Source organism: Schistocerca piceifrons, chromosome 5 (genome assembly GCF_021461385.2).
Source record: "Schistocerca piceifrons isolate TAMUIC-IGC-003096 chromosome 5, iqSchPice1.1, whole genome shotgun sequence".
Classification (NCBI taxonomy): domain Eukaryota; kingdom Metazoa; phylum Arthropoda; class Insecta; order Orthoptera; family Acrididae; genus Schistocerca; species Schistocerca piceifrons.
Window position 1 is genome coordinate 277,508,251 of NC_060142.1, and position 144,179 is coordinate 277,652,429.

At 40.6% G+C, this 144,179-nt stretch overlaps 2 protein-coding genes across 2 annotated transcripts in view; one reads left to right on the forward strand and one right to left on the reverse strand.

The window, feature by feature from the left end:
* LOC124797870 (protein peanut) overlaps positions 1 to 10,779 on the forward strand; it is a 161,031-nt gene extending 150,252 nt beyond the window's left edge. The window contains exon 8 of the mRNA XM_047260958.1: positions 8,075 to 10,779. Within this exon, the coding sequence (XP_047116914.1) occupies positions 8,075 to 8,123 (49 nt within the window). The 3' untranslated portion in view covers positions 8,124 to 10,779. The remainder of the gene's footprint in view (positions 1 to 8,074) is intronic.
* Positions 10,780 to 38,391: 27,612 nt separating this feature from the next.
* Positions 38,392 to 111,385, reverse strand: LOC124798676 (cellular tumor antigen p53-like). Its single transcript, XM_047262176.1, has 9 exons — positions 111,366 to 111,385; positions 110,587 to 110,645; positions 107,683 to 107,716; positions 102,334 to 102,582; positions 66,534 to 66,732; positions 66,223 to 66,442; positions 65,889 to 66,123; positions 64,215 to 64,447; positions 38,392 to 38,814 (listed from the first exon to the last, which is right to left on the reverse strand). Exons 2-8 carry the CDS (start codon positions 110,634 to 110,636, stop codon positions 64,229 to 64,231), a joined length of 1,206 nt encoding a protein of 401 aa, XP_047118132.1. The 5' UTR covers positions 110,637 to 110,645; positions 111,366 to 111,385; the 3' UTR covers positions 38,392 to 38,814; positions 64,215 to 64,228.
* Positions 111,386 to 144,179: the final 32,794 nt, after the last annotated feature.

A 144,179-nucleotide genomic window follows, 5' to 3' on the forward strand; every position in this document is an offset into this window, starting at 1 on the left:
AGCTCCAGTCACAGCAACACGTGGAAACACTGTAGCGTCAGATGACGTTGCAGAGTGCAGTATTGCCATGTCAAACGTCACAAATTATGTGGTGCAATTTCAGCGGAATTACTACATGTTTGTGGGGCCTTTTTCGAGTGGGACATCCTGTATAAGATACTGTATTGTTGCTGAAGTTGAAAAGTCATCGATGTTGTTGTTCATTGTACACTATCTTCTTTTTCTTCTTGAGTTTGACTCTGCAACAATGAGAGCTTATTTTTGCTGGGTTTATGTAATAATTACGAAACACCATTTTCTGATTGTTTTACTCCAAACATAATTTAATTCACAAACTGAAATAAAGAAATCTGCATTTGGCTGGACAGTGCAAACCATCCTCCTCTTACAACGAGCTGACTGGGAATGACCTCAAACTACTGTAACTAGGCATCTTGACAATTGTGATGTGAAAAGACTCCGATTGAACTGGTTACACAACTTCTTTATTCAAAGTTAAAAGTTTTTATTATTTTACAATATTTTACTTTTTACAAAAGATTTTTTTTTATCTATGAATATGAAGTTGGGTGTAAAACTCACTCATTTACATGTTTTGCGTAACGTTGATTTGATTGCTTCTCACAGCTTGGATGCATAGTTTCATTAAATTTATGATTTTTGTAACTTGATATAAATAAATCACAATTTACAGATTTATTCCACAAATTTTAGTAGCAGCTTTTCCCTTCTAGGTACATTCCCATAGTGATGATCATTACTACACTAATAAACCTCTATTAGTTCTTTAAATTCAAAAAGCTGATTTGAACAGTTACTCTTTAAGAAATGCACAGAACTCCAGATCTCTATCACTAACACCAGTGCATTGTAAAATTAAGAATTGAGAAACATGAGCTGTGCAGTCATAAAATAAATTTTTCAATGACCAAACAATGTCTCTGAATGAGTCAAGATAGATTCTGCAAGAATTAGTTGTGTTGAACTCTGCTTCTTGTTCTTGTTCACAAGACCACGAAGGCCCTAAATAACTGGAGCCCAAACTGGTAGCATTTTTCTTGATTTCAAAGAAACAGTACTACTTTAAACTGCTGCCTACTTATGGGCTATCAAAGTAGTTATTAAATTAGTTTGAAGACTTCTTGAGAAACTGAACTTCTTACTTATGTGAGGAGAGACATAAAAATGGTTCTCTGTTGCTGTATTTCAGAGATTCTCCACAATTTCTATAGGAATGTTACAGGGAATTTGTTTTGTAAGTAGAGCCTTATGCTTCAAGTTATGTTGGCTGTTGACCATTTAATTTTTTAATTGCCCAACACAGACACTGTTAACAACTGTTCAGTAGCTCAGTTCTGACTTCATGGGCTGCAGGGTCACAGTGGGGATAGGATTTTCTGTTTCACGTTCTGTAATTTACTACAAAGTTTTTAAATGAATGTGGATTGGTTCCATTTTAATGTTACCATACATTTTACTGCAGGAGCATTGCTTCAACTGTATCGCTGTCATACAAAACAGTAAAATTATTGGTATGTATGTTACCTACAGAAGAGACAGAACATTCTACCGTTCTAGCTGCCATTGTGCAGGTTAAAATATACTCATTATTTTGTTTTTATTACTGCACATTTTTGCATGGAAGTCATTTCCAAATGTTTATATAATATAACCCACCAGAATGAATGGGCTATAGTCAACTCTCGTAGTGGTAAAAAAAAAAATGTTGGCTAGACCTAACAATTAAATACATGACAAAAGTGTGTCCAGAATGGCATTGATTTAACATACCACTTGGGAGTGATTATTGCATAGTGCTAACTATATCGAAAAGAAAGTAATAAAATTATGAGACAGAACCCCAGGAGGCAAAATTCTTAATACTGGCAAAAATATGTACATAAAAATACACGGGGAAGGGGGATAGATTGGACAAGGGGCAGGTGAGAAGGACCCTACTGTAGTTCGGACAAGAGTGACTTTGAATCCCACCGTCCTGCCGTAGGTAGGTCACTTTCACAGTGGGGCCTCGTGTGTCTGCTCCTCCTTGTTTTAACTTTTCTGAAGAAAGAACCAATAGTTCTGAAAACTAGAATAGTATCTTTCACTTTTGTGAGGATCTAATGGCAGTACTGTGTTAGGAATTTTACTTCCTGAAAGTGTATCTCATAATTTTATTGGACATAGTATCAGATCTCATTGTGGCAGCACTAAATTAATAAAACCGAGAGATGGCAGCACTAAGTTACTAAAACCAAGAGAATGTGTAAATGACAGATTTTCTGTTGTTAATTTCCACATTGTCTGTTTGTATAAAATTGAATAAAACACATTTTCTCATTCCATCCGTGTCTTGCCTTTATTTTTCTGAAAGGCATCATCAGTGATTAAATACATTGAAAAGCCAAGGAAACTAGTATACCTGCCTAACATCATGTAGGGCCCCCGTGAGCTCGCAGAAGTGCCACAACACGATGTGGCATGGACTCAACTGAAGTAGTGCTGGAGGGAATTGACACCATGAATCCTGCAGGGCTGTCCATAAATCTGTAAGGGTATGAGGGGGTGGAGATCTCTTCTGAACAGCACATTCCAAGGCATCCCAGATATTCTCAATAATGTTCATGTCTGGGGAGTTTAGTGGCCAGCGGAAGTGTTTAAACTCAAAAGAGTGTACCTGTAGCCACTTCGTAGCAATTCTGGATGTGTGGGGTGTTGCATTGTCCTGCTGGCATTGCCCAAGTCTGTTGGAATGCACAATGGATATGAATGGATGCAGGTGATCAGACAGAAAGCTAACATACCTGTCATCCGTAAAGCTTTGTGTCGTGCAGTCATCGAAGGTACACTAGTGGGACTTCAGCTCCAAAAGCCCATATCGGTGATGTTTTCACACCCTGACACTTGTTTATGGCCCCCCATTGAAATCTGAATCAATTTGTGGGAGGGTTGAACTTCTGTCACGTTGAACAATTCTCTTCAGTCGTTGTTGTTCCCATTCTTGCAGGATCTTTTTCTGGCTGCAGCAATGTTGGAGATTTGTTGTTTTACCGGATTCCAGTTATTCACGGTACACAAATAGTCATATGTGAATATCCACACTTCATCGCTACCTTGGAGATGCTGTGTCCCAATGCTCGTGCGCCGACTACAACACCATGTTCAGACTCGCTTAAATCTTGATAACCTGGCATTGTAGCAGCAATAATTGATCTAACAACTACGCCAGACGCTTCTTGTCTTATATAGGCATTGCTGAACACAGCACCATATTCTGCCTGTTTACATATCTCTGTATTTGAATACACGTGCCTATGCCAGTTTCTTTGGCAATTCAGTGTATATACCGGGTGATCAAAAAGTCAGTATAAATTTGAAGACTTAATAAACCACTGAATAATGTAGATAGAGAGGTAAAAATTGACACACATGCTTGGAATGACATGGGGTTTTATTAGAACAAAAACAAAGTTCGCAAAATGTCCGACAGATAGTGCTGGACAGCAAAACGTCAGTGACTGCATATGACAATCGTGTATAAAAGGAGCTGTAATGAGAGAGAGAATCAGATGCGCCAGCAGTCACAGCATGATGACGATACCAGAAAAGGCGCTTTTAGTGAAGCTGTATTATCTGAATGGGGAATACGCTAGTTCAGCATTAAGATACTATCGCCATAGGAAGGGGATTCGAACGGGTAAAGGTCCGTTGACAATTGCAGCTGTGGCGAGAATGATTTTGAAGTTCAAAGCCATGGGTTGTTTAGACGATAGACCCTGTAGTGGCCGACCGAGCACAAGGCGTAATGTTGCTGAGACAGTTCAGGAAGAAATGGAGATTAGCAGGTTCGTCTATGCACGGGGAAGTCAGCACTCGTGCAGTCGCATGTCGCACTGGCATTCCATACACTACTGTTTGGTTGGCACTGAGGCGTACCCTCCAATGCTATCCGTACAAAATCCATCAGCATCATGAACTGTTACCTGGCAATTTAGTGAAGCAGAGAGCATTTGCCATGTGGACGTCTCAAAAGATGGCGGAAGATGACAATTGGTTGAGTAACGTGTTGTGGACCGACGAAGCTCATTTCACTCTCCGAGGGTCTGTCAGCGTCCACAACTGCAGAATTTGGGCTACCGAAAATCCTAGAACTGTCGTGGAAACTCCATAGCACGACGAGAAAGTCACGGTATGTGTTAGATTTACCACATCTACCGTTATCGAGCATTTTTTCTTCGAGGAAATGAGTGATTCTGGTTTTATAACTGCTACCGTGACGGGTGAGAGGTACACCGATGTGTTACAGAATCGCATCATCCCCAGCCTGGCTGATAAACACCTGCCGGAACGTATGATGTTTATGCGGGATGGTGCTCCACTCCATATTGCTAGACGCGTGAAAGATATCTTGCGCGCGTCGTTTGGTGATGATCAATTGCTCAGCCGCCGCTTTCGTCATGCTTGGCCTCCCAGGTCCTCAGACCTCAGTCTGTGCGATTATTGGCTTTGGGGTTACCTGAAGTCGCAAGTGTATCGTGATTGACCGATATCTCTAAGGATGCTGAAAGACAACATCCGACGCCAGTGCCTCATCATAACTCCGGACATGCTTTACAGTGCTGTTCACAACATTATTCCTCAACTATAGCTATTGTTGAGGAATGATGGTGGACATATTGAGCATTTCCTGTAAAGAACATCATCTTTCCTTTGTCTTACTTTGTTATGCTAATTATTGCTATTCTGATCAGATGAAGCGCCATCTGTCGGACATTTTTTGAACTTTTGTATATTTTTGGTTCTAATAAAACCCCATGTCATTCCAAGCATGTGTGTCAATTTGTACCCCTCTATCTACATTATTCCGTGATTTATTCAGTTTTCAAATTTATACTGACTTTTTGATCACCCGGTACTATCTATATGTATACTTTTTTTTCATGTTGGACTGGTAACTGACGTTGCCTTTTAGAATATGAATGTGAAACACACATGGAATAGGAAAGTTAGTTGTATACAGTTGTATGTAGGAAGAAATAACAAGAAAATCAGCAACATATTACATGCGACTGAGGATTACAGAACAGCAAAGGTTGAAGAGGACTTAAACAATGGAAGCTCCAGGTTGGAATACGAAAAGGGTAAATCGCTACTTGCCATAAAGATGACCTGTCGAGTTACAGACACTATGTTAAGACTGTTGTTACACATTACAGTTTTCGGCCAAAGCTTTCTTCAGCAAAGAAAAACCACAACAAACTCTCACAAGCAAGCAGGTCATGCACACATGACTGCTACCACCAGCAGCTCCTTTAGCTGAAGAAGGCATTGGCCGAAAGCTATAATATGTAACAGTCTTTTCATTCTACCTGTCTGCAACTAACCAGGTCATCTTTATAGTGAGCAGTTATCTATCCTTTCTCTAATATTGTTAAAGTTGACTTATTCATAAACATGGAAATGCATAGACCAAGAATAATGAATTGTCTTGGATTCACTGTAAGTCTCAGTGTTGTTGTTGTTGTTGTTGTTGTTGTTGTGTGTACAGTGTTATACAGTAGTTAAGTTTTGTTAGTGAGCGAGTGAGTGTTAGCGACTAATAAAACCACAGTGGAACAAGTCTATTCCGCATTATTTAATTTGCAGTTAAAATTTGAGCACAATTTTTTTGCTTGTACTTCTTTGTAATTTCTTCCTCTTCTGCAGCTCATCAAGTTCTCTGAGCTCGGATATTTGATATATGGATGAACTTACTCATTCATATGAGACCTCAACATCAGTTTCTTCTGAGACACTGATGCAAGATCTTTTTTAGAAAAAGTACATAATGTGATACTATATACAAGAACCAAGTCCAAACGTGAAAGACGTATGTTTTTGGAGTAGGGGTTGTCATGGTATATAACACAGCACACGATGAATGTATAAACATCCTAAACTAGGCATATAAAACTGCCAGTTCAGAATTTTGTTTCTTTTGATATAAAAGTGACACCCTTTTGTGGAAACGCTTATCAGTTACTCATTTGTAATCAGGTGATTTGGAAGTTTAAATATAAGTGTGTGCTGCTGAGACTATCCTTGTTATTTATAAATGTGGAGGATTTCATAAAACTGCAGCTGGTTCTATCTTTCTGTATTAAATACAGCCATGTGTTGTTTGCACAATTCAAATATATGTGGGAGACTTCTCTACTATAACACTGACACATTAGCAGCAAATCATGACATAGAAGCCATTGTTGAAATAATGAACACTTGATTTCTGTTAATAATTTCCATTAAGCAAAAATGTAAATTTATTAGGCAGATAATTGACTAAAACATATTGCTAATTAGAGTTTTGTATGAGCTAGATCCATTTAAGATAGAAAAAGCTTTAAGATAGTAACATATTCAAAAGCAATTTTATTTTCTAGCTACTTCTTCACAAATGTATTGAAGTTTCTTAAAATCTCAGATGCTTTGTATTAAAAAAGTTGTAAATTTTTTCGTAAAGTGTTGTGTTGCTTTTAATATGTATGTTGTGTTCTGTTCTGTACATCAAGTGATGGTGTGCTTTAATTGTGTGTACACATGTGCAGTTCATTAAACTATGATTTGTAGGCACATATTTGTATAGTTACACATCAAATGACGGCACACACACTAAAATGACTACACAACTTATCACAGGCACATTACACAGTTTTTTTCTTATGGAAATATTATTAGATGGTTTAATGCTGCAATATGAAATATGTAAAGAGCAGTGTGAAGCACCATACTAGCTCATATGTTGGCAATATCTCATGTTCTTTTTACATTGCAATTTCATTGATATTGCTTTAATGACATGGGTTCACCTAGAGAAATATTATTGTGTAACATATTTATCACAGATCACTTCGGAGTAAGTTAATTTCTGTAAATTTATGTAGCTGAGATAAAAGATAGTCATTTTGCGGCAACCTCAAGAATTCAATAAAAACTGCTGTTAAACTTCGCAGATAAATTAAAACAAGCCTGAAGTTAAATAATTGATTAAAATGCAAACATTGTAAGTTATTTCTGTAGCTCTTTGTTTTTGATATTGGTAGTATTCAAGCAAAATGTTGTGGCCGTGCAAATGGCTGCTGGCAATTGTAGGTTTGTGCTCTATTGTACATTCTGATACTCTGAAAAAATTAAGTCATCAGTTTCCTAACAAGCAGGGATGCTAAAGATACATAAATAAAGGTTTTTAGATCAAATAAACACATATATTTAACCAAAATGCAATGTATGTACACTTACAATGTGTCTCGTGTCCATCCTCATCCAAGATCAAGACCAGAGTAGTTAATTATATAAAATCATTCGACTGTTTCACAGTTATTAATATTTTTCACATAGAACAAAGAATAATACACACCTTAGAGCGATGTTGTTGTAAATACAGTTATGTTGAATGATAAATGTTTTTTCTGTACATTTTTATGTATGTCTTTCAAGAATCACTAAAGTCTTAATTCATTGCACTGCGTAATTCCAAATGAATAAATATTGTTCTCCCCAGGGCAACCAGTACAGTGTTCATAATAGAAATTTAATTATTTGATGTCATTTATAAATAAAGATTAAATAAAAGCAAGCAATGTAGTTGTGTTCATCATGAAGAATAGACAGCCCCCATCTCCCTGTCTGCCTTCCATTGCCCACCTCTTTTTCACACTGTTGATGGTCACTTGCTACCATCTATCCTGTGAATATCCAGCCTAAATTCAGCAAGACATTAGCACTTTTATTTAAAATTCTTATAGTGTCTAACATTATTTTTATGATAAATAACACAAAAACTATTACAGTAATTTAGGAATGTTATAGGCCCCGAGAATTCCTTGGAAAGTCAACTTTACAAATTCCCCAGGGATTTGTGACTCCTCACCTTCTGACAAAAGAAAATGTCACATTCCGCAGTGGAACTCAAATGTCAAACTGACATTTCGAGCTTCACTGTGGCATTTCATTATATTCATAATGGAAAGAACTTTATTTTTCTTTCACAGTATGTTTTGGTATACAAGCAGATATTGATACTTTGTATTTGTTACAGGACAATGGATGGAAAAGACAAAAATAAAAAGAAGAAAGGATTGTTCTAGTATTACAAGAACTAGCTACAGTCAGTGCTGGTTTCGTTCATCACTTGTTTAAGGTTGTTGTAAAGCAGAAAAAAGATTCACTGTTTATTTATTTATACGTTGTCAGTGTGCATATTTTACCATTTACGTTCTTTGGTAATTTGTAAGAAATTCCTTAAGCTGCCTTTCCTTTGTACAGTGTTTAATGCATGGCCACAACCTATCAGATAAAACTTTTATTTCTTCTATGATCTCATTTTACCTTCTTGCTTACTGTACAAACTACTTTATTTTCATAAAGAACAGTGCCAGTTAAAGCATTTTTTTATCTCATTATCTTACAGAACAGGTGTACATATATCTGTTGCGATAAGACCATGAATGCCTGCATTAATAAAATAGCTATAGATTCAAATTCAGTAAACTTCAGACATTCACTGGCATTTAGGTTATCAAAAATAATAATATTATGCATAATAAAGTGCAAAATTTCTAAAAGTGAAACAAGTGAGACTGAACAGTAATGCTACAGTTACATATTTGTAGTTCCTTTGTATATGAGGAATATATCCTTTCCTAGATGAAGGCATTAGTAATTTTCAAGTACCTCTTCAGTAAATACACAATTTTATAAATTGGTCTAGTACTGGTATATAAATACCCTTTGGAGCAGTGAGACTGTAAGTATATCTGAATTTCCTACAACAGATAAGCTTCATAAGCAGTGCTCCATGTTGGAAATACAGATTAAACTTTCTAGGAGATGAATGGGTGGGTTATGATCGATACTTCCTTATACTCTCACAAACATTTTAAATGTTTCGAACAGCCAACAAACTTAAGTGTCCCACTACATTATTTAAAAAAAACACGCTTCAGATTTCAGGTAATTGACGGGGAAACAGAGCCTTCAGGCCCTTTTGAGGCATTCAGAAAATGTTTAGTATCTTTGTGGCTGTTCGACATATACATTAAAATCGTACATTGTGGTTCCATTGTGACCACATCAAGATAGATCAAAGTAGTTCTTAACGGACTGCAGAATCTATTCTCAGCCTTCCACCCAAAGAACGAGAAAATCCCTTCAGCTCTGTATGTTGCACATACTGAAACATTAGACCTTGGCTGGTATGATTCCTAATAATTGTAGCTGAATTCAAGAAAATTGCAGATGTAGGCCTTCTATAGTATCATTTTTTCTGAGTTCATTAATGAATATGTTTCTTGAGAACATTTCCAGTTGCATATTTTACAAAAATATCCATACCAGATTTGGCTGTTGTCACAGTTCTGTAGCAAGCATAATCACATAAACAGTCAGTTGACTGCATAATTGGTTGAGTACCACTGTGGACACTGTATAGATAAGTGCCTCACCTGAATCAGTGATACTGTTTCACATCTTCATTGTGGTTTCTTCCAAGGAAACAGTGTTTCCTTATTCAGTACACACCTTTTTTGGCCACTGACTGTAACTATTTTGTTTTCACTGTTGCATGGAATTTGTCTCCTCAAGAAGAAAATAGTGCTATATATAAATCTCTTACCTCCGGTGTCATATTATGGTAGATACATACTGACATTTTGTACTTCACCCTTCTAAAGGCTAACCATCGCTTATACTCTCCTTATTTATGAAACTATAAGAAACGCTACCTTTAGAGCATTCAATAAGTATGGAATATTGTATTAGTATTTCACTGATTCTTGCCCATCTCCTCCCCCGTCTTTTTCCCTTTTTTTGAGAAATATTTAATATTTTACAATGTTATAAAGTCTTTGCAATTCTAATGTCAAATGAGAAAAGGGCCTATAGTGTTCTATAGTTGTGTGCTTCTTCATAAATATTTTCTGGAATAAATAGAAATACTTCTCTTTTCTTATTAGTTATTGCTCTAAATGAGAACTTTAAACAAATTTACCTGTTCATATTAGTCATTGCTTTGATTTGCACTGTTCTGTAATTTTCTTGTGCCAGTGTATATTAAAATATGTACAAATTTGCTGTTGTCCATGTTGGCTCATAAGAATTCAAACTACTGTCCAATCGACAATTTTGTAATTAGAAGTCAGTTCTGTGTCAGGCAGGAAATAATTTACAACTACTCTTGTATTTGCTTTCATTTTGTACATCCTGAGTACAAATTTTCAAGCCAATTGTAATATTACCTTTTATGGAAATAAAACCATGGTTCTAATTTTAAATGTTGTGTGGTTTGCAGGTTGCAGATATTCTGTGCCAAATGTTTCTCTGTGTCCAGTAATTAGAACATTTTCCCACATGTCTAATGAGAACTGCTTTGTATGTCTCAGTGTGTGTCAAAGTGATAAATGTGGTTCAAAGCTTTTGGGACTTATTTACACCGTTGTGTGTTCCATTTGTGACAATGTGTGGACCCATGAATAAGCTACGAATTTCGATTTAGTTTAGGTGGCAATAGCTGAGACAAAATATTTTCGCCCATTCCCTTTTTAATGGAATATTGTTATTCCGCATGAAGTTTTATATAGTAAGAAATAGGATTTTTATGAGACTATGTATAAATTACAAGATTGCATATATTACTTTCACATCACCATTAATATGCTTTGTATTGTAATTTAACTGTAGAATCACAAAATTATATTATAATATATAAAAACGAAATGTATCAATAAATGATATTATTTTTCATCATTTGCAACAATAATTTGATTGTGCCCTTGTTTCATTATTTAATGTTCGTGTGATAACTCCTTCCCCCCCACTTAAAAATAACAACATGGCATTGTCATCTATTTTACAGCCTCTTTATACCTAATTTATGTATGGTTTTTAATTTGGCACTTGTATTTTATTTTGACACCTTTCATTTGAATAGATAAAGTTGGCTTTGGTGTTCAATAACGTCCTTGTGTAAATGAAATACCGTACCACAAAGACCCTGAACTGAATGAAGCACATAATGATACACAGAAAGTTAAATACAAAATTACAGATGGAAATAATGCTACCCTGATCCATAACCACTCAAAACTCGTAGGCTGATTAAAACTTGCCCCAAGACATGAATATGTCTTGCTCACTGCCATACCAATTGTGCTGATTATAATTGAGGTCAGGTGATCTGAAAGTCACAAACAATGATTTGTGATGTTGTTTATTAAAGTTAATTAGCATTATTATCTAGGAGACAATATATATCTGAGCAAATGTTTATTTTGATGATATAAATGAATGCAAAAGAGTGACTAAGGCCACTACCAAAATCTGTGGTTACTTACAGTACGATAAAAAATTCAGGGTAGAGGACAGTTCAAAATTTTCTACTTGGTGTAAATAAATCCTACTGTTTTACATCAACACGTTCATTGCAGACTTAGGTATGAGCCATAAAGTTGTAAGTGTGCATGAACTAAGAGTCAGAATCATACTCAAACGAAATCATATATAAATGCTACTTTAACACATTGTGTCAGTTGCACCTATGGTTTAATGCCAATGCAAAGAAATGCAATTCAAACAATACACAAATGTTCATCTTTGGGAAAGAAGAAAAAATCTCTGGAAATATTAACAGTATCCTTTGTTTAACAAAATGCTCACTAATGATGTAGTGACTGGACTCGCATTTGGGAGGATGATGGTTCAAACCTAGGGCTGGCCATCCTGATTTAGGTTTCCCTAAATTGCTTCGGGCAAATGCTGAGATGGTTCCTTCCTCATCCTTCCCTAATCTGAGCTTGTGCTCTGTGTCTGATGACCTCATGTTGATGGGACATTACACACTAATCTCCTATTCCTACTAATAATATGTGAGCCATACAACAGTTCAAACAGAATCCAGGATTGTTCAAACAGTATATCCACTCCTAAAATGCGGCCATGAAAGAAAGATGAATGATATTTAGTTTGTGTGTGTGTGTGTGTGTGTGTGTGTGTGTGTGTACATTAGACTGCTACTAATTGAGGAAAAGTAATTACTGATAACTTAAATAATCAATATTAGAGTCTTACAAAAACGTGATAACAGTAATGATGATGTTTTGAAAATAATTTAGTTCTGTGACTTGAAACAGAATCAAATTATTTAGATTTTTACCCGCTCAGAAAATTTCATTTTATCCCCCAGGTTGGGAACTATTAGGCTAGTTTGTGGTCTTCCATTCACATAAATAGTAAAGCAGCTTTTGGGCCTACCTATAACTCCCAGACTCATTAGTGTGTATTTGACAATTAGTAGCTGTTTTGATAGTATTTAATAGTATTTGATTTATTGCTATCAAACTCACAACAAATTGTCTTAATTTTGGCATAGTTGGTGCAGTAACACTCATCAGCTTCAGGCCAAGAACCCCATCGTGGAAGAACAGGATGATGGGTGGAGAGGCAATGAATTTCTGCACCCACAGTGGAGTTTTCGCATAGATTTTCTTGCCACAGGAAATTAATTTGCTCTCATCACACCTCTTCTGCAACTGTGTGTAATGCACGTGCAAGACAAATGCTATACACCATACTGGGGCAGAGAATCAGAAGACCCTTGTCTGCCTTAGCCATGTATGAATCACCATCTGTTCCTAGCATTAAAACATTGTCTCTGTTCACACCATCCACAGCAGCTTCATACGGTTGTCAAACAAAATCATAGTTGTCAAGTTGTTTAAACTCTCAAGAGCTCCAGACATTAGAAGGAACATTTCTACATGCTTGTCAACTTTTAGAACACCAACAATAAAATTTGCAACATAATGTATGTCTGCATTGGTGGTTTCATCTGTGGATACACACACCTACAGTCAGCAACATTAGTTTGTATTTTGTTTAGCACCTCCTTGTAGCACACACATAAATAGTTCTTTCTCAACGTAGATTCATCTGGAACTGGATGTGTTGTGTTCTTCTCTAAGAACAGTCTGAAGTGTGAATTTATCAGAGTCTACAGTGGGATGTTGCAAGACACCATCATCTCAGACAAGTCCTTGAAGAATGACTGCACAATCGGAGATGGACTTGTCTGCTCAAATGTGTGTTTGTCCCCTGTCATTTTCAACACCTTTCTCCGTGTAGCAGCTGTGTTCTGCAGTATTACAGCATTACTGTACTTTTCGGCACTAATTTTAACTTCATGCAGTTTCCAAAAAGTATTTGCCCATCGGTGGTGGAGCACTTTACTTTCGGCATGATGAACCAGACTGAGATTGCATTCAAACAGAATAGTGTGACCATATGTGTGATGTTTGTTACATCAGAAGCCCCCTTTATTGGCTCAGAGAGTGTTTTGTTAATCCCACACAACAATGTGTGATGTCAACAAACTAACCAGTGTGTTACACTGTTTGTCTAATGTAGTCCTGGATTAAAGGAAATCACTCACCAAAAAGCAGGAGCATCAAGTCATTGATAGGTACACACAAAAGAACGAAGAGGAGTTTCTTAAGTAATCCTTTTATGAGCTTCAGTAAAACTAGAAGTGACTAATCAGGATACATACAGAGAACTAAACGTAATCTTGTGCAACAAAAAATTATGACAGTGTCGACACCCCAAGTATTTGGGTGTGAATCTCAACAGATCCCCGACATTTAGGAAACACCTAGAACTAACAGGACAGAAGCTAAAATCGAGAAATAACATGTTAAGGAAACTGGCTGGTGCTAGCTGGTGATCTAATGCAAGCATCTTAAGAACTACAGCACAAGTGCTTGTGTATTCTGTCACCGAATACTGTTCTCCTGTTTGGAGTATAAGTAATGTCAATAAACAGATATCCATCTAAATGATGCAACGAGCATCGTCACAGGGACTCTTAAATCCACATCAACACCATGGCTGTCAGTACATGCCCCTCCAAATCTCCAGTGATGACAAACAGCAACGAAATCTTATGCAATACTGGCAGAAGTAAAGCTGTGGGTACCGGGCATGGGTCGTGCTTCGGTAGCTCAGATGGTAGAGCACTTGCCTGCGAAAGGCAGAGGTCCCGAGTTCGAGTCTCGGTCGGGCACACAGTTTTAATCTGCCAGGAAGTTTCACATCAGCGCACACTCTGCTGCAGGGTGAAAATCTCATTCTGGAAACAAACAGCAACACCTGAATGGATGAAATTCCAAAACAGCTTGACACTTATACTGGCCAACTCATCACAGAAAGCCATAATCTAAGAGGTGAATGGAGAAATCAATGGATGTACTTCCATGGTCATAAGAAGCTAGGCAACGTAGACCTGATAATTCAACTCGTGTGTATGAACCAACCAAGAAAAATATAGAGCTCCGTCAACTGTATCACAACTGGGCACACCGTGACCAAAGGAATGCCACAAAAGTGGGGAATTACTAATGTCCAATGTGAGGGCATGCATGTGCCTTTACTCCCCCATTCATATCTTGTCCAAGACTTTCCATTATCAAACTGTTAGGATTACATTTTTAGTTTGTGCAGTGGTTTTAAAGTAACCTGACCACCATTTCTGCAGTATCAAACATTATAGAATGCCGAATAACCCTCCAAATAAAATTACTCTTTCCCAAAAACGTACTACTTCATAATTGCAACATTATTTTTAATTTATCTTCAGTGAATACTGGAACATCTGGGCATTAAACTACATCTGATAAACAGGTCACTAAAAAAATCCATAATATTTCATTGAACAATCCTCTTCAACAGAATGATTTAAAGAAAGCTTTCATTGTCAAGAAGCGTATGGGGAAGGTGCCACAGAATCATCAGGAATGAAAATCAGTGAAAGAAATGTCAGCACAGTTTTCATAAAACTGACTGACATAATCACTACACAATACTGAAAAAGAGCAGCTACTCTTGAAACTATAAGCTGACTTTGCAGTTAAGCAGCACTAATGTTAGGGCTTGATCAAATACCGGATTGTAAACAAGACTTCCAAATCATTGACAGAAAAATGGAGGGAAAAGAAAAATCCAGGGAATACTGCAAGTATGTTAGTTACAATACTTTGGAAACTGGACAGTAACATGAATACAAATCAAAGGCAGCCCTACAATAAAAGACATAATGTGTGAGGCAAGGCTGGAAAAGAAAGATGGTCCCCACTGACAGGCAGTAGTCATTGGAGGGGATTGTCACAACAGGTACAGAATTCTTCAGGTGGCAATTACCAGGTAAACATACTCTGATAAAAACTGTTTATCTGGCATTTTTCATGGGTAATTATATTTCCATGCCTGCTGCCAGCTGTGTCCTGGTTAAGAGTGCTAACAAGGCGAAGGCTGCCTACTGTTTAAATGGGTTACCAGAAGTGGCTGACAGATTAGTTGTACACTTTATTAATTGAACAATAAGTGAAGTTGTGCATTGTTGTGGCACACTGGCGTGGCAACAAAGTGCAAGTGATGTTGCACTTTGGGACTGGACAAACAAAATGCCAACGTCTAAGGCGTCATTTTTATCCAGCTGCAGTATTAAGCCACGTCCAAGCAATGTCATCTGTATTTAGGCTCTTTGGGGAAAGATAATGTAAAAGATTATAATATAATAATAGGGGATTTAAGCAATGGACAATAACCGTCCATTATACAAATGAGAATGGCATCAGGCATATCACTGAAAATACATGTCACGCATTGGTGAATAATGGGTTCCTCTTTGAGTGATATGACAAGCTTTAGAATGTACTATCATGGAGCTTGGAGTCACTTGGAAGACAGGGTCATTTAAATGAGAGAATGTTTCTTGAATAGCTCTCATTCAGACACATCACTCGCTGTACAGTCTGCACCTGGAAATTTGTAGTACGAAACTGTTGCACCATTTGTCAGCAGCATACAATCTGACAAGAACTGTATCCATCCTGCCACAGAGATTTCCATTGTTTTGATAGTATCTTTTTGGGGGTACACCCTACAACAACAAGGTGAAAAAGATCATGGGACAGTGATATGCACACACACACACACACACACAGATGGTTATAGTACTGCGTACACAATGTATAAAAGAGCAGTGCATTGGCAGAGCTGTAATTTGTACTCAGATGATTCGTGTGAAGAAGTTTCTGACGTGATTGTGGCCGCAAAACGGGAATCGACAGACTTTGGACGTGGAATGCTAGTTGGAGCTAGGCACACGGGGCATTCCATTTCAGAAATCTTAGTCAGTGTCAAGTGTGTGTCGAAAATACCAAATTTCAGGCATTGGCTCTCACCATAAACAATGCAGTGGCCAACGGCCTTCACTTAACAATCGAGAGCTGCAGCGCTTGCGCAGAGTTGTCAGCGCTAACAGACCAACAACACTGCATGCAATAACCACAGAAGCCAATGTGGATTGTATGACAAACATATCCCGTTAGGACAGTGTGGCAAAATTTGGTGTCCATTGCCTATGGCAGCAGACGACTGGTGCGAGTGCCTTTGCTAACACACATCATCACCCACAGTGCCTGTCACGGGCTGACAGGCTCGCGATCATATCCGTTGGAACCTAGACAACTGCAAAACTGTGGCCTGGTCAGGTGAGTCCTGATTCAGATGGTAAGAGGTGACGGTAGGGTTCGTGTGTAGTGCAGACCACACGGACCCAACTTTGCGAAAAGGCACTGTGCAAGCTGGTGGTGGCTCTATAATGGTATGGTCTGTGTTTACGTGGAATGGACTGGGTCCTCTGGTCCAACTGAACCAATCATTAACTGGAAATGGCTGTGTGGAGACGATCTGCAACTAACTATTCATGGACTTCATGTTCACAAAGATGTCACCAGGCCTCAATTGCTCACAGTTGGTTTGAAGAACATTCTGGGCAATTCGAGCAAATGATTTGGACATCCACATTGCCAGACATGAACACATCGAACATTTATGGAACATAATCAAGAGGACAGTTTTGTGCACAAAATCTTGCACTGGCAACACTTTCGCAATTATGGATGGCTATAAAGATATCGTGGCTCAATATTTCTGCCGAGGACTTCCAATGACTTGTTGAGTCCACGCCGCATCGAATTGCTGCATTACACCATGCAAAAGGGGGTCTGGCACAATATTAGGACATCTCCCATGACTTTTGTCACCTCAGTGTAAAGGACAGAGCTGCCAAGTAAAAAAGGTATTTCTACTATTACAGGAAAATACTGCAGTTTGGACGAATCCACGGATATGTTGGAACCCTCATTTAGTATCTTGTATCAAAGCACAACAAGCCTTGTAAAAGGTAAGCTAACATCAATATAGAAAAGTGAAATGCCAAGTGGAATATTAGCAGCTGTGTTGCACTTGTCAAGACATCACTCAAATTCACACACACACACACACACACACACACACACACTAACCTAACCTAACCTAACACACACACACACGCAAGTGCGCACGCAGGCATGCGGATACAACCCAGTGATATTGAACTCAAATTCAGGAATATGGCAGTTCAAACCCCCGTCTGACCATCCAGATTTAAATTTTACATAGTTTCCCTTATGCAAAGGCCAGGATAGTTCCTTTGGAAAGGACAAGGCCAATTTTCTTCCCCAATCTGAGCTTACATCTATCTATGAGAACCTAGTCATCAACACAATATTACAGCCTAATCCTTGACCTCCTAGATGGATGAAAGCCTGTACTGTAAAATTATAGTTTAAGTAAAATAATTTTGTAGCGATAGTTCACACCTTGGAATTTCATTCCTCCAATCACAGCTCAATGTGAGATGCTGACTGTCCACTGTTGGCAATATAATACAACACTGTGTCACTTCATTTGCATTATTCAATTAGGGCAGTGCACACATTTAATTTTTATCTGGCACTGCCAGCAATCCACTCACTGTCACTGGTGACAACAGGTAATAATAGCTGATTCTGTTTGTTCCCTGTTGTTCATATCTTAACAGAGGCGCAATTGACATACTGTGCGGAACACCACATGACAATGTCGAATAACAGGCAAGTTAAAAAAAAAAAAAGAGTTTGATATGATGCCCCACTGCAACCGTTAAATGAAGGTCCAAGCATACAGATTATATTGACAGACATGGGTGGCTCAAAGACTTCTAAATAACAGAATCCAGTATGTTGTCCAGGTCGGTGGGTGTTGGAATACATCGTTAGTAGGGAGCTACTTGACACAGTGATGTTCATTAAATATCTAGGCATAACAGTGCAAAGTGATATGAAATGGAACTAGCACTTTAGGATGGTAGTATAGAAGGCAAAGGGTTGACTTCAGTTTATTACGAGAATTTTAGGAAAGTTTAGCTCATCCGTAAAGCAGACCACATATGGAAAACTAGTGTGACCCTTTCTTGAGTACTGCTCAAGGATTTGCGATTCCCTCAGGTTGAATTAAGGGAATAAATCGAAGCAATTCAGAGGCAGACTAGATTTGTTACCTGTAGTTTTGATCAAAACACAAGTTTTATGGAGATGAACTCAAATGGGAATCTCTGGAGGGAAGACAATGTTCTTTCATGAAACACTACTGGGAAAATTTAGAAAGCAAGCATTTGAATATGATTGCAGAATGAATCTACTGCTACCAACAAACATTTTACTTAAGGATCACAAAGCTACAATAAGAGAAATTAGGGTTTGTATGGAGGCATATAGGCAGCAGTTTTTCCTCACTCCATTTGTGAGTGGAACAGGAATGGAAATAACTAGTAGTGGCACATGGAACCCTCCACAATTCACCATATGGTGGCTTACAAAGTATGTATGTAGATATAGATACATAAAATTCAGAGTAAAGTGACAGGTCTGGCAGGTTGGTGAATACTACGTTTTGTGTTTACACGTACGTGACAGAAAATGATTTCTGATACTAGGATGCTGAAATATTGCTAATAAAATCTGCTGAGTAGATAAATTCAGTTGATAATAGAAAAACAGTGTGTAATGGACACACAACGAATAACTTGGTCAAATGTTTAGTGAGAACTTTTGGCCAGAACATTCAGACGAGAATTAATTCTTTCTTAAACATATTTCTGTGACAGTCCTTTATTCCCACGTGAAAAATGTAAAATTAAACAGCTGCCACAGATAATGTGGTATTATGAGAAAAACCCATACCTAATTGAGAGAAAAGCTATAAACAAGAGTTAAAACTCCATTATCGCTAGTAGAGTAAAACCCTGCAGTCTGCTGTTAAAAAAGCAAAAAACACAAGAATGAAGTGGCATTGTTACAGAAGTAACAACACAGAGGCAAAATTAAGTTCCCAATAATAGCCTCTCAAGAATGGCTACATCAGCACCTCTGTCCACATCAAACCTACGAACCACCATCAATACCTCCTCCAATTTAACAGCTGCCACACATTTTACACCAAAAAATCCTTCCATATTACCTAGCTACCTATACTGACAGCCACTCCCTCTCCAAATATGCCAAGGGGCGCATTGAGGCCTTCACAGACTGAAACTACGCTCCCCATCTTGTGCAGAAACACATCTCCAATGCCATGCCTTGTCTCCCCATCATCCACATACACACTGAATGCAAAGGAACACCCCTCTCATGACTAGAATAATTGAACAATGTTCTCTGCCAAGGGGTTATGCCCTGAAATGAGAAGTACCCTCCCAAAACGTTATTCTGCCATCCAAACAACCTATTCAACACCCTTGTCCCTCCCTATACCACCCGTTGTCCCATGGTTCATATCCATGCAATAGACCTAGATGCAATCCCTGTCCCATATATCATGCCACTTCCACCTAAACCAGTGCTGTCACATGTGCCTACTACCCCACATCAACGGCAGTCATGTGATGTACCTTCTTAGATGCAACCACTGTACCACATTCTACAAGAGTGCAACAACTGACAAGCTGTCTGCAGGAATGGCCACCACCAAACTGTGGCCAAGAGAGAGCTGGACCAAATAGTTACTGACCATGCCACCCATCATGACATGTATTACTTTAATGACTGCTTCACAGACTGTGCCTTCTTTATACTTCCCAAAGTTACCAACTTTTCTCAACTGCACATCGGAACTCTTCCTTTGTTCCCGTAACTCCCCCTGACCATGAACATTGCTAGTCCCTGTCCTCCACCTGCCTATTCTCTTCCTGCCCCTGGCCCACTCCATCCCTAGATACACCTCCACAGCCCCCCCCCCTTCCCCACAGCACAGACTCCCGATGCTGCACCTATCAGCCCACTATCCTGTCCTCACCATGTCCCTGCAGACCGCCACATGCAGCACTAGCACCTTTCCCCACTCTTACCTTCCTACCCTCGCCACCTATCCACCTGCTCCTCTGTACCCCATTACCAACCTCAGCAAAGATCACTGTTCACCTCTGATGCAGTCGGGCCTCAGTGCCTCGAGGCAATAGTGTCCATGTGAGTGTGTGAGTTGCGCTTGTGTCAATGTGCACGAGTTTTGTCGTCTACGTCCGAGGGAGGATTTAGTCCAACAGCTGAATAATATTTAACAGTCTTTTTCATCATGTCTGCCTGTCTGCCACACACCACCTCCTCTCAATGGCGAGTAGGAATGTATCTTTTTCATATTGTTGTTATTCCAGTAATAGCAGTGGGAGAAATGACAGTATAGTATGATCAATGAGCACCACTTTCAGTTATTACTTCCTCACAGTGGCAACAATTCACCTTTTAATAAACAAATACAAATGCATTAGATCAACTCAGAAGATACCATTTATGTCACCTAAAGACATTCTTTTCAAAAATACAGCTGCTAAGACTACAAAAAATATTTCTAAGAAGTGGCAATTCTTCTGGCTACTATGGTATTTCTAGTAAAATATGGAAGTCTCGTGTTGACTTGATATGACTATCCTTGACCTACCTTCGACATTTGTCAGTGATGTAAACCATATTGCCTGACAGACTTAACCTGTGCAGCAGTGGCATTCAGCTACAAAAATAAGATAAACAAATCACCTCTTGTAATTACTGGACAGTTGCACTGCTACCAGTCTTAACCATTATATATAGACATACTCTCTGCATTCTGTGCCGAGACTGATTTTGTTACAACTATACTGCTTGCCAAATGCTGCTGCCTGTGCTGAGAGATGGCATTCTGGCCAATATGAAATAATCACCATTCGATTTTTTGAAATTTCTAATACCTGAAAAAAAAAAAAAACAGTTTTTTGCACATGTTACAGTCTGGTATCTTCACTCGATAAAGAATTGAATTTCTTTTTGTTATCCATCACACTTTCTGCACTGCATCAAATTAAGCAAAACATAGCACAAAATTTTAGAGTTTGCGGAGGCAAAAACAAAATGCTTAAACTTTGTGAATGAGTGATTTTAATTTGTACATTGCAGACAATGAAATGTAGATAAGATGCTGAACTTTCATTTAAAAATGAAAGCTGAACGATACATCATTTCGTTCTGGAGTTATTGGGTTTTGTATCCGAAGGACGGTCATATACAAAGCCCCCATTCATGTCCTTATTCACTGCGAATCATGCGATCATAACAATCGTCACACCTCATAAACAATTCAAGACACTAAAAAGAGGTTTTTTGCAAATGATACCACACAATAAGGCACATATATTCTATGATAAATACTCGAAACTTTTTTATTCACCAAGATATGAAAGTAACTTGTCCGCAGCAGTCAGATATCAGCTGTCTAGGATGCATACAGACGTCCATACCACTGTCGGAAAATCCAAGCAATGCTAGTATACATGTCCACAGCACCTGGGAAATAACATAGCAGGAAGCATATATAAGCCCACGGCAGCGAAAGGGTTAACAAAATACACTGATAATTGTATTTTTCACGGTACAACTTGCCAACTGCCTCTTGATTTGACTTTTGTAAAGGATTCTTCTAAAGCCATCTACAGTTGCACAAAAGAAGTCCTGCTTGATTTAAATGACAAAAAACATCAGTTTACTGTCTTCTATGATTTGCCGAGGTTATAGATTTTGCATAGCTTAAAATTTTACTTGGTAAACTAAAATCTAAGGCAAAAATGATACCCTTCATAGCAGATAATGATGATGATTTTGGTTTGTGGTGTGCTCATTGGCATTGCTATCAGAGCCCTTACAAATTCCCAATCTTTTCACTTTCCAGTCTCACCATTTCATGAAATGAGAAGGACAACAAAAAAACCTAGTCCCTAGGTGGAGAAAATCCTTGACCCGGCTGAGAATCGAACCCAGGACCATGACATCCAAAGGCGGCATGCAAACCACTAGATCACGAACTCCTCACTTCGTAACAGAAAGCAGAGGGTTACTTACACTGGTAAACTACACCACAGGAATAAAACAGATCTCAAAATGGGAGAATCTAAAGACTGGAATCGAACACTGTTTAATATTTGGTCCATTCATGTATCTAGTCTGTATAACTGAGATCCAATGACTTCGAAGTAACATTCACAAACTGAATGTTTACTGCTGACACAAACGAACTAGTCAAAGGACCAAATACAGACAATATACAGGTTCAAATGAAATATACAACTGTTTCACAGCAAACAGTTTAAATCTTTAACCTAAAACGGCTCATAACGTTGTGAACACTAAATAAAATATTGTGACTAAAATTCCTTGAGGCTACAGTTAAATAACAAGATACAAATGAGACACAGGGAAACATGTGGATAGACAGCAGTTAAAAACCAATACAGCAGTTTGTGTGTGTTCTGTACTACTTGGCTCTGAAGAAAGATTTGCAACATTTTCAGTCTTGTTTATGTATCTAATTATCTATTGATGGTTCAACTACAAGGTGACTTGCTACCCTTACTCCATCTACTATATACAAATTCAAAAGGAACAACTATAGCTTTGCTGCCTTCTGGTGTCAGTTTGTTGAAAAACATCTGCAGGTAAGGAATATACTAGACTGTGGAAATGTTTTTAGTGCAGCACAACAAACTCCTTGGAAGACACTTTCCAGAAAGTGAGAAAAAGGAGCATCAAAGTAGTGTTGAAAAAATTGTTCAGAAAAAAAAAGAAATATTCTGGTTGCAGCACATGTACGAAGAAAACAAGCTTTCTACTGAAATTAATATACCTCTCTGCACATCAGAATAATTCACATTGTTTCACCACAAAGCCTATTGCTTGTAGAGCTGCACAAGAATTGAAAATTATTTTCTTAAAAGGGAAATTGTCCTCCCTCTTTCATTATTGTCAAAATGAGTATCAATCAGGAATTAATGTAATCCAAATATGCTTGACACCTATTCTTTTAACAGCATGTATTGCTAGTAACATGAAGAAAGATAACCAGTTTTTGAGATAACTGCAATAGTTTCTATGCCACAGGTACTAATTAGTCTTTATTTCCTTAAAAGAAGTTAAGATTATTTCAAAATCTTGTTTCTGATTCGATTTCTCACAAATATTGCAATTCACCTTTTGAACTAATGTATCAATTTTCTTTATTATGTCTAAGAAGTGATTATTAAACATTTTAGTATTATTACTCAGAGTTATTAATATATGCGGCACACTGTTTTACTATGACAGAAATTTCATACCTCACAATTGTGCTTGTCCTCACCACTATGTATAGTTTCCTTTTCCTGCACCACAATATTGTCGTTTTCCCTTTATTATGAGATTCAATCAATGTTGCATCGGTAACTCACTTTACAGTTTGAATTGGGGGAAAAACCATTAACAGTGAACATAAATATCATATACACTATTTTTCAAGTCAACATACCTTTTCTCAACACATACTAATCATACAGCGGTGAGGTGGTCCTGTTAGAAAGGTTTTTTTAAATGGCTTCTGACGTTGCATACCAATTTCGTGCTCTAAGCTTGTACTAGTGGACACTTTTTACATAAAGAGAGACTGATGAACATAGGTGAAAAAGGGAATCATATTTTATGAAACTGATTTATTAACATCTTTGCTGCAGTGGGTGTGTATCAGGTGTCGTCCTACACTGTTCCAGGGAGCTGTGGACGTGCACCACTTGAGTTTTTCTACACTGCTATGAACATCTGACACACCTTGAACTCCGACCTCTCACTGCTGCGGATGAGTTACAGATATGATTGTTATGACCACGGTTCGCGATGCACAAGGACATTAATGAGTGTCTCACACAGAACTGTCTTTCAGACATAAAACCCAATAACTTTCTTACTTACTTATACTGCAGCCAGTCCTCGGCCTCACTTAGTCCAGCCTCGCATACCTTCCTGTCACCTGCATCTTCATCTGCCAGACCCAGCATCTGCATGTCTCTGATGGTATTATCTGTCTTAGTGGTCTCCTTCCATTGACTTCTCCACCAATTACTGCCTTTCTTACTGTGTTCTCCCCTCTCCTCCTCACATATCCGTATCACCTGAGTCTTTTAGTTTCCACACTTGTTACGATATCAGGTATTGTGTATAACTGACAGAGTTTTTCCTTATTCTCCACTGTAAAGTTTCTTTCATTGGTCTATATATTTTTCTCAGTACTTAATTTTCAAAAGTGATGAGCTTTTTTTTCTTTGTCAAGGTCCATGTCTCGCTTGCATAGCACACTATTGGTTTGATGGAGATCTGATACATTCTTATTTTGTCTGCCTGCATAACAACTTAGATCTTATTATGTTATGAATAGCTCCTAGACATCTTCCTCCAGGTTGATTTCTCGTTACGATCTCTTGTTCTGTAAAGTCTCATTGGCTGATGTTGAATTGTCTTCTTTATTGTTAGGCTCCTAATAATTAGACAGTTTGGTACTCACTGAGATCTTCTTCCTATTACCATGAACTTTGTTTTACTTTCATTTATAGTTAACCTACTTTCTTATGTCCTTTCATCAGTACAGCTCCCGTTTTCTCCAGGTCTTCCCAACAACTCTAGAACAAAATGAGATATTGTTCTGCTCTCAATTTTAAATAAAATCACTCAATTTGATGGAGCCCGTATGTGTGATGGATAACGAAAGAAATTCAGAGTTTTGAGTGAATATATCAGACTGCAAAATGAGCAAAAATCAAATTTTTTCCAATAAAATTTTTTGATAAATCGGAAATGTATTTCCTATTGGCCAGAAATCCATCTCTCAGCACAGGCATCAGTATTTGGTGATTAGTAAAGCAATAACAAAAGCTGCCTCAGCATGGAATGCAGAGATTACGTCTGTAGCAGGGAAAAACTTAATCACAAATACCCGACTCCTTTTTCGTATTACCTTATTACAAATATCATTTTTTTAAAGTACTTATTAGCTGGATAATTTGTATACAGTGTAGTCACAGATAATAACCATGACCACTGTGGTAGTCTATTATCTCTGTTCGTTGTACAAGCTAACTTTTCTAAACAAATATACTTTCTGAAACAAACATATTTGACATTAACACCTTCAGTTGTGATTTACATATTGCTACTACTGTCTAAAATGCTTATCATAAGTGAATTTTGTTCAAAATTATTTGCATCGAAATGTATATACAAGGATGTTTCATAAATTCATGATTATAATTTCACATTGTTCAGTTCGTTTTTGAAGATTTTCTCTTTGTTTCCACAACTACACTTCTTCCAAATAATGTCATAATTTACAGCTATAAAAATGTGAAAGTTTACAATTAATGCTCATCTGATTGACAACGAGTAAACTGTTGTAACACCATAAATGAACTTCTCATCATCTGATCCAAGCTTGCCTTTTCAACTGACAAGAAGACAGTTGTCTGTTAAAATTGCATTTGCAATCACTAAAAACAAGTGACAGGGGCAAACACTTCAAACAGCAGGATTGTATTTACTAAATCCAGTCTTTATTCACAGAGAACAGTATGTAGGCTTTTACAGGGTAACTAAACCAACTAACATATCTGTATACTTTTAGAAAATTAAAAACAAAAAGTGCATGAAGATTACATTCTTACTTCAAATTTCGTTTTCCCTGAGGTAATGTAATGATCTGCAAAGAATTTTGTCCAAAATTATGTGCATGGGAATACATATACAAGTACATATTGAAAATTCATGATTATTATTTCATGTTGTTGAATTCATTTTTAAACATAGTTTCTCTTCATTCCCGCTCTACACTTATCCTGATGACAACACTTATTTGAAATACTGTCCTCATTTAAAACTATAAAAGTGTGAAAGTTGCACACTGATCCTCTGGAATCTCATAATTATAAATTATGTGCTATGCAATAGATTCATCACTCACACTGATGTTCCACAAACTCTTTGTAACATTATGTCATCTGAAATTATTAAATATTCTGCTTCCCTGGTCACAAATGACTGATTTGTCATGTTGTCTACTGCCTGTAACTAACATTATGATCTGATAGCCCACTTACGACAGTTAACAGTGATGGTAGTTATGAATCACATGATACTATTTTTATAGCAGCACATCTGTAAAAGTGAATCTGAAAAACACAACCCTGGAGCTATTATTACTACATTTTTTTAATAAACTGTTCTGTATGTATTTTCTATCACATTACAGAGAAACAGTATTTTGTATATTATTTTCCTAGTACTTCCCACTCTAGCTAACAAGACCCATAATCAACAGAAGTCCCTTCTCCCCTCACAAAAAACACACACTAATGAAATTTATAAAGAACTTGGCAGTATGAGCTCATTTATTAGTATGATGTTGCACAGCATCTGACCTGCGCATATGAACCCATTGGTTCGGAAGGATGTCAAAAACCTTTTGTATCGTCCCCTGAGGTCAGTTGGCCCACAACTGTTGTAACTGCTCCTTGATATATTTGATACTGGTACTGTCTGAGCTGGTCCCACATGTTCTATTGGAGACAGATCTGGGGATCTTGCTCGCAATGGGAGTACCTCAACATCAGGCAGACAGGTCATGAAGACACGTGCCACGTGTGGGATGAGCACTGTCCAGTTGAAAAAATAGCACTTTGATACTGCCGCATGAGAGTAACACAAGGACACAGGATGTCCATGATGTACTGTTATGCTGTCAGTGACCCTTCAATCACTATCAGCCACGACCTTTAATATACCAATGGCTCCCCCTCCCCACCATGAAGCCAGGAGTAATACCACAGTGCCTCTTCAAAAAAATCTGAAGGATGGGACCTTACCCCAGGTCACAACCATATTCGCTGATGATGGTCATCTGGGTAGTGCAGAACTGTGATTCACTACTAAATACAATGTAACACTATTCATCAGTAGTCCACACTTCTGCTCACAGTACGACAGCAAATGAAGTTGTCAGTGTTGTGGTGTTAATGGTAGCCTATGCGTAGGACAGCAATATCCTAGTAATGCTGCTGTTAAGTCTCCACCGAATGATGCAGGATGACACAGTATGTTGCAGGGAATCCGTTATTTGTTCTCAGGCAGCAGGTGCAGATGTGAAGAGGTTACAATGTGTTTGGATGTGTGTGGTCCTCTGTTGTGATGGTCAGACACGATCGACTGGAAATTTGACGATGTTTATGCCTGCCTAAGTTCCCATGCTGTCCAACATCGGGGCACTGTCACATCCAAATCGTCCACAAATCTGGACATTGCGCAGTTCCACTAGTTGGCCAATTGAACACCCATTTGAGACACCTTTCAAACTCTCTGACAGGTGGTGATAATACTTTCTCTCATGAGTATGCAGCATCTCCGTTGAAAGGTGGCTACACTGTGCCACTGCGCCAGAGAGTGCGCCAAAGAGTACTATTAAGCCGCCTCCACAGTGCCTGTTTAGAGTTCGTAGCAGACAGTGCTTGTTATGAGATCGGACTGGACAGTGCTAGTAGAGAGCTCGTGGAGGACAGTGCTTGTTAAGAGATCGTAGTAGTCAGTGCTTGTTATGAGATTGTAGAGGTCAGTGGTTGTTAAGAGATCGGAGAGGACAGTGTGTGTGTGCGTGGGCAGAGCTCGTGGTTGTCGTGAAGTTGGAGCGAGATGTTGTAGTAAAGAGCGTTGTTTCATGTCTTATGCAGTTATTTGATGGGAGAGATAGCAGATGATATTGTAATGAGTGCATTCGTCAATATATATGAAGGTAAAATTTACTATGTTCGTTTATTTATTTGTGTATCTGAAATAATGCGTCACTACAGGTTCAGTCAACAAAGCATCTGGCTTGTGTTCTTGAATTAGAGTGAATTCTGGTTTTCTTGCGTAATTATAGTTTTTCTAAATTTCTTTTGTCACGTCAGTATAATTAATATCAAAATTCTTGTCTTGTTGAAAAATAACCGTGCCAGATGCGTACGTTGAGTCACACTCCCACATACAGAACAGTTACATTTGTGCTTGGATTTTGTAGGTTTTATAGTTGCTGGGGTCTTAATTAATTAACTGTGTTTACGAAAATTTTCTTACATTGTTCTTTGCAGTCAGATTGCGTAATAATACTAGTCAGGGCCAGCCGATTACGAGACTTACGTAATCGGACATACAGTTACTAAAATTAAGAGTATTTTCAATACCAAATTTATTTAATTAAGCCCCCATGCACGTGGCGACCGCTGCTTCGGATCGTCCCTTGGAATTGTTCTGATTGTGAAATTGTAGACTGTAGTATTGTTGTAGCAATTTGTAGTTTAGTAATTGTAGGTTATATTGAGTGTGTAGATTTGGTAATTGGCATTCTTCTAATGGTATTTTTCAAAATTTAATTTTTATTGCCTTGCATACGCATTTGACAATTTTGTGCAATTATTTCAATTGTTCGATTGATCGTGTTTGAGGGAGACATTGCGTGTGAATAGTATTGTTGGAGATAAGGGGTCATTGTGTGTGATTTTCGTACAGTGACGAATCTTTCGTATATTTTGTAAATGATTACGCGATCAATGAAAAAGGCAAAAATGATGAATAGTGAGAATAACGAAATTGTTAACATGTCGAACTCGCCAACAGAGGAAAACAGTATGATGGATAATGAAGTGGAAAACAATGTAATAAGTCGGGAAAATAGTCCGGAACCATTTCAAAATTTTTCTCAATCAGAAAATTCACAGAATCCGAGATTAACGATAGAAGATTCTGAAACTGTATCGAACACAGATAGCTTTACAGCTATGACGGAGGAAACTGGTTTTGCGGGAAATGTTAGGCGCGAAAAGAATTGCGAACCGGCTACCTTGGAGCAGTTGATGGGTGCAATATTAAATCTGGGATCACAAATGGGAACAATGGTAACACAGATGGGAACAATGAAGACAGAGATAGGAACAATTAAAACAGAGATGGGAACTTTACGATCTGAATTAAAAACTGATATGGGAACAATGGAAACACGGTTAGGATCTGAATTTAAAACAGAGATGGGAACTATGACAACACGGTTATGCTCACGAATAGGGACATGTTTCAAAAATACGAAAGACGAATCAAATAAAGAAATTAGAGAAGAAGTACAACCGATTTTGAAGGCTCACAATAATAGTTTAATTTCAACAGAAATCAGACAAGAGGAACAGGACAGGGAACAGGAAGAAAAAGATCGCGTGATAGTACAGAAATATTCAGAGTTAAGTTTACAACGCGCACACGATAAGGAAGAAATAGTTGAGAGAATCGAGGAATCCGTACCGAATGACAGATTAAATAACTTAACGCAACAGTGTGAACACTTAACTACTAAAAGTGACAATACCGAAACCCGAGTCGCGACACTTACAGAAGACGTAAATAAACAGAAAGGACAATTAAGTGACTCATCGGAAAGAGTTGAGGAGATCTCAGGTAAATTGACAAGTGTTAGTTTAGCAGAAAGGTTTGAAGAAAATAATTTGTTTCATTTACGGGATGCAACAAGAGAGCGCCAGGCGCGCGAACTTTACAATAATCGACATTCGGACCGGGACAGACGCGGTAGGTCTTTGTCGCCACGAGGTGCAAACATTGACTATAAACACTTCTTAACTGTTCGGAAGATTAAGATACTTCGCAATTCGAAGAACGACATACATCCATGTTCATGGTTAGATCAATTTATGTACGCACTTCTGCCAAAGTTGCCATTAAGTCACAAACTAGAAATTATGTGCAGCTATTAAAGTCCTCAGGGGATTCACTACTCTAAGTGAATATGTGCCGTAGCGAGCATAGGGCCCCGAGCTGTAGTGGTGCTATTTCTCTTTTAGTTTTCTGTACCGCTGCCTACTCTTTTACTATTCTTTGCATCTGTCAAACCAACTCTTCGACTATCAATCTATCTAGACAGTAGATAAACAATAACCGGATTTGACTATTTACCTAAATGAGATGTCGAGAATTACTGTTTGGACTTACTATATTTTCTGCAGCAGTCATTTGTAGTTTAAATGAATTTTTGCTGTTTCTCTTCGTGACAATATTATTTCATATGTTGACGACATTCTTATTGCTAAACATTCGTGTAGTGAGCACAACAAAATTTTGGATTCATTATTATGTATTTTTGCACGAGTTGGCATTACAGTGAACTTAGAAAAATCTGAATTTGGTCGTTCTCAGGTGAAATTTCTCGGTCACATTATTTCTACAGAAGGCATTCTTCCTGATCCAGAGAAACTAGATGCTATTCAGTTCGCAATGACATTCTTTTTAAACGAAAATCGGTCGACAACTCCGTTTGGTTAGTTTGTATTCCTGATGAGTGGGTCAATAAATTGATTTGGTATACGCATCTCAGTTATGCACACTTTGGTCCCCGAAAATGCTTTCACAAATTACGAGAAAATTGCTACTTCAGTAATATGGAAAAACGTATTCAATCTGTTCTTGCCAAATGCAAATTATGTCAAATGGCTAAGCCTCCAACGATTTCTCACAGAGCACCGTTGTTTCCCGTCATTCCAGCGAAATTAAAGGAGATGGCTGCAGTCGATTTGTTTGGTCCAGTGGTTCGATCTACTAATGGTTTTGCGTACATTTTCGGAGCAGTGGAACTGACGTCAAAATATGTGTGTTTTACACCTTTACGCAAAGCAACAGCTCGTTCAGTATCCAACGCTTTTATCAAACATTTTCTTAAAGAAGTTGGTCATGTTGATAAGGTTATATCAGATAATGGATCACAGTTTCGTTCTAAAATTTGGCTTCGTACTCTACAGCGTCGTAAAATTAAACCAATTTTCATTTCACTTTTTCACCCTCAATCTAACACTTCAGAAAGATGGATGAAGGAAATCAATAAATTGTGTCGTCTTTATTGTCATCAGAATCACAAAACTTGGGATCAGTATCTTCATATTTTTCAAAACATTCTGAATGATCTCCCTAATGATTCAACTTCTTTACCGCCTCTATTGATACTAAAAAACAAAGCACCAACAAATCGCATTTCTGAAATCGTTCCTTTTCCGCCTTCACGGAAACTGCGGCATTCTGAAGTTGTTAACCTGGCTCTACAAAATATTGCATCTGCAGCTGCTAGAAGAGAGAAATCAGCTAGACGTCCTGGTCGTTCAAAAATCTTGTCAGTTGGTCAGAAGGTGTTAATTAAGTCCCACCGTTTGTCTCACAAAGGAAAAGGCTTATGTCGCAAATTTTTTCTGCTTTATAACGGTCCATATAGAATTCGTAAAATTATACATGATAACACTGTCGAAGTAGAAACTCTTAAATCTCGACGCTCTAAAGGAATACATCATATATCAAACGTTAAAATTTTTGTGGAATAACATACTTTAGAGAAACTAACAGCTACATGTAAACATGCGGAGAGTACAAGGATACCGCGCTGTGTTTTGGCGGCGGCACATACTCAAAGCAACAGTCAAGTCTGCGCGCCGCACAAGGCAGTCGTTGACCGCAAACAATTGCTTCCTACGTCACGCGCCTACAGCTGATCGAGCGCTCAGTGCGAATGCACTGACAGCCGTAAACAAATACACAGTCTAATTTCTCCGACTAAATTCTGTATAAAGCTATAGTGACTTGATGAATTTTGTTATTAACATTCAGTATTTTTCAGGATACGGTTCTATAAAATATTTAAGACCTTCAGGTATATTCTGTGCGTGTCCGACGTTATGACGACTTGCTATCGAGAAATTTTCAGGAAGAATGTAATTTCGAAGAAGAAACTAATAAACTAAAAAAGGTAACTATTAATTGAGTTTATTTTTCAGGTAACATATTTCCACTTAGGTACGTACTTTAGAAGTAATTTGCTGCTCGCGGTTACGTGACTCATACTTTGTGCTAATTTCATGTTCTATGGATTTACTTGTGAAGCGACATGCTTGTATACATTTACTGATTTTGACAATTATTGATTAATGAACTGGGTTGTGACTTGTTTATATTATGCATCGCTTAGCTGCACTGCTTTTTCACTGATGTCATATTTTTTTTAATTATGTGCCTGCTGTGCTTATTTACTTAAATTATAATTGTAACCTGATTTATTGTGCTGATGAGTTTAGTTATGTAAGTTATACTTTGTGATTTATCTGCTTGTGCCTTCATGTTTACTTATTAAGATGACATATGAACATTTATTTGCTTATGCTTATATGATGCTAATGACATGTTTACTGCTATGCGTATGGATTGCATATTTACACATTTCTGTTTTGCTGTCATAACTACTCTTTAATTTGGTGTATAGCAATGCTGATGTACAGTGTATAAACATAGAATTTAGGTCACACCACTGTATTAATTATAGATTGTTCGCTTGGCAGAGCCTCGTTGTAGGATTTGAGCTGCATCCACTTGTTGACATTGTCTTCTCTACTTGTATATTTACTCGCTATTGCTTGTTTTGCGTACGCTAAGTGCCTTATATTTTTAAGATAAGGAAATGAACTGCTATAATTCGACGAACGACATTAGTACAAGAAAGTCATAGAAGTCACATGAGCTGAGGTTTTATGGAAGCTGTATAAATTTATGCTAACAGGAAGGAAGCTAACGACATGACAGACCATTACTAGGTTTAGACCATTGACAGTTATTACACTGCATTTTTCGTAAGCAATTGAAATAGGAAATGACACTTGACACAAGAAATACTCCACATGTTTGCTTCTGCTATAATTCTTGAAGTGGTGTACATACTGTGAAATATTATGATCATTCACACTCCGTAATCGTACTTAATTACTGAGAGTTATTCGAACTAAGTCTGTTAGAGGTCAGGTATGCATTTCTTTTATTTAATGATGGACAAGGAACCAAAATGTATCTTATAATTTATAATGAGTAGAAAATTGGGCTCAGATGGATTACACAGAGGTTGTGTGTGGACACTGTGTCTTCGGATTGTATGGGATGCTGAATTGAAGTTGCATTAGGATTTTATCTGTACTTGTTCAAGGAGACTGACTAGAGGAAAGAGTTGTGTTGGAAGTGAGATGATATTGGCAATGAGGTTTATATTTATCGACGTATTATTATAGGTATTGAGAGTGTATGAAGTTGTTTGTGGACAAGAGGTAAGGTGATATTGGTGCTGAGGTTTACATTTATCGACGTATTATTGAGGTATTATTGAGATTATGTGATGCTGATGATTATTGGAGTTTTGGTGGATAAGAGGTAAAGTAAGTGAGGAGCATATTTTTTTTGTTGGTCTTATGGAACAAGGAGGATGAAGATAGCAGACTAGAACACTAAAGTAGAAGGAAGATAGTCTACACACACACTTTGTTAAATAACTAAGCAGTATATACTTTTTTTTTGGAGAGAGGAAGTAATTGCATATCTTGGCTCACTGACAGTTGTTCAACAACAGTACATTTTGATCAGGCTTGGCAAACATTGGTCTTGACATGATGACTATGACGTTGACTTAACTATTAGTGACTGTTATACATTGCTGCCAGTACTACTTGATACACATGATGAACATCAGATTTTGACAGAATTACATTTACACAGTTAACACTATTCAATTACACAGTAGTACTTAATGTGGATGAGAGATGAGTGAGTGTGTTCTGTGTGTTTTCCTTTACTAATCCTACCCACCTATCTCCTAAATATTATTTTATTTGTTTGTAGTGGCTTGCACTGACACCCATAAATATTATAGGTTTACTGGTATTTGTGTATTGTAATAGTTAATAGGATAATTATCTGATATCATTTGTGTGTTTGTTATGATTTGTATGTTACTGTAAAAGCATTTGTATGTGCATTCAAACTATTGTTCATGCCTGAACTGTCTGATTAGTGAAGATAAATATTCTGAACTGTTACCTGCACTTTTCAACATGATGTGTGACATTTGGTTGATGGACTGCTTCTACTGAAATGGTGTCACTTGTTGGTGTCTGCACCTGCTCTCAACATTGCTGGGTGCAACTGATGAACTGTTTTTACTGAAAAGATGTCCCCTGTTGCTGTGTGCTCCTGATCAACATTGCTGATGCCACAGATGGAACTGCTTCTACTGAAATAATGTCACTTGTTGCTGTCTGCACCTGCACTCAACATTGCTGGGTGCGACTGATGAACTGTTTTTACTGAAATGAAGTCACTTGTTGCTGTCTGCACCTACTCAACATTGCTGGGTGCCTCTGATGGACTGGTTCTACTGAACTAATGTGACTTGTTGCTGTGTGTACCTCTTGAACTTTACTGGGTGCCACAGATGGAACTGTTTCTACTGAAATAATGTCACTTGTTGCTGTCTGCACCTGCTCAACATTGCTGGGTGCAACTGATGGACTACTCCTACTGAAATGGTGTCACTTGTTGGTGTCTGCACCTGCACTCAACATTGCTGGGTGCAACTGATGAACTGTTTCTACTGAAATGATGTCACTTGTTGGTGTCTGCACCTACTCAACATTGCTGGGCGCAACTGATGAACTGTTTCTACTGAAATGATGTCACTTGTTGGTGTCTGCCCCTGCTTAACATTGCTGGGTGCATCTGATGGACTGCTCCTACTGAAAAGATGTTACCTGTTGGTGTTCTTTTTTGTATAAACTAATCATTGAAAGCATTTTATGTGAACATTTGTATAAACTGATTTTTTGTATATTGTGTAAACTATTATGTAAAGTCACATGTATGAAAAGAAGTTGTATTGCCTACTATATTTTATATATTAGGTTAGTGAAAGGTCAGTGCAAAGCCAAAATTTTAACTAATTATGTGATATTTAGGTATTAATATTATCTTTTATTTTTGTCTGTATTTTTCTGGACGAATTTGGTGGTATTTTCACCACCAATGCTGGCAAAAATACCATCAAATTCTGGCCTGTGGAGGAGGGGCATATGAAAGGTGGCTACACTGTGCCACTGCGCCAGAGAGTGCGCCAAAGAGTACTATTAAGCCGCCTCCACAGTGCCTGTTTAGAGTTCGTAGCAGACAGTGCTTGTTATGAGATCGGACTGGACAGTGCTAGTAGAGAGCTCGTGGAGGACAGTGCTTGTTAAGAGATCGTAGAGGACAGTGCGTGTTAAGAGTTCATAGTAGTCAGTGCTTGTTATGAGATTGTAGAGGTCAGTGGTTGTTAAGAGATCGGAGAGGACAGTGTGTGTGTGCGTGGGCAGAGCTCGTGGTTGTCGTGAAGTTGGAGCGAGATGTTGTAGTAAAGAGCGTTGTTTCATGTCTTATGCAGTTATTTGATGGGAGAGATAGCAGATGATATTGTAATGAGTGCATTCGTCAATATATATGAAGGTAAAATTTACTATGTTCGTTTATTTATTTGTGTATCTGAAATAATGCGTCACTACAGGTTCAGTCAACAAAGCATCTGGCTTGTGTTCTTGAATTAGAGTGAATTCTGGTTTTCTTGCGTAATTATAGTTTTTCTAAATTTCTTTTGTCACGTCAGTATAATTAATATCAAAATTCTTGTCTTGTTGAAAAATAACCGTGCCAGATGCGTACGTTGAGTCACACTCCCACATACAGAACAGTTACATTTGTGCTTGGATTTTGTAGGTTTTATAGTTGCTGGGGTCTTAATTAATGAACTGTGTTTACGAAAATTTTCTTACATTGTTCTTTGCAGTCAGATTGCGTAATAATACTAGTCAGGGCCAGCCGATTACGAGACTTACGTAATCGGACATACAGTTACTAAAATTAAGAGTATTTTCAATACCAAATTTACACTCCCGGAAATGGAAAAAAGAACACATTGACACCGGTGTGTCAGACCCACCATACTTGCTCCGGACACTGCGAGAGGGCTGTACAAGCAATGATCACACGCACGGCACAGCAGACACACCAGGAACCGCGGTGTTGGCCGTCGAATGGCGCTAGCTGCGCAGCATTTGTGCACCGCCGCCGTCAGTGTCAGCCAGTTTGCCGTGGCATACGGAGCTCCATCGCAGTCTTTAACACTGGTAGCATGCCGCGACAGCGTGGACGTGAACCGTATGTGCAGTTGACGGACTTTGAGCGAGGGCGTATAGTGGGCATGCGGGAGGCCGGGTGGACGTACCGCCGAATTGCTCAACATGTGGGGCGTGAGGTCTCCACAGTACAGCGATGTTGTCGCCAGTGGTCGGCGGAAGGTGCACGTGCCCGTCGACCTGGGACCGGACCGCAGCGACGCACGGATGCACGCCAAGACCGTAGGATCCTACGCAGTGCCGTAGGGGACCGCACCGCCACTTCCCAGCAAATTAGGGACACTGTTGCTCCTGGGGTATCGGCGAGGACCATTCGCAACCGTCTCCATGAAGCTGGGCTACGGTCCCGCACACCGTTAGGCCGTCTTCCACTCACGCCCCAACATCGTGCAGCCCGCCTCCAGTGGTGTCGCGACAGGCGTGAATGGAGGGACGAATGGAGACGTGTCGTCTTCAGCGATGAGAGTCGCTTCTGCCTTGGTGCCAATGATGGTCGTATGCGTGTTTGGCGCCGTGCAGGTGAGCGCCACAATCAGGACTGCATACGACCGAGGCACACAGGGCCAACACCCGGCATCATGGTGTGGGGAGCGATCTCCTACACTGGCTGTACACCACTGGTGATCGTCGAGGGGACACTGAATAGTGCACGGTACATCCAAACCGTAATCGAACCCATCGTTCTACCATTCCTAGACCGGCAAGGGAACATGCTGTTCCAACAGGACAATGCACGTTCGCATGTATCCCATGCCACCCAACGTGCTCTAGAAGGTGTAAGTCAACTACCCTGGTCAGCAAGATCTCCGGATCTGTCCCCCATTGAGCATGTTTGGGACTGGATGAAGCGTCGTCTCACGCGGTCTGCACGTCCAGCACGAACGCTGGTCCAACTGAGGCGCCAGGTGGAAATGGCATGGCAAGCCATTCCACAGGACTACATCCAGCATCTCTACGATCGTCTCCATGGGAGAATAGCAGCCTGCATTGCTGCGAAAGGTGGATATACACTGTACTAGTGCCGACATTGTGCATGCTCTGTTGCCTGTGTCTATGTGCCTGTGGTTCTGTCACTGTGATCATGTGATGTATCTGACCACAGGAATGTGTCAATAAAGTTTCCCCTTCCTGGGACAATGAATTCACGGTGTTCTTATTTCAATTTCCAGGAGTGTATTTAATTAAGCCCCCATGCACCGTGTCCTTCAAAGTGATCACTAAACATATGTTGCTGTACATGTTCCTCATATATGGTGTCCCAGGAGGAAAGATCATCTGAAGCAAAAAGCTTAGTACTGACATATTGCCCTATTCTGAATGGCTTCTGAGATAGAACACATTTAATATACACTGTTATTTATTTTTTGGTATTATTCAGTACATTGACATTGTTTACAGGTTACCCCAGTAGTGTAGAGGATGTCAAGACAAGCAATTTGATGCAGGACAACTGTGGTCTATCAAGTCAGGAAAATGCAAACTGGCATACAAAAACTACCTACACTACAGTGCCAGCACGTTGTGCAAGATTTTCAATTTTTTTTTTGCTCTGTCCATGCAAGCTACTAGTCCTAGAGAAAAAATGAATAGGATATTTTTTGTAGGAAAATTAATGTAGTTTCAAGAAAAACTTACAAATGTGGCATTACGGGTTTTGCATCTTGGAAATCATTCGGAATATAGCATTATGTCCATATGAAGTAGTTTGCTTCAAATGAGTGTTCCTATCATATCACTGAATGTACACCATTCCTCTAGTGACTCCCTGTACATCCTACCAGACCTGGTAACAAGATGAATACTAATGCTCTCTGGTGGCTGTTCTGCTTGCTAAAGAAAACTGCAACTCTAATGATTTACTTACATACCAATAGTGTGAACTTAAACTTGTACAGAGTTCATGACATCTAACCACATCTTCTGGGTGCTTAACTTCTCTCTGTCAGGTAATGGACACTAGTATGAGAGAGCCAGAGAAAAAAATACAAAGAAAATTTGTGTTTCTTTTTTTTTTATTAGAAATACATCATATAGAAAAAAATATGAACATACAAAAACTATATACAATTGACAAACAATCACTTTAAACATTATGTGATTGCAACACGCAATTATGTTTACACAACAGAATGATAGATTACTCGAAAAAACAGTCTTGCTCAAAGATTTGTAAAAATACTATGCAAGTATCTTGCAACATAACACTTCCAACAATGCAAAACATGAAAATATGTAAAAACACACAGGCTATCAAATTATAGCCACACAATCCGTTCCTCATTGAGGAACCAAATATCACAACAATCAAGGGCACAATAAAATCCCTCAATACGCTTAAAACAACCGAATTATAATGGCTGTATGAATACATACACACATCACATTCAATGAATCCTGAGCACCACTGGTAATGGTAACTGGCAGACTGATTGTACAAACATTCCAACTTGAAACGGCCTTACAGCAGTTGTCTCTTTAATTGGACAAAATAATGGCACATCATAGTTCTGGAAAAAAAGACACATTTTCCATTAAGGCAAGGATTTTGTAGTTTATATGTAACATTCTTTTACTAATAGGAGTTGTATTACCAGAGATAAAACAGAAGGTGTTGCAAGAGAAAGGAACAAACAGTAATGTCAATCTAAGCAATTTTTTCTATCACAATTTTTCAAGTGTGACTTAAAATTGTTCTTCACTACAATACTCTGAATCACATACCACACAACAGTTGGGTAAGGCATATTTGATGACAACAATGTGCAAAACCTTCTCTTGAACCAACATAACATTAAGAACCAGTCAGTCCCATTAATTCCAGTCCCATTAATTCCAGTCAGATCCAGCAACTCCTTCCACCCCATTTGGAGAAAATTCAACTGAACAGAGACTGCAGGCTTTTTCGCATACCAGTTCTTTTACTACTTTCCTCCCCCATTCCTCTGAAATTATTACTTTTCACACATTACTAGTTAATATCATTTCAAAATCCATGATACCATTTCAGTCTATGTGCTCCATTCTTACATGGGTATCTCTGGTCTCTTTATTAACATTGATTATGAGTATGGTTGTAGAGGCCTCCATTAATCTTTCTCCTCTGTGTCCCACTCACAGTTCTTCTGTATTTCTTTTTCATAATTAGTTTTCAACGGTGCATGCTGGTCCCCCTGTATTCAGTATAAAACACACACCCACACACAAAACCATTAAATCCAGCTTGTCTGTCCACTGCCTCTATATGACTTATTTCTTAGTGAAGCCTGACATGGCCAGGGGGGAGATGACAGTCTTAACATACTTTCTTAAATAAACAATATTTTTAAAGTAAACACTTTTAATGCCTAGCTCGCAATTTTCCTATAGTTTCGGTTGCTTATCTGCAACCGTCTTCAGGTCTGTAACACATGTAGGAAACATAGCCTAAGAAAATTATGTTCAATCAAGTAGAATAGAAAAACACTAACACCCGAGCAAAAATAATGAGGAACCAATTCTACAAGTAATAGTGTAAAAGTGAACATTTGACAAAGCCATTTAACTGTGTAGTACAAACTATGTTAATACTTATCATGTAACATACCATTCAAAATATGAAAAGGCAGTCAATAAACATTGGAAAGCATCATTAGCTGTAGTCATGCAACATGCACTCGTAAGTACCAAAATAATAACAATATGTAGCTGAAAACATCACCGCAAGCAAGCCAAGTTGTAGACCTGTCGAAAGAACTGGAGACCGGAAATCTCAAAAAGCTTTCTCCATATCCAAATGGATTTTAAATATAAAGATAATAATAACAAAGTTAAAATTACACAGCAGAGATCTGTATTATGCCCTGAACTGGCAACAAGCCATTTGTAGGAAGAAGTCATATGTAATTGGCATTAATTTGTGAATGAAATCCCAGAAGCTTGTGCTGAAGCCAAACTAATTTTAAAACCATAAAAATAACACTGTAATGAAGGTACAAACTACAAGAGAGGGAAGCTGCCTTATATAGCTAACGGGCAATATGCCTTATGTTAAAGATAGATCATAGGTGAGAGTCAATTGATGAATTCGCAGGTTGACAGTCATATACGAAATTGTCCAGTTGCATGAGTAGAAGCTGGATCAAAAGATCATTATTTGCAGTAGTATAACAGTTATTGTCAGAACAGTATATGCAACAGTTCCAACAACTGTTAGGTGATCCATAGCTGTAAAGATATAAACCATACAGTTCTTAGTAATTTTGTAATAAAGTTATGTAATCAACATTCTTAAAATGAAAGGGAAATACCAATCCTTGAAACATAGCCATTTTTTATGAAATATGTATGAATTGAAGGATAATATGAAAATGCTGAACGCCCACCATTCTGACAAGAAATGTCAAAAAGAACTGGATTATGCAAGGGCTCCTAATGGACAACCAGGGTAGCTAACACGGGTGACAGGAAGGCGTGGGAGTGCTTGTATTTACAAAGATTGACACAACTGTACTGTATGTGTACTGCAAAGGAAGATAGTAAAGACGACTAAAAATTATGTCTACCATATGCCTAATGTAGTAGTGCATGGTAATAAAAATGATGCAAGATTGAATCATCATCATCATCATCATCATCATCATCATCATCATCATCAATCAAATGAAAATATACGTATAAAATGTAGGTCATATCGTCATTAATCAAGTGAAAAAACATAAATAAAATGCAGAGTACCCAAATGGTCTAGAGGCTATAAACAGCAGGGACTGCAGTGTTGTTCCTCATAGAATTTAACAATTGGTCGAGATGATGCAACAGCTGATGGTGATGGGCATCGCCTCATATGAAACAGGAGTCCTGCTAGCAGCGCTGGAGGCATGCACAGCTATATGGCAGATGGCAGCCCAGGCTGGAAGACGTGCTGTCACAGATTAGCGATGACCCCTTCCTCTATAACATGGCATCGAAGAAACTGAAGAAATAATTCTGGCTGAATTCTTTCTCTTCATTCAAAACCTTACCTGGGGCCTTCTTAATGCTGAAATAAATCTCTAATTCTTCGAGAAAAATAAGTTTTCTTCCCTTTGGCGGATAATGTAATATTTCTAACCCTTGACAACCTTCACACACTCTCGCGGGTGGTGAGGTGACCACCTCCTCACAATTTCTCGCCACACTAACTCCACAAAGGTAAAAAGGGGACAGCCATGTATTCTCTAGCTGTGATTGATCCTGATCGACGTTAACTGAAATCACTCCTCTCTGCCTCTCAGTAGTACAAGTCTCAAAAGGTCGGCCGGTCATTTGACCACCTTACGAGCACATACAACACAGGAAGTACAGTCAGTTCACCGCTTTGCGAGCGTTTACGTGATTTTTTTCCTACTCGGCTAGTTCAGAATGTAAGTATTTATTTTTGTCATTCCTCTACAATTTCTCACTTTCATGGACTCTTTCCATACCCTAATGTCTGTGCATTGCTTTACATAAATTTTTCATTTCACAAGTACTATTTTTCTTCCTGATTTAGCACAGAACTTTCTGCTGTGAAAAGTAACAATTATTATTATTTTTTAAAGGGAATGAGGATGCCTTACGTCTGATGACATACATCATATTTTGGATGAACTGGATACGGAGGAAGCAAAGCAATACAGAGTGTGTGTATAGAATCAACACATTACCAGGCCCTAGAGAACAAGCTAGACAATGTAAAACTAGGTTGAAATATTTTCAGTGTATAATAACTCCCGAAATGGTAGAATGGATTGTAAGATACACAAATATTTATATTGAAAGGACAAAACTGGCACGTCAAACCCTGGCCGAAGGAAGCAATAACTTGGAGGTACGCAATAGGGATTATAGGACAACAACAATGGCTGAAATTGAGCATTATTTGGTGCTTTGTTTGTGACTGCAGTGAAAGGGGGAAAACGTGCCAATTTTGCTGAATAATTAGTACTAATGGCACAGGTCTGACGATTTTGCGAGGCAATTTCAGCTTAAATCGATTTATATTTTTGCTATGGGCTCTGAGATTTGATGACCTCAGCAAGAGGTTGTTTCGTCAAGCAATGGACAAACTTGCTCGTACCTGAGAAGTGTTATCTTCTTTTGTTGCAAACAGTCAAAGATCATTCAGTTTAGGGGAATTTGTTACTGTTGATGAGATGTTGGTCACACGTAGAGGACGCTGTTCATTTATCCAGTATAGTCTAAAAACCAGCCAAATTTGGGTTAAAAATATATGCATTGTGTGATACACGAATTTTTTATACACGTAATTGAGAAGTGTACTGCGGAAAACAAATTCCAGGCCCTAACATACTGTCCATCAAACCGCATGACTTGGTGGCTACATTGGTTGAATGTATAGAAGGGACAAATAGAAACATAACAACCGATAATTATTTTTCAAGTTACCCTTTGGCTGAATACCTTGTTAGGAAAGGGTTAATTTTTTTTTTACATACAATGAGAAAAAAATAAAAAAGAAATTCCCCCCAAATTTATGACAGTAAACAGAAATGCAGTGCTAGGAGACTACATGTTCAGATGTAAAGATGATAAAACTCTAATTTCTATGATTACAAAAAAAGGAAAGCTCTAGTAGTCCTCTCAACCACGCATGATACGCACGCCATTGATGACGTTATCATACAGCCTGTACAAATCACAAACTATAATTCAACCAAGGGTGGGGTTGATACTGTCAACCTTAAATGCTCTCGAATTTCCACATCAAGAAAGATGCAAAGGTGGCCTGCATTTATATTTTTCCGCTTACTGCGCTTAGCAGGAATAAATTCATTATGGATTTTTCAATTCAACACAGTTACTGAAGAAGACATAATGAGCAGGCTATTCTTACACGAGTTAGCTTTGGAGTTGATGAGCGAAAACCTGATGGAAAGAGCTAAATTGAAACATCTACCGAAAAAGATTTGTTTGTGTTTTTAGGAAAGTACATAGAGAAGGATATAATTAATAGAGTGGTACCAGTTCCAACTAAGAGAGGTGTATGTTATTTGTGTGGCTCAAAAAAACATAAAAACCAAGCGAGAATGTGATGATTGTGGAAAAAATGTATGCCTACAACATTCAACTATCACAGTCCAATCCAATAGCTGTCGCCAGCCCCACAATGAAGATGAAATGGATATTGGATGATTAGAGATATTGATCTCACAGAAATGTTTGTGATATTTAGTTTGTAATTTTCAACTAAAAATACCTTTTGTACACCAAAATTAAATTATTTTGTGACATGCTAAGATAGCCGACAATTCTACTCCTAAGTTTTATAGTATACATTTTAAAAACATCAAATTACAAAAACGTCCTTTTCGTATACCTTTGTATAGTTTATTGATGAATAAAAGTTTTTGATCAAAAATGTGTTTGAAATATTCTGTGAGAATTCCTATGTCAATATTTTTTGGAAATTTGGACTTTAAAAAAAGAAAATCCTAAGAGAGTGTTGGAAAACATTAGGCGGTCAAACGACCGCCCGTGGGGGTGTGTACATGACTCAGTCTAGCACGAACGCATGAAGGTTAATTTCCTGCACAATATGTCTTTCAATAGGAATATGAGAGCCACATGCTGTTTTATTTTGAGAGTAGTAATGCTTCCTGAAACATACATGAAGAGATCGGCCTGTCTCACCAACATAGTAACGGTCACAGTCGTTGCAATTGATCCTGTGCACACCTGGTTTACAGAACTTATTAGACTTTGGCCCTATCTGGTGCCGTGTGCATGTTTTAAGTGAGTTAATAGTCTGCATACAAGTACTGTATCTGCTTCATAACCCTGATCATGCACCCGGTCAATAAAGGCAAAGTTTTGCGGCACTCAATTTGAGAACTCTGCAGTCCTCAAGAAAAGTGAGGAGACTCTTAAGAACCTGACAAAGAATGGTCTCCACCATGTGTTCAGCACTGGCAGACACGCTATAAAAAGTGAATTCAAGTAGAGTAATAAACATCCGTGAAAAAAAAAAATCATTCTTTGTCTTTTTTGATCAGCTCTCATATAATAATACTTCCATTCACTCACACACATACCCACAAAAATTACTTCCTCTTCCTTTTATCACTTGATAACAAAACATTAGTCTTCCATGTTATTATTCACACATATCCTTTTCTTTTATTCCAGATACATTTTTACTGTAGTACAATTAGCACCTCTTCCCCAGGAACTTACTCTTTATGGTGAAGACACATACAATATCTTCACCAGCTGTTTTACTGCTCTTCAGGACTGCAGTTTTTTAAACTTTTTTCCCTGGATATCCTGCTACAAAAATACATGCACACCTTGATGTTCAGTTGCTCCTGCCCCCTCCCCCCTTTCCATACCACACCACTTTTATAAAAACTCCTACACACACACACACACACACACACACACTCGTATGGCTACAATGTACCAGCTTATCATACTGTACCAGCAGGGCAGTTCAATTGTGGCCTCCAGTTAGACTACAATGCTAGTACAATATAATCCATACAACTACGCACCCTGGTGTGTGTGTGTGTGTGTGTGTGTGTGTGTCCTGTATTTGCAATCTCTGAAGGAGGACATCATCTGAAAGCTAAACTCTAACAATACGTAAAACAGTGTATCAGCAATCAAGTGATTAAGACTGCTGAGTATCAACTTATACCCAGACCAAGCAGCACTCTCTTGTATGTGGCCTGAAAGTTCAGTATTAAGCCAGTACATGAAGGGCGGCTAAACAAAGGGCTAATGTGAAAGTAAGTGCCTGTATGTGCCCACAGAGGGATTGACATTAGAAGGTGGAATATCAGTACCAGGTAATTGAAATGGGAATAAAGATCGGTCCTCAGGAAGTGGGTGTGTTAGCCTGTGACACTTCAGCTATTATGTTCACGAATGGCAACAGTGGACAGGCAAGTGAAATATGCAGAGGCAAGTATCATTTGATTACAGCTACATGGTTGTTAACAGAGCATACAGTTTCACCCAAATTGTTGGCTTGACATCAGAGAACATCTACATCTATGCTCTGCAAGCCACCTTATGACGTGCAGTGGAGAGTGCTTTTTGTATCACTATGATTTCCCCTATCTTGTTCCATTTGTGAAAGGTGTGTGAGAATAACAACTACAGGTAAAACTCTGTAAGACCTCTAATTTCTTGTTTTTCCTGTAGAGGTCATTTCACGAGATATATGACAGAGGAAGCAATGTGTTGCATCACTCTTCTGAATTTTAAATGTAAACTTTTCTTTGATGCCTAATGCCTACCTTGTGTCTACCAATGCAGTTTGATAAGCATTCCAATAATCCTCTCAACACGATGAAATGTGCTGCTCCTTTTTGGATCTTCTTTCCCTCTTCTATTAATCCTACCTGCTAAGAATCCATTACTAATAAGTAATACTCAACAATCACTCGAATATGTGTTTTGGATGCCACTTCTGAAGGATGAATTACATTTCCTTCTTCCCATCAATCTCAGGCTGGTATCTGCTTTTCATAAAACTAGTGATAAGGAGCCATTCCAGTCTAGTTTGTGTCGACAGTTACTCTTAGGTATCTTACAATTGTTTACACTGATTTATTGCCAACACAGTAATCAAACACTAATGGACCTTTCTGTCTATTTATTTGTGAAATGTTGCATTTACTTTGTTGAGGATCAAATAGCAGTCCCTGCATGTAGTGTCAATGCTCTGCAGGTCTATAGATGCATTTTGCTAATGGATTACTGGTATTTCAAACTTCCTATAGGCAACAGCATCAGAAAACCTCAAACTTCACACAGCATTGCTGTTAACAACAATGAATAAAAATTGATCACCACCTAAATATGGCTATGTTGCAGTCTGTAGAGCAGCAGTTACATCTACAATCCACACTTTGAAAACAACTGTGAAGTGCATAGGAGAAGGTACTACATAATGCACTACACATTAGGGTTTCAACCTATTCCATTCATATACAGGATGTGAGGGAAATAACTGCTTAAATGCCTCAGTGCACTCTGTAATAACTTAAACTTGTCTTTAGATGTCCCTATAGAGTTATATGCACAGGGTCATAGTGTGTTCCCAGATTGCTTCCTCAACAATTGTTCTTGGGACTATGTGTGTAGGCTTTCAGAGGTTAGTTACTGGCAGCTTTCACCATTTTTGAACATTTCCGAGACACACATCTGCAAGTCAAACTTTGGATCATTTATGTTGCCCTTCCTCGTATACGTTCAGTATGCCCTGTTAGTCCTATTTGGTATGAATCCCACACAACTGAGCATTATTCCAGGACAAGTGTTTCATTAATCCGTTTGACTGCTACAGATGTGCTCTCTGCATTCTGTGCTGAGTGTGGCTTTGTCATCACTATTTCGCTTGTCTAATACTGCTACCTATGCTGAGGGATGACATTCTGGCCACTATGAAATATTTATCATCTGATTTAAAAAAAGAACTATTTGGTGATAAAAAATTATTTTTGCACATCTCCAGCCTGATATATTCACTCAAGGACTAAATTGCTTTTCATTATTCAACATAGTTACTGTGGCACATCAAATTAAGTAAAACATTGCACAGAACATAAGTAAAACATTGCACAGAACATTAAAGAGTTTGTACAGATAAAAACACATTGCGTAGATCTTGCGTACAGTTGATTTTAGCTACGCATTGCTGTATATGAAATGTAGATAAGGTACTGAAATTTTATTTCGAAAATATTGATCTTTATATCCAGTGGATGGTCACACAGGACATGCCAAGTTCCGCACCTGCGTATCGGGAATCATGTGGTCATAACAATCATCATACTTCATAAATGGTTCAAGATACTGAAATGAGGTTTGTTTGCAAATGACAGCATGCAAAGAGGCACATATGTTGCATGATAAATACCTGAAAGTTATTCACAGAGATATGGAAGTAATATGTCCACAGCAGTGAGAGGGTTGGCAAAACCAGATGTGTAAACACATTAACAGCACTTAAGGAAAACCCAGGGGCCGGATTTAAAAATCCTCAGCACCTGGGAAGTGGCAGATCACGAGTTAACTTGGCCATAGCAGTCAAAGGCTTACGCAATCTCATTTGTCAACTGACTACATTTCCCAACATCCTTCATATGAAAACATCTGCCAGCTGTTTTACCTACAACTAAACTTTGGTGATCATTCCATTTCATATCCCCACAAATTGTTACACCCTGGTATTTGCACGAATTAACCAATTCCAATAGTGACTCAAAAGTGCATAATTTTACGTTACTGAACATTTAAAGCATGCTGCCAATCTTTACACCACTTTGTATACTTATCTAGATCTGATTGAATATTTGAGCAGCTTTTTTTCAGATAGAGCTTCAGTTATATATCACCACTGCAAAAAATCTGAGGTTACTATTAATATAGTCTGCCAAATCAGTAAACTAAATGCAGCACTCTTTCCTGGGGCATACCTGAGATTATTTCTGCATCTGTCTATAACAATCAAAGATATCACGCGATGTCCTCCCTACCAAAAAATCCTCAATCCAGTCACGAATTTCAACTGATACCCATATGATTATACTTTTGTTAATAAGTGATAATGTAATTCCAAGTTAAATGCATACTCCATTCACTTGACTTCCTTGATCCACGGCTTTCAGAACATCATGGGAGAAAATTGTAAGTTGGATTTCACAAGATCAATGTTTTAGGAATTCATGATTGTTGGCATAGAGGAGGTCATTCTGTTCAAGGTTACATTTGAGTTCAGAATATGTTCTAAGGTTCTACAACTTAGGGATGTTAATGATATTGGATAGCAGTTTTGCAGGTCATTTCTACTACCATCCTTGACAACTGGTGTAACCTTCACTTTCATCCAACCACGAAGCTCGCCCCCCCCCCCCCCTTTTTTTTTTTTTTTTTTTTTTTTATTAAGGGATCTAAAGTACATTACGGTTAAGACAGTATATTATGGTTAAGAGAGGACCAACTCAACTGCAATTTTTTTCTAAAATCTGACGTAATCTTTAGCAGGCCATGGTACCTTGTTTAGTTTTAGCAATTTCAGCTGCTTTTAACAGCAACTGACATAATATCAATATTACTCTGCTTTGGAATGGTTCAACAATTAAACTGGGGCAGTATTCTTGGATTTCCCTTGGTAAAGAAATATTTGACAACAGAGTTCAGCATTTCTGATTTTACTTTGCTACTCTCAATTTTGGTTCGGTGTCACCCGTTAGGGTCTGGACACTAACTTTGGTGGCACTAACAGGTTTAACATTTGTCCAGAATTATCTTTTGCTTTTATTATAGGTCTTTCAAAGATTCTGCTACATTAGCCATTAAAAGCTACACCCACTGCCCTTTTGAAAGCCAAACACTTTTCATTTAGCATATCTCTCTCTCTCTCTCTCTCTCTCTCTCTCTCTCTCTCTCTCTCTCTAGTCCTATGCTTCGTTTTACACCTGCTAAGCTGTACTAGTTGTTTCTTTAGAGACTTTATACAATGAGAGAACCCATCAAGAACTGTTTTGCTACATACGAGGGCGGTTCAGAAAGTAACCTCCGATTGGTCACAGTGCGGGTTGTGGGGGGAGTAGCGACGCCATCTGTGCGTTCACGCACTCAACAGGTCAGTCGGCATCAAGCCGTGGTCGAGTGAACGTCGTACCTGCGCTAGTTTAGTTTTTGTGGCAGTTTGAAATGTGTGCTGCAATAGAAAACCCCGCCAAATGTGAAGTGCGTGCTGTCATAAGGTTTTTTACAGCCAAAGGATATTCTACAGCAGCTATTCATCGTGAGCTTTGTGCCGTGTACGGACCAAGAGTTATGAGTGAAGGAGTTGTCCGTGAATGGGTACGTTTATTTAAAAGTGGACGAGAAAACGTTCATGATGAAGAGAGGAGTGGTAGACCATCATTGGTGACTGACGAACTCGTTCAGACAGTTGATGCAAAAGTTCGTGAAAATCGACGTTTCTCAATGTCGGAGTTGTCTACTGGTTTTCCACAGATTTCTAAGACTCTCTTGTACGAGATAGTGACAGCAAGATTGGGTTACCGTAAGTTCTGTGCACGATGGGTGCCCAAAATTCTTACCGACCACCACAAAACTCAAAGAATGGCCTCTGCATTAGACTGTCTGTCACATTATGAGGACGAAGGAGAACCATTGTTAAACAGAATCGTGACCGGTGACGAAACCTGGATTAAGTACGTGAACCCTGAGACAAAAGAACAATCAAAGATGTGGGCACATTCAAATTCGCCTACCAAACCAAGAAAAGCCTCGCAAGATTTTTCTGCCAGAAAACTGATGGCAACGGTGTTTTGGGATGCCAAAGGGGTGTTGTTGGTTGAATTCATGGAACGTGGTACGACCATTAATCAAGACGTGTACTGTGAAACAATAAAAAAGTTACGACGGGCTATACAGAACAAACGCCATGGTATGCTGACTTCCGGTATCGTTTTTTTGCACGATAACGCCCGTCCTCACTCTGCTCGCAGAACAACGGCCCTTCTTCAGTCCTTCAAGTGGGACGTTATCAACCATCCACCTTACAGCCCAGACCTGGCGCCAAGTGATTATCACCTCTTCATGCATTTGAAGAAATGGCTCGGGTCACAGCGGTTTGATGACGACGAAGAGCTCAAAGATGCGGTCACAGGCTGGCTCCAGGCACAAGCGGGTGATTTTTATGCAGAAGGAATTTCAAAGATTGTGAAGAGATACGATAAGTGCCTCAATCGCTATGGAGACTATGTAGAAAAATAGTGCAAAGATGTAGTTGTAAGATGTATATATTAAAATATTTTTATTTAACTTGGTGTATTTTTTTAAATCAACCGGAGGTTACTTTCTGAACGGCCCTCGTATATGCCTAGCCAGTGCTTGGACACCTATTCTTTTTAACCTGAGTCACAGTTCCTTTAAGTTCTCCCCAGAGTAAATGTTTTGGATTCTTCCTTAGGGTATGGAACTGCTACTACCTGTTTACAGTCAAACACTGCTTTCACGTTACCGCATTTTACATTCATTTTTGTCGGTCCCAACAGAACGCTTTTCTGTCATTAATGATTCCATGTTACAATATTTCCCACATTTTACATTTTCCTTGGTGTTATCACAACCTTTAACATTGATTTTCAAATGATTTCTGCAAGAAGTGCATCATGCTCCTGCTCAAAGTCAGCCTGGGAACAAAGCAGGAAACCGAGCGAGGTGGTGCAGTGGTTAGCACACTGGACTCTCATTCGGGAGGACAACGGTTCAATCCCGCGTCCGGCCATCCTGATTTAGGTTTACCGTGATTTCCCTAAATCACTCCGCCGGGATGGTTTCTTTGAAAAGGCACAGCCGACTTCCTTCCTCGTCCTTCCCTAATTCGATGAGACCGATAACCTCGCAGTTTGGTCTCTTCCCCCAAACAACCCAACCCAAAGCAGGAAACACAGACTATATGCATAAGTTATTGATCATCTAAAGTAGCATTAGCGTGGTAACCAAGATTTTCATTGTTAGCATGTTGGGGTCACGGCCGTCTATATTATAGGTTCACGGTGATCAGAAGGGGGGAGAAAGTACGCTGGGTCACTGCCTTAATGATGATCACAATACAATGATAATGATCCTAGTAGCAACCTTCCTTCTGCTCATTGTGTTGTACTACAACAGCTTTAATTTATTTTCACAGCCATTTATGCAAATAAACACCATTTTTTGAATACAGCTATTTCCATAATGGGCTTTCATGAACTGTTGTTCCTTCCATGTGAAATGTGCTAATCCGTACTAGGCGTGCAGTCTTAGATTGGTACCACTTTATGTCAGATATACACATTCCTCCTCTAGATGTTCCATAACATGACGAGAATTTCCACAATCTTTCTCACTTAGAACGTCCCTGAACAAAGTGACTTTCTCGGCATTAAGCTGTAGATTTCGCACCTATTGTTCTCTTTTTACGAAGACTGCCAACTTCAGTGTTGAAGCCAATATAGTATTGCATTAAATGTTCCATTTGTTGTAATTTTATAATGATTATCAATAATAAGTGTCACATTAGAACACAACTATCTTTTTAATATGATTTTACAAAAGACTTTTGTTTCCTTGTTTTATTTACACGATTGGACACGATCGAAATAAAGAAGGAAACTTGCGTTTGGTTTGTTAGCACTCAGCCACTGCCGTCATGATAAACACGAAGGCAAGTGGCCGAGACCAAACACATGTATGGGTTTCCTTTTTCGTTCCGATAATGTTCAACGATGTAAAGGAAGCAAAAGTCTTTCCTGAAACCACGTTAAAAAGATAGTCATGTTCTAATGTGAGACTTATTATTGATAATCATTATAAAATTCTGCTAAATAAAACCTGTAACATAATACTGCATTGGTTAAAACACTAAAGTTGGCAGTCTTCATAAACAGAGAACCACGAAATCTAAGGATTGTTGCCAACAAGGATGTCCTCTGTGAGAAAGAGGGAAGAAATTGTCATGTTACCGAGCATCTTGAGGAGGAATGTTTACATCTGACATCAGATCATACCAACCTAAAACTGCACATTTACAACAGATCAGCGTGTTTCAAGTGGAACCACTTCATGAAAGCCCATTAGAGAGACAGTCAAATCCGAAAGCAGTGTTTACTTGTATAAATGACTGTGAAATTAAAATAAAGTTGTTTTAACACAATGCAATGAACAGAATGAAGAATGCTACTAGAGTCATTCGGTCACATCATTTTAGATGCCACAAGTGAAAACAGAAGACAGTCAACAGATGTTCCAAATCACGACAATGTCACAAAAAGAACTGGGCAAAAAGTCTTCCACTCCTTAAAAACTAAAAATGATTACTGCATATTTAATTATGAATTCTGAAACAAAATGCGCCATTGGACTGCTTCTTTGAACGCAACAAGAGAGATTTAATTCTAACAATTATCCTGAAAAAAGTAGTACAGTACTGGTAATAATAAGCAAACAAACACTAGTGTAAAAATCACTTTCTGAAATAGCTTAATCAGTACCTACGAGTGAAATGACCGAAAAGACAGCAAATGTCCTCTGTGGAAGAAAAAATGATGATTCTAGAACATGTAGATTCGCATGTTGGATCATGCGTTCAATTAGTGAAGAACCTACGACTTTCCACTTCCACCTCGAACACGACTGTGAGAAATCGGTCTAAGATCGAAGCCAATGATACACAGTCTGGTTCCATGGCAAAAAAGTGTAAATACATTCAGCCATCAGCATATGATCATTTCGGTAAACTCGTTGTACATTGGCTCGTTAGCATGAGAGCACTGGAAATTCCACTTGATAGCAATATAATGAGAGAAAAGGCACTACAGTTTGCTTCAAGAATGCGGATCACCAACTTCACAGCGTTGAATGGCTGGATCAATCGATTTAAAACTCGTCATAATGTTATTTACAACCAACTGTGTGGTGAAAGTCTTAACTGCTGATAGTGGAACTGTGAGCCAATGGAAAAAAGAACTGCAAAATGTCTTTAAGGATTATGACCCAAAAAATATTTTTATTGTTGATGAAACTGGCCTTCTTTTTATAACATATTATCAAATAAGACCTTATGTTTTAAAGGTGAGAAATGCCACAGTAGTTAAGTGAGTAAGAATAGGATAACCATTTTACTTATGGTCACCACTGATAGGTCGAAAACATTACCTTCTTCGTAAATTTAAAAATCTGAGGCATTTAAAAAATTTGAGAATTCCGTCCACTAATGATGAATCCAATAGCAATGAATCGATTGCCAGTTCCATCTTGACATCCATCATGCATGGGGGTAAAAAACAGGACAATAATGATGCTACTAGACCAATGCCCAGCATACACTGACAATCCTCAGCTCAGACATATAAACTTTGTGTTCCTTCCTCCTAATTGTACGAGTGAGCTTCAACAATTAGATCTGGGAATCATCCATTCATTTACATGTAAATACAGAAAAATGATTGTCCAGAAGGCTGTATTTATGCAAAATAATGACATGGACCCAAACCTATGACCGTATCACTTTTGAATGCTATGCATTACGTAGCCAAAGCATGAATGGATGTGAATCCTTTAAATATTTCAAACTGTTTCATGAAAGCAGCATTTAATATCACAAAAACACACACACACACACACACACACACACAGAGAGAGAGAGAGAGAGAGAAAGAGAGAGAGAAATCACTGAAAGAAGATTTGTCTGAGCCAACAGATTTTTCTGTGACAGGCATATTGTCTATGTTTCAAGAGTACATCAGTGTTGATGCTTCAATCACCATTTCTGAGGTGCCAACATTAGATAGTACCATTACCAAACATTTTGAAGAAGTGGTGAGAGAAGTGGTTGGTGAGGGAGAGGATGATTATGATGACCAAGAACCAGTTATGCCAAGCAGTACAGAAGCTAAGTAACCTATTAACATTTTGAGGCAGTACACTGGTGGTGCATCAGGTGATATTAACGCATTTGATGCTTTGTGTGCTGTGGAGAGACAAGTAGAGCTAACTGCTGTTAGAAAGAAACAAAAACAATTTTCAGATTTTTTACATAAGCAAATTTTAATTGTTTTAATTTCATTTTTTGAACAGTATAAAGAGAATGGTATTAAGATTAGTTTATTCATTTTCGCTTGATGTGTTTCCTATGCTTTCCTGCATTTTATACTTTTTTGGGCCAGTTCGCCGAGAAACGTAATGCAACTGTCTCATGGTCACTGATATCAGTTTCAATGTGGGCTTCTTCAGAGAGACCAGGCCTCCTTTTAGTTTCAATGTGGGCTTCTTCAGAAAGACCAGACCTCCTTTTTGTTGAACCAACTGCTTTAAGTTCACAGAGAAAGCACTTAGTACTGCTTCGTTGCATGTTTTCTCACGCTCACCTCTTCTTCTCCTTCTTCTGCATAGGCGTTCAACCACCAGGTTTGTCAACAGCAATTTGCCATTCATTTCTGTCTTCAGCCTTCCTCTTGAGGGCAGTATAGGTGGTTGTGCTGGTATCCTCCTTGATCTGGTTGATGTATTCTTGTCTTATTTTTTCCTTCCGCTGTCCCTTCAATGATACTTTTAGTGATACTATAATGTCTTAGCAGATGGTTGACCCACCTTCCATATGAAATTAGCTTCAAGAGACAAGGCTTCTCTTCCTTGACTCTGTGGAACACCTCTTTGTTTGATGTCTTGTCTACCCAGGAAATCTCGAGTATTCTGCTGCAGCACCACATCTCAAACACTGTTGTTTTATGTTTTTCTGCTCCTCAGACTGTCCATGTTTCACTTCTGTACAGCAGCACACCACAAAGAAACATCTTCATGAGGTTTTTCCTGAGATGTTTGTCTATGCTGATGGACATGAAAAGCCTTCTCTTGTTAAAAGCAGCTTTTGCCTAGTGGATCTGGCTTACGATATCCTTCCTTGACCTCCCATCTGATGTAATTTTACTCCCTTGGTACACACAAGATTGGAAGGTCACAGTTGCTCATTGTTAGGTAAGCATGGGGTAACAGTGTTTTGTCTGCTCACCACTAAGATTTTTGTTTTACCTTTATTAATTTTCATATTATGGGAAGAGCTGAGGGTGGTTTCCATCTGCACCAGCATCGCTTCTAACTATTCTGTATCTTCACCTAACACAGTAGTATCATCAGCAAATCTCGGCCTGTCAATTTTCCTTCCAAGAACTTTAATTCCTCGTATGTCTCCTAGTCTTCACCTATTGCTCTCTGGATGTATCTACTGAACAAGACAGGAGAGAGCGAGCAGCCCTGTCGTACACCCTGTCTGATAGTGGCAGCTTGATGTTCTTACATCTTATCACAGTCACATCTTCTCTATATAGTCTCTGCATTACTCTTCTGTCATGCTTTGCCAGTCTCTCTCAACACCTTAAAAAGCTCTCACCAGTCTACCCCATTGAATGCTTTTATAAGTTGATGAAGGCAATATGTGTGTCTAGACCCATCTTTGGTCTCTAAGCCGAGCATTGCTTCTCATGTGCCTATACCTCTTCTAAAGCCAAACTGGTCATCGGTGATCATTGCATCTATCCTGCCTTCTATCCACCTTAGAATAATACAGGTCAAAAATCTTTCAAACATGTGTTACCAAACTGAGGGTCCCACACTATTCACATCAGTTTGCAGATGCTTTCTTTGGTATAGACATACATTTTTTAAAGTCTGTCGGGAGCTCCCCTGTTTCATATATAACTTGTATGAGATGGAACGCTTCCTGACTGCAAGGTTGAACTCAATGCACAACACACACATTGATCTCCTCAGCATTATCTACATCTACATCCATACTCCGCAAGCCACCTGACAGTGTGTGGCAGAGGGTACCTTGAGTACCTCTATTGGTTCTCCCTTCTATTCCAGTCTCGTATTGTTCGTGGAAAGAAAGATTGTTGGTATGCCTCTGTGTGGGCTCTAATCTCTCTGATTTTATCAGAAGAATGCTGAAGATTAGATGGGTAGATCACATAACTAATGAGGAAGTATTGAATAGGATTGGGGAGAAGAGAAGTTTGTGGCACAACTTGACCAGAAGACGGGATCGGTTGGTAGGACATGTTCTGAGGCATCAAGGGATCACCAATTTAGTACTGGAGGGCAGCGTGGAGGGTAAAAATCGTAGAGGGAGACCAAGAGATGAATACACTAATCAGATTCAGAAGGATGTAGGTTGCAGTAGGTACTGGGAGATGAAGAAGCTTGCACAGGGTAGAGTAGCATGGAGAGCTGCATCAAACCAGTCTCAGGACCGAAGACCACAACAACATTGTTCATGGAAAGAAAGATTGTCGGTATGCCTCTGTGTGGGCTCTAATCTCTCTGATTTTATCCTCATGGTCTCTTCGCGAGATATACGTAGGAGGGAGCAATCTACTGCTTGACTCCTCGGTGAAGGTATGTTCTCGAAACTTCAACAAAAGCCCGTACCGAGCTACTGAGTGTGTCTCCTGCAGAGTCTTCCACTGGAGTTTATCTATCATCTCCGTAACGCTTTCGCGATTACTAAATGATCCTGTAATGAAGCGCGCTGCAATCCATTGGATCTTCTCGATCTCATCTATCAACCCTATCTGGTACAGATCCCACACTGGTGAGCAATATTCAAGCAGAGGGCGAACAAGTGTACTGTAACCTACTTCCTTTGTTTTCGGATTGCATTTCCTTAGGATTCTTCCAACGAATCTCACTCTGGCATCTGCTTTCCCGACTACCCGACTACCAACTTTAAATGATCAGTCCATTTTAAATCACTCTTAATGCCTACTCCCAGATAATTTATGGAATTAACTGCTTCCAGTTGCTGACCTGCTATATTGTAGCTAAATGATAAGGGATCTTTCTTTCTATGTATTCACAGCACATTACACTTGTCTACAGTGAGATTCAATTGCCATTCCCTGCACCATGGGTCAATTCGCTGCAGATCCTCCTGCATTTCAGTACAATTTTCCATTGTTACAACCTCTCGATATGCCACAGCATCATCCCCAAAAAGCCTCAGTGAACTTCCGATGTTCCAAGTCTTCATTATTTCCTGCATACAGTTTTTCAACGTATAGTTTCCACCCTTCTAGTATGTCTTTCTGCTCATATAATATTATTCCATCTTCATTCTGTATTCCGCTGCATTTTATTTGTCTGTTTCCAAAAAACTGTTTAATTGATTTCTAAGCAGATTCCAGCTTTTCTACCTTGATCATTTCATTCACCTCTTTGCATTGGTCCTCCAAGAATTGTTGTTTAGTCTTTTTTGACTCAGTTTATTTCATTCCTCAATGCTCTATATTGTCTTTGACCTTACTCAGCAACATCTTAAATTTATTTTTGTTATTATGCTTTCTGTAAGCCATTCTTTTTTATGCTTTGTCTTCTGTCTCCCAACTACTTCGTTTGCTGCTCATAGGATGTTGCATTTCAAGGACTCTCTTCTTTCTTCAACACCCCCACCCCCCTCATTCTTCCACATTTCTGGTGTTGTTCATTAACTGTTGCCATGTTTTTTTATTCCACGCATCTCGATCTAACGATACCATCCTTAACTCTATTCAGATCTCATTTCTCCCAAGTTCTTATGTTGAGGCTTTTGAATTTCAGATTACATTGTTGGATGATTAGATTCCCCTCCAATGACAGCATATTACGAAATACATTGTGTATTAATAAATTGAGATTTTCTCATTTTTCCAATGTATTCAGGGGCGAGTCTGGTGTTTGATGGAAGAATCCTATTAAACTGACTTGTCAAAAACAGTCTCACATGAAGCTTCAATTTTTGTCCCTGTTGATTTGAGTTTCTTATCTACTATAACAAATACATCCTCTGCACTTTCCATTAGCCTATTAGCCTCTTGTTTTGATTATCACTGTCCAGTATTACTAATGGCTAATTGTTTGGAAGAAGACTAATTTCATTGGCTGCTGACAGATAGTAGAGGGTATGGCTGTCTGTCACCTATGGTGATACAGTCTGAATGAAACATATCTGACGAATTGGTGTGAATTGTTCAGCAAGCGACGAATTAATCTGCCTGACGAAACTTGATTTGAACGTCAGCTACCTGACTTACATGGTTTGAAGAATCAAGTAAGAAACTAAATTGTACAAGGCACCTTTACACAGAGTTTAGAGTGATCCTGGATGGAAAATATTTTGGAAGTGATGGCGTGGTAAAGAATGCAATGAACAACTGGAATAAGGAGCTGGCACATGGGGAATTCTAAAGTTCGAGAAAAAATATAACCAATGCTTGTGTAATGCAGGCGATTATGTTGGTGAAGTAGCTTCAATATCGTTAAGAGGTATTTTTTTGTTGTCACATAGATTTCTTGAATTTGCTGAAGTCTAATTGTCATTACCTCCTGAATTGCCCCGTATGTCATCAAGAGTCCTCTACTAATACTTGCTGACACTTTGCATAACTTCATAAAATCACATGAAGAGAGGATCACAACCAACATTTACAAATTAGCCATCTCAAGCCAGAATGTTTATAGCACCCTCCTGGCACACCAGTTGCACTAATGTACATTTATATATATAATATAAAGGATAAAGTAGATCAGTATGCGTGGAGCTGCGATAGTGTGAAAGACTCTTGCTTCTTGTTCGTCTACAGTAACAATTCAAAACTATTGTTGCCACAGAAAATTCCACTAAACGTGAAATCAGTTCCGTAACACACTGTTTAGTGAAAAAAATCTCAGTGCTGTCAATACTTATCATGAAATTTGTTCTGTGTACAGACTAAATGTGACTAGTGAAGGTGCGCATCAATGGTGCCGTATGAGAGTGAAAGGATGAATGTTCATAAAGACAAAATGCACTTCTACTTGTAGTCAGGAATAAGTTTTGACAGGAAACTGATTAAAAAAATATATGAGTACAGGTTATTTTACTTCTCTGGAGTTTCTTTTTCATTAAGACAGGAGGAGAAGGCTCACTGCCGTAATCGCGCAGCAGACCGTATTATTCGTTTCGGACCTCTTGATAAGTATGGAAGTGTGATTACGCATGTCAATCACATCGCGATTACGGGCAGCATGGGGTTCACGCCTGAGCCTCAGGATTTGCACTAGCAGCTCATGTTGGGTGTTTGAAGCGTCAACTTCGCATCTTAATATCTCGGGATGTAATGGGAATATTGCGATGCAATCGACGCCATTGTGTGTGTGCTTTGTCATGCTATGGAATGCTGAAGAAAAAATATAGGAGGTCCATTTAAAAAAAACTTAAGTTGGGGGTTAAAAAACACATATGCTTTTGTTTTAGAATGTTTCCAAATATGTACATTCATGGGCCCCAGCCCTACATTGACACCGGTGAAAGTCGTTTTCCAATAGCTGTTATTGTTCCAGAGATATTTTGGGTGGACAAGATAGCTGGGACACCCTGTATATTTGCGTGTATTATACTTTAAGATACATCACACAAATGTGCCAATAAATTTAAAATTCTGACATAAATGTCTCGGCTCGAAATTCTTGTAAGTGGCTGGTCCTCAAACTGTTCAGTTTCGAACGCTCTGTGATAAATCCATCCCACTTTCTCACACATAACATAATTCATCTTGCGTAAAAATAAATTTACTTTGAAAGTAACGCTTTTCTAACCACCGTTCGCAATACTATCCGGAGACTGTTAGAAATAGGTTCGATTTACCAGTTACCAGAGAGCGCCAGAAAAAACAGGCATTATTGTGCGTGTGCAACTGTATTGGTGTAGGAAGCCCACATGTTCATGCGTATAAAGCACTAACAGAGCTTACATTACACCATAAAAGAAACAGGGCATCAGAGGGTACTCCAAAGAGCATCGGAATTTCGTAAACTATACTAAAATGCATAATTCGGCTTCAGTGCAAATTGGCTTTTTCCAGATTCACAATGAAGTAGGTCCCATCTGATATTAAGCTTTTCAGTGTGGATTTTGGGGTGTAAATTTTCTTGGAGTACCAGTACTCTGCGATCTCATTTTTGGTTCTTTATTATGGCATAATGCCATGTATGACAGAAGATGATAACGTGCACTTGAAATTCAGTGAACAGTTGGAACTAGGCGATACTGTAGAATGAAACACTTCGTTTCAAATAAAATGACTGCCTCAGCGGAAAGATTAATAAAGCCAAATTTCTTTAGCAAACTTGCAAAATTAACTTCACTGTTCTCCAAGGCGATTAATGCTTCACTGCTACAAACTTGGAAATAAAATAAAATCAGAAAACTGAAATTAATAATATATTTTTGCCCTCTGTAATTATGTGAATGTATTTTAATTCACTTGATAGCTTCCGGCCACAGAAATCCGTTTTGTTTTCATTTGACGTGGGTGTTGTACACGAAGAGAAGCAGCGAAATCACTTAACGTAAACACGGGTCACGTGGAGGTTCTCCCCACTACAACTCAGACAACTCTGTGCAAGTGTGAATCTGGCAGCTAAGGCGCGGGAGAAAAATTTTTCTCGTTTGCATCTGGCTGCTTGCTGCTACTACCGATACAGCTAACAGCCATACTTCAAGTAGCGGGAGAACGTACTGCTTATACGCGAGTCAAATGCGCAGGCGCAAAGTCAAATGCGCAGGCACAACAGACCGCTGGCAATTGGTCAAACGAACTTAACGTGAACAGTTGTGACGTCATGCTCATAGCAAACAGTTTATTGTTACGAAGCATTACAATCTGTGCCCTACGGCCTTTGACATATTTTTGCTATTTTCACACGCTTGTGCGTGCATGGTGTTTTGTTGTTGTAAATTGCACATTTCCTTTGCCACTAAAGTTTTATATTTTCCCTCTCGTTTATATTTTCTTGCTGCAGTATTATTCTCCAGTAGCAGGATACAATAACATTCTTTGCTGGAGAATCAATTCTGCAGTCAAAATTACAAAAATTTTACTGAAGGCTAAAACAATGAAAAATTCCCGGAATTCCGAAAAATTCCCGGGTTTTTCCCGGTATTCTCCCGGATGAAAAATTCCCGGGTTTTTCCTGGATTTCCCGGTTGTCCCGGGTCGTAGACACCCTGCTATTATGCTTTACAAGTGAAACAGAAGTCTTGGAGTCAGTCTCCTTTCTGCCATTGTACTGTAACAACTCAATCTACAGGATGTGTATGCAAAACGAAAATGAAAGACGAAAACAGAGATTGCTGGAAGAAGTTGAAGCAGAAGAAATGTATGATGAAGCAGATTCAGAGTCATATGAGGAGTGTGAAGAACTAGAACACTGAAGTGATACAGAGACAGATGCTAATGATAGGCAAATGAGTTTTGTAAATAACAATTTCTACTTGGGAAAAGACAAATCAACAAAATGGACAAAGAACCGTCCACGAAGAAATGTAAGGAAAAGACCTAACAATACTATTATTCATGCACCAGGTGTGAAACCTGCAGCCAGAACTGTGAAATCGAACTTAAAGACTCCTCCCTTTTGTTTTTTGATGGAGGTATGGTCAACGATTTTAGTTTAGTAGGCTTTACCACGAGCGTTACTGATTATCAAATAAAACAATAAGTTTACTGTTAGCAGTCATTGTTTATTTACATACGCAATGAGTTTCAAAGGTTTAAATCTCCATCATCACGGGTGTTCTGTGTTACAATTTGGGGCAAAGAACATACAGCACCTACTAGTTTAGTACCTAGTAGTTTCCAGACACCATCTTTGTCTACAAAGTGTAACTGTTTATATGTGATGTATTACAACAGAGAATGGAGCCTGTGACCTTTGAAGACAGTGCCACAGGTTACCCCACAGTCTTAACATAACACACACTTCGTCTTAAGACATATAAATGCACCTGATAATGAAGGTTTAAACCCCTGAAACACACTGCGCACATAAACAGGGTGTATACGGGGACAAGGAAAAAAAATTCCCGGATTTGTCCCGGATATTCCGTTTAAAAAAATATGCTTTTTCCCAGGCAAAAATACACTTTTTCTGTGCTAAGTGACAGTAGGTTTTCCTTAGATTTTCCCTTGGAACTGTAAAACTTATCAATCCTTTGAATGGTTAACGTTTTATATAATCGCATAGCCTGGGGGGAAAAAAAAAGACGGAGCAGAGAAGTTTTGGAGAGACTTTTAATAAAAAAAATGAAAGAAGTTTTGGAAAGACCTTTGAACCTTTGATTTGCAGCAACATATACGCTGCATAATTTTGTATTACGAAAGTATAAATTTGAATTGCACCAAACACAGCGCGTTAGTTTCCGGAGCGTTGCAACCGAGGTTGCGATGTCCTTTTGTAAGCGAGTCATATCTCAAGCCACGAGATCTCGCCAGCTGATGACAGCAGCTATCCAGAGCATAGGACACATGTTATAGTCAGCCAACAGCAAGATTACTGGTTACATAACGCGAACACACAAGAGGAAATGTTAACGGTTTACATTAATGTACACAGTACCGTATATCTACAAGAAAAGCTAAGCTTTCAAATATAATATTGGTCTCTAAGGTTAACACGCTACAATAGAAGCTAAGCTTTCACATGTAATATTGATCTTTTTTTGCGTGTAATATACTTTAAGATACATCACACACATGTGCCAGTAAATTTAAAATTATGACATAAACGCCTCGGCTCGAAATTCTTGTAAGTGGCTGGTCCTCAAATGTTCAGTTTCGAGCGCTCTGTGATTTAGATATCCATCCCACTTTCTCACACGTAATAGAATTCATCTTGTGTAAAAAGAAATTTACTTTGAAAGTAACACTTTTCTAACCACCGTTCGCAATACTGTTAGAAATAGGTTTGATTTACCAGTTGCCAGAGAGCGCCAGAAAACACATTATTGTGCGTGTGCGACTGCAGTGGTGTACGAAGGTCGCATATTCATGTGTATAAAGCACTACGAGAGCTTACATTACACCATAAAAGAAACAGGGCATCAGAGGATACTCCAAAGAGCATCGAAATTTCATAAACCATACTAAAATGCATAATTTGGCTTGAAGTGCAAATTGGCTTTTTCCAGATTCACAATGAAGTAGGTTCCATCTGATATTAAGCTTTTCAGTGTGGTTTTTGGGATGTAAATCTTCTTGGAGTACCAGTACTCTACGATCTCTGCCATGTATGGCATAATGCCATACATGGCAGAAGATGATAACGTGCACTTGAAATTCATCGAACAGTTGGAACTAGCCAACACTGTAGAATGAAACACTTTGTTTCAAATAAAATGATTGCCTCAGCGCAATTGCTTTAGCAAACTTGCAAAAATAACTTCATTCTTCTGCAAGGCGATTAATGCTTGGCTGCTACTAACTTGGAAAGAAAATGAAATCAGAAACTGAAATTAATAATATATTTTTGCCCTCCATAATTATGTGAATGTATTTTAATTCACTTGATAGCTCCCGGTCACAGAAATCCGTTTTGTTTTCATTTGACACGGGAGCTGTACACGAAGAGAAGCAACAAAATCACTTAACGTAAACACGGGTCACGTGGAGACTAACCCCCTCCCCACTACAACTCAGACAACCCTGTGCAAGTGTGAATCTGGCAGCTAGGGCGAGCGAGAAAAATTTTTCTCATTTGCATCTGTCTGCTTGCTGCTACTAACGGCACAGCTAACAGCCAAACTTCAAGTAGCAGGAAGGGGGAGAAGGTACTGCTTATACGTGAGTCAAATGCGCATGCGCAACAGACCGCTGGCAATTGGTCAAACGAACGCAATGTGAACAGTTGTAACGTCATGCTCATAGCAAGCAGTTCATTGTTACGAAGAATTACAGTCTGGGCCCTACGGCCTTCGACATACTTTTGCTATCTGCAGAAACTTGTGCGTGCACAGTGTTTTGTTGTCATAAATTGCAGATTTCCTTTGCCACTAAAGTTTTATTTTTTCCCTCTCGTTTATATTTTATTGCTGCAGTATCATTCTCTAATAGCAGGATACAATAACATTCTTTGCTAGAGAATTAATTCTGCAGTCAAAATTACAAAAATTTAACTGAAAGCTAAAACAATGAAAAATTCCTGGAATTCCGAAAAATTCCCGGGTTTTATCCCAGTTTTCTCCCGGATGAAAAAATTCCCGGGTTTTTCCCGGATTGTATACACCCTGATAAATAAACATTGACTAGTAATAGTAAACTTGTTTCATTCATGGGTATGATCGAAAAAATATGTGGATATACTGCAGTGCACATAAAAAGCACTTTGGGGAATTCTGCACGGAAACAAAACACCAAAGAGACAGATGTGGTTGAAATTGTTGGGTTACCTACTTTGCTAAACCATATCAACCGCTTTTAGTAATAGAAAGTGGGACTGCAAGAATAATTGAAAGTCTGGACCGACAATTTTTACATCTGTGAAATACATCAACTGAAAGAGTTTTCTACTTATGCAGCTACATTCTTACCTAAAGGAAGACTGTCAGTAATCCTCTTTGTACACCTGTCGCAAGATAGAGTCACACTCTGAGAAGGGCACCTGATTTTCACCAGCATCTCTCCACAGCATTGCTATGGCTTGTCGCTTGATTTCTCTCTGATGGGATAGATATACTGGAAGGTAAATGCAAGGTTGCTCAGCTTGCTGCCTTTGCGTGCCAATAATATGGCTACTGGCTCTTAAGGCAGTATTATCACACTCCTGCAATTGAAGATGCCAATTAATTTATTTGTAAGTCATGATGTGCTAACATCTCTAGTAAATAATAAAACAGAAAACACACACACACACACATACACACACACACACACACACACACACACACAGTCTCATGGCAAGGGCAATGTAGAAAGTTGGAAAATGTGCTGCCTCTTCTTCTAACCTTTAAGTATAATAAACCTAACATATCCTCTAAAATAGGTCAAAATCAACGATCTTTGCTTGTTCAATGTCCTAAAGCCCTGTGTGTATGCTGCTGGCTTTGGATCAAACTCTGCAGGAGTGGCTTTCCTACTGCAACTCCCCAGCAGGCAGTGTGTCACAGTATACTTCCAGGAGGCAATGCCTGCAGCTGTATGCAGCAGCAGGTAGAATGTTCGCCTGTACCTGTCTTTGGATTTTGCGGCACATCAGCAAGCCCCCTATGAGGAAATAGTTTCAAATGTCCCCAAAGATTGCACCACCATGTGGAGGTCATTTCATACCTGCTTTCTCACCTTTCAAATGGCAATTTCTTTCCATGCCAATAGATTATGCCTGACCATTCACATACATTACCAATAGTGGTATTTCATGAGCAAGCGTAAAAAATTTTGATTTGTACATAAATTTTTATGAGGATAGAGCTCGAGAAGAAATTACGTCTCTTGAGTATTACTTCATTTTATATTTCTATCAACTGTAAACTGATCACAGTGCTAACACTGTCACATGTGGTTAACTGGCTAGATTATAGTGACATAGTCTTGCTGGTGTTAGAGTGGGCATTACATTACATGTCAGGCTTTGTGGTGTTTTGAGGTGACTGAGTATTTCTGTTCCTGATAGCTCTCACATCCAACTTATTGGATTAAACTGAAGTCGTCGTATTCCATACATTTTGCTGTCTTGCATTTTGGTGTGTGATTTAAGTGTGTCTATAAATTTGCAGATGCTTCAGAAAGGCATATTCCGAAGTATAATTTTTGGAGTTGGCTTGTCAGGAAGCAAGGTGTGCATTGAAAAATCATGCTCTTCCACACTTCTCACACAAATTGCAGTAATGAAAACTTTGGTGCAATATCCAGTTGCTGAACTCGTTAACACAAACTATAGCGACCTCTAGTAGCCCCATTATTTGTATTTACATGTTATTATAAAGCAGCATATGAAATTAGCTTCACATGAAACAACAGTCTAGGTCTTTCTTCCATGATAAGGATACCTTGAAACACAACAACGAGGAAGTAAGATTAGCACCACGCAGCACTGAAGCATGTTATGTAGCCCAAACTAATGAAAATGCTCGCTATATGCAAGATGCTAGGTAATTTAATAGGTAACAACAGGAACTGTAATTTGCAAGTTTATGGTATATAAAATGTCCTATTGTAAATAACAGACAGTGCAGGACATTTTTAAATGTCACACAACATATCTGTACCTGTGGTGAATCTCTCTGCTGCTCAGCAGCAACTTGGGTCTGGGGTACTTCTTGCAGTGCTTGAATTCTCGATACGTGCATCAGCTGTTGGATGGCAGTTTTAGTCTCTGACTGAACTTCTTCAGACTGGTCTCTTGCACGATTACGCAGGTACTGTTTCTCCTGCTTTTCCTTGTCTCTGCGAGGGCAGCTGCATACCCTCACTTCCAACACACGACGCCCTAGGATCTCTCCACTGGTAACAAGCAATTTTTTTCTCAGAGTGACGTGTACATAAACAATCTGTTCTACTTATGTTAATATTATCTGCAATATATGATCTAACAGTACAAACCTGACGTCCTCTAGAGTAAACACCAGTGCAAGAGCCCTTCGGCCAATACCACCTCTACAGCTGTTCTTACAAACAAAAGTGTACAGCAAAGGAACGCTAGTAGCACCAGGCTGTGGAGCACAGAGCGGTGTAACAACACTGTAGCGTCCCGACACTGGATCTGTCTGATATTGCGTTAAAGGGTCACTGCAGCGGACAACGTGCTTCACAGATGGACAGCCTAAAACAGAAGCTTCAGTGTATTGAAACTGTAAGTAATTTACTGTCAAAAATATTACATGTGAGTCAAGACACAAATTCATGGTACACACCTGCATTCAGTGTATGAGCTAAGTCCTCATGAGTGGGGCATGTCTTAACAACTTCTTCAAATGACTCAGATTCTGGTACGAACAATGGAAGTGCACGAATGAAGAGAGCAGTTGACGGTGTCCAATCTGTGTTCAGTGTCACACTGAAACGAACACTTTTGCCTATATCTGTGAATACTTTGTCCAGAATCTGTGAATACTGAGGAAGAGAAAATTAACACTTCTTAGATTTCATTTATAAGTTGTGCTGTAAAAGACCCTACTTATTAATCTTGTAACAGACAAAGACTAGATTCAGCATATTATCTTTTTACTCATAAACCATAAGTTCCACATGTCGAAGTTATAAAATACTAAGGCGAACTGTCTGCAGAAGGATGGAACAAATTATGACAGTCTGGAGGAAGATCAGTTTGGATTCTGGAGAAATGTCGAAACGCATGAATCAACACTTTATAACAAAGGTTAAAGAAAAATAAAGATACATTCATAGCACTTGTATGTTTAGAAAATCTTTTTCATGGTGTCAACTGGAAAACAATTTTTGGAATTTTGATGTTATCTGAGATGCAATTCAAGGAGCAAAACATTACCCACAACATGTACAGAAACCACATTGTAGTTCTAAGAATAAATGGAGGCAGTGACACAGAAGTCAGTGAAACAAGGTTGTGACCTATGCTATTCATTACTGTATAGAATTTAATTTGCAAATGAGACAAAGTAGTAGAGCAGTTTTACAAGACAGGAAGCAAAATAAAATTATGGCAAGAGTAAAGAGGATATGCAGACTGACTATAGTGATTAAAGGTTTCCTGATATATGTTGTCATCAATTAGTATAAATTTAAGTCATCAATTGGTATAAATTTAAATGTTAAGTCTTTTCTAAAAATATCACCAAACACCCAATTCTTTAAAGAACCAAACTTGTATGCAGAAAAAAGCTTCAAACATCTGATTACTTTCAAAATGAATTAATGTATAAATTATTTGCCATTAAGCATGTATGCGAGAAAAAAGTTCAGAAGTGGTTTTAAATTACGTTTAAAGTTTGCTGTTAGTCACTAAGTGCTCTTATTATCAAACAATTGATAAGTATAGTATGCATAATTTGCATTCTGTTTCAAGCAAAAGCTAGTTTTTCACACATCTCAATGTTTATGACATAATTATCTCTTGAACTAACATTTGAGCACCTGGAAATCGTTAGATAGGCATTCTGCAAATGGAACCAGGTGGCTGTACCCTCGGTTAGCAGTTTGGATAGGTTGGTTGATTTGGGGGAGAGGACCAAACAGTGAGATCGTCAGTCCCATCAGATTAAAAGGATGGAGAAGGAAGTCGGCTATGCCTTTTTAAAGGAACCATCCTGGCATTTACTTGAAGCAATTTAGGGAAATCATGGAAAACCTAAATCAGGATGGCCGGATGCATGTTTGAACCATCACCCTCCCGAATGCGAGTCCAGTCTGCTAATTACTGCACCACCTCGATCAGTGGTTAGTAGATTTGTCTGTAATGGAGCCTTAGATGGAGTGAAACATGGACAATTAAAAGTGAAGGCAACAGGAGAGTAGAAACTTGTGAAATGTGATGTTCCAAAAGAATGCTGAAGATTAGATTGGTCGATGAGGTAGCTAATGAAGAATGGCATTGATTTTGGATGGGAAAAAGCTTTAGATCAGCAAACAGATAACTGGGAATGGAAAAGTGTGGGACATTACAATATCCACTACTGCAATTATGACCGTAAGTCACTTTCAAGTGGTTACAGTTTAAGTAGTTTAATCTAGATCCTCTGGTACTGCAGCATGTATTCCCACGACTTGTTATGCATAAAAGTCATTTTATTACTGGGCAAGGTGAGCTGGTTAACCAGTCAGGATGGGAACTAACTTGATCACGTGACTAGGTACAGTCATGTTCCAATTCAAAGTAGCACACATTGCTACCTCCCAGAGTGAATGTGAAAAGTGATCGCCAGAAAAGACCTACGTGGGAAACTGCGACAACTTTCTGCCAACATCTTTACTAACAACAAAAATGAGTAATGTATAATAGTGCCCACAGAGAAGGTGCCAGAAGTTACTGGTGCATAAATCATTGAAGGATGGACATGATACTAAATGGAGTAGTATTCAAGTATCTGTCCCAAAGTGGAGTAACTGAAACGCATATAATAATTATTTCATTGCTGACATAACTAAATGTGTTATTAGACAGTGATTTCTGTAATATTATGAACAATACAAGGGAATATCATCTCTGCAAAAACTTCATTGCTTTTGTCACACATAACTGGATTTTCAGTCTGGTAAAGAAACTAACAAAATCTGTTCTATCCATAGGATGATTTTAAAAGTTTCCAGAATGAATGAGTCGTCATGTGCGCCTGGGAGAATGTACTTAAAAAAAACATACACTAGAATTTTTACAAAAAAGTGAAGAATCAAGATTGAAGTGGCCCATAGTTTATTTAGACAAACCATGGATTCATATACATTACACTGTGAAGAAATGCTTGCAAAGAGAAAGTGTGTGCGTACTATCAAACACTATTGTCATTGAATGTTTCATTGTTGCAAATGCATGCAGTTCTGTTTCATGTTCGCTTCTCCTCTTTAACTATAAATGGAAAACAACTTCAGACTACCATGTAGAAATGGTCAGGAAAAATTAAAAATGCATAGAAACAAAAAAGACAAACTTTAGGCATTCATTAAGGATCACCAATCTTCTCCTCTTTATTATATTGACCAAATTTTGGAAGAACATGGTTCCCTTCCTACTGCCACACCATCTAAACCTAAAACTTACAAAACTGGTGCGGCATTTTGAAAGAACATGATCCATATTCATCATATGTCAAGCATCTCACTTTCTCCTGGTATAAGCATTGTGATGTAATGCCACTTTGGCAACTTACATGTCAATTTTGCAGCTTTTATATTCAAGCAGTGTTTCGGTTGGTCTCATAAGGCTGAGTAGACCACCTTCCCTACCATTCCTCCACAGAAAAATTTGATGTGCTCACCGAGCAAAGCCAAAACTTCTAACCACTAGACCATGCAATCAGCTGACTTCTGCAGCTGCAACTTTGCCTCTAGAAGTGAACTGTAACCATTGCTACAGTTTACCTGGACCAATTTACACTGGGATTGCATAGTGCTTCGACCTACGAGCAGGCGGTTTCCAACACCACTAGATTTAATGGACCTTTGCTTGATATCAGTCTTTCAGTACGCCTGCATATTGAATTAGTAATCCTTGGACTTTTGTCAATTTCAATCAGAAACTATCGCATATTAATTTATATTTGGAACTATCACTTATATCCATCAAGAGCTATAACTGTTTGTTTTCATGGCCTAATAGACACTTTTAATTTATTGTTATGGAAATTTATTTGCGTTCAATAAATCCACTGCCCTCAAACTGAGGATCACAATATTGGAAATGGGGACGTCCCAGCTGCTTAAGAAAGGAAAGTATGTCAAACCTGCCTTGTGATGCACTTTCAGAATGTGATATCAAATGTTTGGATTGCTAACGTGCCTTTTTGCTGTTTACAAACTCACAGTTGCATTACTTGGTTCAGAAGTTAGCACTGTTGTCCGATCTGTCTGTGCTACTGTGCTCTGGCATATTCTCTTTATTACCCAATCATTTCTGAACAAGATGTGTTTGTTAGCGACAAGGCTAATTCATAAGTATGTAAATGGGAAACTATATGCGAAAAATTTAATAATAGCCACAGAGGTTCGCATTCAAGCTTTGAAAACAGTTTGCCTCCTCCTTGGCTGTGTGCACATCTGAAATATTTCGAATGGCCTGAAACTTTTTCAGACTTTGATATCTGGTCCAGAACAGTAGCAATGTAGTGCAATAAGTTTCAATTGCAAGTTCCATTCACTAGTGACCACATGGTCGCATACTCAGCAACCCTGGGCTATAGATGACATGGTGTCAGCTCAAAGTGCCGTTAACAGTTTTCAACTGGGAGCGCTAAAGGCTGCAAGCGAAATCAGCAGCCATCTACAGAACTATGACAACAATGAGGCATTGCCATAGAGACATTTACAAAATCGCATTATGTTACTGGTTGAGTTAGTCGCGTAATGCCCACTGCAACTTATGCCTACTCGACTATAGAACTGTGCATCATTTATAGTGATACACTTTGTACCCTGTTGCCAAGGCTGTTTTTCATGGCAGATGACAATGTCCACATTATGAGGACAAGTGTTATAATTGGTTACGTAGATGTCACGCAGCAGAAGTATACTGTACCACGCTGAGCACCAATCACCAAGAAGCGAATTCTACAATCGTATGCTGCAGCTGTGCAAAATTTTGCTACATGCAACACTGTCAAAACATTCCAGTGACTTATTTTTGACATTTTGCACTGGTCTGTCATTAACCAAAGCAGCTTAGTGTTGGCATTCCCTCACTAAGTGAAGTGCAAACAAATCTGAAGGTGTATGGCCACCATAAAGTGTCACTCTTAGGTAGTGTGCAACTGGCGCTCAGTTATACTCGGGTGTCCTGAATATCGTCATTCTTAGTAGTGACGTCTCCTTTGGTAGAGAACATTTTTGGTTTAAGTGCCCCTTGTTTGTTGGTGCCCTGTGCTGCCTTTGATATACTTCAGATGCAATTTGCATAACTGTTTGAACCTGGTTCAGTGAAAGCAGTAGACTTGCAGTACCACATTTTTGTACAGCCAACACCATGTCCGAAATTTTACAAAGTTTGTCCGATTCTGTTGGCCATTAATACTGAACCAGACAGGCTAGAAAAAAAACGAGTTTTGTTTTTGGTTTCCTAGAGTCGGTGGGGCTTTGCCGCAATTGGTGGAAAGACAACCCGGAGGGCTCCCATCACTTGTGACAAGATTTTAGGTAAACCATTAGTGTTCAAGCGGACACTGATTTCAGTCCCTTACCCTCACAGAGATGCATTTTTTTTCTGGACTTTAAAGAGGAAAACTCTTCGCTAAAATCGATCTGATGGAGGCATATTTTCACAAACTGTATCAATAGATCGGACTGCCTTTTAGTATGGCTAGCATATGATTCCAGAGATTCTATATTGTGTGAATTATTTCTGTATCATCAACTGTACAATCTACCTTTGGTTTTTGCGGACTTTGTACCAAAAGGACTTGGGTATAACACTTTCAAACGCACCTTCTTTCAATAGGCAGCCACTTATTTAGGCTACATCCTCAATGAGGAAGGCCTTCAACCCATCAAAGAATATGTACAGGCTATTAAAAACATGCCATTGGTGTTGGCGACACATGCATTCCCACTCGGCATCACAGCTGTTCTCTCTCAAAAGTTAGTGGATGGTATGAAGAGGTCATTCTCGTTTATGCCAAAACACTTACTCCCACTCAAAAGCATTATTTACAGAATGAAAAGGGAGTACCGACCATCATCTTTGGTGACAATATATTTAGCATTTTAGGTATGATCGCAAAATGCACCATATCACAGACGATAAACCCGTAACAAAATGCCTGTGCTGGCATACTATCAGCCAAGTAAAAGGTAAATTCACACTGAATTTATGGCTTCTAATTGACAGCTGAGAAAAACTTTGATTTCCAATCTGGTTATAAAGTCTTGACATTGGATGTTAGTAGGCTGTGTGAGGCTACAAACTTGTCTTCGGTAACAATTTCCTTCCATACTAGTTTCAACAAATTATGCCAATCATAAACTGCAAGCCTTGCGCACAGCACAGCCTTTTACCAGCCACGACTTTGCCTTTACAAACTATTCCGAAGAATTCATTCAGGGGGACTATACAACCAAAAGAACTAAACCCACACAAATATTATTAGATTGTAAAATACATTAACAAGACCACATTCTGGGATGAATCTGTCTCACACTGAGATACCTTGTGAATATTAAAAACCAAGTTGCCAATTGAAATCAGGGAGAAGTTGGTTCATGTGCCTGAATATAATATTGAAAGTCTCCATCACTGCTAGACACAATCTCTTGAATGAAGAGCCAAAAGCAATAACCACACGGAACTGAAAATTGCAGGGGAAACAGAAATGATAACCAACTGAGCACATCATGTAACCTTGAACGAAAAAACCCACTGGGAATAACAACCAGCAAGGAGACAATAGTAGTAACAGGAATTGATACAAAAAGCAGACACACAAGCAACGGTCCTGGGGTTTGTGGTTGGCTACTCTCCTGCTGATTATTAGTGCTTCGAATCTGATAGCACCCAGGCTATCAAATTCGAAGCACCAATAATCAGCAGGTGAGTAGCCAATAATTACAGAGGTGGTAGACAATAATAATTGTTTGATAAGCTAAATGCGAACATCTATTGCCCCAGAGGGTTGATAGCAGACAGAGCAAGGGACTGTGGTCATGAAATCAGAATTACAGTCACTGATGGAACAGCTATAAAAGAAGAGCTAGGGCAAGACACTAACCTCTGAAAATTTAATAGTGGTTCCACAATCTGCAGCACATGATGAAATCGAAGGAATACACCTTACCACAATTTTAGACACAGGTGTATTGGTTAATATTATTTCAGTGGCATTCTTCAAAACAATATTGGACAGGGTCCACACGTCAACCTTCCCTGTAACAAACTCTAGTACCGGGTGCGTATGTGGACAAGATGATCAACTCTTGGATTTTGTCTGGGTGAAAATACAATATAACCAGTTTGAACGTACATTTTTTCCAAGTCGAGTGACAATATACAGACAGATCTTCAATGCACGGCAACATGTACACAGCGTATTTTCATAAAAAATGCATACATACAAATTCCACTAGATACAGCACCGCAGCTTGTGAAGCACTGAAATCAAGACTGTGCTGAATGATGCATTTTTGTCAGCCATCATAGCTCGTGTCACTTGATTTCGCCAACCAATGACAGCAGATATTCAGAGTATAGGGCATGCAATGTTGCCAGCCAATAGCAATATCACTTTTAAGTAGTGCGAACACACAAACTGGACAAGTTAAACTTTCACATATAACAACGGTTGTCAAAAAGTTTTTGCTGGTTTTTCTGAGGATGTGGTTAAGCAGCATCCTAAGAGCACAGTGTAAACTGCAGCAGCTGAATATATCTGACAACCTCTATTATAAGATTTACTGCTGTACGCCAAACATTTTGTGGGTTACCTGACGGAATACAAGTTCCGTCGAACACTTTGATTTTTCCAGAGAAACGCCAATTACACGTGCAATTGCACAAGAACTCACCTCGCACAATTTTAAGGATAGTTATACTTTTTCCCCATCCGTATTACATAATTTGTAATCTATAAATAACTAAAATAAATATAAGAAACTAACCTTGAAGCTTGGTCTTTAGGGTTTGTGGCACTTTAAGATATATTAAACACAAATGTGCCAGTAAAATTTTAAATAATGGTATTAATGGCTGGTCTTCTGGGCACGTAATTTTTCGAAGTAGTTGGTCCTCAAAGTATTAAGTTTTGCCCGAGAGTCAAATGCTCCTCAATTTAAGAAATCCATTATGCTTTCTCGCTTGTAACATAATTCAACTTGCGTACAAGGAAATTTACTGTGAAAGTAATGCTTTTCAAACTAGCGTTCGAAATATTTTCTCATGACCTGTTACAAATATAAAAAGTTCTACATCTCCATCTATACTCTACAAACCACCATGGCAAAGGGTACAGCTCATCGTGCCCATTATTAGGGCTTCTTCCTGTTCCACTCACATACAAAGCATGGGAAGAATGATTGATTGAATGAATGACTCTAATAAATCTTAGCCTCATGATCTCTGTGTGAGCAATATGTAGGGGTTGTAGTATATCCCCAGAGTAATCATTCCAAGCCAGTTCTTAAAACTTTGTTAATAGACTTTCTTGGGATAGTTTATGTCTGCCTTCAAGAGTCTCCCATTACAATTCCTTCAGTATCTCTGTGACATTCTCCCATGGATTAAACAAACCTGTAACCATTCATGCTGTCTTTATCTGTATACTTACAATATCCCCTGTTAGTAGTATCTGGTACGGGTCTCATACACTTTAACAATATTCTAGGATGGGTTGCATGAGTGACTTGTAAACAAGCTCTTTTGTTGTGACATGACACTCTTTGAAAGCAGTTGGTTCTTACTAAGTACAGTATTGCATAGTTTTCATCCTAAAACCTTTGACAAAATTTGCTGTCAGCAGATACCTGTGTGGACATTGTGTTTTGTTGTAAATGGCACATTTTCTCTACAACTAAAGTTTTATTTTGGTGTTATCCTCTTGTTTATGTTTTATTACCACAGTATTATTCTGCTTTAGCACGCTAAAGTAAAATTCTTTGCTACAGTATCAGTTCATACCAGTCAAAATTAGAAAAATTTAACTGAAAACAAGAAAAACGAGAAATTCCTGAGATTCTAAAAAATTTCCATGCTTTTTTCTCCAGATGAAAAGATCCCTGCATTTTTCCTGGATTTCCCAGGGCGTATACACCTTGTAGTATTATTGTAACTGCATAATGATGACAATCGCACAATGAAAGACTGCAGACATGGCTCAAAGGCAAGCTACGAAATTTATAGCAATTGGAGGCATCTCCCCAGTCGTCCCACATCTGGATGTAGATTGTACTGTAGGGCCTGACCTTCTGAGGAATAAGGATGCCATAGTCAACTTCTTCTTGCAAGTTCCACCTTACGAGTGACAGTGTTCCGGTTTCAGTAAATTGATTGAGCAAACTAAGTCCATGGCAAACACTGTTATGTGTTATGGAATAACAATAAAGTGGAAGCATTCAGAATCCTGTAACACTGAAAATTCCAGCTCTAAATGAGCAAATTCAATCACAGGTCATGGAATCCAATGCATTGTCACAAGCACAGTAGACTGAGCTGTTTAACCTACTTCAGCACCGGCAACAGCGGGAAGCAGATTACTCTGAGTTACACAAAACTAAGATATGTATAAGAAGTCAACTGAACTATATACATGTCACTGCAGAACTAATTACTAAACTGTAATGTTTTGGAAACTGTTCTAGCAGTAAACATTTGCATTTGTCTCAAAGTAATTCTTTGAGTGGTGGAGGCCAATGTGATCAGTAAGAAACGCCCCCTTGATCACACGCTTCTTGATGTCTATGGAACACAAGAATAATAACAAATTTTTGAGTCTTTTTTGTTTAAATCAAATAATCTCTTTTCGATGTAGAAAATTTTCGCCCCAGAAAAATTTCACTGTCTCCTCACATAACAGTTTCATTACAAATTGGCATTTGAAGTTGTATTATGTTGGCTAACTGAACTCTAGTGGAACTCGAGCAGTCAAGCAGTGAGACAGTCATCAAAGAAAATCATTGAGATACTGAATTTGTGGGTGAGCATTTCAATGCACTCCCTCTTGTGCGACTGATAAATCTATGCTTCACAAACAGTGATCTTGTGTGATGGTTAGGTGATCCACATACTCAAGACTATCTGTGAATAAAACCATCTGTTGTGTGTCAACATGAGTAATGATGTGCAGTTCTGAATGCTACATATGAGTGTTATGTGATCACATCACTTAGCTACATGTGAACTGCGTTTAAGTTATCGTTGCATGTGATTATATTGCACAATGATAAAGAAATGATGTGATTTTGGACTTTAGCGACTGCTACTTCTTGTAGGCATTATTCGATCAAGGAACTAATCAGACACTCAGTGACTGCACCATAGAGGCAACATTAATCCACACCATCAGTGACAGCATCCATGCAGTCTGAACTGAAAATAACCTGCTTAGAAGTAAGCAACTTCTAATTTGACAGTTAAGCCAAGTGAATGACACCATTAACGGGCATTCAACTGTCCTAATATATTCTTTACAGGCAGTCACATACTGATTATTGTTTACTCATCCCAATGTACAAATATTTCCATGCACTCCACCATTGCCGCTGGATGGTACCCTACGGAGCCAACTGCCTGGCTGAAGCTGTTCCAGACATCACACATCATCCCTTGGCTCAATCTCCATACTGACATACGTGGTCTATGATGATCATCAAGGTTAGAAGAACAATATGCATTGGATGGTGGGCAAGTTCGTAGTGTTTTTCGGTAAGTTTAATACACACAACAGGTACACATAACAGAGACTTTAGTCATCAATAACAGTCTCCTACACTATTTACTACAGTCTGTTAATGTTGATCTAACTTTTTGATTCTGCAACTGTAGAAACAACATGGTATTGAGGCAATGACACTATCAAGCTATGTTTGCAGCATATTTTCATCTGGAAAGGAAGTTCCTTAAAGGATGTTTGATAGAGAGCAGAAACAGTGAATCTGAGGGCTCAAGATCCGGTGAATAAGATGGTTGTGGAACGACTTCCCAATCCATCTTCCGTATAATGTTTGTCAGTCTAGCAGAATGTGGGCATGTGTTATTGTGGCGTAGCATCACTTCACGCAGTCTTCATGGCCGTTTCTCTTGGACTGAGCCTGCAAGACATGTCAGTTGTTGACAATAAATGTCAGCAGTGATAGTCACATCTTAGCAGTACTCCACAGCATCACCACCAGATGCGTAACATGTAAGATTACCTTTTAGAGATGCGCATAGATCTTTGTACAGGGAAATGATATTTTTTGTGTGTTCAATCATTCCTTTCTTTTCCTTATGTTAGCATAAAGACATTATTCCTCATCACCAGCAATGATAAAGGACAGGAATGGTCGGTGTTGTTCACGAGCCATGGCTTAGAGCACTTGGTACCCATACACATGTTTCTGAACCTTCCCCACTGCATGCAAATGTCGCACATTGGTGGAGTGATTACAGTTCATCATATATGTCAGTTCTCGAGTACACTGACGTGGATCATTACGGATTAAAGCATTTAAACTGTCTTCATCAAACCCCAGGCGAGATGTGGAGCGTCACAAATGTCAAAACTATCCTCCTTAAAACAAGAGAACTATTTTCCTGCTGTGCTCTGTCCAATGGCATTGTCCCCATACACAGTGTAAATGTTTCTGGTTGCCTCCACGGCTGTCAACCCTCTACTAAACTCAAACAGAAGAATACCAGATATGTTTCAATTTCTCCACTGAGCACTTCATTTTCTCGTGTCCATAGCTCCACTCACTATCTCCAAATGACAAAATGGCACGTGTTAACTCAAACAGCAACAGTGAACTACAAATTCAAAAAAATGTCAAGGCACAGGGGTTGGAGGACTGCAGTTTGTCATCTGGGCAACAAGGTCCGAGTGTAGGTGGCTCCAACGATGGCAGCATTCACAATGAGACACAATATGGCTAATTTGTATTACTTTGGAATTTGGAAGTAATTCACAATTTTGTTATATCACAAAACCAATCACATCAGCATATTCACAACACTGAAATGCATGTGTTGAGACATTTATGTTACGAGTATCACAAAAACTACAATAGTTAGGCACTCCCAATAAGTGAATAATCTTTCAAAAAAACCATTAAAAATTAATAACTGCTGAAGGCTTCATGAAATCTTGACAAACAAGGTACTGGATGATAGCTTAGGACACTAGCTATCGTCACTGAAAGACATACACTTATACATACTTTATTCGTCGAGTTATTACATTTTTATTCAGGGTGTACAAGTGGACAACGAAAAAAAAAAAAAATCCTGGGTTCTTCCCTGATTTCCCAGTTAAAAATACACTTTTTCCAGGTGAAAATACACTTTTTTTCCAATTTAAGTGACAGTATACTTTCCCTCGGAACAGTAAAACTTATCAATCCTTTGAATGGTTAAGGTTTTATACACCAGCATAGAACTTCTGGCACTTTAGGGGAAAAAATACACATTTTGGAAAGATCTTGCACCAGCATGTACACTGCATATTTTCGTATTATGAAAGTATATACAGTAGAGTCTTGATTATCCGACCTAAACCAGCCGCGGCAAGGTCGCATAACACGGAAAATAATATAAAAAAAGAAAAACACAAATATTAAAATAAAGTAGGCCAAATGAGTTCAACATTTAATACAATACAAATCAAATTACACTGAATAGATATTTACTGTGTGAAGAAGTTAGTAATTGTCTTTTGTTTTCCTGCTGTTTGCCGCTAAATCATGTAGTCTCTTAAGTAGCAAAACCTCGGTAGACGATGTTTCCTCCAGTTGCGCTACATATTTTAAAGCAGTTTCTAAGGCCTTGTGTCCTTCGTTGTGAGAAATCTTGGGTGCATTTTCCTCCACTACATCCACTTCTTCGTCTTCTTTTTCGTTTACCATGTTCACTATTTCTTCATCTGTCACTTCAAATTCTTCATCTTGAACAATCCATTCATTTATGTCATCTTCTGTGGCATCAGCAAGTCCCAGAACTTTTCGTAACAATGAAAGCAGGGTAGTATTTTCTGGTTCGGTCTGCTGCTGTAGATTTTCATCATCTGGAGAATTTTCTTGATTTTCCCGATGCAAAATTTTCCAGGATTTTGCAATTGTACTTGCTCCAACACTCTCCCAAGATTGGGCCACGTCATAAGCTACATCTTTCAAATTAATATGGCGCAACACAACTGCTCTAGCATGTCTTCTCCCTTGTAGATAGCATTAATTAAAGAGGAAAGTAAGTTTCTGAGGTAGTTTCTCTTCAGTGTCTCTAAGGTCCCTTGGACCATAGGCTGACATAAGGATGTGACATTTGGAGGCAAAAACATGGCCTTTATATCTTGATGTTGAAGTTCATCTTCATTAGGATGACAAGTGGCATTGTCTAGAAGCAACAGTGCTTTGCGGGGCAAGTTGTTGGCTTTCAAAAACTTTTCAGTTTGTGGCACAAACTCGTTAAAAAAAACATCCTTTAAAAATTTTCTGGTAACATTTTGTAATTGAGATCAGTCTTGTTGCAGTTAAAAATTTGATTGCCTGGTAAGTTTTCCTTGTCCAATACCTTGTGAAGTTTATTCCGAAACAATTGAACAGCTTCAAAATTTGCTGAAAGCTTTTCACTACAGACATTACGTTGCTGAAGTCCGTATCTTTTGTTCCATCTATCGAGCCACATTTTTTCACGGTTTTCCGATCTTCCAAAACAGCCGAGGTTGCTCGCTGAGAACACCACTTCTCAATTTCATTACGGTTCCTTTACCAGTCTCCAACTGTTGTTTTCCCGACATTATAATCTTGCGCCACTTTTAATAAAGTTTCACCATTGTCTATTCTTTTTAAAGATTTAAGTTTTTCTTCCATTTAAACGACCACCTTTTTCCGTTTTGAAGCCATCACCACAAATTTTTACAATAAACAAAGTGCAACACGTCCACTCCACTACAGGTCTAAGTTAGCACTGAGGAGTGAGGAGTAGCAGACGGCGACAATGAACTTAGTATCAACAAACAACACGTTAATCACTGACCTGTCGTCGGCTGGCATATGGCTGGCGCTGTGAAAGGGTCGGATAACAAAGAAGGTCGGATAACTGAAGATCAGATAATCGAGACCCTACTGTATTTGAATTCCACCAAACACTACATGTTAGCTTCCAAAGCACTGAAATCGAGACTGTGATGTGTTGTAGTAAGGCACTAATAGCTCACATCATGCGATTTCTCTAATAGATAACAGCAGATGTTCAGAGCATAGAACCCATGATGTAGTCTGCCATTTAGTAACATCACTCTCAGGTAGCGCAGACACGCAAATAGGAAGGTTGATGGTTTAAATTAATATACGTAGTGTAGATACAAGAAAAGCTAAGCTTCCACATGTAATTCTGGTCTTATTTGCATGTGTTTCACTTTAAGGTACATCACACAAATGTACCACTAAAATTTTAAATAATGACATAAAAGACTGGTCTTCTGGGCTTGAAATGCTTCTAAATGGTTGGCCCTCAAAGTGTTAAGCTTTAAATGAGAATCAAACAATCTGTGATTTAAGAAATTCAAGGCACTTTTGCACATATAACAATTCATCTTGCGTAAAATGAAACATAGTTTGAAAGTAACACTTTTCAAACCACCACTTGCAATATTAGCATTTGTTTCAGCAGTTGTCAGAGCACATCAGAAAATGGCATTACCGCGCATACGCACCTACGATGACGTAGGAAGCCCTTATGTTACTACATAATTAAGAGCTCTTACATTACGTCGTAAACAAAATAGATCATCAGAGGATACTTCCAGAGCATCAGAATTTCATAAACCATACTAAAATGCATAACTCTGCTTAAAGTGCACATTCGTATGTCCAGACTCACAAAGAAGTAGGCTCCAACCTGATATCAAGGTTTTAGGTGTAGTTTTCGGGACGCAAATTTTCTTGGAGTACCAATACTGTATTATTTCATGTTTGTAGGGTTGCCACAAGTTTCCCTAAGTGAAATTCCCTGATTTCCAGACAAGTTTTAGCATTTTTCCCTGACAAATTTTGAGATTTCAAGGGTAAGTGCAGACACAAGTTAACCAAAAATTGTAAGGACTTCTGTATTTCTAAATGTGTGAGTAAAAATCTACTAATATCAACATCTTTTGTAATGAACCGTTTTTAGATGGAGAAAGCAAGCCAAATGGTCTATATATGTTTCATTAATACCACAGATCTTATTTTATTTCAATAAAACAAAACACACTGGGTGCCAAAAATACGCATTTTGTTGGAGTTGGAAAACAAATTTAAAATACCTTCACTGATTTCAGAAATAACCTTAGCAAAAAGTAGGCCCCTTGAAAGAAATGTATAAAGCAGGGAAGAGTTGTGAAATACATGAGTACATACTGTACAAACTGCCAGGGACTGCACAATTTCCTTCTTCTTATTGTCCACACTTTCTAATATATAAGCTACTTTCAAACACTTTCTAATATACAAGCTACTTTCAAAGTCCCAAAATGTACTAGAATAAATAAAATGTCTATAAAATGCTGTACTTTACAATGTTCTTGTAGTGTGACAGTCACAATTCCTGAAATCCATTGCCCTTGGCCTCTGCTCTGCCGAGGAATGCTGCAGTCCTGGCTCCATGGATAAACCATAATAATCCGCTGCATTATGCCACACACAAACATACCTTGCCAGTGGGCAGATTGATGAGAACAGATCTGACGTGCAGGGCCTGCACATTAGTGGGAAACGATGGGCTTTGCCTGTCATGGAAGTCCACTCATGTGGCCAGCTAGTCATGTGTCACAGACACCTGCCGATGACATGAGACTGAGGTGATCAATCCATGCAACAGATAACTTTTGCGAATACTCTGAGAATGAATACTAATGAGCATAGGTAGCAACTCATCCTGAAGATGATCGCTGAGCTGCAAACAGGCACATAGAAAAGACAAATTTTTTGTCATAGCCTTTGTCAGAAAACGAGAGCACATACATTCACCCAATCACTCAGACACAACTCATGCACATATGAACGCAGTCTCCAGCCGCTGTGCAAACAGTCTCTGAGAATCAGATCCAAACAAACCACTCCTCACACCACCTCGCCTCTCGTCGGCAGCTGCTAGGCTAGTGACAAAAAGTACTGGCAGCACTAACCGCAAGCTGAGGGGAGTGGATGAAAAGGGAGAAGCAATACGAATGAGGGAGTAGGGAAGCGGTGCATGTACTCAGCTGCGCCCAGCCAGTGATAAACACATGACATCTCAGTAAACAAACCACTTCATCTACTCAGACAAAAACGAGATTTTTCCAGTGTTTTTTTTTTCTTTTTTTCCCCCCCAAATTACCCTGATTCTCCTGACACGTTTGAAATTCTCTGATATTCCCTGATTTCCAGAACTTTTGGCAACCCTGGTTTAGATCTTTATTATGGCATAATGCCATATGCACAAGAAATAAAAACAAGCACTTGTGATTCAGCAAAAACTGTTGACATTAGCCAGCAGTGTAAAATTGAATACTCCCGTTTCAAATAAATTGACTGCCTCTGCAGAAAAAAATTAATGAAAGCAAAATTTCTTCAGCAAATCGACAAAAATAACTTCACTGTTCTGCACGGCAATTAATGGTTGACTGCTAAGAAAACCTGGAAATAAAATAAAATCAGGAAACTGAAACTAATAACATATTTTAGCCTCCAATAATTATGTGAATGTATTCACTTGATTTGACATGGGAGCTGTAAACGAATAACAGCAAAATCACTAAACGTTAACACGAGTTACATGGAGACTACCTCCCTTCCCACTACTTCTCATTGCAAACTGCTCTGTGCATGTGCGAATCTGGCAGCTTGGGCGTACCAGAAAATTTTTTTGGGGTAGCATCTGGCTGCTTGTTGCCACTGCTGATACAGCTAACAGCCGCACTTCAAGCAGCCATAAGCGGGAAAAGGTACTGCTCATAGGACTCAACTGCACTTGTGCATGAGCCCACTGGCAATTGCTCAAATGAGCCAAATGTAAACTGTTGTGAAGTCACCTCAGCAAAAGCAGTTGGTTGTTATGAAGTATTGAGTAGTCTTCATCCTAAAGCATTCGAAAAATGTTGCTGTTGGCACACGCTTTTGTGTGCAATGGTTTTGTTGTAGTAAATGGCACATTTCCTTTACAACTTAAGTTTTTTTCCCCACTCTTTTGTGTTTTATCAGTTCTTACCAGCCAAAATTACAAAACTGACAGAAAACTAAAGCAATGAAAAATTCCCGGAATTCTAAAAAATTCCCGGGTTTTTCCCAGTTTTCTTCCAGCTGAAAAAATTCCCAGGTTTTTCCCAGATTTCCCATTGCCCATGGTATATACCCCCTGTTATTTGTTTTTAATTAGGTAAACGTGTCAAATCATTGCATTCTCCACAGTTATATAGCAAATGAATGTAGCACGACATTCATTATACGTACCTACTTAAGGACGTAACATATGTCCAGATTAGGTAACATATATGTAGATTACTGATCTAACAACAATATGGAAACAACAGATTGCTACTTGCCACGTAGAGGAAGCATTAAGTTGCATACAGGCACAAGGAAAAAGACTGTTAAAATTTTAACCTTCTGGACAAAGTCCACCTGCCGAAATAGCACACACACACACACACACACACACACACACACACACACACACAAGCGCTGGAGACCGAATGTGACATGAGCTGCAAACTGCTGGTTGGGTGAAGGGTGGGGCAGTAAAGGAGGAGGCATGGGACGGGGAGGGATAGCAGCACAGAATCTTCCCCTACCCTCCACCCTGCTATCCATACCTCTCCCCATACCAAGTCACGCGGACTGCTGCTCACATCAGTTGTGGTCGCAATTGGGCTCCAGCGCACAGAGATAGTAGTCAATGTGTGTGTCTGTGTGTGTGTGTGGGGGGGGGGGGGGGGGTCGAAAGCTTAATATTTTAACAGTCATTCATTGTGTCTGTCTACGTATTGCAACACAGCAGATGAATTCTTCCCATCTGTTATGTTTTTTCTTCTCCATAAATAACCAAATTTATTTCACAAATTTTTATATTATTTTCCATACATTTATCTTTTGGTATGTAAAACTTACATAAAAACCTCAAGTTTTTATTTAGATCAAATTTCATTGGGTTTTTCATTCAGATTATTATTTAGGCCATTTTGATTATATTGGTGCAGTTAGTTTTCATTTGGGCACTATTAATTAAAAGTTAAAGCCTATTGAAGTTAGTACTACAGTTTGCTACATGCAAAAAAAAGTGTACTAATTGAGATTGTTGGGAAAAGTGACCCACACCATCCAAAAGTTAAGCATTCGAATTTTCATGTAAAGCACTTTAAACTACCATAAACTTGTTATCTTCCACGATAATTAACATTGAACAATGGAAATTCCAGTAGGAATAGCAACACTGTAGGAAAAGGCAGATTGCTACTTACTGTAAAGAAGACACATCAAGTTGCAGACAGGTACATTTAAAAGACATTTACATGTAGCTTTCAGCCACAGCCTTCATCAGTAAAAGAGAGAGATACACACCATTCTCACACACACAAGCAAGCACACTTCAGGCAAGCACCACCACTAACTCCAGCATCGGGCCGGAATGAAACATCACGTGGGATGCAAGCAGCAATTTGGAGGGGTGGGGAAGGGATGGTGTACGGCTGAGGAGAGAAACGAATGCTGTCTGGTGGAGTGTGTAGAGACTAGAATGTCAACAGGCATGTGTCAAAAGGATGTTGGGCAGGGAGGTGGGGAAAGGAGCAGAAAACCCCTAGTCTGATCCAGGTACATTGGTGATGATCTTCATGATCTGGATTCAGGGTCTTCATTCCTTCACAACCTCAGGACATTCTCTCCCATCCACTTCACACGGTTCTCCTCTCCGATGGTTCAATTTTCACTTATATCCAGATTAAACCCACCAACCACCAACAGTACCTGCATTTTAACAGCTGTCATCCCCTCACACCAAAAAATCCCTCCCACACAGCCTGGCCACCCCGGACTGGAACAACTCAATCACATCCATCACCAGGGCTTTGATTACCTCTCATCACAATCTGAAATGAGGGACATCCTACCCAAGATATGTCCCACTCCTCCTAAAGTGGTGTTCCACAGAACCTCCACAACATCCTAGTCCCTTCCTATCCCACTCCCAATCCCAATCCCTTGTCACAAGGATCATATCCTTGTGGAAGACCCAAGGGCAAAACCTGCCCAATCTACCCACCCAGCACTTCCCATTCCAGTCCTGTCACAAGTTTATCATAACCTATCAAGGGCCGGGCCACCTGCGAAAGCAGCCCATGTCATTTACCAGCTTTGCTGCAATCATTGCAGAGCTTCTTATATTGGTATAACAACCAACCAGCTGTCCAAGAGGATGAACAGCCACCGTCAAACTGTAGCCAAGACAAAGCAGACCACCACGCGGCACAGCATGCAGCTGAACACAACACACTTCATTTCAATGGCTGCTTCACTACCCGAAACATCTGAATCCTTCCCTCCACCACCAGTTTTTCTGAACTGTGTAGACAGGAGTTATCCTTACAAAACATTCTCCAGTCCCGCAATATACCGGCCTCAATCTACAGTAACATATTGTCCCCACACCCTCCACTCAACAGTTTCCACCCTCTCTATCTGCATGCTCATCTTCCACCCTCTTTATTTGTAGCCCTTTGCCAACGCATCAGCTTGTCTTTCCCCACTCCTCTCCTTTTCTGCTCCTTCTTTCCCCACATCCTGACGCACCATCCCTTCCCCTTCTGTGGCCCCTCCAGATTGCTACTTGCATCCTATGTGATACTGCATTCAAGACCGAGATGCTGGAGTTGGTGATTGTGTGTGCTTGCTCGAGTGTGTGTGTGTGTGTGTGTGTGTGTGTGTGTGTGAGTTACTGATGAAGTCTGTGGCTGAAAGCTATAATTAACATCAAAGTACATAGCCAGTATCACTTTCCATTGCAGATTTCATCAACACCTCTGTCTGATTCTGAACTTTGACTACTTTTGTTACCTCAATTTTTCATATACGTTGACATGCAACATTAGTTGATTAACTCAGTAATTAATAATTTTATTTAATTCAATTTAATGTGCAATATAGAACTTATACATGTAAAAAAGAGGATTCACATTGTACAAGGTTAATAATTCTATGAATTTTTCCAATTTCCGTCTAGCAACATTTTCCTTAAGCCACAATCACAACACATCTAATAATTCATCAAAAACAGTAAATTCTAACCTAGCAATATTTTAAAGCACTGTGTAGCTTTTTTTAAATAAGAGTTTGCCCCCTGAAGTCAGTCTACAGTTTAAAAGCAAACAAATAACACCTATCTCAAATGAACTCTTGTTGTTGACTACTGCCAAAATTATGTACATTCAGTAAGTGAGGCTAAATGCACCAGCAAACGCAAGACTAAAGAGCTTTAATGTTTAATTACTTACAAGTGATCTCTGTAAACTAAATTAATAAACATTTGAAATAAACTATGTAGTAATTAACAAGAGAGTGTAACATAACTGTCATCGAAGTGAACTATTGTTGGACATACTGATTTGTGTTATAAACTGATTTAAACGATCCACTGAAGTGCAACTGTCTTTAATAAATTACTAAAGGACAGAGCTAAATGTGTCTTTTTACATAAATGTGAACACTGGGTTTGTGACACTGTAGAACACCAATGGACAGTGACTGTAAAACATTATTTTTCTAGCCTGGATTGTTGTGCCAGTAATTTGTTTGTAATATATAAACTGGCCACCTTATTTGATAGCTAAACTTTGAAAGGAACAGAATGTGTGTGTTAATGTCATCTAAAATATTGTGACGTGTAAATCTGAGCAAACACCATCCCTCCACTCACTCAAACTTTCATCTTCGAGGTGATCAAGATTGGTGCTACAGAGGATGAGACAAGGAAATCCAGGTCAGTTTCATCAGCCTCAACACCCTCTATATACAAGTAACAATCTATCCTTCTCATATTATTGTTATTCCGTCCAGGACTTGCCACTGTTTCACTACTTGATTTCTATTATTTATTTATTATTTAATTAAATGTTAATATGACCTATATTAAAGAGACTTGTCATTTGAAACTGCTAATTTCCATTTAAGATTTGATAACAGCACTAAAGAAGATTAAACTATGTACCTATCGAGCATGTATTTTTTATGTTCCAAAAACTTTTTCTTTTGTCATTTGTCGTAAGTGCACGTGGACACAAGTCATGTTTTAATTGATTATGCTTAAACTTTTCAACATGGGATAATGTGTAATGGACTGAGGTGGACTGCGAGAGAAAGACCTTTAACATATATGACATACTTGTTACTTATATCTAAAAACAAAGATGATGTGACTTACCAAATGAAAGTGCTGGCAGGTCGACAGACACACAAACAAACACAAACATACACACAAAATTCAAGCTTTCACAACAAACTGTTGCCTCATCAGGAAAGAGGGAAGGAGAGGGAAAGACAAAAGGATGTGGGTTTTAAGGGAGAGGGTAAGGAGTCATTCCAATCCCGGGAGCGGAAAGACTTACCTTAGGGGGAAAAAAGTACGTGTATACACTCGCGCACACACACACATATCCATCCACACATATACAGACACAAGCAGACATATTTAAATATGTCTGCTTGTGTCTGTATATGTGTGTCTGTCGACCTGCCAGCACTTTCATTTGGTAAGTCACATCATCTTTGTTTTTAGATATATTTTTCCTACGTGGAATGTTTCCCTCTATTATAACCATATACTTGTTACTTATGTATACTGTGAATGGTGGTCCACTTTGTGTATTTTGAGTATGCTATGAATTTATTTATTTACTTATTTTTTTGCTGGGGGGGGGGGGGGGGGGTACTGAAGGCTTAAAAGTGCAATTGAGCTGTTCCTCCAGGTCATTCCGAGTCGAGCGATCATTCTGGTGGAGTCTGGGTGTAGTTGTCACTCTTGAGGTAATGTGTTAGGAAGCTGACACTCCACTCTCAGGCTTGCAAAAGTGATATATTTTGTGTCGCAAGCAGCCGCACAAATACTTTAATATTTGTTCATACTTTAACCCTTTATAGGGCACAGCAATTTTTTCCTTCAAAGCAGCAGACACGAAAATTACTAAGTTTCTATTTACACATGGAAACAGGAAAATATGGATTTTTACATGACAAACAAAAATTGAATTTTTTTACTTGGCAAAAAATCAACCACAATCCATTTAAGGTCACATTCATTACCTGAATGTTTTGTTGTTGATTTTTCGACCATCTCTTGAAGAAGATAAACAATTTTATTCCTGGGTTTGACATTAAAACAAATACTCTGAACAAAATTCACATTTTCAAAACAATTTTTCTATTGAAAATAAAAATTTTACCTTTCTAACTAAATTGTGTAAGCATATCCATTTTTAAAAATTATTTTGATAACCAAGCAAAGTGCATCCAATAACACTCAATCATTTCATATCGTGAAATGGTGCAAAGCATTGCTTGCAAAGTGCTACCTTGCAGAAACCACAATTAAGAGAACTTCTTTTCGGTTTTGCTCCGGTACTGCACATTGCACACCTCCTTGAAGTACCTTTCACATGCATGTGTGCTGCAGTAGTAGGAGACACGCTGACCTTGGAAGCGACTTTTGGGTGTGGTATAGTTGCCATCCTTGATTTGGAACAAAAACTACCTATTAGATAATTTGCCAGTATGATCCGGAATGTTAAATGTGACTGCTGTTTACTGTGTATGGTTAGTTTGCTAGTTTCTTTGTACAGAACATAGGCTTTCACTATTGCTGCATCTATAAAGTAATAAAAAATTTTCATCCAGCAGCACCTAGACTTCCATGCTACGTTATAGGGTGCATGATACTGGTCAAATCTATCCACACCACCCATAAAGCGGTTGTAATTAGCAATGGCTTGAGGACAAGGGATCATTTGCTTCCTTCCCCTTCTTGTCACAACATGTAAAAAATGTTCTCCGTCGGACTGTGCATACTGCTTGCACAATGACTGACTTAGTACCCCTGTCTTTCCATTTTGTTACAGACAGCGAAGTCTGTTCTTTATCGGTTGAAAGGGTTTGGGAAATACCTCCTCGAAGATAAAATCATCCCACACCTGAAAATATCTTTCTGCAAAAAATTTAGATAGGAGAGGAAAGCTGGAGAAAAAACGACTGTAAAACAAACAGTATCCCTGATGTTGGAAAGATAATGAAAGTGACAAATACAACTTTCTCTCCCAAGGGTGTATTACATTCATCAGTCCTTCCTTCATAAATCTGAAAGTTCAACATGTATCCTGTTACAGAGCAGCATATAGCAAAAACTTTGTGGCCACGCTTTATTGGTTTGAGTGGCATGTACTGCTTGAGAGGGGTCCTGCCTTTGAATGCTATCATACTTTCATCTACTGAAAGGAATGTATCTGGACTGAATGTTGCTCTGAAAAGTTCATTCACTTGATTCAAAAGTGGTCGTACTTGATGAAGTTTGTCTTAGCCTGAAGCGGCTTTACTGGGCATCTTTTATTGTCATTCTGATGCAGATAACAAACAAATTTAGAAATTGTTTGTGTGACATTATATTTGCAATTCTTGGTACATGAAAGTTGGGGTCAGTTGACCAATACTGGTTAATACTCGGAAGAGAATGGAATCCCATATAATTAGTGTACCAATAAAAGCTTTCAGCTCCTGTAAGTTCAGATTGAGAGCTGCTCTTCTCTGTATAACATACATGTTGTACTACTATGAAATTGAGGAAAATGTCAGAAAAAGAACTGTGAACATATCTCAGATGGGGAACTTAAATTTACTGGAACATTTGGCCTAAAATATTCACTATAAACACCGTCACTGAATTTTCTTGGTTCAACTCCACATTTAGTGAACTGGTATTGCCTCTGTATTATTGCTGTTCCACCAGTCTCTAAGTCACTATCTGAATAAGTAGCAGAATTTGTCAAGGAATGTGGAGGCTGAGTAACAACTGCAGGATCTTCACATTCATCACAGGTACTGCCATTGAAGTCTAATTCCTCTGTCATTCTGCACAGGATGAACTGTATCAGGGAGGCACTGACTGGCCCTGGGTTCACGGAATCTTCTGCATCTGTATCACCCCCCTACTCAGAATCATCCGAAGAAACATCAGAACATGAATCTTCAAGAATCTGCAGTATCTCTGCTTTGTTCAGTCTTTGTCTAGCCACTTCACTACAAAAGAAATTACGCTAATGTACCCATTATTGACCGCAAAGGAAAATAATAAACACAAAAAACATTGAACACTCATATAGTACACAGTACAAGCAGCTATGATAGATATTTCGTAAGTAACAATTACTTCAAAGCAAATCGTCTTGATGCCAAGCAGAAGAAAATGTAGGATGTCAAATTCTGTACTGCAGCATGCAAAATGTGCATACAACTTGAAAATAACATCTCAGCGGAAAAGTTACAGGCTATTTCAGCAGAATAGCAGTAATGAAGAGCTTGCTCAACAGTGTAATTGCAATTCGTTTATTTCAAGACTACTAACTTTCTATTTCAAGACATTACTGCCAATTTTCCAAAGATAAAACTTCAGAGAACGACTACAATGGGTAAAATTTATTTAACAACAAAAATACACTTGCCTGCAAAGTAACAAAGGCGATAAATACCTCTGACGTGGTCAGCAACATTCTGTGGTTGACTTTTCAACTACAAAGGTAAAGTATGTACCCCTGCCGTCTGTTGAGAATTTAGCGAGCTACATTGTGGCTACTTTTCCAACCGGAAAACATTCTCACTGATGTGCTGGAGCCATAAAGACTAAATCACACCGTAAATCAATGAGAAAATGTGCCCTATGTGATGTGGTTGAAAAATCGACTGCAAACCTATAAAGGGTTAAATTCTAGTGCTCGATCTTGTCACAAGGATTTTATTCTATGTAAAGTATTAATACCTGTAAGTCAAAAACCATTCATTCCTCTCTGGACCCAAGGTGAAACTGCTAAAAAGAATGGCACTTGCTTTCATCAATGGCCTCACTGTTTGACAAATTTCCGATACTAATTTCACTGTGATACCTCTGCCATCATTCCAAAGTGGATCCACTTTCTCAAATGGTTAAAGGGAGAAAAAGTGTTGTAACGGCGACCGGAATGGTCGCAAGATCGAAGAGAAAGAAAGCATGGCGAACCCGCGGAGCAAACCGCAAACTACCACACAACGGGAGAGGACGGACACGACCAACAACGGGCAGAACGAACAATGACAAAATCGAAACAACGGAGTCACACGAAAACCTAACAACCACATCCACTCATACACAGAACAAGAAAGTAAATAAGCGGTCTAAGGCGAGGCGATGTGTCCGGAGACGTACGCATGGTTAGACTGGATGGCTGAGCGAGAGGCAGGCACTTCAGTACTCTATCGGGGGCACCACTATTGGCAGCTGGAACCAGGTGTTCCATTGTGGCCCCCTCACACTAAATGCGGGCCCGGAGGCGTGCGCTGCCACAGCTTACGACGCGATGGTGCAGAGATCTCTAGGCGTCTTCGACATCCATGACGTCTGGCGGGGATTCAAATTCCGCGGCATGCAGTACCAGATCCCTCCCCTCCTGAAACTTGCGCGTAGGGGCGGAAAAGCCCTGGACGGTGCCGAGGTGGGCGGCAGTGGGAAGAGGAGACGCGCTCATCAACCGCTATTGGTATCCACGACAGCCGATCCAGAGTCCAGGGCAGGGGAGGGACTCACCGATCCACCCGGAGGCGGAGAGGGCCGGCGGCAGGCCCACGGGGAGACGGCAACCGGGGGGCAGGGACGGTGACTCGAGGACCACGTCCGTACTTGAAGGAGGTAGGGAAAGAGGCAGTGGGGCGAGTCCCGTGGCGGCACACGGGCGGAGCCGATTATGATGGCAACGCTCCAACCCTTTTGATGTCTGCACCGACGTCACACGCCTCCCATGGGCCGCAACGACCATGGCGGGTGTCCACCTGCCTTGCGCCCATACTCGGGGGCCCACACAGCCGTGCCAGGGGCAAACCCGCTGTGAGGGCCAGGAGGAGGACGGCATCAGCAAATGGAGCAGCGTCCGCGGCTGTCGCCCATGAAGGAGCTCTGCTGGACTGCATCCGTCAATTGGCGTAGTGCGACAGGTGCTCAAAAACAGGGTGAGGGCCGACGCAGTTGCAGTGTGTCGACCGCCTTAGTCAACTGGTGTTTAAAAGTGCGGACGAGCCTCTCCGCCGCACCATTGGATGAAGGGTGGAAAGGGGGGCTATGGATATGTTTGATACCACTGGCCTGACAGAAGTCGTGGAAGGCGGACGCCGTGAATTGGGGACCATTATCGGAGACCAATGTGTGTGGCATGCCTTCAATGGTGAGAACCTGGACCAGCGTCGTGAGTGTAGCCTCCATGGTGGTGGATGCCATGCGGACAACATATGGGTATTTGGAGTAGGTATCAACGATAAAGTAACCACATGGACCCCAAAAACAGGAACACAAAATCGATATGAATGCGATCCCAGGGCCAGTGAGGCACAGGCCAGAGTGCAAAAGACTGAGGGGGGCTTGCCTGGTGACGCGGACAGACAGTGCACCCACGGACCAGGTGCTCAATATCACCATCGATGCTGGGCCAATACACATGCCGGCAGGCCAAAACTTTCACGGGACATACCCTAGTGCCAGCGGTTTAACAAACCGAGCACCCGAAGCCGCAATTCTGGAGGGATGACCACCCGATGGGCATCCGACTCCGTGGCCAAGAGGGAAACCATCGACCACAGAGAGCCTGTGGGACAAGTGGCGCCAGGGGCTGAAATCAGACTGCATCCAACGAGTAACATAGGATGGCCACCCATGGACCACATAGTTGAGAACCTGCTGCAAGACAGGGTCGCGGCGGGGTAGCCGCAGCAGTGTGAGCAGCTGTAAGAGGCAGACCGTCTAGTGCATCCCGGCAGGCAGAATCAACGTGAAAGCAGAGGAACTCCTGTTGGTCAAAGGCAGGATTAGGGCCTGCTGGGTGACGCGACAAAGTGTCCACGTTAGCATGGGGGGGGGGCTTATACCGGATGGTGTAAGTGTAATTACGTAAAAACAATGCCCAGCGCTGGAGACGGTGAGCCGTCCACTCTGGAAGGTGAGAGTGGGGTCCAAAAAGTGTAACCAAGGGTTTATGGTACGTCAGGATAGTGAATTTTGCCCCAAAGAGATAGGTGTGAAATTTTTGGACGGCACACACAATCGCCAGAGTAGTTCTGTTGTGCTGGGGTCAACGCCTTAAGAGGCATAAGCGATGGGCTGTTCAGAGCCATCGGCATCCCGATGTGCGAGGACGGCCCCAATGCCGTATGCCTACGCATCAGCCGCCACAACCAAGGGAGGGGTAGCCCGGGGAAAAGGCAGTAAGGCAAGCGGCATACTTCAGCATCGCCTTTAAACGGAGAAAAGCCTGGTCACAGGCAGGAGACCAATCAAAAGGTACCCCTTTGTGACGTAAGTGATTGAGGCGTTGAGCAACTGAGTCAGCCTGGGGCAAGAACTTTAAGTAATAAGTAACCTTGCCCAAAAACACCTGGAGTCCTTGGGACGAGAAAGGGCCTCAATGGCCGCAACATTACGATGCAAAGGGCGAATGCCATCTTTGCTAAGCCAGTGGCCTACTTCCGGTTGAAAAAAAACAACACTTGTCCAGCCGACAGTGTAAACCAGCAGACTGCAGAGCATGAAATAAGGCGTTGAGGTTTTGCAAATGTTCCTGGCGGGAACACCCGGTGACCAAGATATCATCCAGATGAACGCCCGGTGACCAAGATATCATCCAGATAATTCACACAGGCAGGGATAGGCTGTGTAAGCAGCTCCAGGAATCGCTGGAAAATTGCCGCTGCCGAAGAGACACCAAAGGGAAGGCGCTTGTACTTATACAATCCGAAAGGCATGTTGATAACCACGATGTTCTGAGATTCGGCATCCACAGGCAACTGGTGGTATGCCTCAGCCAGGTATATCTTGGAAACATACTCTCCCCCCGCAAGCTTGGCAGGAAGGTCTTCCTGTTGGGGAATGGGGTACGTGTCAACGAGGGGCTGAGCATTGACTGTAGCACCAAAGTCCCCACACAGCTGAAGGGACCCGTTGGGTTTCTGTATGACCACCAGTGGTGTCGCCCATGCACTGTAAGTTACAGGCTCCAGCATGCCAGCGGCCTGGAGCCAATCAAGTTCCTGCTTGACTGGTGGCCGTAAGGGGCCGGGCCCGGAAAAGCGAGGCTGTGCATCCGGCCGTAGGGTGATGTGCGCCCGAAAACCAGGAGCACATCCGAGATCCGGTGCAAACAACAATGCAAAAGCGGAGCACAGATCGTCCAAGTCCTGAAAGGGAACAGCCGTGGAAACGACCTTAACTTCGTCAGAAAATGAAAAGCCAAACAGTTGAAATGCATCCAGGCCAAAAATATTCGAAGCCAACGGATGGTCGACAACAAAGAGGGTAAGGAGCTGGGGAACACGCCTGTACGTCACCTGGACGACGAACTGTTGACAAAGGGAAACGGAACCGTCTCCATTGGCGACCAAACGGCGAGAGGGAGGGGACAATGCAGGAGACCCCAGCCGGGTATATGTCGCCATATTAATCGGGGAGACGATGGCCCCAGAGTCGACCTGAAAACTGACATCCTCAGTGAAAATGCGGAGCGTGAGGAAAAGCTTCCACGCTGATGGGTCATCCTGTGGGACAACCGATTGCAGAGCATGGACAGTATCTTGACGCCCAGGAGGGGCAGGACTGGAGCAAGTCAAGTGACTACGACAAACCGATCGGATGTGGCCCTCCTTGTTACATAGCGTGCACGTTTTCCAGCGGTGGGGACAATCAGCCCGTGAATGGGCAGTAAAGCACTGTGGGCAAGATGGAAGTGGGCCGCGCGACCGGCGACGAGGCGCGACCGAAGGCGCCAATGCCATAGAGACGTTGGACAATGAGGAGTCCCGACGGCGCTGGCCTCTGTTGCCCGGGCCACGTCGACGTCGCGAGGGCGGAACCCGCAGTGACGCCGCTATCGCCACCACCTGTGGTCGCACCATACGACACTCATTAGCCGCTTGAGCAATTTCAAAGGAGTGGGCAATGCGCAGAATCTCTTCTAAGGACATGTTGTCGAGTTTCAAAGCCGCAGTACAGACCTCAGGATCGGCAGCCACCTGAACCACCACATCCCAAATCCGGGAGGCCGCATATGGAGCCTTATACTGCTGATTGGCGGACGTAAAATCGCATTGACGGCTGAGACCCTGCAAGTCCGTGACCCAGGAACGATACGATTGACCAGGCTGTTTATGGTACTGGTGGAACTCCAGCCGAGAGGTGACCACATGGTAGCGTTGGGAATAATAGTTTGTCAGCAAAAGGCAGATCTCCTGGAAAGAGAGAGCCACAGGGTCGGACAATGGTGCCAACTTGCGAAGAAAAAACGTGTCTGGGGAGGCCCAAGACAAAAACAACGACCGCTGCAAGGAGTCATCCGTGACTTGAAAAGTCATGAAATGTTGTTTCAACCGATGTAAATAGGTTTCCCAGTCCCCTTTAGCGTCATTAAAGGGTGGAAATGACGGCGGACATGGGAAAGCATCGGACATCCGAGGACTCTGAAGCTGTTGTGGTAACGCGTCCCGGGCACTGACTTTGTCCGTTAGCAACTGCAGCGACTTTTGTAAGATGTCTAACTGGAGCTGCTGCTGCTGCTGCAGTTGCTCCAGCAGACAGACTAACTTCTGTCTCCATACCAACAATGTCCACTGTTGACCTCATTGCCAAAAATGTAACGGCGACTGGAACGGTCGCGGGATTGAAGAGACGGAAAGCGCAGCAGGACCCGCGGCGCGGCCCGCGAACAACCACACAACGGGAGGACGGACACAACCAACGAAGGACAGAGCGAATAACGACAAAATCGAAACAACGTAGTCACACAAAAACCTAACAACCACGTCCACTTGTACACAGAACAAGAAAATAAATAAGCTGTCTAAGGCGAGGCGATGTGTCCCGAGACATGCATGGTTAGACTGGATGGCTGAGCGAGAGGCAGGCGCTTCAGTACTCTATCGGGGCACCACTATTGGCAGCTGGAACCAGGTGTTCCACTGTGGTGCCCTCACACTAAATGCGGGCCCAGAGGCACGCACCACCACACCTTACAGCGCGAAGGTGCAGAGACCTCTAGGGGTCTTTGACGTCCATGACGTCTCGCGGGGATTCAAATTCGGCACGGTATCAGAAAAAGCCATTCGGATAACACGCTCTAGGCAAACTAAATTATCTGTAGTACAGCAGCCTCAGTGAAAAAAACCATACTGGGTCGAAGCCAAAAGGTCCCAGGATTCGAGGATCCAATAGAGCCTTCAACTCATCATATGTTCATATAACTTGTGGATATGTCTGCTTGTGTCTGTATATGTATGGATGGGTTTGTGTGTGTGTGTGCGCGAGTGTATACCCGTCCTTTTTTCCCCCTAAGGTAAGTCTTTCCGCTCCCGGGATTGGAATGACTCCTTACCCTCTCCCTTAAAACCCACATCCTTTCGTCTTTCCCTCTCCTTCCCTCTTTCCTGACGAAGCAGCCGGTGGTTGCGAAAGCTAGAATTTTGTGTGTATGTTTGTGTGTCTATCGACCTGCCAGCGCTTTTGTTTGGTAAGTCACATCATCTTTGTTTTTAGATATAACTTGTGGAAAACATTGTTTAAACTGACCGGACGAAAGAGTCCATCTGAAAATGTGGTTTACCAAATTTCAAAACTGGAATAGCGACACTTTCTCACCACTGGGAAGGGAATTCCCCTTGATAGAGAGACAGTTAAAAAGGGGAAGAAAATGCATGGCGAATTTCCATTCGCTAAGTGGGGTGTTATAAGGTTCGAGGCAGCAGGGAATAAAAGATAAAGGATGATGTTCCAGCCGTATCTGACTGGTGGACGTTGAACCTACTCTGAGGCCTGGACGAAATGCTGAGCAATATGCTCAGTGACAGAACCCAGGCTGCTGAGGATAAAACCATTCAAAGAAATTCTTGGAACACAGGACAGCAGTCAAAAATGCACCTGATCACTGCCCACACATGCAAAGAGGAAGTATGCAGCCCAGTGACAGTGACATATCATTCACAACGAATCAGTTTCTGGCATTTAGGAACATAATGGTCTGGGCACAAAGCCTTCTAAATGCCGGGAGGCATGGAAACAATCTTTAATAGCTGCAGCAATTTTGGGGGTCCACCAAGGGACAGTCTTCTGTTGAGGAGAGCCTGATGAAGGTGGAATTGTCAAAGCAGCTGCTAAAAGAATGGCATCAGTCAAACTATATATGGACTCATCAATGCCACTGTGTGGTGAAGCAGTGTCATGGTAGTTGACGAAAAGGCATCCCAATTCATATTAGTAAAGGCCCACCTGAGAGAACTTCCAAACGAGTAATACTAGAGAAAAGATGAAACAATCAGAAGATGATTGCTGTCGCAATTGTCATGAGCTCCCCACTGAATGAAGGGGAAGGAATCCAATGCTACATACAGAAATATCACTGGCCAAGAAAGAGCTATGCGTAATATTAAAGTGAGTGGGGGCTCAAGTGGTGAGGGGTCTGAGATCAAGCCCTACTAGTAGAAGGTCATCAACAATCCTGATCCAGTCAGTGGTTGCAGTAGCACCCGACAAAAGGATTATGGGTGTTAAAACCCAAAGGAGAAAGAAGGGGGGAGGGATCTGTCGAAGGAGGAGAGCAGGAAGCATACAAAGTCAATCTGAAAAGGGATAAAGATTGCATATTGTTACCACAGAATCTAAATGGATCCAAACGGCCAGTGCTTCCAGCACATTATGTAGACGAACCCAGAAACTAACTATGTCCATGTGGACCAACATACTGACACCACCAGAGGCTCACAAAGAGCTGACCCGGTTCTGGCAGAAGGTTTCGGAGCCATGAAGAGTTGGTAAGTGAGTATCCACAAACGAGGTCCCTGCAATACAACAAAAGCTACAGAGTACAGAGAAAGAAGAGACTGCAATTCCAGAAGGTGACAATAGGAATCATTACAGTCCCATTGGAGGAGAGTACTAGATGAGCCCATATGGACGTCAAACAGGCCAGAAACAGTTATTTGTAGAGTCAGCGTCTGTCACCGGTAAGCACAGAGTGACATTCTCTAGTGTAAGATCAGAACATGATTACAAAGGAGGGAGTGACAGACCCTGGGATGTCAGCAAGGTTTCATCCCAAGAATTACGCATCTTCTTCCTCTCCTTCAGAGGGCAAGAGGAGATGTGATTGAAAAGACAGAAAGTCCCCAAGCAATATCAGGATCCGAAAGACAAGTAGCGGCCTTGAGGCCCACTGTGCATGGGTTCCGCATCCAACTTGAAATAACAGAGTTTCTGTGCTGCAGACATCGTGAAGGGAGGTTCACAGAGGCAGCCCCATCCCCAGTGGGTGCCTGAGGAGAGGGTTTCTTCTCCAGCCGAAGAGAAGGTGCAGTCCAGCGAGGGGTGGGAATGGGAATTGCCAGAGAGGAGGAAAGGGGAAGAGGATGGAGTTAAGGCGGAAGGAGCAGAAGGAGTACGAGTAGGAGGAGGAGGAGGAGGAAAGGATGCAACAGAAGCAAAAATGGGCAGTAAAGATACAGGGTGGAGAAAGTTGAATTTCTGTCAGACCTCAGAGTAGGACAGATGGTCTGAGAGTTTTGAACTCCTGAATCTTCCTTTCCTTTTTATAGGTCAGGCAATACAGCAAGCAAGGAGAATGTGGACTGCAACAGTTAACTCACTTGGGCAGTGGGTGGAAGAATTCCTCACATTGAGAGGACAACTGCCACTGTAAATAGGATTCACCTCACATCACATGTGACCAAAACGGAGACACTAGAAACAGTGAGTGGGAGACAACATTTAGGGCTTCATGTCACAATGGCAAACCATAACTTAAGACATTTTCCAGAAGGATACCCCCTCAAAAGACAGGATGAAAGTGCCAGCATCAAAGTGATAGTTCTTAGAACCTCTGCGGGCTTGCTGTACGAAATAAATGCCACGTCGTGCCAGGTTAGTCCTGAGTTCCTCATCAGACTGAAGGAGAAGGAACTGTGAAAAATAATGCCCTCGGTCATATTTAAAGACTGGTGAGAGGTAATACTTACTGGGATATCCCCTAAGTGCTCGCAAGCACAAAGGGAAGTCAACTGACTGGTAAAAGAAGTTTTACTCAGCAGAGAATGAGATCACATCCTACTAAGCGGATCAACTTTAGAAAACTTGTCATCGAAATATTCTTTAAAAAAAAAAAAAAAAAAAAAAAAAAAAAAAAAAAAGAGGGGGGGGGGGGGGGGGGTTAGTAGGTAGGTTTGCTGATGGCGAAAGTACCCCCATTGCATCTGTACTGGAGTGAGCAAGTCACAGGGAAAGGATTTTGCCTCAATGCCTCAAGATGGCAGGCCTGGCCCCCCTCCTTTTCGACGCAAAAGTAGAAGCAGAGAGAGAACTGTTTCTGTCTGAAGAAACAGCTATGGAAGAGTGGCCAGAATTAAGGAGCTTAGCATACTTCATGCACAGAGTATCCTCCCTGGTACCACCCACTCCAATCAGGGACTCACCCCGCAGGCACCATCCAGTTGCAGCTAGAGCCACCTGGTCCAGCAGTCACTGTCAGGAATTCCAATGTCCCAAGAACAACCACTCCCAGGCATAAACAAGGCAGTGACAATGATCCCTGTGTTGTCAGGGGATGCTGTCAGATGGGTACATAACAGCCCCATCACGCAAACTGGTTACACATACTGGTGACCTAGCAGGTGAAGGTGTGGGGGCTAGGAGAGGAAGGAAGGGTGGAAAGAGAAGAGGGAAGAGGAAACAACCATGGAGCCCTAGAGAGGGAGTTCTTCCCCAAATGGTTCACTTTATGGAAACAGAAAACGTAAGGGAAGGAAAGGGGGGCGGGGGTGGGGGGTGGGAAGAGACCAGAAAAAAGGGACAGAAACAGCATGAGGAGGAGCTAGGATGGGAAGGAATGGATATGGGGAAGGGAATGCATACAGCTCGGGGCCGAATGTGTGCCACACACGTACCCATGAAAGAGCTGTGGGCCCTCGGGGGAGGGGGGGGGGAGGGGGGGGGGGAGGGGGGGGGGCAGTATTTTCGGTTAGACAGCCAACTGGAACAACTGCTTGAACAGTTCCTGCATCTAAGTGTGACCTGGTTCTTCAACAGGTCCTACACATGTCCCTTGGGTTGGCCTATTGAGCTCTCAGATGCAGACCACTTGTCATTCACCTTTCGTTTTCCATCAACAGCACCAACATCTGGTTTTGCAAAGTTTTGTGATCTTTACAGAAGCTGACGAATCGCGTTGGGAAGAGCAGCCATCCTCCCAGCAATACTGGGGCTTCCATCTCTTGCATCAGTCCCATTCGGGAATTTCAAGCACTAAGCAACTGATATGTTGCAATATCTATTGATCTTATCTGGATGATGACGTTGCACAGGTGGTTCAACAGGCACACCTGTCAGCCCCACCCAAATCGTTCTCTCTTGTGGCCTGTGCCACAGCTGTGGCACTGAATTCATGCCGACATGGGTACTTCCTTCGGGTCCAGGTGATTAATTGTTGTGTGCCATTCCTCCCATTTCCCATATGTTGTATGCCTCTAGCAGCCAACGATGACCACAGTGAGATCTTTTTAGAGGATCTTTGCAACAGACAGTGAACCTCACATGCTGGTAACTGGCAGTGGTCCCCAATTCAAAATGATTTTTTTTCAAAAGGTTTTGCACCTGCAATAGGATTAAACATGTTGCTACTCCCATGTTTCACCCAGCCTCAGATGTGTTAACAAAAAGAATTCACAATTACATTAAGAGCTCCAGGGTATGGTGCATCTGCTTCAGCACTAAAATCCTTAGTTTCTTACTGGTTCACCCTTTTCAATGGTTGTAACCCGTCACAGCACCTTCATGGTCATCCTAACAGGACACTTTGGGATCTTGTTCCCAAACATACAATGCGAAGGAGACGCAGCCACACTGTTCCGTGTGAAATGCACCATTGTGGGTACACACATCTGAGCTGAATTTGGGGTGGATCCAGATAGTCTTGGTGGCTACAACTTGTGGGATGCTGCACTGGCACCACAATAAATTCTTGAAACAGCATCCAGGTTTTGACCTCCTCTCATTGGGGAGTTCAGTATCACTACCACATTGTAGCTCTCTCTAGTCCTAGAGGGCTGCCTGATCCCCCCTACTACGAGATAAGAGTGCACTCTCCACAAACATCCAGCCACACTAGAATCGCCAGCACTCCCGGATGTCACACAGGAACCTTTCACCATGATACTGCCCAGCTACCAGTTTCATCCTCCACACTGGTCAGCAGGTAATGGCCCCACATATCAGTTCATTGGGGAGGGATTTAGTAACCCTGCTGGATGTGAAAAATGGAAGATAAGAATCCATCAATGCAATGTCACACACGCACGACAAAGGTGCATGCGATGGAGACACGGCTGATATAAAAGACCAGTCGTGAACTTCTGTAGCTGGCAATTTAAGGATGACCAGTGGCAAACACCCTTTCAATCACTATAATCCAAAAGCCTCCCCAAGTGAACTACAATTGTTGCTGCTGTTTACATAAACTGATTTAGACTTGTGTCACATGGTGCATCGACCTCATATGTCTAAGTGTATGGTTTCCACCACCACCAGCCAAGACGCAGCTTTTCTTAGTGTCATACAATATGCATGCATAGTGAATTAGAATGTTAATTTCTATGTGGAGCTATGGCTTAAACACTTTCCACCAAGAGCTATAATTGTTTGTTTTTAGGGACTAATAGCAAATTTTACTCTGTTGTTACACAAGTTCACTGGTGTTCAGTAAATGCTGTTGTCCTCAAAGTGTGTGTTGCAAATATTTTGTATGACTGGGTTCATAGATGGACAATTTTCCCATTTCTGTTGATAACATCCCTGCACCACAGCTCAAGCTAACAGTTGGGTGAAATTAATACAGCACCCATTAATATCACTTTCAAAATGAGAGATATTTGTTTTGGATGGCTATATCAATAATTTTATCAACAAGAATCAGTTGCTTAACAAAATAGCCCCAAAAAGATACTATAAAGCTTAAAATTTCCACATTGTCCAAAAATATGCATATCACAACAAAGGATGAGATCTAAATGATACCAAGATAGTACAAATGTACTGCGAAAGTTTGAAGTAACCTTGAAAATTCACTTTTGAGAGTTTTCATTGTTCATTATGAAACATACCACCCAATGAGCATCCTCTTGGTGTCTAGATGGTTGGATATCAAAATCATATTGTCCAGGAAAAGCATCAGTATGAGGTCGCTTAACAGTAGCTGGGAAGGAAGCTGATGCTGTATTTGTGGTTGCTGTTGTTGTAGTTGATGTTACACAAAGTGGCCCTAACCCCATCGCTGCTGGCCATGTTAAACTTTCTTCTGTTGTATATGCGTCTTCAAGACAGTACTCTGTCCGCGATGATACAAGCATTTCCTGAAAACAGAAAAACTAGTATGATCTTCTGAAGTATTATTGCAAACTAGGTAATCAAAGAGAAACATTACACTATATTTTAATATCTTGTAGGAACTGACACAGACATTCTGTTCCATCCAAGCATATTGAAAATGTCTGTATGGTTGTTTGCCTGCCCCCCCCCCCCCCCCCCCCCCCCAAGTCATGGATAAAGGATTTTCACTTGTTATAATTCTGAAATTTGGTTTCATAAAACTAAACCATATTCAGACATTTTGTTTGAATACATTCTCGGCTTAGGGCCAGAAACCATATTACACTTGTAGTGACTTGTGTCCTTCGATGTATTTGTTAGACGTTAACAAGCTCATGTCTAGCCTTTAGGCTGTTCAAGATTGTCAACACTGAAGACATATGAGATAAGGAGATGAAGTTTCTGAGGGATCCAGACCATCAACTACTACAAGGACAGTGTGATCTTGCTCAGGAGTGTATGAAACATTTCTCTGAGCTCACAATATAAATTTGTGCTACAGTCATTACATAATTTTAAAATGAGAGTGATATAACATTTTTTTCAGAATAAATGCTTGCAGAAGCAGCATATTTAAGAAATTATTTTTGTTGTGGTGCCCTGGCCACTTGCAAAATTACAAAATATTACGATGGCTGGTTTATTGTATGTAAATTTTGGTACATGCGTACATTTGATGAACATCACTAATGTTTACAGTCACTTTTTCTCTTTGATTATACTGTAGGTAGGAATAGCTATTATCTCTATTTTTCAATTGGATTTTTATTTTTGTTTTTAACCAAACACTTATCACTTATACCAAACATTTAACACTTATACCAAACATTTAACACTTATGTTGCTGAGCCACAACATTATCACCTCCTGCTTATTAGTTGGTCGGTCCCAATTTGGAACATAATACAGCAGAGATTCCATGTTGCACAGGTCCTTTGTAGGTTAGCAGAGGTATGTGGCGCCAAATGTCTATGCAAAGGTCATGCAATCCCCATAAATTAGCGATAGATTATTTGTCGACATAGAGCTACTGCTCGATAGCATCCCATTAGTATGCCATCAGGTTCAGATGAGGCGAATATGGTGGCCAAGAAGTCAATATGAGTTCACAGTCATGTTCCTCAAACCACTGTAGCACGATTCTGGCCTTGTGACATGGGCAGTTATTGTGCTGGAAGCAGCCACCACTGTCAAGGAAGGCATCAAATCAAGCAGATAGGGATGGAAGTGGTCTGCAACAATATTCATGTAGGCCCATAGCTGCCACGGTGCCTTCAATTACTACCAGTTGTCCCACAGAAGCCGAGGTGAAAGCCCTCTACCCACATAGCACTACCCAGAATGGTCTGTGTCCGAGGCGTGGTGTATGTTTGGTGCACCTGTGCCTCTGGATGATAGCAAACCTGACATGACAGAAATTGTAATTAACAATGTCACTGTGTAAACATAAGAACATGTAGATGCTGTCTGATGCAGAGCCCCATATTAAACAACTTTCACTGAACAGTGTACTCCAAAACATTTGTGTCTGCACCAACATTGTACTTATCTGTCACATCTACTACAGATTGGCACCCATCCTGTTTTACAGGATGTCCTAGCCTCTAAACTCCGCATTCTGTGAAGGCGTGTGGATGCTCAACACCTTGTCACCTACTTGTTATTTCATCATTCTTCAATCACTTTCCATAGATGCATACAAACAGTCAACCATACATACTTTTCTTACACCATCACATGTCTGCAATGCTATCAACTGGCATTCAATCTCACTGGAGGTAGTGGTCATAATGGTTTCGTTCAACATTGTTTTAGACAGCTCCTTCAGTTTGTGTGTGTGTGTGTGTGTGTGTGTGTGTGTGTGTGTGTGTGTGTGTGTGTGTGTGTGTGTGTCATTTACATTGGGCCTTGTGTAAGTACTTCTGGATCCGGTTGTCACATTCAGTTGCGTGATAAATTACCACAGAAGCTTGACTCAAGAAGTACTTACATGGGAGCCAATGGACATACATGAAACACAGTCAGGCTTCGGCTGCCAAAGATTGTGATCACATGTGTGTGCACTGCATTGGCATGACTGTGTGTATGTGTGTTGTCTATTTTCGACAAAGGGCTTGTTGGCCGAAAGTTCACTTTCCAACAGTCTTTCTGTTGCGCCTGTTTGCGACTTAGCATCTCCGCTATATGGTGAGTAGGGACTATCCGTTTCATTATATTGTTACTGGCATATAAACCACCAAAAAAGGGTCTAAATAAACTTGGCAAAACAGGTTTCATTAAAAATTCAGCTGCAAAAGATGAGTAATAGTTATTCTTATCTATGAGATAAAAGCATATACACAAAGTTTGTGACCTTGGTCATCCCATGCTGCTTATTTAACTGGGGATGAATGGTCAGGATGATCAAAGATACTAATGTAAAACCAGAAATGTGAGTGATGAAATTTGTTCAGGTTTACAATGATGTCAACAGGTTTAAAATCCACAAGCTTTTGCCCAAGTATTCTACAGCCATTGTCAGGTGATGTGCGACATGTGGTTGCTGAAGTCATTCTTATATGGTGGCACTATTGCCTGTGATGTCACTGGTGCCCAGTCTGGCACCATATATGGTAATGTTTCGGTTGCAAGACCACTATGACTGCTTCAGCCTTCTGAAGCTTGGGTCCCAAGCTATACTTAACTGCAGACAGAATATTTATTGAAAGGTTTTCAGAAATTTTTAACTGAATCACTTCTTTTACGACTCTCACAGAAACCGTTTGTCCACCTGATAATAGATCTTTTGTCAAATGGAATTCTGTGTCTGTTTTCCACAACAAGCTATGTGAAAGGTGATGTAGACCTCACAACTCAGACAAATCTGCAGTAGGAGAGTATGCTCTGGAAATCAGGCACTGAATTACACTCAATGACACATGTATTACTAAAAAGACAAAAAAATTCTGGGGTAGCTTCATAAAAGAAGCAAACAACACATTTCTAAAAACACACTCAATAAGACAGCAGTCTGCAGCTAAGCACAGATTGGGTCCTGGCCACCAGAAGGTTAAAGCAGGTACAGTGCTCTTGCAGCTAGAACATTACCTTATAATGTGCTGGACTGGGCATCACCTGATGTCACACGTGGTAGTGTCACTATATGATGGCAGCAACAAGCCCAACAGAATTTTATCAGTATATATCGCCATAAAACCATGCTTTTGTATAAAATGATTGCCTCTAGAAATAAAAATTTTAACACACAAATAGCTTAAGTGCAGAAAAAAGAAAGCTAATATTAATGTCACAAAAATTCTAAATAGTAACTCTAAATATGTGAGAACTCTTCCTCAAGCATAACTACCTTAAACCTTTAAGGAAGGAAGATTAGCATTTCAGCACTGTTGACAGCAACATGATTACTGAGTGGAGTAAAAACTCTACCTCAGGAAGGAAATTAGCCCTGTTGTTTTCAAGAGAACCATCCCAGCATTTAGCATAAGCAATTACAGAAAACTCTAGAAAACCCACATCTGGATGGCCAGAAGAATATTTATACCACCATCCTCCTGAATGGGAGCCCAGTGCCTTAACACTGTGCCACCTCGCTCAGTCTTACATCCAGAAAGAAAAGTATACTCCAATTTAAATGAACAAGAATATGTTCTTCAAGCACTGAGCTAAACATCTAATATCCTTAAATAGTGCTGGGATTAACACACAAATTTCACTGACAAGTGTTTTAAGTCTCTGTGTCACTATGCCTTTTCAACACTTCGTCAAAAGAATTTTCCTCAAACGGCACCCAAAATAAATTAAAGAGGTTCCTAAGGAGATGTTGGCTGCAGCCTGGAGAAGATGGGAAACAGTTTAACAGTTTTGCTCTCCTGATCAATTTGTTTCAGAAATCATAAGTTTTGTACAAGGTCTCACAAATAAGTTAAGCAAACTGTTTCATTCAACTTACAGTTCCTCAGTCCTTGTCTTCAAAGTACTCCACTCCGCTCCTCTAATCACACACTTCCCTTGGTGCCATTTCAACTTCACCAAGCAACCTCAGAAAACTTCCTTTAGAAATGTCCTTCAATGCCTGTACAAACACTTCTTAATGTCAAAGGCGTCAAATCAATTTTCTTTAACACTTTTTTTTAAATACAAAAACATCATTAGGATGAATCTGGGCAGCAGGGAGACAGAGTGGACTGTAATCTGATTTTTATCACAAAACATGAGTCCTCAGCAATGTGAGTCTACAATGGACTCACCGCAACAGGATAGCAAACCGTATCACATGTGGACTCTTTATACTGACTGGAAATGCCAGCTTCTTCAAAAATCAGAATGACACTGTGGAACCAAAAACTATCTACCCTTCACAGCCATAATCTGGTCAGTGATCAAACATCTTTACTGTGACTCCGAGAAGCAACCAAATACGTAAAAAAATCTGACCAATTGTTTTGAGATTTGCGATTCACATACTTTTATTCCTATACAAACTTATATGGAGTAACAACTTTGGGTACATTCGTGCTTTGCAAGGTGATACACTAAACAAACAGTTTCACAACCTTTGCCAATTGTGAAAGCTGCGTGATCAGGTGGGGCCACAACAGTGGTGAAGGAATATACTTCTTGCCACAAGTGTTAACTTTTCGTAACTTTTTTTTTCATGCTATCTTTTCAAAACTGTAAGAGGAATGGCAACTGACTGACGCAACATTGAGACAAAAATTCAAAATATGCAATTCCAATTATGTCAAAAAATAATAAAAAAAAATAAAAAAACAGCAAGCGTCACTCTGACACAGCTTCTTGAGTTTATTTTGATCATGGAGATCAACTGCCAGTCCACAATAATGAGTAGACTTTTGTCTTAATGTCATAACCCTCGCCTGTAATGTGTCATCACTGACAGCTTGTTTGAGGAGTTCTCTGCAGGCATTCATTACATTCCTAGTGTTCTTTGATAATCAAATGGGGTACACACAGTCATTGTAACTCTATGCATGTTCAGTTTTTAGACTTGAAGATTCTGATTGTTTCTTTTCATTGATTAAATAAAGTAACACAAAATATGAGAAAGTTTAGTGTAAACTCACCGACAATGACTGGCTGCTGCTCACTTCTTGCTCCCTGAAAGAAAAACAATAATTATTTAAAACGAATAATGTTGAATATAAATGACATTTACAATCAAATAATAACTGATGTTAATAATATTCCGTACTGTAACTTCAAACCTTTAGCCACACAAAACAAGAATACAACCATGGTACTTAAGGGTAGAGGGTGGTAACGTTCAGATATATTTGTAAACTTTCCACGTGTTAAATGAATGAAATCTATTGATGCTCATCACCATTTTTGCAGTACATACAAAACATGCATAACATTAAATAAATAGAGAAATTTAAGTTTTACATTCAAAGATTTCTTTAAAAGAACTTTTGTCAGGATGGCTAGTTACAGGTTAGATACAATGATTTACTAAATTCGAGATTCCCCCCCCCCCCCCCAGGGTCTTACAAACTGGTCCTTGGGCAAATTGGCTACAGTACCAACACCACATTACAAAACTTAAGTGCCCACATTCTCAAGGAAAACAGAGGAACAGAAACTGATGGTGAAACTGCAAAAGCAGTACTACCGAACACTGTCTTCAAATGTATGTTTATGCAGGAAGGTACAGATGTACTGCCATTTTAATCCTTGCACCACTTCAAAATTGAATGATATAGATACTGATGTCAAGTGACGTACAGAAACAGCTAAAATTAAAAATGGCTCCTGTACCCAATGGGAGGCCTGTCAGATTCTATACAGAATTTGCAGCTACGAAAGCTCCATTTTATTAATAATATACTGTAGGTACCCTTAAAAAAACACAGTAAAATGTTACATATTGGACCCCCTTGCAATTTTCAATATGGTGCAGATGTAAACATTAGCCTTTGCTCCTCGTCAATCTGTTACCACAACCACGTTTTCTGCTTTCACTGCTTTGCCAACTCACAACCAGATTGTCACCTTCCAACCTAATCTACACCTTGGGCTGCCCTGTTGACTGTTTTCTGTCCCCACAACCATGATTGGGGGAGGGGTGTCCAATACATAACTTTAGCCCAAAGAACTGCTGCCCAGAAAATGGGAAAAGCACAGGTCACACGATACAAGAAATGGTGACAGAAGTGGTCCCCAAATCACTGTCCAATCTCACCGATGTCTGTCTTGTAGTCCTAGAACATATATTCAGAGTGTAAACATAATGATGTATTCAAACAGAATGACCATCTCTATTCCAACCAGGATGGGTTCTGATGTACAATTTGCGTTTTCTTCACACAAGATGCTGACAGCCATGTATCAACTCAAACTGATGGATGCAGTTTATTATATACAAAATGCATCTGACTTTGTACCAAACAAATGTTTATTAACAGGAGTATGAATAAATGAGGCATCTAACCAAATTTGTGACTGGATTGAGAATTTTGTGGTAGGAAGGACACATCATGTTGTCTTGCGTAGTGAGTCATTGGCAGACGTAGAAGTACCTCTACTACATGCACAAACAAAGTTGACATTCTGCGCGGTGGCAGACAGGAGCGATAATAACGACACTTCCCATATACAGTCACTTCCATCAGCCACCGAGTTGTGTCAACTTTGTTTGCATGAATATTAAATGTGACAGGGGGAAGTAGGCTGAGGCCATTGCTGTATACTAATGGCCTTGCAAACAATACTGATAGTAACTGCAGACTGTTCACAGATAGTGCAATTTTCTATAATGAAGTACCATCTGATAAAAGCTGCCCAAATATTCAGTCAGATCTTGATAAGATATTGAAAAGATGCAGAGGTTAGCAACTTGCTTTAGTTGTTCAGAAATGTAAACTTATGAACTTCACTAACAAAGAAGACATAGTATCCTAAGATAGTTATTCAAATACTTAAGTTTAACAATTTGTATGGATATGAAATTGAATGATCAGTTGGGTTCAGCTGTAGGTAAAGCACATGGCAGACTTCAGTTCATTACCAAAACACTGGGAAAATGCTGTCAGTTTACAAAGGACTGTTCACAAATAAACAGTGGGTTTCATCTCAGAATAATGTTCATGTGGATGGGACTAAAATGGAATGGATGCATACAAAGGAGGATGGCACAAGTGGTCACAGATTTGTCTGACACATGGGAGAGTGTCACAGAAATGCTGAAAATCCTGAATTAACACTCTTGAACAGAGGCGCAAATTATTCTGTGAAAGCCTGCTTACAAAATCTCAAGAAGCAATATTCAATGAAAAATCTAGAGATATTCTTCAGCCCCCTATGTATCACTCCCATAGAGACAACATTAGACTAGCCTAATTGCAGCACGCGTTCTTCCCGCACTCCGTACAGAATTATAATGGGAAGAACAGCATGTGGTATACTGCTAAGTACCTTGTGCAATGCACTTCTCAGTGGTTTGCAGAGTATGCATGTAGACGTAAAACTTAGCTTCAGTTCACTCAGGTCCCTTAGGTACTTACTGCAAAAATTTTGTTAAAACGGAAAATAGTTGAGTTGCAAACAACTTCTTTCTGAAGAAAATATAGTAATTCAAGTGAAATGAACATCACTGTTTGTGAGGAAACATTTTCTATTTTAAACTATTAACTAGAAGGATAGATAACAGCTCTTTTACGAATTCTACAATTATTTTCCCAAGCTAACTGATGTACTGTGCTGTGGTAGTTACAGTCAAATTGCATAAATACCATAGAACTTTTTCACTCCTAAATTTCATCCAGGTGTCAGTGCACATGACATAATCATCCAATGGAAAAGTTTCTACACATCACAATTATAAGAATTACTTAATTTCAATGATACACAATGAAGATAGAAAACAGTGTCTTTTTTATACAGGGCAATGACTGAGTGACGTCCAGTTGGCAAATGGATAATAATGCCAGACATTAGATTTACTGAAGCTTTATTGTATTTGTACTTACGAAACACTCAGCTGATCACAACCTTCATAAAGGTTTTCACCGAGCTCCATTACTGGCGCCTGGAAAGAAGGAAACACACTTGATATCTATATTTACAAAACACTACTATTACTACATAAACGAACACTCGTCCACACATTGCTAACCAACAATAAATAGCAACGAAGCCTTTGCTATGACACCATAAGTATATCCATCCACCAGTGTGCTCTCTCTTGGGCTCTGAAAAGCACAAGAAAACTACGATAAATCAGTGAGTTTTCCTTCGGCTTAATGAGAACTACTTTTTCCCATACATATCGAAATGTCACGTCTGTAAATAATCTGTTACTCCTCACATATAATTCGGTTTTAACTTCTCTCGCATGTGCAGAAAAGTTGACAGCCTTTCGTACTAATGAATCTGCCACCAGAAACATTCGTTTTTGCGGGAAGTCACTCGAGCGAATTCATAACACCGCGAATTCAATTTCGCATAGCGTCGGTATGGTTCACAGTAACCCCTCAAAAATGCTTGGGCACGCGACTATGCAACTGCAAACAAGTACCACAGATCCTTAAAATTTCGCCAATCCACCAGCTCCATCTCACTTTACAAGCACACATCACAAAAACAGCACGATTTGTGTTTACTTTGAAAGTAGAAGGTTGACACAAAACTCATAAATATCACTTAGCCACACAATATATTTAAAAATGCACTATTACAACAAATTTCCATGAACATTACGAACTGTACATACTTCAAACATTTCTTCACTATAAATGGTTTCACTTACGAAATCAACAAGTTGTCGCTCATTTACCGCCGAAATTTAAACTGTCATTAGCCACTATACAAATAATAACGTAAACATTACTCCTTCAAAATTTAAGTATCATAATAGGCTATCAGTTTCTTACCAGTCCAGCAAGACTATTTCCTCCTTCGGCGACGCGTCTCTAAGCCGGCTACATGCAAAAAAAACTAACAAAGAAATTTTTACCACCAAACACCAACCAAAGCAATTCAGCGGAGTAACAGCAGTGATCACACTTCGCCCGTAAACGCCGGTCACGACGCAACCCTCTATCCGCGCGAGGTTACATCTCCGCGTTTCGCAGGCTTATCGTAGCTGTGAAACAGACATTTGTACAGATCAAGACGTGCGCTAACTTGGCAGTTGGATTTGAAAATTTGGGCAGAATTGTTCACATCTGTGAGCGCAAATCACACCCACTGACAAATCGCAGCGGATGGAAAGGAGGGCGCCACAAAAATGGCACACGAAATTAGTTCCGGTCATGTGTCTACAGATCCCCGTATTTGCGTGCAAACTTTATTATGAAATGTTTGATATGCGTCGAAGCTCCAGACAATTCATTGCCGCGTTTATCAGCATATATATGAATACCAAATGCTCGTGGAAAGCAAGCGATTGTAGTAAGAAGACAGCTAATTTTAATTGTAATTCTGAAGCTTGGTGGTAGACTTCGGGCAGGGAATTAGAAACAATCTCTAGATACCCGATACCTCATCGACCACTCCTACCATTTCTAACGCTATATAGAATTCCAAACATGTCTAAAAATGGAAAAAAATATTATCTGTAGCTTGTCACAATAATTCCGTAATTGAAATATCGGTACTTTACTTGCCACCAGAACTGTGTATATAGCTTTGTGTTTGTTAGATGTTATTCGCTCAGTGTCTTCTTGGAAACTGCAGTCGAAAATTTTAAATCCTTAGTACTTTACGGTCAGGAATTAAGATGTCACTGTCAGGCGACCATGTGATTAATTTTTTTCCTCATGTGCATATTTTGTCTTATTACGTTTCCGGGTCACAGGCTCGTATCACGAGCGACCTTACGCTAATTGGGAAGCACTTTCGCCAAGACGCATAATTGATTCTGGAAAGAGTCTGACAGTATATTCCACAGTCTAATGTTAGACTGTGGTACACTCCTTCCTCCCACATATATCTCACAAAATGGCCACAATGAGAAAATCCGAAAAATTAGAGCTAATGCGCAGGTTTACCTACGGTCATTCTTCCCATGCGCCATTCGCAATATTTGTGAATAGGGTGCCCGCTAGACTGCCAACCATAGTTTAAAGACTGCACTGACAACCCTGTCAAATGCGTCGCAAACGCTGAACAGAATCTCTCTCGGCTGACTTCGGCGTCCTTCTCTAAGTTCTTTGAACTTGGGCTGCGCTAGAGAGAAGGGGGAGTGTTCGTATACGTTCGTCGTGCGTCGGCTGTTTTCGTAATGTGAGGGAGGCCTTGTAGTGCCCTCAACGCTGCGTGCAATGAGCACTGAGCAGTGCACTTTGCCATGGGCTGCACACGCTTAAACGACACTAACTTTTCCATCGGTGAACACTTCACTAAACTTAACCAACTGCAGAGACTGAGCTTGGCAAAATAGAGAATAAAAAAGGGCTTGCATGATTCTTATTAAATTTTACAAAGAATATACTGCGCAATTAGCCCCTATCCTAGTTCAGATTTATAGATGAACCCTCGTGAAGAGCACAATCACGCTTTAATTATGACCTTGTGAAGTTCAGGGTATCAAGCACTCCCCGTCGAGGCGTATTTAAAAAATAACGAGTCTCCCATCACAGTTCAGAGACTCTTTTTGTCTTCCGAGTCGAAACGACATGATAAAATCCCAGATCATCGGACGATTGTACGGCGGTGCAAGAATTCAGGGCTGCTGTACCCTGCGCAAGTAAGAGAAGTCCAGGGTGACGAAGGACACAGCGGGACGAGTGGAGGAGGCGCGTCGAACTGTCATCCGAAGTCACCATTCTGCAGGCAGACATGCATTGGCGCTGAATAACAATGTCACATCGTTACTCGCAGCACACTATCCGTGATAAATACAAACTTCAGGTCGTACAGAAACTAAGCGAATAAATAATGTTGACCGATGAACATTCGCTTTGCACTTCCTGGAACTTTTAGCAGCTGACCCGCAGATGCCAAACAACTTGCTGGTGTCGGAATGAGACCCATTTTCAACTAGACAGGGGTGTAAATAAACAGAATTACTGAGCGCTGTCTAACCAAGGGAATCCCTCTTCGGTTGCATGACAAACCCACGCACTGTGAACGTGTGACTGTGGGGTGCAGTGTGGCTTAGTTTGGCATAATCTGTTTACTCTTATATTTAAAACCAAGTAGAGGGCGTATATGATATGTAATAGCACATAATTTTCTTTGTTTTCAACGTGCGTTTCAATAAATATGTTTCGAAGTTCTGTCTTTTTTTATACCCTACTGTTCACTCTGCCAGACTGTACATATAAACGATTTATCATATAGTGCATGCAGCACACAGATTGTTCGCTGACAATGCGCGTATCTGCAGGAAAATACTATCTCTGGATGACTGTAAGGAAATACAGAACGACTTCGTATTTCCACAAACATATTTAACGTTAGCTTTCCTTAGATGTACCGAAATATAAAATAGTGATATAAACAAGAGAAATGTTAGTCACACGGATTAAATACCTAAAGGCAGTACTACAAAGCGATATAAAATGGAAAGAACAAACGAAATCTTTAGTAAGGAAGGCGGAGGAAGATTTATATTTGTTCACACGATTCTCGGAAATTGCAGTAGATTTGTTAACAAAAAAAAATCTACGTGACGCAAATGAAACATTTTTGAGCACTCCCCAAATGTCTGAAGTTGTTATCAAGTCGACCTGACAGAAGGCATCCAAGAATTTCGGAAACACCAAGCCAGGATCGTCACGAGTGTGTATATCCCGCACGTACCTGTAACCATTATGCTTAGGGAATTAAATGCTATCCTCTGTAAGAAAAAGTACTGACTTGAAATCAAAATAACGATGTTCACCCAAAGGAAGTCACATCTTCAAAAAACTAAAAATGGAGGCAATATCGTCTTGCTACTGGATATTTTCTTACCTAGACAGAACACTTGCATCTAGGGAAGTAACAATTTCGTCTTGTCACAACCATAAAAGATAGTGGAATGAGAAGCCTCTGCTAATGAAGTCAGACGGAGAGAGAGAGAGAGAGAGAGAGAGAGAGAGAGAAAGAGAGAGAGTTGGCGCAATAGTTAAGTCACCCTCGGGAGGCCGACATTTCACATTTCCGGTATTTCCGCCCGGCCATTTTTCGTGGTTTCCATATATTATGTCGTTTGTGCTGGTCTTCACTCGAAAGAAGAGTTTGATGCAGCTCTCCATGCTAGTCTACCCTGTGCAAGCCTCTTCATCTCGGCATATCTACCGCACGTGACTTCTCCCACCCGCTACAATTTTTACCCCTCCATCCCCCCACCCCTCCGTCTCAGCTACACACCTCATCCCATTACCAAAACTGACAGTGCCTTGATGCCTCAGAACGTGTCCTATCAACTGATCTCTTCTTTTAGTCAAATTGTGCCATATGTTTCTTTTTCCCCAGTTTGTGCAAATACCACCTCGTGTGTTATTCGATCTATCTGTCTAATATTCAGCGATCTTCTGTTGCACTACATTTCAAAAGCTTCTGTCTTCTTGTCTGAATTGCTAATCGGTCACGTTTCACTTCCATACAAGGCTACACGTGATAGACACACACACCTTCAGGAACATTTCCATCACTTCAAATTTATATTAGGTGTTAGCAAAATCCTCTTTTTCAGAAACACTTTTCCTGCTATTGCTACCCTGCATTTTATATCTTCTCTACTTTGGCCATTATTTTTCTGCACAAATAGCAAAGCCAGCCGCTGTGGCCGTGCGGTTCTAGGCGCTTCAGTCCGGAACCGTGAGACTGCTACGGTCGCAGGTTCGAATCCTGCTTCGGGCATGGATGTGCGTGATGTCCTTAGGTTAGTTAGGTTTAAGTAGTTCTCAGTTCTAGGGGACTGACGACCTCAGATGTTAAGTCCCATAGTGCTCAGAGCCATTTGACCCAAATAGCAAAAGTCCTCTACTACTTTTAGTGTCTCATTTCTTAATCTATTCCCTCAGCACTGCCTGATTTATTTCAACTACATTCCATTAGAATAACACTGGGAATAGGCTACAACCGTGTATCACTTCCTATTTCTCTTTATTGCTTTTCGGATCTTATAACTGCCGTCTGGTTTTTCTACCCACTGTATATAGTCTTTCGCTCCCTGTATTTTATCCCAGCTACATTCAGAATTTCTAAGGATGTATTGCAGCCGACACTGTCAAAAGCTTTCTCTAAGTCTACAAATGCTATGAACGTAAGTTTGCCTTTCCTCAACCCATCTGCTAATTCGTAGGGTCAGTATGCGCCAAGTAGTTGCTAAATTAAAAATTTCACGAAATTACGTCTTTGCTTCTCTGGTTGTTCTGAGAAACTACTGCAGATACACGCCTGGAACATGTTTTATTAGACTCACCGATCAATAACAACAAAATAAATGGAAATCGTGCTTTACTTTAACCTGGTACAGTCTTGCGATGGTCTCATATTATAAATAAATATATAAATGGAAATCGTGCTTTACTTTAACCTGCTACAGTTTTGCGATGGCCTCATATTAGCGAAGTTGCTAAATTTAATGCAAAATCTTTTATTACCGTAACTCCGTAACCAAACATGTTTATATGAACTTTTTTCTTTAGCTTTACTTGTAGAATAACATATTAAAATATTTGTATATCTTCGTGAATTACCCTGTGTAATTGATCTAGTGGATAACGTTCAAAGTTTCATGAGGCTATCTGCATATGATGCGGTTTCTACAAGGAGATAGCAATGTCAGAATCCTGCAGAGGATTGATGAATCGCACTAGGAGTGAAAATTGATCATGTCCTTGTAAAAAAAAAAAGTGGTTACTTATGAGAAGCCGGCCGGGATGGCCAAGCGGTTCTAGGCGCTACAGTCTGGAACCGCTACGGCCGCAGGTTCGAATCGTGCCTCGGGCATGTATGTGTGTGATGTCCTTAGGTTAGTTAGGTTTAAGTAGTTCTAAGTTCTAGGGGACTGATGAAATGGCTCTGAGCACTATGGGACTTTACTGAGGTCATCAGTCCCCTAGAACTTAGAACTACTTAAACCTAACTAACCTAAGGACATCACACACATCCATGCCCGAGGCAGGATTCGAACCTGCGACCGTAGCGGTCACGCGGTTCCAAACTGACGCGCTTAGAACCGCACGGCCACACCGGCCGGCGGGGACTGATGACCTCAGAAGTTAAGTCCCATAGTGCTCAGAGCCATTTCAACCATTTGAACTTACGAGAAGAAAGCTTCTACTGTAAAGCTGCGGTATTGGTGACAAACTGCGGCCAACATTATCTACCGTAAAAAATGTCTGGGAGTAACGATCAGGGTCGGTCTGATGTGGAATGACCACATGAAACAAACAGTAGGAAAAGCAGATGCCAATAAGATTCGTAGGGAAAATATTAAACGAAATGTAATTCATCCACGAAGGAAGTGGCTTGCAAAATTATCGTTCGACCGACATTTGAGTATTGCTCATCAGTCTGGGATCCTTACCAGCTTGGATTGATAAGAGGGAGGCAAGATACCACAGCGAACAGCGGCGCGTTTTTGCCAAGGGATCGTTTCGTCGGCGGAAAAGAGTTACGGATATGCCCTACGAAGTCCAGTGGCAGACGAAACAAGAGAGGCGTTACGGATCACGGAGAAGTTTACTACTGAAATACCGAGAAAGTACTTTCTGGGAAGAGTTGGACAAGGTATCACTTTCTTCTATGCACGTCTCGCAAAACGACCAAAACTAGAAGATTCTAGAAATTTGAGCTAATATGGAGGCTTACCGAAATTATTCTTTCCATGCGCCATTTGCAAACGAAACAGGGAAAGGGGGAGGGATCAGGCAGTGGTACCAGAAGTACCCTCCGCTACACACCGCCAGGTGCCTTGCGGAGTGTAGTTGCAGATGTACTTTATATTTGATCAACATAAGGTCATATGATTTATCCAAGAACTGCTTCATTAATTCCATCATAAAAACTACGTCGAGTAAAGAAAAGATAACAAGTTCATAATCAAGCGGCGATACGAAATTAATAAGCGCAAGAATCAATTTCTTTTGCGAATAGTTTTCTTAAAATCGCGCGAGAAACATTGCATTGCAAAGAAAACACGTTAATGCGAAATAGATTCTTTTTAAAATTTTTTCGCTCAAAATTAAAATGTTGCTAGTAAACTAAGTACAGACACGGATATAGCTTGCTTCATTTACATAAAACTGTTTTCTTTAGACGCAGCAGATTGCTTGATATCCCACATTCCAGACAGTACACGAGCACAGCCGGGTGCTTGGCCGAAGCATACGGCGTCCCTAACAGCTAGGGTGCGTTACGTCAAGTTCTCAGATGAATATTTGGTACGTGACCGCGAAGCTCTCAAAGACGTACTTACCCTTACGTTGCCGCTTGTCTACAGCCGAGCGCCGACTGAATCACTCTGCGTGTGGTTTATCTGGCAACAGCTTGGCCGCAGGTGGTGGGGGAAGGAGGGGGTGCCGCGGATCCACGCCTCACCTCCACGCCTGCTCCTTGCAGTTTCTCCCGCCGCTGTTCATATTATTTCCCCGTCCTGTCTGGCAGGGCGGACTGTTTTGAGATACTACCTGTTACAGATCGTTCGGTTCTTCCAAGTCGAATGTGAACCGAGTACGACAGTGACGAATGGGATTCCCAACTGAGGCGGGACTTTTTCAGTTACCGCATTTGCATTGCGAACTAGACAACACTCCCGAGAACGTTGGCTGCAACAATTTTCTTTTGTTACCGGAGAACCATCATCGATACAGTTTCCTTAGCAGCTCACCAGTTCGCGTCCGCACTACAAAAGATCTTTTGTCCAGGAGTTACGTGACCATCTACTATCGATTTTACTGCATCAAGTCTATCATGTTCTACTGAACCACTCCCCACAACAATATTACCTTAACACTAGTATTTACAAAATCACAACCCACAGGATTCAAATTATTGGTCTGACGTGATCAGCCTTTAATAACTGTTTGCATTTCCTTATTAGTGTTAGAAAATATAAAATGGTTTACAGTCACTATTAACAAAATTCTAAAGAAACAGAGACTACTGCATAAGAGGTATAATAATGCGTAGAGCTACAGGTAGAGAGATGCTGAATAAAACGCGTGTGGCATCAAGACAACTATGCGTGAAGCTTCAGCGACTGCCGTAGTAGAACACTGTCATAAAAATTTCACAAAACCGAAAAAAAATCTGGTCGCATTTAAAGGCACTAATGGCACCAAAGTTAGAATACTGTCACTCACAGACAAAGCAGAAACTGCAATTGAGAGTAGCAACGCTAAAGCAGAAATACTTAACTCTGTTTACAAATGTCCCTTTATAAACGAAAACCCAGGAGTATTGCCCCAGTTTAATGGTTCAAATGGCTCTGAGCACTATGCGACTTAACTTCTGAGGTCATCAGTCGCCTAGAACTAAGAATTAATTAAACCTAACTAACCTAAGGACATCACACACATCCATGCCCGAGGCAGGATTCGAAGCTGCGTCCGTAGCGGTCGCTCGGTTCCAGACTGTAGCGCCTAGAACCGCACGGCCACTCCGGCCGGCCCCAGTTTAATCCTCGTGCCACTGAAAATATGAATGAAATAGATATTAGTGTCAGTTGCGTTGAGAAATAGTTGAAACGTTTAAAATTGAACAAATTTCCAAGGTCCGATGGAATCCCTATTAGATTCTACACCCAATTTGCGGCTTGAGTTAGGTTCTCTGTTAACTATAATCTGCCGTAGACCACTCGAACAAAAAACCGTGCCCAGTAGTTGGAAGAAAACACATGTCATACCCGTCTACAAGAAGGGCAGCAGAAATGATCCACAAAATCTTAATAGGGTATTATGAGCTCAAACATAATGAGGTATCTCGAAGAGCACGACTTCGTCCATGACAACCAGCACGAATAGAGAAAACATATATCACACAAACCTAACTAGCACGTTTCTCACATGACATCCTGAAACCCGTAGATCAAGACAGTCATATAGATGTAGTACTTCTCCATTTCCGAAATGTATTTGACTCAGTAAAACGCCTACGCTTTTGTTAAAAAGTACGTCCTTATGGGATATCAGGAGAAATTTGTGACTGGACAGAGAATTTCTTGGTAGGGCGGATGCAGCATCTTATTTTGAATAGATGAGTCACTGACTGATGTAGAAGTAGCTTAAGTGTACTGCAGGAAAGTGTACTGGGTGTCTATCTGTCCACGTTGTATATTAATGACCTTGCGGACAATACTAACACTAACCGCAAATTCTTCGAACATGATGAATTTATCTAAAGTAAGTACATCTGAACGAAGCTGCACATACTGGCGACTTGGTTTAAATGATCAGAAATGTAAAACTTCTTCAAACTACCAGTAAATCCTCGATCCTTTAAAGAATCGAACTCCCACATATACAACAGTTTCAAACGTCTGATTACTTTACAAATGGGTTAATGTGTTAAATATTTGACGTTAAGCATGTAAGCGGGAAAAGCTTTGAAATTATGCTTAAAGTTTGTGGGAAGTCTCTAAGTGTTCTCATTATGAAACACTGGATGGATACAGTCTGAGTAATTTGCGCTCCGTTTTGAACAAAAGCTAATTTTTAACGCGTGTCAATGTTTGTGATGTCATATCTCCTGAACAATGATAATTTTGCAAGTACATTTATTGATATATGTGGATACAGTGTGTAAATTGCGCTGTGAATAGATTCAGTAGTAAAGAAGTAACAGATTAAAACGTCATGTCTGATGTTAAGGTTTTACTGCACGAAATGCAGTAAACGGACAACCTTTTTTTCTTTTCGTCATTTTGTGATTATTATGGGTGGGGAATAGTTTCGTAAAGGTTTGAAATTACGTGTAAAGTTGGTTGGAAGCCGCTAAGTGCTTTCATTCTCAAATTTTGGATGAATGAAGACGGGTATTTCCGCGCTGTCAGCTACGCCGCCTGAGGACGCGTATTGTTGGGCACGAGGTAGAAGCTACTCGTGTAATAATTTTGTGTTTTCGAAGTGCATTGCTGTATTTGACCGAAAATAAGGATGAAGACTGTTGAATTTTAGCTACACTTTTCTCCGTGTATTAAATTTTTGTTATAAAATTGTACTTCTTAATGAGTAGCCTACGGCAGCATTCAATTTCTTTTAAAATTTGGCTGGCCGGGTGACCGAGCGGTTCTAGGCGCTACAGTCTGGAACCGCGCGACCGCTACGGTCGCAGGTTCGAATCCTGCCTCGGGCATGGATGTGTGTGGTGTCCTTAGGTTAGTTAGGTTTAAGTAGTTTTAAGTTCTAGGGGACTGATGACCTTAGAAGTTAAGTCCCATAGTGCTCAGAGCCATTTTTTTTTAATTCGGTCAATGATTACGCAAAATATTGAAAACCAAATTTTTGTTACTCCTAGAAGCCGTGCAATAGGTACCAGGTTCCGGGATCGTCGCTTAATAATATGATGCCCTCTCGTTCGTACATGATACTCGTTTATTGAGACACAATTTAAAAACAAATTTCATACAGGGAACGATTTTTCTCGCAAGAGACGGATGCGGGTTGGGAAGGGGGTCGGAGAGCGGACTAAATGGTGATATATCTCGCAGTATAGCCTCTCACAATACTCGCGAAAGGCCGTCGTGCAAGAGCCCCATCCTCGATAACCGCCCGAGGTCAGTTTACCTAGCATCCATTACAATAGCCGCATTGAAAAAAGTCGAGATAGTGGCGTATAGCGGCGTATTTACGCGCTGTTGGTCGTGAGCTCGAAGCTACTCGTGTAATAATTTTGTGTTGACGTCGAAGTGCATTGCTGTATTTGACCGAAAATAAGGATGAAGACCGTCGAATCTTAGCTATTGCAATACAACCAAGCGCTTTCTTTAACGGTATTCGACAACCCTTAAAAGGCGAAGTACGGAACTAAAGTACATGTCAGTGACTAATCTCAAACTTTTTTGCAAAAAACAGAAAATACAAATACACTATCGGGTCTTGCAAGAAAGCTTTAACATCACACCATTCTTGCTTCATTATAGACGATAATTCATCGCATTTGTTCTACATATTTACAATTCTATAAATGAAGAAAATCGAGTGTGCGTTTTTGTAACAGCAATGAGATTTTTTATCAGTTTTTCGTAACTGTGTCGTTATTTGTTTGTTTGATAATAATGAAATGAGTTGCTGGAATTTGTCGGGATCGCAGCAGAAGTAGATCGTTTGTTAGGTGAGGTTGTGTAAAATGAGCCGTATTATGGTAACAGAAACAGAATATAACATGAGAACAGTAAAAAGAAGTGTACCATACGGCATCACTTCAATGGTGAGTGCGCACGATTTTATACTGTGTGAATTATGACGCTGTATGAGATAAAAATTACTCAGATTTTCTAGTGATATATTCTCGCGACTTGCAATCTTCTTGAAGTTATGTCATAGTGATTTAATAAACGCTGATTTAAAGACATTTTATGTTTATTATTATTATTATTATTAATGTATTAAAATATTTATATATTTATTGTTTTTTATATTAAAGCCCATGTATATGTCGTGCTAAAATATGGGGGGGGGGGGGGGGGATAGGGGGGAGGAGGGCGAGAGGAAGACAGAATTAGTATCGACATTAATAACTCACAGTGAAAGTAGCCTACATACCGAGCAACAACAAAAACATTCTCATTCCTCCTCCACACCAAACAAACGTCGAAGGTCAACCACATTTAGAAAATCATCCTAAATCGGGAACACACTGTAATATCCTTCTGGATCCGCGTGTGGTTCACGGGATGTTACACCGCTATCAAATGGTTCAAATGGCTCTGAGCAATATGGGACTTAACATCTCAGGTCATCAGTCCCATAGACTTAGAACTACTTAAACCTAACTAACCTAAGGACATCACACACATCCACGCCCGAGGCAGGATTCGAACCTGCGACCGTAGCAACAGCGCGGTTCCGGACTGAAGCGCCTAGAACCTCTCGACCACTTCGGCCGGCTTACACCGCTGTCGCTGCAGCACATTTTCCCGACACCCGTCCAGAATTTCCACATGGACGGCCACTCCCCTAGCAGCACAACGTAATCACAACAGCAGTTCACCATTTCCCTGTGGGAGAAGAAGATCCACTTGTTGAATTTGAATTAAGTTCTGCACCGCAGAGCTCTTGTAGACTGCAGAGCATGGCTGTGCTGTACTGGAAATATGTTTGTCTATGGATCCAAATGCATCACTCGAGAAGAGAAGAAAAAAAAGTGACATTTTAAGATCGAAAATATGTCCCCTCATGAAATTGGGGCCTTCTTAAACACTATGAAGTTGACAGCTGCAGATCCAGGGTTAGGTTGTGGGGAGGGCACGCGTACATTTAACGTGCTACAATAAAATAACGAAAAAATAATTTTATATCTGAATGTAATCTTAATAATATATCTACGTCAGTGGTTAGGTCTGTATTTTTTATTCAACTTCCCCTTGAATCCGAACCTGTGGGATGCTCGCAACCCAACATTCCATCTTACAGAACTTAACAAATCCTGCGCTCCTGCTCCGTATTGCCAAATTCGTAGCAACAGTCCCGCTAAAAGGCGTTCAGCAATAAACTAGACTGTGCGAATATTGTATTATATTTCTAAGTATTAAAAAGCATGCAATAAAACGCTATTTGGCCGGCCGTGGTGGCCGAGCGGTTCAAGGCACTTCAGTCCGGAATCGCGCGACTGCTACTGTCGCAGGTTCGAATCCTGCCTCGGGCATGGATGTGTGTGATGTCCTTAGGTAAGTTAGGTTTAAGTAGTTCTAAGTTCTAGGGGGCTGATGACCTCAGCTGTTAAGTCCCATAGTGCTCAGAGCCATTTCAGCCAAAACGCTATTTGTAATGACATTTATCTACCATACATTTTTAATACCGTACAAGATAACAAAATAGTTAACTACCTCTGTAAATAACGATTGTAGTTCGATCACCAGCTTCAAATTACAGTTCGGTAATCGACAGAAATTAAGGTGTGCAGTCCTACTCGAAATGTCTGTAGCTCTAGAAGATTCAGTTCAGATCGTCAGATTATCAGCTGTGTCACTCTTATATGTAGCCATCGTTCCACTTAAAGTGTGGTATTGGATCTCTCCCTGAAATCTCGGCTGTGGCGTCAGGCTGATCACTAGCGCAGGCTGAAATGGTTCAAATGGCTCTAAGTAAGCACTATGGGACTTAAACATCTGTCATCAGTCACCTAGAACTTAGAACTACTTAAACCTAACTAACCTAAGGACATCACAAACATCCACGCCCGAGGCAGGATTCGAACCTGTGACAGTAGCCGCAGCGCGGTCCCGAACTGGAGAGCCTAGAACCGTTCGGCCACAGCGGCCGGCTTAGCGCAGGCTGAGGTCTACGTTAGGTTGGAGGGTGACAGTTTTGTTTGAGTTGGCGAAGCCAGCGAACGTAAAAGCAGAAAATCGGGTTGCGGCAATACACTGACCAACAGCGAAGGCTGATGTTTACGTCCGCACCATATTGAAACGTGCGATGGGAGTTCAAAATGTAAACTGCTTTGCTTAATATTTCCGATTGAACTTTTTACAACACTTTCCCATGCGAGTAAGCTCTAGTTTTACTGTAGGCTAATTATTACGTTTAACACTTCTGACGAAATTATATTGCGTAGTTTGTGTCACAATGCTCATGATACCGAAAATTCTTTCCGCCTCTATATTTGAGCACGGAAAAACTAGTAAAGAATTTGCTATCCGCTAAACATTCAAACGGAATAACGCCTGAAGCATATTCGCCACTCAGAAACACAGACGCTCAGAAGTTTCTTCCCGTTTAATAAATCTACGTTAAATTTTACCACTAATCGTTTCGCTATGGCCTTCCTGATTTTTTATTATCGGTGTAAGTAATTCCTTGACTACTCACAAAGAATTTGAAATTTACTGTACCTGACATATTTCTTACTGTACCTGACATATTTCTCAAAACTTTATCAGAAAGTGTTGCTTGAAATTCACTGAATGACTTAAAAAGCAGAGTAACGTACATTTTACGAAATGCCATTTCTTCTCCAGTAGACAGGACACACTGCCAAGAAATTCTTCCTGCGTGTTAGGAAGACTAATGTCTCTGCATTGCCCGCCACTAAAACTCTGTAGAAGGATCTGCAGCCAAGGTTTCAAATGACCTACCTCCCCTTTGCCCTTCAGCCAAAAGAGGACGAAAAAAAATGAGAGTGCAACATTTTTTTCAGCTAGATACATGGAATGTAGGCTGTATAATTCCTTTCATCTGACATCGTGATTCCAAACACAGAAGAGAGTTCCAGCCATTGTTCTACAATTCGAGCATCCGCTCTTTCGCCTGTGACAGCTTACTTTTCATTGCGGCAAACACAGCTTTGTACAAGCACTGTCGTTCAGCAGAAAGAGCAAATCGGATGCTAGTATCTCGTGAGAGAAATTCTACGACGTTGAAAAAAAAAAAAAAAAAAAAAAAAAAGTGCTAACTATAATGAATGACATGCACATCGAATAATGATGAGATTGGGACATTTATTTCGTGACCTTACACGAACTCCTGTGTTAATACCTACCGTTATTCTGGAATTATCAACACCAAGTCATTTCATGTTATTTATTTTCACTCTCGTCACGTAACATTTGCGGCACATATGCAGTGATATTTTCGGTGTCTCAGTTTCATAACTAGGAAACTGACAGAAAAGTGTAAGTCAAATCTTTTTATTACGACTAAAATAGACAAATGCAATTCTCAACGTTTTGTTAACACTGGTGATTAGACTCGTCAATAAGAATACTAAAAGGCCCCTATATCGTGCAACGAAAGTTTCTCACAATGAGGTAAAAAAAAGTCACCACTGCACTGTGCTTTGTTCTGTTGTTGTTAAGTCCAACTGCAGCTGGACTATCATTAAATATACTTCCGTAATATTATGTTTTGATAAATGGCATGTTACAAAAAGGACCAGGGAAGCTTCAGATAGACTGCTTCGGTTACCTTAGATGATGTAACAAATTCGTCCAACCAGCTCCATGAGGAATTATGTTGAATGATATTTTGGTGTAATGCACAAGGTCGCTGCGTTTAGCGTGAATATAGGATTTACAAAATTTACACTTTGCCTTACTACTCTCTTTCGGAACCTTAGTTAACTAGTACTTAAACAAATCATCATTTCACCACACTTCGCAAAATCTCTACTGGAGTTGTGGAGGCATCTTAAATTAACAAAGAGGTATTTTCTGCTTGTTTATAAATACTGCGAAGAAAACTAAATAAATTCGCAGGGATTGTGATATGTGAATCGGTACGGCTACCGAGTAGGAAACTCGTTGCTGGGGACATGATACTACGAGGCCTTCAGCGAGGCACGGTAGGGAATACCCTGTTCAGGCAGTACTATCTGGTTGCATCACTTCTTGGATTGGGGAAGTTCGCTGTAGTGCCTGTACAAATGCGTTTTGAAGCTACAAGGGCAGATGACAATGAGCGCATTGTGATCATTTTCGCTTAGTAGTAGGTTTAATTCTTCCAGAATGAATTTTCACTCTACAGCAGAGTGTGCGCTGGTTTTAATCTGCCAGGTAGTTTCAAGTTTTATTCTTCTCTTTATTGGTTACGCACACGTCAGATGCTGCCAGAAATTTGTGACGCACTTCATATTATGATAATTAGCCCGTCATGAGGAACTAATAAACTAGAATTAAATTTTTTTCCCCTCAAATACGCCAGTGATCTGATCTAGCAGCTAAACTGGCAACACTGTACACCTGACATGGCTGCACGATGGCAAGACGTGGTCTGCCTTGGTTCGATCCTACACTATAGTCTACTCTACGGTCTGATTTTAGGGCGGTTTTCGGAGTTTCCCCACATTGATCTTGTCGGATTCTGGCCATGGCTTTCACTTTACTCAAAGAGCCCGTAAAATCAGCTATACATTTTGTTCAACTTTAGATAACAGAAGGCACGGAATTAATGCAATTAGCCGATTAACATGGTCAAATGTGACCTTTATAGGCAAACAAAATGACATAGATCGTATCTTCGTCGAATAAGTGTTTTTCTAAACTTTGTATCCTGTTACTCCAGTTTGGCATTTGTTACTGATTATTTTGTTATTCTCTACCACCATTTTCTCCATCATTATGATGTTTTTCTGTTTAGAATTTTTAATTTACAATGCTGACCTAACATTGTTGGTATGCGATAGGCTGGACTTAAGGATGTAGTTTCAGGTCGTTGGATCAAAGCGATGACATTCACATTACAAAAAGGTTGAAAATAGTATAACGTATACTGAACAAATATGGTTACCATTTAGGTATCAAAAGTAATTTACCTTAAAAACATGGAATGGATACGTATCTGTCGTTTGAGACACAATAAATTTGGTGGAATTCCAGTCAATTTTATTGCTTGGGGCACGATACAGCATCAGACCTACCAAATCAGTTATATCAAAAATGGCGATTTCAGAGCCTTGATCCCTCTCCCATAGCTTTCCGCGGAAGTACACAGAAGAGTGAGAAAGGTTAAAACATTCGAATAATTACTAACATGGCATAGGCAGTAACGCATCATCTAAAGTGTGCTCTACATCTACATCTACATCTATACTCCGCGAGCCACCTTACGGTGTGTGGCGGAGGGTACTTATTGTACCACTATCTGATCCCCCCTTCCCTGTTCCATTCACGAATTGTGCGTGGGAAGAACGACTGCTTGTAAGTCTCCGTATTTGCTCTAATTTCTCGGATCTTTTCGTTGTGATCATTACGCGAGATATATGTGGGCGGTAGTAATATGTTGCCCATCTCTTCCCGGAATGTGCTCTCTCGTAATTTCGATAATAAACCTCTCCGTATTGCGTAACGCCTTTCTTGAAGTGTCCGCCACTGGAGCTTGTTCAGCATCTCCGTAACGCTCTCGCGCTGACTAAATGTCCCCATGACGAATCGCGCTGCTTTTCGCTGGATCATGTCTCGACGCAAAGTAGACAGCGACAGCAAAATTCACAGCAATTTTTTTTTAAATACGTGCAAACAGTAACTTGATTTTGAAGCATCATATAACTACAGTGAATAACGAAGATTTTAATCAAGCCGTAATATAAGATTAAAGATAAGGCTGTCATCAGCCCGAAGGTTGGTTCGGCGATCACTGCTTTACTAGAAGCCATCCTATGGCATTCGTATGCCATTGTTGTCCTCCGACCTTTGAATTAATTTACCGAGCCAGTTACAAAGGGGCCTACAGTTTAACGTGCAGTGCGAACCATAGCGCAGTTCGACATTTTTGACATTAGAAAACATTGGATGAGGTGAAAGGAAGAAAAGTAACAGACATAAATCTTAGGATTGACCGCGAATCGAACGCGAGGTCTTTGGCGCCGTATGTCACTTCATCACTGAGCCACCGAAATACAGTATAATACGAGGTTATGATATGCAAAATATTACTTTTTAATCGAATAGTTTCCCTAAAATCGCGTAAGAAAAATTGAATAGCGGATCACTTTGAAGTGCGCCAGCAGTCGCCGTCGCGGCGGTGAATCTGTTTGTGACAATTTGCCACTTGCCACGTCAGACGCTCCCGCGTGTGGCCGACATGATGCAATAATTAGAGAGGCTGCGTCCGCAGCGAATTCCACTTAATTACTAGCTTTCTGATTATCCAGGTGAGTATTATTCGGATTGATGATTATTCATACACAGTTCGACGATTTTTGAAACAATAGAAATCGAAGCCTGAAGTATTCTGCTGTAATTAGAACGAATATTTTCGTTCCGACCCGTGTTTTTCTGCCATAAAACAACACGAATCAATATCCCAACGTCGGACATTCCTGAAATATGTTTCTGTTTCCTGTTTCATCTTAAAGCAAATGATTGGATTTTACTCTCGTAACGTGTCTGAGGCTAATGTTTGCCAAGTCCTTTTCTTATGAGCTAAAAGTCGACAATTCCCTCCTCACTTACAGCCAATGGTAAAAGACAATGATTTAGGTTCTTTCTGGGGCGATTCATCCAGGATTTTTACTCACAAGCAGTGTTTATACGAAATGAAAGCATACTGTTGAACATCGTCAGGAGGATTGCTTACATCAGAAATGGCAGGTAAACGCAATGTTGTAATAACGGTAAATTAGAAGCATTGGTAAGTTAGAAAAGCGAGAATCTGCAGCAAAACATTCTCAGAATTATTGTATACATAGCTAACAGCTAAGCCGAACCGTCAAGGCTTAAATGCATGAAACCATCTTTTTTTCCGAAACTGAATGAACCACTGCAACTTGCGGTTCCAGCGGAAGAGAGCACGAGAAGGGTATTATCATAGAAAGCAGCAGAGTTCCATGAAAACTGGAAGAATGTTTAACACTTCATCAGAATGGCTGGCTGAATTTAAACATCGCTACGGTATTCTAGAAATTGCTTTTCAGGGAGAGAAAATTGGTGCTAACACAAAACAAAGACGAAGCTGATGCTTTTTGCTTCGTATTTTTCATTCACAATGAACAGAATAATTTCCTCCCGTAATAAATTTTCAACGCCGATGAAACTGGTTTGGAGTAGGTCATACGCTACGGTCACAGGTTCGAATCCTGCCACGGGCATGGATGTGTGTGATGTCCTTAAGTTAGTTAGGTTTAAGTAGTTGTTAGTTCTAGGGGACTGATGACCTCAGATGTTAAGTCCCATAGTTCTCAGAGCCATTTGAACCATTTTGAGTAGGTTATACCCGGATGAACTTTCATCTCGGATAGAAGAGCGTGCTACTAATAAAGAAAGACTTAATTGTTCTTTTCTGCGAAAAGTTAGCGACAAATCGAAAGAAAACCGCGCTTGTTCGAAGGAGTAGCGAACTTGCCAGTGTACTACTTGCATCAGAAATGAGCTGGGCTCGGCGATGCTATCTTCAAAGACGGGTTCCGTTCTACGTTTGTTCCTTCTGCGCCTACACATTCGGGGAGAAAAGGTTTAAGCTCAATGAGATGTTCGTTTACTGAACTACGCATTTTGTCGCCCTGTAGAAGATGCCTATAAACTGGGGTTTGGAATTTTAGCGTCGAAGAGACGCGGATAGAGTGAAATAAGTGTGTTTGGTAGAAAAAAAAGAGAAGACGAGGTGATCGAGGAATCCGTTATCATGCACATTAAGGCAGTGAAATGAGTTGATCTGTCGTTAGAGTATGCAGGACAAAATTCGTTAAAAAATTACTACTTATCCAAAGAAAGAGAACCGTTGTCAGGAAAAAAAACCCTGAATGAAAAACATAATAATATTAATAGGTTAATTCCCGAAAGTGAGCTGAAAGCAGGTGATGCGAGAAAACTTCAGGTTCCAGGGAAGGTGGGGGGGGGGGGGTACCCCTCTCTTCCCCCTCCTCCTCCTGCTCGTCCTTGCAAACACCTCTGGGCCCGGATAATGAAGAGCTTGTTGTACTTGCGTTACCCTGGCTCTGATGTGCCGACGACTGTATCTCTCAGCGAATGCGCAACTTGGTGCAGGTGGTGGGGACGGGAGGGGTACCATGCACCTGCAGACCACATGTGAACGCGACAGGGCGACAGCGCGCTCGCTGACTTACTACTGCTCAGACCTGACACAAATTTGAACAACTTCCACGCGCCTTACGATTTCCCTCTCGAAGTGATTCTGAATTTTACAGGTACATTGAAACTTGCGCGTAGGCCCTTTTGATCAAAAAGCGGTTCCAGGCCTACAAAGAGGACCGAGCTATGGCGGGGCCTAAGAGTTTTTCAGCCTAATCGTCGCGTTTTCATACCAGACGGAATGTCAAAACGTCGCTTCGTTTATCCATGTACCAAACAGTGAAAATAAGATTTTACGAGATGCCAACCACAACACAAAACAGTCGAAACTTAGAATTAAAGGACTAGCAATGTTAAAGATTATTGAAGGCCAGAGCAAAATTAACAACAGATTTTGTTTACAGAGCTTGTACGGTTAACTACTGAGAAGTGAAATACAGGAATAGTGCCGCCCAGACATTTCAAAACATACATACGAACGCAGCTAAGAACATCCATAATATGACACACAGAGTTTTCTTACCTCGCTCATTGCTTAATACCTTTATAAGCACCCAATAACGTCAGAAAAACTATTTTTCTCCTTCGATAAAGCTGACTTCACTGAATATAGGTTATCTTTGAAAATCGTTTTATCAGTTTATGTTATTTGGGCAAAGGACAGGTTTTTCCTTTGCCCAGGTATTGCAAAACCGGAATTACTTTTCGTTATGGCCTCTATTGTAGAAGAAAATACCCAAAAAAAAAATATCCAAGTCCTCATGGAGCCTTCAAAATGCAACACGAAAACAAAGAAAACATTACAATACAGTCAAAACAAGACGGAATCCACTGCAACAACGTGAGTGAGCGCGGCGGGAATACGTGTTTACTTTCTAGTGTTACAGCAGACGACGCCAGCGCCAAACGTTTCTTCCCGCGGCTCGACCCTGAGCTTCCTTAGGTCACGGCTCATGACGTCACGTCACGGCTACCTCATGCTGCCACTAGATGTCACACTCAGTGAGTGGCCAATGCCAAGGCAGCTACATTTCGGCGGCGGCACGTACGAACGGACGTTAGCTGAGTGCAAACTCCGCTGTTATACCTTTTTGGCACTGGTGCAAAAGCATCAGATGAAATTGCGGAAAATACGCTACTAAACGTCTTTTGAACTATAGTATGGTCATTCGACCAATAACACATCTCCCTAGCGCTATTTACGCTAACATTATGTGCAATTCAAAATGTTGTTGTTCTGGTCTTCAGTCCTGAGACTGGTTTGATGCAGCTCTCCATGCTACTCTATCCTGTGCAAGCTTCTTCATCTTCCAGTACTTACTGCAGCCTACATCCTTCTGAATCTGCTAAGTGTATTCATCTCTTGGTCTCCCGCTACGCTTTTTACCCTCCACACTGCCCTCCAATACTAAATTGGTGATCCCTCGATGTCTCAGAACATGTCCTACCAACCGATCCCTTCTTCTTGTCAAGTTGTGCCACAAACTCCTCTCCTCCCCAATTCTATTCAATACCTCCTCATTAGTTATGTGATCTACCCATCTAATCTTCAGCATTCTTCTGTAGCACCACATTTCGAAAGCTTCTATTCTCTTCTTGTCCAAACTATTTATCGTCCACGTTTCACTTCCATAGATGGCTACACGCCATACAAATACTTTCAGAAACGGCTTCCTGACACTTAAATCTATACTCGATGTTAACAAATTTCTCTTCATCAGAAATGCTTTTCTTGCCATTGCCAGTCTACATTTTATATCCTCTCTACTTCGACCATCATCAGATATTTTGCTCCCCAAATGGCAAAACTCCTTTACTACTTTTTTTTTTAATAACATCGGGGAGAGGCTACAACCCTGCCTGGCTCCCTTCCCAACCACTGCTTCCCTTTCATGTCCCTCGACTCTTATAACTGCCGTCGGGTTTCTGTACAAATTGTAAATAGCCTTTCGCTCCCTGTATTTTACCCCTGCCACCTTCAGAATTTGAAAGAGAGTATTCTAGTCAACATTGCCAAAAACTTTCTCTAAGTCTACAAATGCAGGTTTGCCTTTCCTTAATATTTCTTCTAAGATAAGTCATAGGGTCAGTATTGCCTCACGTGTTCCAACATTTCTACGGAATCCAAACTGATCTTCCCCGAGGTCGGCTTCTATCAGTTTTTCCATTCGTCTGTAAAGAATTCGCGTAAGTATTTAGCAGCTGTGACTTATTAAACTGATAGTTCGGTAATTTTCACATCTGTGAACACCTGCTTTCATTGGGATTAGTGAATGATAAAAATATTAATGCAGCTACATATTTCTGCTCTGAATCTTCTTCAGGAGACAAATCACTGAATTAACAAGAACGTAGACTATAAAGTTAGGTGTTTTAAGATTTGTTTTTCATGTCAAGTAAAAGAAGTTAATCATAAAATGTATAATTTAAATATTAAAGTAAGTAGTGAGGCAATTAAAGAAGTAAGCAGCGCAAGATTCTTAGGAACTATTATAGCATTAGAAATGGGGGAAGCACAAAGTTGTTCTGTGTAAAAAGCTAAACACTGAGATTTTTTTCGTGCTCAAAACGGCAAAAGTTGTGGATGATAAAGTACTCAGGACAAATACCATTGACTTGGGTGCCCACATCTGTCCTGCTCAATTCGTAAATGGGGAAGTGTACAAGATAGCTGCTTAAAAAGAATATTTAAATTCAAAAGAGAGCAGTGAGACGCATAGCCAAAATACCACCCTGGTAAACTTGTTGACAAGCTTTTCATCACTATAATATTAAAGCAGTGTACTCACTGTAAATACACTCCTGGAAATGGAAAAAAGAACACATTGACACCGGTGTGTCAGACCCACAATACTTGCTCCGGACACTACGAGAGGGCTGTACAAGCAATGATCACACGCACGGCACAGCGGACACACCAGGAACCGCGGTGTTGGCCGTCGAATGGCGCTAGTTGCGCAGCATTTGTGCACCGCCGCCGTCAGTGTCAGCCAGTTTGCCGTGGCATACGGAGCTCCATCGCAGTCTTTAACACTGGTAGCATGCCGCGACAGCGTGGACGTGAACCGTATGTGCAGTTGACGGACTTTGAGCGAGGGCGTATAGTGGGCATGCGGGAGGCGGGGTGGACGTACCGCCGAATTGCTCAACACGTGAGGCGTGAGGTCTCCACAGTACATCGATGTTGTCGCCAGTGGTCGGCGGAAGGTGCACGTGCCCGTCGACCTGGGACCGGACCGCAGCGACGCACGGATGCACACCAAGACCGTAGGATCCTATGCAGTGTCGTAGGGGACCGCACCGCCACTTCCCAGCAAATTAGGGACACTGTTGCTCCTGGGGTATCGGCGAGGACCATTCGCAACCGTCTCCATGAAGCTGGGCTACGGTCCCGCACACCGTTAGGCCGTCTTCCGCTCACGCCCCAACATCGTGCAGCCCGCCTCCAGTGGTGTCGCGACAGGCGTGAATGGAGGGACGAATGGAGACGTGTCGTCTTCAGCGATGAGAGTCGCTTCTGCCTTGGTGCCAATGATGGTCGTATGCGTGTTTGGCGCCGTGCAGGTGAGCGCCACAATCAGGACTGCATACGACCGAGGCACACAGGGCCAACACCCGGCATCATGGTGTGGGGAGCGATCTCCTACACTGGCCGTACACCACTGGTGATCGTCGAGGGGACACTGAATAGTGCACGGTACATCCAAACCGTCATCGAACCCATCGTTCTACCATTCCTAGACCGGCAAGGGAACTTGCTGTTCCAACAGGACAATGCACGTCCGCATGTATCCCGTGCCACCCAACGTGCTCTAGAAGGTGTAAGTCAACTACCCTGGCCAGCAAGATCTCCGGATCTGTCCCCCATTGAGCATGTTTGGGACTGGATGAAGCGTCATCTCACGCGGTCTGCACGTCCAGCACGAACGCTGGTCCAACTGAGGCGCCAGGTGGAAATGGCATGGCAAGACGTTCCACAGGACTACATCCAGCATCTCTACGATCGTCTCCATGGGAGAATAGCAGCCTGCATTGCTGCGAAAGGTGGATATACACTGTACTAGTGCCGACATTGTGCATGCTCTGTTGCCTGTGTCTATGTGCCTGTGGTTCTGTCAGTGTGATCATGTGATGTATCTGACCCCAGGAATGTGTCAATAAAGTTTCCCCTTCCTGGGACAATGAATTCACGGTGTTCTTATTTCAATTTCCAGGAGTGTATATAATCAGAATATTATAGCCGTCTTAGGTTGTTTGCAGATGACGCTGTCGTTTATTGACTAGTAACGTCACCAGAAGTTCAAAACAAATTACAAAACGATTTAGAAAAGATATCTGTATGTTGCGAAAATTGGCAATTGACCCAAAATAACGAAAAGTGTGAGGTCATCTACATGAGTGCTAAAAGGAATCCATTAAACTTCGGATACACGATAAATCAGTCAAATCTAAAAGCTGTAAATTCAACTAAATACCTAGGGATTCCAATTATGAACAAGTTAAATTGGAAGGAACACACAGAAAATGTTGTGGGGAAGGAAAAACAAACACTACTTTTTATTGGCAGGACACATAGAAAATGTAACAGACCTACTAAAGAGACTGCGTACACTACGCTTGTCCTTCCTCTTTTGGAGTACTGCTGCGCGGCCTGGGATCCTTACCAGATGGGACTGACAAAGTACATCGAAAAAGTTCAAAAAAGGCAGCACATTTCATATTACTGCGAAGTAGGGGAGAGAGTGTCACTGAAATGATACAGTATTTGAGGTGGACATCATTAAAACAACGGCTTTTTTCGTTGCGGAGGAATCTTCTCACGAAATTCCAATCACCAACTTTCTCCCCCGAATGCGAAAATATTTTTTTGACACAGACCTACGTAGAGAGAAACGATCACCAAGATAAAATAAGGGAAATCAGAGCTCGCACGGAAAGATATATGTGTTCGTTTTTTCCGCGTGCTATGCGTGATTGGAATAATACAGAATTGTGAAGATGTTTCGATGAACCCTCTGCCAGGCACTTATATGTGATTTGCAGAGTATCCATGTAGAGGTAGATGTAGAGAATAAGTAATAAATACCCCCTACATAAAGTCGTAAATGACCACGCGACAAGAGGAAGGAAAAGTTAGTACACAAGATAATGTGAAACTGAAAATGAGTGCTCCCTATGGAGTAGGCAAAAGGTTTTTCAACAAACTTCCAAAATCAATTAAAAAAGTAAAGGCATTAAATTTATTTACGAAACGTTTAAAAGTGTATCTTACAGAGAAATGTATATACAGTATAAATATTAAATTTTAAATTAAATATTAGCTGTTGTACTGTAATAGCAGATAAGTAGTAACCTCACATGCCCCTTTAAAAGGTAATCCTGTTTTCTTTACTGTACATTTCTTGTACATATAAAATTGTACGACGCACCTTATACTCTCGGGTGAACATTATCAGCTAGAGTCAATGGGCAAAGAATAACTAACTAACTACATAAATACACTCCTGGAAATGGAAAAAAGAACACATTGACACCGGTGTGTCAGACCCACCATACTTGCTCCGGACACTGCGAGAGGGCTGTAAAGCAATGATCACACGCACGGCACAGCAGACACACCAGGAACCGCGGTGTTGGCCGTCGAATGGAGCTAGCTGCGCAGCATTTGTGCACCGCCGCCGTCAGTGTCAGCCAGTTTGCCGTGGCATACGGAGCTCCATCGCAGTCTTTAACACTGGTAGCATGCCGCGACAGCGTGGACGTGAACCGTATGTGCAGTTGACGGGCTTTGAGCGAGGGCGTATAGTGGGCATGCGGGAGGCCGGGTGGACGTACCGCCGAATTGCTCAACACGTGGGGCGTGAGGTCTCCAAAGTACATCGATGTTGTCGCCAGTGGTCGGCGGAAGGTGCACGTGCCCGTCGACCTGGGACCGGACCGCAGCGACGCACGGATGCACGCCAAGACCGTAGGATCCTACGCAGTGCCGTAGGGGACCGCACCGCCACTTCCCAGCAAATTAGGGACACTGTTGCTCCTGGGGTATCGGCGAGGACCATTCGCAACCGTCTCCATGAAGCTGGGCTACGGTCCCGCACACCGTTAGGCCGTCTTCCGCTCACGCCCCAACATCGTGCAGCCCGCCTCCAGTGGTGTCGCGACAGGCGTGAATGGAGGGACGAATGGAGACGTGTCGTCTTCAGCGATGAGAGTCGCTTCTGCCTTGGTGCCAATGATGGTCGTATGCGTGTTTGGCGCCGTGCAGGTGAGCGCCACAATCAGGACTGCATACGACCGAGGCACACAGGGCCAACACCCGGCATCATGGTGTGGGGAGCGATCTCCTACACTGGCCGTGCACCACTGGTGATCGTCGAGGGGACACTGAATAGTGCACGGTACATCCAAACCGTCATCGAACCCATCGTTCTACCATTCCTAGACCGGCAAGGGAACTTGCTGTACCAGCAGGACAATGCACGTCCGCATGTATCCCGTGCCACCCAACGTGCTCTAGAAGGTGTAAGTCAACTACCCTGGCCAGCAAGATCTCCGGATCTGTCCCCCATTGAGCATGTTTGGGACTGGATGAAGCGTCGTCTCACGCGGTCTGCACGTCCAGCACGAACGCTGGTCCAACTGAGGCGCCAGGTGGAAATGGCATGGCAAGACGTTCCACAGGACTACATCCAGCATCTCTACGATCGTCTCCATGGGAGAATAGCAGTCTGCATTGCTGCGAAAGGTGGATATACACTGTACTAGTGCCGACATTGTGCATGCTCTGTTGCCTGTGTCTATGTGCCTGTGGTTCTGTCAGTGTGATCATGTGATGTATCTGACCCCAGGAATGTGTCAATAAAGTTTCCCCTTCCTGGGACAATGAATTCACGGTGTTCTTATTTCAATTTCCAGGAGTGTAAATAAATGAAGTACACATTAGGCCAAGGAGATGAAACTCCACAATAAATATTGTCTTAATTTACAGAGTGAATCTGCACTTGTGTTATGGTACATTTCACAAGTATTGTTCAGCAAAATGTCTTCAAACGGACGCTTATTCTACAACAACGAACTACAAATGTGTAAAAAACAATGAGTGTCCCCACAGTTGTACCTGCACCGATTGTCAACGGTAATACCGAAAGCAAAACCGATTCTAGTGTTCTGGATCGTGATAAAACTTGAGTCGAAACTTCATGTTATGAAGTACTGGGAGATGTCTGATGGTCGTATTCACGGAATTTAAAGAAATATAGTCCATCAAAATATTAATACTTTTCCATACTTGGTAGAATGAATTATGTTTGCCGGTCGGGGTGGCCGTGCGGTTCTAAGCGCGTCAGTTTGGAACCGCGTGACCGCTACGGTCGCAGGTTCGAATCCTGCCTCGGGCATGGATGTGTGTGATGTCCTTAGGTTAGTTATGTTTAAGTAGTTCTAAGTTCTAGGGGACTGATGACCTCAGTAGTTAAGTCCCATAGTGCTCAGAGCCATTTGAACCATTTTTGAATTATGTTTACAAAAAACAAACTAGTAAAGTCAAAACTTTGAAAGCCTCTGTGAGTAAAGCGAAGAAGCATACTTTTAAATATCATGAACGGCATCCCCATCTCTAGTCAGCTAGTAGATTCTAGTACGTAAAAATTCAGAAGGCTGGACTGTACTTACAGAAACATCTGCTGGTCAACTGTAAATGCATTTACCTTGGGTATTCCATATCACCTCTATTTATGGCTAATATCCACTAATTTCTTATTCATACCTAAAATGTAGCCGTGCTGTGTAGCGGCGTGGTCTGTGGCCGTCCTGTCACGGATCGGGCGGCTCCCCCCGTCGGAGGTTCGAGTCCTCCCTCGGGCATGGGTGTGTGTGGTGCCCTTAGCGTAAGTTAGATTAAGTAGTGTGTAAGCTTAGGGACCGATGACCTCAGCGATTTGATTCCATAAGATCTTACCACAAATTTCAATTTCATGAAATGTATTCGCAGCCACGAATACACACACTATTTATTTATTTGCTGCCATTTACAAATGACCTGCCGCCTTGTTACTAAGACAGGTTGTACTTTCACAATACGAAATCGTACATGTACAGACTATGATACTTGCTTATTTCTTATTTTTAAAAAGGATTAATAATAGTGCAGCTTTACATACTTATGAACTTAAAATTAACTAAGAAACGAAAACCTTAAAATTAGCTATTGAATTTATGAAGACAGAGAAGAAGTTATGACATATTGTAGCTTTCAGACATATTATAAATACGGAAAAGTATTTTCTAAAATAAACAAGATTTTTACATTTAAGATGACTAGATAAAAGATACTAAACATTTACGAAATTAGCAAAATTTTGAAAAATATAATTATGAATCATAACCATTGTATTGTATTGTGTTGTATGGTAATCGGTGACCTAGAAACGTCGGAGAGGCTCCATCCCCGCTGCAGCCGCTGTCGACAACCCCACGACGACTACCGCAGTCCACTTCACCCTTCCGCCACTCCACACCGAATCCAAGGTTATTGTGCGGTTCGGCCCCCGGTGGACCTCCCCCCCCCCCTACGATTTATATTAGAAAATAGATTAAGGAAAGGCAAACCTACGTTTCTAGCATTTGTAGACTTAGAGAAAGCTTTTGACAATGTTGACTGGAATATTCTCTTTCAAATTCTGAAGGTGGCAGGGGTAAAATACAGGGAGCGAAAGGCTATTTACAATTTGTACAGAAACCCGACGGCAGTTATAAGAATCGAGGGACATGAAAGGGAAGCAATGATTGGGAAGGGAGTGAGACAGGGTTGTAGCCTCTCCCCGATGTTATTCAATCTGTATATTGAGCAAGCAGTAAAGGAAACAAAAGAAAAATTCGGAGTAGGTTTTAAAATCCATGGAGAAGAAATAAAAACTTTGAGGTTCACCGATGACATTGTAATTCTGTCAGAGACAGCGAAGGACGTGGAAGAGCAGTTGAACGGAATGGACAGTGTGTTGAAAGGAGGATATAAGATGAACACCAACAAAAGCAAAACGAGGATAATGGAATGTAGTCGAGTTAACTCGGGTGATGCTGAGGGAATTAGATTAGGAAATGAGACACTTAAAGTAGTGAAGGAGTTTTGCTATTTGGGGAGCAGAATAACTGATGATGGTCGAAGTAGAGAGAATATAAAATGTAGACTGGCAATGGCAAGGAAAGCGTTTCTGAAGAAGAGAAATTTGTTAACATCGAGTATAGATTTAAGTGTCAGGAAGCTGTTTCTGAAAGCATTTGTATGGAGTGTAGCCATGTATGGAAGTGAAACATGGACGATAAATAGTGTGAACAAGAAGAGAATAGAAGCTTTCGAAATGTGGTGCTACAGAAGAATGCTGAAGATTAGATGGGTAGATCACATAACTAATGAGGAGGTATTGAATAGAATTGGGGAGGAGAGGAGTTTGTGGCACAACTTGACAAGAAGAAGGGATCGGTTGGTAGGACATGTTCTGAGACATCGAGGGATCACCAATTTAGTATTGGAGGTCAGTGTGGAGGGTAAAAAGCGTAGCGGGAGACCAAGAGATGAATGCACTAAACAGATTCAGAGGGATGTAGGCTGCAGTAGGTACTGGGAGATGAAGCAGCTTGCACAGGATAGAGTAGCATGGGGAGCTGCATCAAACCAGTCTGAGGACTGAAGACCACAATAACAACAACAACAACAACAATAAAGAGGAACAGGGCCAGTCCACAAGATCCCTGGTCAGATAGAAGCTCATATATACGCTCACAGGCGTAATATCTATACAAGCTTGAGAGATGGCATGAGCCCTCTCTCATATTTCTATCTTACACTGAGTAATTCGATTTTCCTCTCCAATTGCATGCGGTGAAAAGTTGCTATTCCTTCACACGCGGACTTCCCACGAAGCGTCTCTAGTCACCCGGGTGGTCTGGTGACAGGCGAGTTCTGCTGATTTTGAAAGGGTTAAGGCAACGGGTGTGAGGGAGTCGAGTGAATGCTTTCCAGACGCCGACATTGTCATAAGAGTGGCGGTGACACGCTCAGATGGGCCAGAAGGGGCGGCTGGGGTAGAGATTCCGTTACTTCGCAGAAACTTAGTGAAAACCGTTTCTGGCGGGCTACCAGCGAGGCGTGGGAATGACTTGTGTTCCCAGGCAGTCTTGGCAGGCAAATTCCCGCGTTTTCTGCAAAATCGTAACTGTGATTGGCTTGCTCAAGGCATAGCTCCGTGACGTAGCAAAATCTGCGCAGAAATTGGCGCCAAGAATCTCCATTGGTGGAATGGTAGTGCTTCGGCAATAGAGTGGAATTTTCCGCCGGTTTTCGAGTTGCTGATTGAAACGTTTAACCACGGCCACTGTTGGGGGGGCGGGAAGGTTCTGTGTTTGGCTTGTACGGGTGCTCTTGAACAGAGTCGGTTCTCGCCTTTCGGTCGGAGTAGGTTACAAGACTGAGCTCTCGCTGCTCTGGACAGCCTGCCTTCTGTTGGCAGTCTAATATACTTTTATTTAATTGTAACTGTTTGACGAAGGTGTTGAAGTTTCGACTTCAACGTAACTTTCTGAGCACAGTTGGCAATTGAGCGTCCTTTCGTACAAGCCGCCTATGTTGTCTGTCTTGAGCAGTTTTGGCTAAAGTTGACTGTATCTGAGTTACTGTGTGACTTCGCTTGTTAAAATCAATCACTGTACCGTCAGTGATTGTGTGGCGATCCTTCTTCGTCTCCCTCAGAGACGCATTTGTATTGCTAGGAAGTCTTTAGTCTGGAACAACCAGACCAGGATAATTTGTTTCGGGCTATACTCGCGACATTATCATCACCACGGCGGCACGTCGAAGCGACGAGCCATCGGCTCCGGTACGCCAGATCGTGTCCTTGCAGTTAAGAAGACACCTTGGTAATGTACGTCCGCAGCACCGGCAAAGCAGATAATTTTGCTAGGTGATAATCAGAGCTCAGGAGTGCGCGCCTGTTCGTCTTTTCTAACTTTGTTCTGTCTTGTTGGGTTGGCTGTGTGTTTCTCTTAAGATTTGAGTTGCAAGGAATTGGCTCCACATACCACTTCGTCATAAATGTCACAATCTAGTTTAGGGACAACTTCACCTTCACAGCATTTATTTGAGTATCCACTTTGAGCCAATTTGATGTATTGCAAATGTTTCATGTGTTTTGTTTATTTTGAGTTTAGTCATAATAAATAATATTGTTATTTTGAACAGAACATTCATTCTGTTAATCGGTAGAGCAACCCTATCATTTCTCACTAAGTTAATGAAACTTTCCTTTATTTAACTTATTTATCAAATTAAATTGTTGCAGGTGCCAAACTCTTTTCTGCTCCACTTGCAGGGTCGATTACAGTCAGTTCGCGTTTCTTTGTAATCCATTAATCCATGTGCAACAGCAGAAGTCGGAGTTAGAATAGGGGGAGGGGGGGCTTAGAGCATCATTTACATGCAGGGTGTTTCAAAAATGACCGGTATATTTGAAACGGAAATAAAAACTAAACGAGCAGCGATAGAAATACACCGTTTGTTGCAATATGCTTGGGACAACAGTACATTTTCAGGCAGACAAACTTTCGAAATTACAGTAGTTACAATTTTCAACAACAGATGGCGCTGCGGTCTGGGAAACTCTATAGTACGATATTTTCCACATATCCACCATGCGTAGCAATAATATGGCGTAGTCTCTGAATGAAATTACCCGAAACCTTTGACAACGTGTCTGGCGGAATGGCTTCACATGCAGATGAGATGTACTGCTTCAGCTGTTCAATTGTTTCTGGATTCTGGCGGTACACCTGGTCTTTCAAGTGTCCCCCACAGAAAGAAGTCACAGGGGTTCATGTCTGGCGAATAGGGAGGCCAATCCACGCCGCCTCCTGTATGTTTCGGATAGCCCAAAGCAATCACACGATCATCGAAATATTCATTCAGGAAATTAAAGACGTCAACCGTGCGATGTGGACGGGCACCATCTTGCATAAACCACGAGGTGTTCGCAGTGTCGTGTAATGCAGTTTGTACCGCCACAAATTCACGAAGAATGTCCAGATAGCGTGATGCAGTAATTGTTTCGGATCTGAAAAATGGGCCAATGATTCCTTTGGAAGAAATGGCGGCCCAGACCAGTACTTTTTGAGGATGCAGGGACGATGGGACTGCAACATTGGGCTTTTCGGTTCCCCATATGCGCCAGTTCTGTTTATTGACGGGGACTAATGACCTCAGCAGTTGAGTCCCATAGTGCTCAGAGCCATTTGTTTATTGACGAAGCCGTCCAGGTAAAAATAAGCTTCGTCAGTAAACCAAATGCTGCCCACATGCATATCGCCGTCATCAATCCTGTGCACTATATCGTTAGCGAATGTCTCTCGTGCAGCAATGGTAGCAGCGCTGAGGGGTTGCCGCGTTTGAATTTTGTATGGATAGAGGTGTAAACTCTGGCGCATGAGACGATACGTGGACGTTGGCGTCATTTGGACCGCAGCTGCAACACGGCGAACGGAAACCCGAGGCCGCTGTTGGATCACCTGCTGCACTAGCTGCGCGTCGCCCTCTGTGGTTGCCGTACGCGGTCGCCCTACCTTTCCAGCACGTTCATCCGTCACGTTCCCTGTCCGTTGAAATTTTTCAAACAGCTCCTTTATTGTATCGCTTTTCGGTCCTTTGGTTACATTAAACCTCCGTTGAAAACTTCGTCTTGTTGCAACAACACTGTGTTCTAGGCGGTGGAATTCCAACACCAGAAAAATCCTCTGTTCTAAGGAATAAACCATGTTGTCTACAGCACACTTGCACGTTGTGAACAGCACACGCTTACAGCAGAAAGACGACGTACAGAATGGCGCACCCAGACTGCGTTGTCTTCTATATCTTTCACATCACTTGCAGCGCCATCTGTTGTTGAAAATTGTAACTACTGTAATTTCGAAAGTTTGTCCGCCTGAAAATGTACTGTTGTCCCGAGCCTATTGCAACAAACTGTGTATTTCTATCGCTGCTCGTTTAGTTTTTATTGCCGTTTCAAATATACCGGTCTTTTTGAAACACCCTGTATGTAGATTCTAGAAGAATTTAGTGTTAAATACACTGCTAGCCCCGGCACCTCGCAAGCTGCTATCTGACCGGAATGCAAATACATACGCGAGGCGTAATACATCCGACAGCAACTCTGATGCATTGCAGTAAATTCAATGGCCTGGAAAAGAGCAACTCTCTGAGTGGCAGCCCTAGGTACTTAGCGGCGTGGCGTCATGCACAGCCACTCCAGAGAGCAAAAGATTTAAAGTCAGTCATCGGGTCTCCCGAGAAATCTACATTGAGGCCGGGCTCTGTTGACGGCCTGCGTGAATACCGCCTTTTCAAATGCATTGTGGAATTTATTCCATTGAATTGTTTTGCAAGTGTGGAATTACAACATTTCTTCATTACAAAAATATCACTAAAGCAAATTTGTACAGGGTAAAAGATGTTTTATCTGGAGACTCCTTTGATACAGGCACACTTACGACTTATATCACAGTTATACATTGTTTCTCGTTGTCTTTATACTGTAATCTTTTTTTTCCTATTCTTGACGAAGCAATGCGAGACTAATCCATTCACGATCTCTCAATTTACAGCAGCCTATGTCACTATAAGGCTTGGAATTTGCTGTTTATAGCCTTCAGTTGGCTCGGGAAGGTACTGTGTCAGCCAGGTATATCATGATTGATTTCGTCGTCCTGCTGAATTAAATCTGAAGAAAATATTTTCTCTGCTGTGTTCAGTTAACGTATTTTCTTTCGATTATGGCACTGATTTCTGATCCTTGAACATATGTTCTATATCTTTGTGGATGTCAATACAGTTCAAAAATAAGCAACATTCACTGAACAGGGTGGCTGGCTTATTTTGCGAAGGCAGACAAAATCCTCTTGATACTATAGCCTATGGATCAGTCTGTGTATTGATGACATTGGGATTGACATTTAATA

What these genes read in the sequence shown, in the direction of transcription:
- LOC124798676 (XM_047262176.1), bottom strand. Translation starts at nt 110,636, where the DNA reads ATGGAGCTCGGTGAAAACCTTTATGAAGGTTGTGATCAGCTGAGTGTT. An exon ending in TGTGATCAGCTGAGTGTTTC is followed by an intron (nt 107,717 to 110,586) that starts GTAAGTACAAAT and finishes TTTTTCTTTCAG; the next exon opens with GGAGCAAGAAGTGAGCAGCA. An exon ending in AGCTCATACACTGAATGCAG is followed by an intron (nt 66,443 to 66,533) that starts GTGTGTACCATG and finishes CTTCTGTTTTAG; the next exon opens with GCTGTCCATCTGTGAAGCAC.